Raw genomic sequence first — 143,059 nt, 5'->3', positions numbered from 1 at the left:
CTTCCCCGAGATTCCTGCCATTTCCAAGTAGGAGGTGAGGGAGAAGACACATGTTTTCATGGCTACATCATGTTGACCCAGATGTGAAACTCAGCCCTGTCTTTAATTTATACACACATATGATTCCACACAGACACCCCCACACATGATGGAAACACACACAATAGCATGAAGCACCTGGGGGCAGGGGAGATGAAGGACAGAGAAGGAGGGGTTTCTGTGTCAGCTTGTAAACCACTTAAACTGCACCTGATACTTTTGTTCACTACATACCTCTGAATTCTGCCAATGTAGTCAGCTTATTCAAATTGAGTTTATCCAAATAAATAAACATGTAAAGGTCTTACAGCAGAGGATAGTGATGAGAAATCAGGAAAACAATGGTTTGACACCTGTAAACCCAGGCATGACGAAGTGCCCCGGGTTGTACTGCCATCCTTGGATTAATTACAGTCGACCCTCCCAACGATATGAGTGTTAGGGGCACTGACCCACTTTGCAGTCGAAAATCCACATATTAACTTTTGACTCCCCCAAAAACTTCACTGCCAATAGCATAAATGACTGATGAACATATTTTGTATGCTATATGTATTCTAGAGAAAAGAAAATGATATTGAGAAAATCGTAAGGAAGAGAATGTACATTTCAATACTGTGCTGTAAAAAATCTGGACTTAAGTGGACCCACACAATTCAAATTCACATTGTTCAAAGGTCAACTGCGTAACTAATGCTTTGTACATTTAGACCAACAGTGGGGGGGGGGGGAGTGTGGAAAGTCAGTTTAGCCCAGGATGCCAAGTTCACACCATTCATTTCCAACATAATGTCCTGACATTAAGAATGGAAAATAGGAGTGCCTGGGTGACTCGGTTGGTTAGGTGTACGACTATTGAGCTCATCTTGATCTTGGTCGTGAGTTTGAGCCTCGCATTGAGTTCCATGCTGGATATGGAGCCTACTTTTTTTTAAAAAAAGGAGAAGATTACATTCAAAAATGGAAGTAAAATTCTGGTCCAAACTAACAAAAGAGATCTGCCACCAACATACTGTTTTTTTTTTTTTTTTTAAAGATTTTATTTATTTATTAGAGAGAGAGAATGAGAGATAGAGAGCATGAGAGGGAAGAGGGTCAGAGGGAGAAGCAGACTCCCCGCCGAGCAGGGAGCCCGATGTGGGACTTGATCCCGGGACTCCAGGATCATGACCTGAGCCGAAGGCAGTCGCTTAACCAACTGAGCCACCCAGGCGCCCACCAACATACTGTTATAAAAGAAGAGAACAGGGGTGCTTCTTTATTACATGTAAGAGGAGCTTCAAAGGACCACATGTGCAATAAGAAAACAAAATTTAAAAAAATCAGAGGCTCATAAGGGATTGAAAGCCCCTTGTCTGTCTCTGACAAACGTTTCAGCATTTTCTTATCTAAATGTCAATCTCTCAGGAGAAAGGCAAAGAGTATGGAAGGCACCCCCTTTCTGCACACGGCCTGTGGTAATCTGCTTGGATTGCCATAACCACACACCTCAGTCTGGGTGGCTTCAACCACAGAGATTTATTTCATGTGATCTGGAAGCTGGAAGTTGGAGATCAAGGAGGCAGCAGGGCTGTGTTCTTGGTGAGGAGGGCCCTCTCCCTGATTGACTGATGGCCACCTTCCCACTGTACTGCACTCAGCACAGACCAAGTTCTGGTCTCTCTTCTTCTTGTCAGGACACTAATTCCACCTTGGGCCCCACCCCCACGACCTCATCTAAACCTAGTGTCTCCCAAAGTCCTCTCTCCAAATACCACCACGCTGGGGAATTGCGGCTTCAACACACCAATTTTGAGGGGACACATTTCAGCTCACAGCACGACCCCAAACCCTTCATTTGGAGGACCACGACACCAGTGTTACAGCCGGAGTCTGTGCTCATGGGACCCTTCGTTCAGAGAAAGCAGGTGCACCTTGCCTTGTCTCTCTGACCACATGTAGTCTTTGGATTTGATTTACTAACTCTTACTTTGCCTACTAAACTGTCCTTCACCTTTCATTCCTGTCATCTACAGCTGATCAATACCACCAGTGAGACAAAATTCAAAAGAAGCCCCATCATCTTTAAAATAATTTAGAAATGAATCCCATCCAGAGCAGCCCACATAGTTTTGCTGGGTTAGGGCACCCCCACGTGTTTCTATAGGGAACTACCTACAGAAAAATCTACCTTAGAAAAACTACCTTAGAAAAATCATCATCACCTTGAATCGATAATCCATAATAATTTTTTGGTCTTTGCTTACACTGAACACCTGCTACAGCTGAAGCATCATGGTGGCAGACACAAAGGTGATTAGAACATGGAACTTGCCCTTGAGAAACTCACAGTGTGGTAGAAAATCAGACACGCAGAAAGAAACTCGAGAAAGGAGAGGCAGAATGTGACAAATTTCTTTAACAGCCCCAGAGAAAGTGCTAGGGAAGCCCAGAAGAAGGAAAAATTCATTCCAGCTGGGGGTGTCTGAAAGGTTTCATGGCAGATATGACATTTGATACCGCTGAAGACTGGGTATGATTTAGGGACAGTCATTAATTCACCTGTGAAATACTGTCAGTAGTGGTAAAATAAAGCCCTCAAGGCAGAAACCTGTGGAAAGAACAGTCAGGAGTTTTAAGCTCCTGGAGTGTGGATTTGTGAAGGATAATGACATGAATTAAGATCAAGCAAACTTGGGCTTCTCTGGACGATGGAGTGGGAGCCAGAGAAGGTTTCTGAACGGAGGAGAGATGCTTATCTATTCTTTGATTTGCCCAAGGTCTCGTTCAACAAATATTAGTGTGCCTATCTGTGCCAGGCACGAGGCGTCCGGTACACAGAGGTAATAAAAGCACACATGGGCTCTGCTCTCACAGAGCTTATAGCAGAGAGGGGATAAAGAAGTATTCACGCAAGAAATACCTGATTCGAGATCATGATAAGGCAGAGAAAGAAGAAGAACAGGACCTCATGAGAGAATAATGAGGGGCTGCGGACTTAACCGAGACCAGGTGTCAGAGACGCTCCCTTTGGGACAATGACATTAGAACTGAGATCTGAAGGACATGGGGTTTCAGCCAGGTGAGGATTCAGGAAATGAACCTTCCATACTCACATAAAGGCCGTGAAGAAGTAAGGAGTCTGCTGAGCTCAGGAGACTGGGAAAAGGCTGGTGTGAGTGGAGGGTCACAGGAAAGGAGAAGGTTGGCAGAAGGTAGCAGAGGGAAAAGGGCACTAGCCTGTGCTGACCTTATTAGTCATGGAAATGACCCTGCGTCTTGCTTTGTTTTTAAACATTTTATTTATTTATTTGACAGAGAGGGACACAGCGAGAGAGAGAGAGAGAGAGAGAGAGAGAGAGAGCACAAGCAGGGGGAGTGGGAGAGGGAGAAGCAGGCTTCCCGCCGAGCAGGGAGCCCGATGCGGGGCTCGATCCCAGGACTCTGGGATCACGACCTGAGCCGGAGGTAGATGCTTAACAACTGAGCCACCCAGGCGTCCAAGCCTGGGTTTTAGGTGCCTTGGAAAGCCGAGGAGAACTTGATTACGTGTGCAGGTATGAACATCACTCTGGGGCAGTGTGAAGAATGCACCAGCAGGGGGTATGGGCAGCTCTGGGATGCCAGGGCCAAGACTTCTCCAGTAGCCAGTGTGGAGAGAAGGCTCCCAGAAGGCTGACCTCGCCCCACTATGGATTTCGAGGGGAAAGGCTAGAGGCAGGGAGGCAGGGAGGCCACTGTAATCGTCTTCATGCGGGATGGGAGTGAAACATGAGAGGGGAGGCTGGTTCAGCATGTAGTTTGGAGAAACCCTACCCAAACTCCCAGGGTGGGGAACCCCCAGCCTAGGGGGAAAACAAGGTAAAAAAGGCATTCAAGGAGACATGAAAGCTTGGATACTGTGCAGAAACAAAAAGAAGACGTGGGATGGAATAAAGGCAGAGGATGAGTTTGAATGGGACCTCCCAACATGAAAGCAAGGATGACACCCAACTAGAGCTCTCCAAGAAGGGGTGAGGAATGAGGTGGTTTAATGGACTGTGATTCTCTAACCTCTGACCAAGCTAAGATTCCCTTGGGGAATGGGAGAGAAAACACCCTTTTGGGGGCTGGGGGGGTGCAGTGGAAGGACTGCAAGGGCCTCACAGTGGGGAGGGTCAGGGGGTTAAGAGAAAGACAATGTAAAGGCAGCTGCAACTAAGAGAGAAACAGAACCACCAGTGGAAATTACCTAAAATAACTCCCACCTATTTTGAAACTGTATTACATTGTTATATAAAAACAATAGCAGCCAACCCTTTACTGAGCTTCCCAAGCTCATATTACATCCACATGTGGCTAAATACATTACATATGTATCGTTTAACAAATAAATTAGCAAACATTTAGAAAGGGCTTGCCATATGCCTGGCACAGGTCCACGGTTTTTACGTTTATTCGCTCCCTGCCAGGGTAGGTCGTATTGTCAGCACCATTCTGCAGGCAAAGACACTGGGCCAGAGAGGTTAATAAGATGCCCCAGGTCACATAGCAAGCACTGGTGAAGCCAGGATCTGAACCCAGGCTGTGTGGCTCCCAAGTCCAGGCTCATCAACAATGCTCTACACCACTTCTCATGTTCTAGAATACTCACAACAGTTTGGGCGTAAAATAAGTTGCTCACTGCAAAATACTCAGGAGTCATCCCTTACTCCTCTCTCACACCCACGCTGACCCATCAGCACATCCTGTCCACTCTACCTTCAAAATATATCCAGACTACCGCTCACTTTCCCCACCACTGGTGCCCTGTGCAAGATCATCCTCGCTCGTGCGGATTGGCGCCATTTCCTTCGAGCCCATGGCTCCCCACCTTGCTCAGCGTGAAAAAGCCGAGGGTTCGCTGCCACCTAAATCGAAGGCCAGTATGACCCGGCCCTGCCGCCTCTGCTTCTGCCTCTACTGCCCCACAAGCCCTCCTGCCTCCCAACCTCGATGCGTGCCCCCCCCCCCCCCCCCCCGCCGACACTTGCACGACTCACTCCCTCAGTCCCTTCTGGTCTCTGCTCCCGCATCATCTTGTCAAATGTCCCCTGACTCCCTCCACCCTCTTATAATAAAATAGCACTCCCTCCCTCTGCCCTTGCCCTGCTGTATCCTTGCTTGTGGCATTCATCACGCTACCCACAAATCTGTTTATGTTCTGTCCCCTGCACCAGACTTCAAGCCCTCTGGGAGTAAGGACTTAGGTGTGTTCACTGCTGTCTCCCTGGCGCCTAGATCAATACCTAGCACACAATATGCTCAACGGATATTTTTTGAAGGGATGAAAATATTGTTTCCCCATTTTAGAGGAAGCAGGCTCCGTGGTGAATTGCTCAAAGCTATCGAACTAGTGATGGAGGAACGACCAAAAAACGAACTCTGCCCCCTCCCTCCCTTCCAGCAACCAAGTGGGAAATCATTCCTCTCCTTCCAGACGAGCAAACGCCCCCTCCTCCCCACTCCCCTCCACCACCGTCTTAACTCCCTGCTGGGGCTATCTGGAATATTCAAGCAACAGATCACTCCGCACAGTGCCATGTGCCCTTTGGCTGGAGGTTCACCTGTTCGAAGCCAGGATGTCCACTGCTTTTCCTTTCCTCTCAAAATACTGAAATATAATATCCTCTCTGTGTGGCGGGATTAGAATTATTGTGAGGTGTGGTGAAAGGCAGGAGGCTCAGCAGACAGGCACCACTGGGCTGCCCGCCCTGCAGTGGCTCTGGGACTTGCTCTCCAGAGGCTGGCTTTGCTCTGGGGCCTCTTGGCCCTTCCTTAGCAGGGGAGCCATGCATGCGGATGAGCTGCCCCCGCTCTGCAGCCTCCAGCCTCCGGCGTGGCTATCTTTGTCTAGCATCATTTAATGGATCCGATGTTGACCATTCCTCTCTCCCAAATGCCCTCGTGTCCTCCAGCAAGGGGCTATCAATGTGCCATGAGGATCCTTTCACTTAATGAGCTCATTCAAACCATTACCTCCAGCCCCCACGGACGGACGCAGTGAGACACACGCCTCTCCAGCAGTCCACCCCTCCCTTCCCTATCCCTCATCGGGAGTTGCCGAGCTCCTTTGGTTTAAGGCCTGGGAGCAAACTCAAGAATTTGTGCCAAGTGGGGATAAAAGGAACTTAATTTCATCCATGTACTCCTCCCCACCCCACCCCCCCGCATTTAGTTTCTAAGTTAATTATCACCCAACTGGAGGAGGTTATGGCTTTTTCCACAAAGAAGTTTCAGGTTTGCAAAAGGCATTAGGATAATGACCGGTGGATTTCAAATAAAATATAAAATAATAAAATTGAGGCGTTGAAAAGCACCTGAAGCTGTGAAACAAGGAAAGTCTGAAATATTTCTGGTTTGGGGGGATGGACCCCCCCAATGGCTTTTGGGGGAGGGACAGATATGGGGCGAATTGGGGGTCGGGGCAGGCAGCTAGACCTGGGGAATAAGCCCGGTGCCCGACGGACCTCCACTGAAACTCAGCCCCACTTTCTCATTGTACCTCTGAACTGTGTCATTACATTGCCTGCCTTAGAAGGGCCTGAAATCGATAAAAAGAAGAAGTTCAAAAACCACTCCTTGAGCAGTGGAAAATCTGCCCTTAACTGTTCTTTCTTTACACCCGGAGGAGTTCTAGATCCTCCTTCCTTCCCACATCAAGCCTGAGACACCAGGCTCCCGAGGACTTTTATTCTGCATTATTTCCGCAAAGTTTCTGCCAAGCATCTGTGGGTCTTTAAAGGAAATGTGGAAAGGTAGCGAAGACACATCTGTAAGGCAAAGGCATGTGGCACTGAGAAGGCGCGCATAAATCAAAGCTGGGGAGAAGCCTGCTAGCAACCTGGAAATCAAATTGTGTCAAGAAGGCCCGTGTGGAAAATAGATTAGAAGGGCACTGAACAAGAGAGAAAAAAGGACAGGCAGCCCCTGCCGAAATTAATGAGAGGCAGAGGAGGCCTGGAGAAACAGCCTGAAGGAAAAGACTCTTGCACGGCGTAAGGCCGGACAGGCGGTTCAGCAATGGCACAGTTTGGACAGGGCGATGGCCGTGCATCTCCACCTGTCTTGGGTTGCTTCGCCACCCTCAAACCAGAGCGACAGGCTCTGAAAGAAATGAGGGGAGGAAGGAGGCAGGCAAGGGAGGGGAGAGCCGACGCAGGAATTTTAGATGAGTGCAGAAACCTCCACCGCAGCCCCGTCCTTCAGGTGACCTCCAGCGCCCAGGCCCAACTTTGTAATTACTGTGCTGAGCGCAAGCGTCACTGGCTAGACCTCTCCGAACCCGGATCGTGAGAGCTGCCTCCCCAGTGACCCTCAGATGGCAGACGTGGGCAACAAGGGCAGGCGCTGGCTCCAAGTGGGGGGCTTCTTGAACAGCCACTATTATTATTATTAAACAAAATTCAGAAGGACTGCATTCTGTCTCTGGAAACTTCCATTTTCACCTGTGACTTGCAGGTCAAGACTCACAGGGCTCTCCTAGTTCCTTCTTCTTCTCAAAAACCTTAAACTCCAGATTTCTCCTCTACTCCAACCCCTGTGTTGGGATACAACAGTCCCCTCATCTCCCAACCAAACCTCCCATCCTGCCAGCAAAACTAATCTTGGTAAGAAGGTGGGAGATGTCTTCCAGGGGTGGGCTTTGGCTCATGGTGGCGATCATTCTGACCTTGCTTTTTGATCCTGCGTGACCTGCCGCCTCGGGTAGCAGGCCCTGCCTGCTCTGCAGCACTTGGCGTGACTAAGGAGACAGATACAGATCCCGCCGCACAAACTCGGCGTTCTAGAATTCTAACTCCATTTTATATGTCAGCTTAATTTCTACTTCGAATCTCCATTCTGCCTAAGCTCCAATTTAGAATTCCATCACCAATCCCTGAATAATAAGTGTAGCTTAGTTTATCACACTGAACCAAGGCTCTGTGCTTGGGAGATCGCGGTATTTATTAGGCAGTCGTTGCTGGAAAAGATTCTAGCTCCATGCTTCCCAACTCATGGGAGGATTGTACTTCCCTACACGCTAAGCATGGCCGTGTGATGTGCTTTGGCAAATGGAACATAAGAGCAAGTGTCATTTCCAGAAGGAAGCTTTAAATATCAGTTCACATTTTTCCTCATCCTTTTTCCCCCTCTGCCACAGAGACTAGCATCTTTCTAGATAAATGCTGCTCTAGCAGGTCCTGGGGCCAAGGCCAATGCCGACCCAGCACAGAGCTTTCCCCTATCTCCAATCAACCTGTAGTGTAAGTGAGAAATGAGTCTTGTTGTTTGAGCCACTGAGACTTGTTTTTGTTATTTTTGTTAACCTGGGCATACTCGAGCCTACCTGAAGGGTACAGGTGATGGCATCCATCTGAGATGTCCTCATTCCCACCTTGTCTTCAACTTGGCGATCCACACTTCCTGAACCGTCTTCCGTTCCCCACTCAGGGCCGCCTGGTATCCAGACCTTTGTCAGCTGTTTCTGAGCCCCTCAGAAACAGGAACCCACCTGTTGTCATGGCATCACACTGGGCCATGGGAAATTCTGTGTGAGGTGCTCAGACATTCCATGCCAGCTGGAGTTCTCATGACTCCCCTGGGGCTCCACCAAGGAAAAAGAGCAGGCCTGCCTCTGCCCTAGCTGGGGCTTCTCACCATTCCCACTTCTTCTCAGGAGGCTTTGGCGCAACGCTTTCCCCAAATCCCATAACAGTTGCCTCTTCTGGCTTTTCCCACATGCCCCACTTGCCCTATCCTTGCCCCCAAATGCAGGGGACTTAAATCTGGCCTCAGGCTGGAGGCTTCATTCTTACTCACCCGTGCCACCTTCCCAAATCTATCATGACCGTTTGGTGTTCTTTCCAACCCCCAAGTGCTCAAAATTCGCAAGCCAAAATTTGCCCCGTGTTTGTTTGTCTCTGAGTTCTGCCAGACCCCCCCCCTCTTCCTTTGAGACAATGAATGAGGAATACCCCAGCCGCTTTCATGGAGCAAGGACCAAGGAAATGGAGTGGTGGCGGCGGTAGAGGAGGAGGTCTCAGGTGATATTTCAGAATACTTTTCTGTACATAAGTGTTCTGTCCAATGATGAGGCCGAGAATTAAACCCAAGTGTGTGACTATTTGAAGCCACCGTGCAACCCCAATGGCCTCGTTTGAATGTTCCTTTGTATAATTGTGATCCTTGCAAAGCTTCTCAGTGTGAAGGGCGTGGAGGGTCCTTGGCATGGCGTCTCCCCTAGAGACTGTAAGATCCTTGAGGGCTGAGACCATTCCTTCCATGTGTTCTGCAAATTTCCAGACTTTGATCTGTCGTGCGCCTCGAGCGTGGACAGTAGTAGCACAAGACAGGCTGAAGGAGCGGGGGCCAGATGTTGCAGCGGGAAGCAGAGAAGTGGCATGATGAGACACATTTCGGGGTTTTTTTGTTTGGGTTTTTATGAAGATTTTATTTGTCAGAGAGAAAGAGCACAAGCAGGGGCAGAGGGAGAGAGAGAAGCAGGCTCCCCACTGAGCAGGGAGTCGGATGTGGGACTCCATCCCAGGACCCTGGGATTATGACCCGAGCTGAAGACAGACGCTTTCCCAACCGAGCCCCCCAGGCGTCCCAATCAGACATATTTCGAAAAGATGATGTTGACTAAAATACTTGGAACAGGACAACAGTGGAAGATATAAGTTTGTGTCCTGAGACCAGAGCAACTCCTGCAGACGGTATCTACTACTGAAAATGAGCATGTAGTCAATAAAAATAAAATATTTAAGGAAATTTTTTAAAACCTGCAGACTTTGGGCACCTGGGTGGCTCAGTTGGTTGGGCGACTGCCTTCGGCTCAGGTCATGATCCTGGAGTCCTGGGATCGAGTCCCGCATCGGGCTCCCTGCTCAGCGGGGAGTCTGCTTCTCCCTCTGACCCTCTGACCCTCTTCCCTCTCGTGCTCTCCATCTCTCATTCTCTCTCTCTCAAATAAATAAAATCTTTAAAAATAAAATAAAATAAAATAAAACCTGCAGACTTTGAGAATTGAGCTAACACATGACAATGAGGATATTCTCATTATACTTAGGATTTCAGCGACAGGAAATTCTCTGTCTCCTCCAGTGCCAGCCATTTAGATCCTGAGAAGGATCTCCCTTTCCCTCCCGGGTGCATTTGAAAAACCCAAGAGATAAATGTAGGGTTTTCGAGGAGAGGACACAAAGTCCTTCAAAAGGCAACGCCTGTGTGGAATACATCTCACGTTGTGACCCGTGATCACCTGCAAGGCCTGAGCGGGTTTGCAGTGGCTGGGGTGAAGTAACAAGGTGGCGACCTTGCTCATACCAGTCGCCACCTGTTGACACTCATTTTCCTAATCTAGGTAAACCACCACCGTTCTCGGTGTCGGTGCAGAAAGGAACAAGCCAACCCTTTCCTCGCCTCCCCTGAACTCTTCATCTGGCCTCTACTAAGGCAAACAATCCCGCCTGCCAGTTCAGTGTCTGCGAACTCCACCCCGGACTCCACCCCTCAGCCCCACGGGGGCGGGGCGGGGCGGGGCGGAGGGGGCGGGGCGGGCGCGGAGGGGGCGGGGCGGGCGCGGAGGGGGCGGGGCGGGCGCGGAGGGGGCGGGGCGGGCGCGGCGTGGCGCAGGTGGTGGCGCGGCGCGGGGAGGCGGGGCCGGGGCGCGGAGGCGGAGTGGAGGGGCGGGGCCGGGGTGCGGGGGGAGGGGCGGGCCTGCCGGAGGAGACAGACCTCGACCCTGGCGTGGGAGTTCTGACCTCGGGTTTTCCGGTTTCGCCTGCGACCGAGAGCTGTTGAGGCGCTGCGGCCCAGCTCGCGGTAGCGGCCCTCGGGGCGTCCGGCCCTGTGGGGTGAATTTCTGGCTGCCATGGCCGCCGCCGGCTTGCGCGCCTTCGGGACAAAGGGACCCGGCTGGCTCCGGCGAAGCCCCTGGGCTCCGCTCTCCGCCGGCTTCTGCAGCAGGGGTCCGGCCGGGGCCGGACGGCCGGAGCTCGGGCCGCGACTCACCAGCGCGCGGCAGCGGGACGGCATCAGGTCAGCGGCGGGGCCGTGAGAGCGCCCTGGCCCTCCCGGACCGGCGGCCCGCGGGCCTAGCGGGGCAGCTCCCAGGTCGGGGTGGGCGGCAGGGACCCGGGCAGAGAGATGGACAGTCACCCCACGCGGAGGCCGACGAGGACTCGGCCGGGGGTCAGGTCCATCCGCTGGGAACCCCAGCTTGTGCGAATCCGGCCGGAGGCCGCGAAGGGAACCCGCGGACACGGTGTTTCCTGAAGTCCCTTGCCTGGGCACTGTAACATTTCGGATCCTGCAGGACACACAGGAGAATTTCAAATGGGACAGCCTCAGAAGGGCCCCCCCCCCCCCCCCGCACTGCCCCTAAACCCCCCGGGCCACCGAGCCTTCCTTGGACTTTAGGCTCCGGTGCGGTGCGGAGAGCTCGGCAGGTGGCCCCACCGCTGATGTGGCCTTGGAGAAAGAGGGTTCTGTGCTTCTCACAACCTTGACCTGGTTCCAAGGCCAGGTTAGGCTTAGCTGCTCCTTGGCCTTACCCCAGAAGTACCGAGGGCGGGGAGCATGTCAATATGTGGAATGAAGGGCACACTGTACTGAGCTCTGCCCTTTGGCTCAACAAGCCTAAAACCCTTAGAAAAACAAAACAAAACAAACAAACCCGTGCACAAACTGCAATTGGAGTAGTAAAGGTTGAAGGACCCCTAGCCCCATGCAGGCCTCCACCCTGTTGTTTGCCTGGCCAGGGCAAGGGTGCAAAGAGAGGCCTACCCAGCATGCTAAGTATTTAAAAGTTGCAAATCAAACTAACAGCTAAATATGTTTTCTTCTCCTACCCTGACAAGTGTATCTTCGTAAGACCTGGAAGACCGTGTATGAATGTATAATCCTGAGGCTTCTAGGAGTTCCCCCAAAGCAGTGAAGGGCCTGCTGCTGGCCTGCAACTTTTTTCTTTTCTTCCCACCCTGTGCTCACCCCTTCTCACCTCCCCACCCCTCCCTCCTGCTGCTCTGCCAGGAGCTTGGCACACAGGTCTGCAGACACCCCAGCCAGCATGCCTCCATACTCTCTCTCCCCTCCCCTCCTAGAAATAATTGCCCTTGGCCACCCCGTGGGCTTAAGGATGCCCCCCCGCAAAGCCAGAGAATTTCAGAGTCTCAGGTAACCATGGCAGGTTTTGGAAGAGGGTGGTGATTTCCAGGTGGGCACATCATACTATTCAGGTGGACTCCTGGCTCCCCTGGCAGGGCACAGCTGGAGCAGGGTGCCCAGAGCAGGGTACTCGAAAGTACAGCACCCAGACAGGGGTCCTTCTTGCTCATTTTCAAGGGTGGTTCTGCTGCTGCAAATCTGGTTCCACCTGGTCAGAGCCCTGACATCTGGCATGGCAGCCCGGTGACCAAAGAAGTTCTGGTTGAATTCTCCAGAACTAAACATGAGTCAGAAAGAGAGGCGATAGGAAGCATCAATCTAACCTAAGTGCTCAGAATCAGTAAGCAGGAACCTCCAAAGCCATCACTAAAGCAGTGGTATGTTAGGCACTAAAGTTGGTGAGCTTCAACAACTCAGTCACACGTCAAGCCTCCCTTTTCAAAGCTGTTCCTCTCAGCAATGATACTGTCATGGAGTGAAAGGCGGCCAGAAATCGGGGTACTGTGCTAGGCACTGTACAGTCGCTACTCCAAATCCTTCTCGTGGTCTGCGAGCTAGGTTATGTTGTCCCCATCCTACAGTGAGTAAACAAGTTCAGAAAGGTGGCAGCCTCCCCAAGGCCACACAGCCGGGAGGAAAGAGAGCCAGGAGGCAGGAAAAGGTCCATCTGCCTCCAAAGCTGTTCCCACTCCGCTGTATAGCTCAGTGTCCTCGCCACTGAGGTTTAAAAGAGGTGGCAAAAAACTAAGTGAGATGAAAATTTGCAGGAATTAATGGAGTTGGACGTGAGAAATCAAAATGCTATTTGGGGTCATAAATTCAGTCAGCAGGTGCCTGCCGAGTGTCTCCCCTGTGTGCGAACATGACAGGTGCCTCATCTCACGGACCTTCTGGGGTTTACAATGATGTGATGGGCTCCGGACAGCTCATCGGGGCCTCCCCGGGGCCCATCTCCTGCCCTGCAAACAGAAAATATTACACTTTTTATCACATGCCCTGGCGGTGCCCTCACTCTTGGTGATTCCCTCTTTCCAGTGGTGGTGTTGGTGAAGCTGTGGGTGCGAGGCCTCACACGTTTTGCCCCAAGATAGACATTGGGAGAATTCGGACTGCTAAGATTTTTAGGAGGTGTTACCAGCAGCTCTGATGGCCAGTTGAAGAGGGAAGAAATGAGGATCATTTAGGGGCAAGTGGAAGGCAAGGAGCCCTTTGAAGAGGTAGAGGACAAGCCAGAGAAGCACCAAAAAACAGGAGACAGAAGGAGAGCGTGATCCACATGGCCGTTGGATTTGGTTCTGGCAATGAGGAGATGCTCGGCGAGGGCAGACTGAGTGGAGTGGCAGGAAGAGAAGCCTGGCTGTGCCGGGTTGAGAAGTGAACTCAGCAATTCAGAGCACTCTGACAGGGTGTGGAACGCCCCAGCCAAAGGGTTAATGGGCCACATACGAACAGACGCCAACGTGCGGCAAGGGCATCGGGGCGCCAGCATCTTTCTACACGATTTTGCCCGAGGCCTTAGAATTTAATTTAAGCACATGTCACTGACGGGATGGCAGCTCTTAGGTTTGCTGCAGAAAAGCACACTCATGATCTTACTGGAAGGTTCCGTCGGCACTTCTCTTACCACACCCCAAAACGCGGGTTTCATCACCTATCGGCCTATCAGCTGCAAATCATTTTTGGCACTCAGGAGGAAAGGTGTTGATGAGAAACAAAACGATGACTGTCACAGTCATCTGAAGATGGCAGCAAAGCCGGAAGGGTGTTCCAAAGAAAATGGGTATTCGTGTAGCACTGAAAACCACGGAAGTGGTTTTCCAGAAGCCAGTGGCCCAGAGGGCTATTTAAGGAGGATCCAGGCTGACACATAGCAGAGCCAAAGAAAGAGTGAGAAAGGCAGAAAACACGTAGCCGGGGGCCAAGGGGAAACAGATGCAACATACAGAACAATAGCCTGGAGTCTGGCTCCGTGCCCATTCCTTCTCACCGCACAAATCAGACCCTTCTGTATACAGGCAGCCAGATGACAATACCGGTTCTTTTAATTAGCACGTGGGATACCTTAAAACAGCGAGACCTTGGCATGCCAGCTCCTTGTTGGAGGACGGCGTCCAGAAGAGCCCTCTTGCTGTCTGCCCCCGTCCTTCTGTTCTTCCCACATTGCCCGTCCTCGGCATGAATTATTCAGTAGAATTTCAGGATGCCGCTATAAAAACATGGAAAGATGCTGTCACCCATGCACGCTGGCCACTGCAACCGCGCTGCCTCCTCGGTGGGGTGCATGGGGGAGGCTTGGGGGGCGTCTTTTCATTCTCGGCTCCTTCCCTAACCTTACTCTTTTGAAGAACAGCAGAGAGAACGGAGCTGAAGGTAGCCACAGTGTGGCAGCTTCCTCTGGCTCCCACTGTGGGTTTATAAGCCTCAGCGCCTCTCGGAACGGGCAGTGGTGATTTTTGGAACTGCTGTGACCTGCCCTTTGGGGGGAGGTGGCAGTCCTGTTTCTGACAGCAGTCGTGGAGACAAAGAGAAACAAACCCAGGGACCGAGGGAGGAAACCCAGGCCACTTTTCAGGTAGCCTCCTCGTTTTGCCCTAGCTATAACTCCAGACAGTTGGCAGACCCTCTCAGTTGCCTCTAAGCACCCACGGCTCTCTTTTCTGGTGTTTTAAAAAATAGCCCCCGGGGTAAGAAAGGAATTGCGGGGATCCTCACTTGTTTTGATTTCGTGCACGACCCAGTAATTATAAAACGTTCTTCCCAGGAACATTGTCCTGAGTGATCCGAAGAAGAGGAACGCGCTGTCATTAGCCATGCTGAAATCTCTGCAAAGTGACATTCTTCACGAGGCTGAAAGCAGAGATCTGAAAGTCATCATCATTTCAGGTATTTATCTGATACCCATCCTCTGTGTTCTTGCAGGACCTGGAAGCGGTTTCTCAAAATTCTTTGGTCAACCGGGGCATTCCTTCGCTTAACGGGAGAATTGTTTCGGAAGCTCCTTTACAAGAACATTATGAAAAAACTGTGTAGTTAACTGGAGAAATGATAGGAAAGATTACTGTGTGGTGAGAATATGTCTTTTCCTTTTTGTCGGATGTGTCAGATACAAAACATTGCCACCCTTGGCCATGCTGGTCTTCCCATCAAAATCAGAAAACCGGTTTCTTCGTGGATCTATTAAGATGGGTTTATAATCACTAATGCTTTCGGTAGACTACCTAGTTGGCTAGGACAGGCTGCTGGGCAATTGATTGGTTTGTCTTTTCTGCTCTCAACTAAGCTTTCCACCGAGATCTGTGGTCTTCTTCAAAGGTGCCAGAAAGCATGTGTATTTTGCTCATTTCTTCCCATGCTCTTTTTCCAGTAATACTTTTTACCAAATCATCTGGTGCTGATGACAGGGGTATAAATAATAGCAATGTCATCATTTTAAAGCAACCACAGAAAAATAAAACAGATGCTGCCCTATGATGCACTATTTTTTAAAAATTAAGAATCAGTGTCTCTGGAGGCAGGTACTCAGAATGTTACCTTTTTGTCTGTGGTTGGATATAAATTTTCAACTTTTAAAAACAAATTTTAAATTTATTTTTGAGTGTATGAGAGTGAGAGCATGCGCGAGTACAGGGGGGTGGGGAGGGAGGGGCAGAGAGAGAATCTCAAGCAGACTCCACACCCATCATGGAGCCTGATGCAGGGCTTGATCTCATGACCCTGAGATCATGACCTGAACTGAAATCGAGAGTGAGACGCTTAACCAACTGAGCCAACCAGGCACCCCCAAATTTTCAACTTTTTGCATGGCGAAGGGAAAAGAGATAGAGCAAATACTGTCCAGCCGCCATGGGGGTGTAACCCAGATGCAGTGGGGCAACTAGCTCTGAACGGTACGGTTTTCTCGCCTGTGTGCAGGGCATAGTATTGTCTGTCCCAGCAGCCATAGGAAAAGGGAAATAGGAGAAAGTGTTGCCAGTTGATCGATGGAATTACATTGCATCGTTGTTGCTAATGACAATGGTAACAGTAAAACCGCATCCTCAGATCCCTGGTAAAAATAAAGGGGCTCTCTTCACACTCCGACCTTCCAGATTCCGCCCTGTGTGGGTAGCCGTTATCTGTGGACCAGAGGGCAGGGACACTGCGGGAGGCAGGGTGGGCTTGAGGGGTCCAAATGAGTCCATACACTCAGGCCGGACCAAGTCCAGAAACAAAAGTGTGAAACTGGGGAGGTCCTTCTGGAAAGAGTACATTCACTGTGGTGTCTGAGCCTTTTCCTTGTCGGCATAACATGTTTTCACTGGTACCACCACCGCAGACCTTTGAGAACCGATGCCTCACCTTACCGTGTCACCACAAAATACTGGCTGTCACTTTTCAGGCGAAATGGAATTATTCTTATCAAAATCGAGCCATTAACTTTCTCTAAGTGTCCAAGGCCTCAACGCAATTGCTAGCTATCCTGTGGGTAAGTAAGTGAACGTTTAAGGTTGGCTGTTTACATCTCTTTCTATTCTTTTCTTCTCTCCACTGGAAACATTTGCAGCTGAGGGGCCCGTATTTTCTTCTGGGCATGATTTAAAGGAACTGACAGATGAGCGAAGCCCAGATTATCATGCCGAAGTATTTCAGACCTGTTCTGAGGTAAGTCAGGATGAGGGTCGACATCGAACACCCGAAAATGATAGTTACATGAAATACGGAATTAGGCTTCCACTTTACAGATAAGGCTTTATCTATGAGACCTAGTCACTGCAGACGGGTCACTGGTGCATCTTTCACCCAGGCCACTATTTGGTTTCGATTTTTAAGAAGTGACCATGGTTTGTGATGGATCTTGTTACAAGCCAAAGAAAGTGAAATATAGGCTAGTGCTGATAGTTGCTGCCTCCAGGATCATGGGGGTGTGTCTTGGTAGACGTGTCTTAAGGAAGAGGTAAAGAGTGGGGGTGTACACCTTTAGAGGAGAAGAACCTAAGATTAGTATAAATTTTTTGTTTTAATTTTAAACAAAAACATCTCTGTTAATGGGAGAGAGAGAATATTTGTGAATGGAATAATACTTTTAAAGATTTTAAAGATTCTTTTTTTTTTTTAAAGATTTTATTTATTTATTTGACAGAGAGAGACACAGCGAGAGAGGGAACACAAGCAGGGGGAGCGGGAGAGGGAGCAGCAGGCCTCCCGCGGAGCAGGGAGCCCGATGCGGGGCTCGATCCCAGGACCCTGGGATCACGACCTGAGCCGAAGGCAGACGCTTAACGACTGAGCCACCCAGGCGCCCCTTAAAGATTGTTTTCAAACCCTTCTTCCAACCAACCTTTGTAATCACCACCTCCAAGTGGGAAAAGTAACCTCTTCACGCTTACTTCTGTCTGTCTCTTTAACCATACAAAGGAGAGAAATTGCCCGCAGAGAGGAAGAGGAACAAAAAGTTTGAGGTGATTATAAATATATCAAGTCAACCCCTGGATAATAAAAACCTGAATAGAATACAACTTTAAGTAAGGCATTGCCCATTTCATAACTACTCATTGAGCACTACTGTATGCATAACACTTGCAAGGCACTGAGGGAAAAAGAAGGAAAAACAAGGTTCCTGCCAAACGGAAACTGGATATGTAGGTGAGAAGCAAGACATGAAACAGTTTCAGGAGCGCCTGGGTGGCACAGTTGGTTTAGCAACTGACTCTTGGTCTTGGCTCAGGTCATGATCTCAGGGTCGTGGGATCAAGCCCCGCGTTGGGCTCCACGCCGAGCACGGAGCCTGCTTGAGATATTCTCTCCCCCCCTCCCTCTCCCACTCGTGCTCTATTTATTTTATAAATAAATATTTAAAAACTCTCTCAAATAAATAAATCAACCTTAAAAAAAAAAAAAAGACCTAAAACAGTTTCATAACCTGATCCTAAGATTACTTCACCTAATTTTTCATTCGTTCGTTGACTTGCTCATTTATTTGGTCATTAATGACTCAACAAATATTTCATGATAACTTCTATATTGACGAGACAGAGGTGAGCAACAGGGAGGCTGACAGGAAGGTGAACAAGATGCCGTCTCGACCACCATCTTTTTTCCTCGCCCTTCCAGAATGCAGCAAGGAGAGTCAGTTAGAGTGTTCTCATTTCATGGCAGGACCAGCCAGAAAAGCAACTGACTTGACGCTTCAGGGAGAGGCAGAAGCAACCTGGACCTAAGGCTTCGGTCTTTTGTTCCACATTAATAGTGTTTATGTCACATTCTGCTCTTGTGTTTGCCAAGGCACGGTGCTCTAGAAGTCATTTCTCTGCTAATATCCAGTGTGTTTGGCTAAAACAGAAAAGCATCAAAGAGAACCACTAGAGCCCTCCCATCCTCCCTAAAGGGCCTGCTTTTACCACTCTGCTGTCTCTTCATGAACTGAGGGCTAAACCGGTTAGTTAGCAAGAGGGCCAACGGGGGAGCCAGGGGCTGCTTCAGAGGAGAAAGGCCAGGTTTCGTGGAAGCTGGCAACCCCCAGTGAGCCTTTTTCAGGCCCACTGAAAAAGACAGTGCAGGAACAGGACCTTGTCCTAACACAAGGAGGTAGGAGTGAAAGTGCATTGATTTCTTGAATACTTTTTCTAAGAAAATCACATTGTCCTGGATAAATATGGGCATCATGAACTTGTGCAAGATTTCAATTTCCAAATGTAATCAACAGACAGACTGGGACGGAATGAGCTAGATATTTCACTGTTCCGTTCAGGCATGAGAAAATTTGGATTTAGAGAGGAAGACGGAGATTCCTGACTTGGCTCAGCATCTAAACTGTAGCAGATTCCTTGCAGACCACAAGTGCCTCCTGATCGTTAATTATTTACAAAGCAGGAATAGGGTAAATTGAGAAGGAGAAGAAACACGTGGCCGTGGGAGAGCAAAAGTAACCCTCTGTGGAGCTGATGTGACAGATTTCCCTGGAGACCTACCCCTTGTGTCTCTTCTTTTGTCCTGTTGAAGTTCAAGGGTAGAAACCCTCGTCCAGGAAGAGCTTCTTCTCTTTCTCCTCACCCCCACCAGTGAAATGGCAACAGGGCAAGGCCTCTGACAGAGCCCTCAGTAACGCTACTGAGCGAGGCTAAGCTATACTTAGGTATCTGTCACATTTTGGAGCAGGCAGAGCCCAGGAAAAATATTTAGCTCAGGAAGGTAAACTAGGAGGGATAATCATTTCTGGACTACCAAGGGATTGATTGCCCCAGCTGATTTATTATCTAGCTTGTCTTTGTCTTTCCTGAATTGCTTTCTAACTTTATTTAAAATACACTTGGGGGGGGGGGTACCTGGGTGGCTCAGTCGGCTGGGTGTCTGACTTGATTTCTGCTGGGGTCGTGCTCCCAGTAGGGCTCCTCGCTCAGTGCTGGAGACTCTCTTTCTTCTGCCCCTCTCCCCCCATGCGTGTGCACCTGCGTGCGTGCTCTCGCTCTCTCTCAAATAAATTTAAAAAAATCTTTAAAAAATAAAAAAAATTTTAAATAAAATATGTTTTGGCGTGCCTGGCTGGCTCAGTCAGTAGAGCATGTGACTCTTGATCTCAGGGTCATGGGTGCAAGCCCCATGTTGAGCGTGGAGCATACTTAAAAAATAAAGTTACTTAAAATATGTTTTAATTATACAAATAATAAACATTGTGGAAAATTTTGAAAATCCCGAAAAATAGAAGGAAGGAAAATAAACTGCTGATACTGGACCATGATCCGACCACCCAGAGAGAATGCTAATATTTAGTATATTTCTTTCAAACCTTTTCCCATGTGAACCTATTTGTCTGAATAATCATACATAAGAGCAATTATACTGTATAATTGTATAATGTGATTATAGCATTGAATGCTTACCATGTGCCACATAAGGTTTCGAATACTTTAGACATATATATAATTCTCATGTTCTAGAAGGTTTGTACTATTCTTATGCCCATTATTATACCCGGGTGTGAAGACCGAGTGATAGCCAGTGGGTAAGTGATAGACTGGGCATCAAACCCCAGGAGCCTGGCTCCAGCCCACCACGCAAGACCCAGACCACCACCACGCTCCTGTGTCTGGTGGAAAATCTCGTAATGAGAACACAGCATTCCATTAAATGGACAATTAGTTCACATAGCCATTTTTCTTATTTATTTATTATTTTTTTAAATTATTTATTTGAAAGAGAGAGAGAGCCCTAGCAGGAGGGAGAGGGAGAAGCAGGGTCCCCGCTGAGCAGGGAGCCTGACTCAGGGCTCAATCCCAGGACCTTGGAATCATGACCTGAGCCGAAGGCAGACGCTTAACTGACTGAGCCACCCAGGTGCCCCTTATTTATTTTTGTATATTTATGTTACTTATTAGTTTTTCACTAATATAAAATAATTTTTGAACATCTTTGCCCAGACAGCTTTTTACCTATTTTAGGATTATTCCTTAGAAGTGATCCCTAAAAAAAAAAAAAAAAAAAAAGAAGTGTTCCCTAGATGAAAGGTATGAATATTTTTAATATTGTTGCAATCTAAGTATTTTCCCACCAGGTTGTATAGAATCCTAGTGCTTTGTAGATGACACACAGGAGACACAGATTGTTCAACGCTAATTACGGCCAGGTGACTTTTCATAAGTAACCAGTTCATTAGGTGACAGACAACACTCAGCAAAAAAAAAAAAAATCTTTCTTTGCAGCAAGACATTAGAAGTTCCTAAGCATTCTTCTCCTAGCTCCTGCAGTTCACTGAGAATGAGCTCTATCACTGACCATCGTCATCCTCACCTGGAGTTCTCAAACCCCCTAAATCCATGAACAGTTTGGGGTGCGGATATATATGTGTGCGTTCTTCCGAGGAGAGGGTCATTAGCATTTGTCAGATTCTCAAAAGGTGACCCCCTAAAAAAACTCCAAACCACTACTATAGAATATATCATATCCCTAAACATATAATTGGCTATTTTATAATAAAGCTGACAAATATAATATGTTTGTGAATGCAAAAGGCTGAGTTCCTTGGGCAAAATCTTCAAATCAATGAAAGGTCATTTTTTCGGAGTTGCCGCTGTGGGAAACAAGCCCAGATATAGTGGCTCCTTCCCACCTGCCCTCGTTCCCTGCCAGGGTTCAAGGTGCAACTATTTATACATCCAGGTTACCATAGCAACGCACTCTGTTTAGAGTGGCATGAAAAAAATTGGAGAAATAAACCAAGTTATTTGGTAAGCTGCAAAAATAAGTTAAAACCTCTGGCGATTTATGGGGTGGGGAGAGGGGAAGCGTCACGTGAGCAAGTTTTCTGGCTCCTCTCTGTGCAGGGGCCTTGTTTGGGGAGTTTTGTTTATTTTGATGACAGCAGGGCATCCCCACACCATTGTAATAGAATCGAGAGAATGTTCCCCACGGTAATTTGAGAAGTAATTACTACAGAAATTGCCTTCCAGTTCCTTTTTCGCCTTAATTTTTCAAGGAAGTACCAAATACCCGTTTCAGACTTGCCACCCCCTTCCCCAGAGATCAAAATCAGCTCTGTGCTTCAGGGGGGCTGCTGGGGACCAGTCAGAGGGGACCGTGACCCTCACAGCGGCGTCCTGCCGGGGGTGGGAAGACCAGGGCTGTGCCATCAACCCCTGCATCCTGCCACCTGGGCGAGTGCCTTCCCCTCTGAGCCTTCGCAGCCCGGTTGTCAGGGAGGGTCCGCTCCTCCCCTGGGTCTCAGGAAGACCAGACCGTCGGTATTTAATGCCCGCTTGGTTCTCTTCATGCCTCCTTTCACCCTCCGCCCCCCCCCCCCCCCCCGCCCAGACTCTGAGCTAATGCATATGGAAGATGCTCTGCAAAGGGTGACGTCACATACAATGATACAGGTGAATGTTGCGTTTCGCTCCCGGGCGGAAATGAAGGGGTGTGTTTGCTCCTCCAGGTCATGATGCTGATCCAGAACCACCCGGTCCCCGTCATCGCCATGGTGAACGGCTTGGCCACCGCGGCCGGCTGCCAGCTGGTCGCCAGCTGCGACATCGCCGTAGCGAGCGACACGTCCTCTTTCGCCACTCCGGGGGTGAACCTCGGGCTCTTCTGCTCCACGCCGGCGGTGGCCTTGGGGAGAGCGGTGCCGAGAAAGGTAACTGAACTCGCTGGGCCCTGCAGACGTGATCCTCCAGGGCACGGGGTGGTGGGTTCCAGCACTTGCCCGGGAGTGTGGTTGGCGGGGTATGCCGAGGCGTCCTTTCTCGTGCGCGCCCGCCGGGCGGGGGACGGCCAGCTGCCTGCCGCTCAGGGCAGCTCCTTAGGTTCCTTACTCGATTTGTTGGTTTGCATAAAGGCACACACTCTTGTCTTCTTACTGGCCCCGCCTTTGAAACCCAGTTTTGTTGGGCCACCTGGGGAGGTAGATCAGTATCAGGAGCTAGGACGCTAGTGTCACTGGCTTATTGTTTGCCAATAAGGTTGCCCGCAACCTGTCTTGTTCCAGAAGGGACTGAAAAGAGCTGATTCCCTGAGTGTGTCAGGTTCACAGTGGTGATGTTTCAGGAGCACGAACAGTCGGTGCTTGGTAGATTGGCTCTGCCCCAGAAGGAGCCGCATTACAAAAGGTGTTTTGTCATTGGCTGACCAAAGTGAAGTCCATTTTCTTCACAAAACTCTCTTCCTTCTTATCACAGCATAAAATAATGTTTACTAAGCATCTCTTACGTGTAAACCAGGGGTTTCCTTGTTCTAGAAAAAAAATACATCCTCATTCTCAACCAGAAATGTGTTCTCAAAAAGGGAAGGTTTGGCAAAGTCATGCAACACTAGGGAACCTGAACTGCTTTCAGGAATATATCTTCCATTTACCACCAACTACAAAAATCAGCAGTTGCCCGTATGCCTGAGGCCCCAAAGAGATAAGACCCAAGGGAAATCAAGCTGTAGGACCAAGAAGTTTAGGGATGCATTCCTTTCTTGTATGGTGCCTCCTCAGTAGCTTTTACAGAAACGTGTACTTGTGACAAAGGTCAGAAGACAGATCCTGCAGGCACACACACGCAGGAACGCCGGCTGAGAGTGGGCAAAGGGTGAGCTGTCAAACATAACAGCTTGCTAAAGGGTTTGCTGACTAAAGGGGTTTCATCCTGTCAGGAGACACGTTCACCTTAAATGCATATATGGTAATTCAGTAAATACTTCTTAAGTCCCCACTTTGTGCCAAGTATATTAAATTGAAGTACATCTCAAATATATTGTCAGAGCTCATTAACAAACTCACAATTGTGCAAATCAAGTTGCGAAGCCTCTTGCACAGTCAAAGGCAGTTGGACTGGTTACGCTGTCTGCAGCTGTTCATCTTTAACACCTTACGTTCTGGAAGGGTCCACAGTAAGGCATTTAAACCTTTGTTAACAGCCCTGCTGTCAGGATAAGAATCCATTTCTTTCTTAACACAAACTTTTCCAATCGAGGCTTCTAATGGAGTCCTAGAAATGTAAACATTGTTATCACATTTTGTCAAGTTTTAAATTAGTGTGACACATGCAGGCCTTGAGTTTTCAGGAAGCCCAGCGCTCAGAACCACCTTGCATGACTGCCCACCGTGACGGATGAAGGGGCAGGACGTGGCAAGACCCAAAGCGGCTGCTACCTCCCACGGGCAGTTTTGGCAAGGGCCAGGCCTGCTGGGAAGATGAGGGCAGAGTCTCCAGTATTGTCCCACTCAGCTCCCCGGTCTGCGCTCCTTGTGATCTGATCCCCTGGGTTTCTTCCCAGCTAGCAGTCTCAAAGGGAGAGTTGCCCTCCAAGTTCATGACTACACAGAGGCATGAAGCAGATACACAGTTTGGGGTCAGCACTCATGACCTGAAATCACAATACCAATAAAGGGAATTCAGTGGGAAGAAAAGTCTGTCAGAACGTAGGGCCTTTGCCGGGTTGCTGGATCTGCAGGTCTCACCTGTGCGGGCGGCTGGAGGAGGCAAGTAGGGATTCGTAAAAATCTAAACCTAACCAGAAACACCCCTCCCTGCGGTCATTGCTTGGTTGCGCCCCTATGAGCACATCCATGCACAGGCCCGTGGCCTTCAGTGGGTGGCGGGCCCCTGTCCCCTCGGCGCATAGCCACAGGGAAGCAAGCAGGTGCTTTTGCAGGCTCACCTGGCCTGGGAGCTCTACCCTTTCTGCGGCGGCTAGAGCCACGGGTGTGGGCCACCAGCGCCCTCTGCTGGTCACCATGGGAACCGGCTCAGCAGGGCCGCCCGTCTGTGCGCCGGGAGCAGAAATGACGGAGTGCAGCCCTTGTGTTCAAGCCAGACTGAGCCTGCACATGAATAATTTTCCACATTTGTAAAGCATTTCTCTCCTCTGGCGTGAGTTAAATAATGCATCTTCGCTGCGCCCTATAAAGAGCCTGCCTGGTGGGCTGCTGTCCTCCCCAGCCCGAGCGGGCCTCGCCCAGAAACGTGGTGCCAGTGCCTCAGGCGCTTGGTATCACGGGAGAGCGTGTGAAAGAGCCAAACCCCCGCCTCCCCAGCCCCTCATTTCTCAGTGGCGGGAACGCTGGCTTCCTCCTGTGTGCCTGTGGTAACGTAGTGTATCTGTGGACTCCGATTTCCTCGGAGTCTAGTTAGAACAGAGTACAACTTCCAAGCTGGAAAGAGGGTTAAGGTCTTGCTACTCAGCCTGGTATGGAGACCGCCAGAGAGCCTGAGAAATGCAGGGTCACAGCCCCCCCAGACCGACCACATCAGAATCTGCACTTTAACAGAGATTTGCAGTGGCCTTGGCGCCTGCGAGAACATGTAGTTCAACCCCCCAATTTACAAGAGGGCCTGGGGACGATTCAGGGCCTTACCTAATGTCTTCCAGCAACTAATCTCGCCCCACGGCCCTCCCGTCAGCTTCCTTCCTCCCTGAGCCCTTACTGCATCGCCGGCCGGTTCGTACCATAGATGGGACTCGAGGGGCCCCAAAGACCCCTCTGCTTTAAAGTCTCACTCCCTTTCAGGGCTGTGATACCTAAAAGCCAGTCAGAGATTCATACACATGTACAGTTGGAATAGGCATGTTGATAATCATCAGTGCATTTATTAGATGCCGACTGAGTGCCCAGCACGGTAGTGTTAGCTTTGCACTTACTGTCTCTCATCTCCACAATCCCGCAGGAGGATGGAAGGCTTATTCCCATTTTCAGATGAGGAAACAGACTCAGAGGGCTTAAGTTGCATCCTTAAGGTCTTTTGGTTAGTAAGTGGCCCATCTGAGATTGGAACTCGGGGGACCAACTCTAGACCCAAATCCTGCTGCTTCCAGGGTTTGCCTTGGCCTCAAGTGCCCCAGAAAGAGGAAGCATTAAAACCCCAGCTTGTTAGGGGGACCCAAGAAGTGCCGTCATAAAAGGCAGCTTGAATTGATGAGAAGGTTGAGAGAAGGTGCCTTCTCTCTCATCTGAAGTTCCGGGGGACACTTGACATAGAAGCTTCACTCATAAGCAAAGACTGTGCTGATTAGCTAGAAAATAAGCAGGCTTTCTTTTCCCTAGAGAATACCACGCTGTTGTCCAACCCGCCCGGGGAAAATCCCCAAAATCATTATGTGCTAACGCTATGACCCCAGTAGGCAGATAAGGAAACCGAGGCCCAAAGAAGGGGCTGAACCAGGGGGGGCTCTTAACCTCACTCCCATCAAGACTTCCTTCAGGCGTGGGGTGAATCCCCCGGAGACCTTCCCGGTCTTCTGGAATGAAAGAGAAGCCTGGGCAGTGGAAGCACGCGGGGGAGCGTGCCCCGCCTCGTCCGTCTCCGGGCTGCACCTCCATCAGCAAGAGCCCCGGGGGCCCCTTTCTCCCCGTTCCCGTCTAGTCAGACGCACCCGTCGTTCGTCAGCCAGCCGCCTCCCCCTTGTCCTGGTTCTTCACCTGTTCTCGTGACTTCTTCGCTTTTGAAAACTGGCTTTCCTGGGACGCCTCCTGGGAGGTGACATGTTTGTGGTGCTGCCTGGGTTTGAGAAGAGACTGAGAAGCAGAGCCCATGTGCCTGACTCGAAGCCCCGTGACCAAGCCGAGGCCGCCCAGATCGGGTTCCAAAGCCCGACGAGACCTGGTGCACCGGGCCCCCCTCGTGATCGCTCTCCACAGGAGGGTCTGTCACCTTCCATGAAGTGGGAGAGAGGATGGGGACCTAAGTGAACCTACTACCATTTAACAATTCGGATTTTTTACTGTAAGTGAATCTGTGAATAAAGGAAGTTTGTGCCCAGAAGAAGTGATGATGGATCCAGGAGTCGAAGGGACTGGTCCAGATGATGGGGTCCCTTCACCTACCTGCAGGCAAGGCTGCACTTAGAGTATTCCAGAAGGATGAGTGTCTTGTGTCTTTGAAAATATTTCCCTGTGAGGTGATTTCTGAAATTAGCAGTTCTCATACCCACTAGATAGCAGGTAGTAGGAGAGGCCGGGATGGTGCAGGCTGAGCACAGAGCCCAGAACTTGGTGGGGACCCTTCAGGTAGCTGTCTGACTGATTTCTGACGGTCTGCCACGTCCTAACCATCTGTCTATCTCTGTGTTTCTCCGCTTGGCTGACTGACTCACTGACTGAAGGGGAAAATATCTTCTGTCCAATGACAATCCCTCCTGCTATAGCTCAAGGTCACTTCCTTTTTGTGGATAGAGAGATCCTGAAAATAACATTAGGAATCGTTTGTCCAGAAGGGAGTGTAAGAGGTCACGTATGTTCCTGTGGGCAGAGCCCCCCCGCCCCGGGCCTGACACACAGGGGATGCCCCTATTCATACCTCTCCAGGGGTGAGGACTCCACATTCTCCCAGACTGGTTCAGTTCAGGGACTTGGATGCTTTCTTTTCTTTCTTTTTTTTTTTTAAATGAGTTTTTGGAGTTGCTTCGGAATTAAGACATTCAAAAACCCATAGTCTTCCTGTGTGTGTAGTAGTCACCTTGGGCTGCCATAATACATACCAGGGACTGGGTGGCAGAAACAACAGAAATTTACTTTCTCGCAGTTCCAGAGGCTGCAAGTCTCAGCTCACCATGCCAGCAGATGTGAGTCCTGGTAGGAGCTCTCTTCCCAGCTTGGAGCTGGCCACCTTCCTACTATGTCCTGCTCTGTCCTCATATGGCGACGAGAGAAAGACACAGACGGAGACGGAGCTCTCTAACTCTGCTCAGAAGGCCGCCAATCCTATTGAATCAGGGCTCTACCCAATGACCTCAGTTAACCTTAATTACTACCCTAAAGGCCCCATCTCTAAAAACGGTTGCACTGGGGCTTAGGGCTTCCACACATGCATTTTGGGGAGACACAATTCAGTGTGTAGCCCTGCTCTTGACACCTGTAGCTCTCCTATGTCACTCTTTGTTGGGTGAATGAATGTCCAAGAGAAAGTTACGCTCTGCTTGGAGTTCCTGCTCACGGAACCCGGCCCCCAGCCTCAAACACAGACTCGTGCCAGGTCCTGTGAGCAAGCAGAACCATCACAGTTCTTTCCCCCGGTTCATGTCTTGCTCAGATGGACCGTTTTCCCTAGCATTTCTGTTGCACTCGATGTGACCGGGAGCCTCGCGGTCCTTGGTTAGCTGTTCTTTACCGCATCTCTGAGAGACTCATTTGTACGCATGCGTTCCAGCTGGGGAAGGGGGAGATGAGAAGCAACGTGCCCAGGGGTCCTTGGGAGGAGCCACACTCCGCAGGCGGGACAAGGCCCCCGCCCGCACCCTGGCCTGTGCCCGGGCCTGCAGAAGCTTGGACCCCAAAGGACTCGCCCTGCAAACTTGGAGCACTTGGACCCTGGGCAGCTGCAGTCTCTGAGCCAGACAGGTGCTCTGTAGGTGGGTCATGGAAGCAGGGGAAGGAGAACAGAACCGAGGAGGCTCAGGAAGAGAAAGAGAGACATAGGAACAACAGAGATGCTGAAGAAAGATCTACTGGAGGAAGACACTGACGAGAGGATTGTCCCACGGGCAGACCATGAGCCCAGCCAGCAAGTATGGACTTCTCCACTGAGCCAGCCAAAGGAGCACCTACTACTTTGATTTTAATGATTACCTCCTTCCGTCTCTGCTACCATTCATAGCTACTCTTTTTAAAACGATTTTTTATTTATTTGAGAGAGAGAGCACGTAAGAGAGGAGCAGAGAGAGAGGAAAAGTAAGGGAGAGAATCCCAAGCAGGCTCCACGCCCAGCATGGAGCCTGACGCGGGGCTCGATCTCACAACTCTGAGATCATGACCTGAGCCGAAACCAGGAGCTGGATGCTCAACTGACTGAGCCACCCAGGCGCGCCACCCTCCCCCCCCATAACTAACTACTCTTGGAAGGCTATTTGAGGTCTTGGCCATTGCTGTAAATGGATTGATGACTTGTCTTCGCTGGATTTGATTTTCAGTGTTATTCTCAGGGCTGGCCACTGTGTGCTCTGTGGTCCCCATGAATTTCTTGAGAGCCGCCTGCATGAACGGCGGGAAAGAAAGGCTGGAAGGTGCAGTGGCCCTGCTTTCCCCTGGCCTCTGACCCACGTCCCCACTGACACTTGCTTCTCAGGCAGCGACAGCAGACATTGTCCCGGCCCCTTCATGTGACTCACGGGGCGTCTTCAGCGGGGTCTTAGCATAAGCCCTTAATCAGCAGGACCTGGCTTTTAGCTCCACGTTCAAGCAGGGGCTTCCAACCTGTTTTGGTGTATGATAACTTTCCTGGTCAGCTAACACATGGCCTCTGGAGCGACCCACGGGCATCCCGTACCTGCTGCCTCCAACATGCAGTCAGTACATTCCCCCGAACTGGACAAAGCTGGGACTTCGTCCATCCCCTAACTTGGCGGAGGAGAAGCTGGCCAGCATCACTTGCCCCAGCTGCCAGTCCAGTGTGTGTTCCCCTTGTCCCCACCATGGCAGGAGTCCTCGAGCCCAGCCTTCTGAGCCCTCCTTCTTTACCAAAGCTCCATTCCTAGCTGTGACGATCTAGTGTCATGATTTAAAGAACCATCTAAATCGGCGGTTCTACACTGGAAGCAATATTGGTTCCAGGGGACATCTGACCGTGGCTGGAGGGCTCTGTGATGGTCACAGCCGTTGGGCTGGGACACGTAACTCCTGGCACCTAGCAGAGAGAGACCAGGGATGCTGATAAACACTCTGCAAAGACACGACCGTCCCACACAGCAAGATATCACCTGGCCCCAAATAGACAATGGCACCAAGGTTGAGAAACCTAGTCAAGAGCATGATCTAAATGCTAGTGCCCCCCAAATTTGCATCTCAAGCCAGTCCCTGCAGAGTGAACCACCCGTAACTCAATGGCTCAAAGCAGCAACAGTAATTTGTTGAGCTCATGAATCTGCAATCTGGACAGGGCTCCCTGAGGAAGGTCCTCTCTGCTCTGCAGTGTGTGTGGCGTCAGCTGGGAGGAGCTGAAGATGGGGCGGGGGGGTGTCGTCTGAGCGCTTGCTGACCCCCATGTCCGGCCGCTGGGCAGCCTCTCGGCAGGGACCCCGGCTGGGCCGGTCACTGGAACACTTCGCACGGCCTCTCCTGTGTCTTGGCTTCCCCACACGCCATGGCAGCCAGGTTCCAGGACCAGGTGGCCCAAGCAAATGAGCCAGGTGGGAACTGAGCCGCTTTGACCAAGCCCCCAAAGGACGGAAGCCTCCCCTCTGCTGTTCCACCTGCTTTCACCCGTCCATCCCACAAACCACTCATCGATAAATAACTAGTAAGCTGCCTACTGTGTGCAAGGTGCCCTCCTGGTGCTGGCATTTACCCTGACCTGGTGGCATTTACCTGCTAGCAAAGGAGATAATACGATGCACAAAAGCAGCGTGTCAACATAGAGTGTGTTAAATGGCAGAAGCGCAAAGGATGAAGATACAGCGGGAAGGGGGAGAGCACGGGGTGGGGGGCGGGTGTGATCTGCAGATTGACTAGCATGGTCAGGGAGGACCGTGTAGACAGGGCGACGCCGGAGCCGAGACCTGACAGGGACGAGGGCACCAGTTGTGAGGATGCCTGAGGGCGGAGCATCGCAGGCCGAGGGAACACCAAGTACAAGCACCCCGAGGTGACTAGCATGCCCGGTGCGCTCAGCTCAAGGAACAGCGCAGCTGCAGGGCAGGGGGAGGGCGGCCAGAAAGGCACCTCCCGACCTGTGTGCTCCATGTGCGGCAGGAAGCCCTCTTTGAAATCGTGGATTTGACTCTCAAGAGGCCAGGCTTTGTAGAATTGGGGAAGCGAGGCGCGGACGCGGCAGGCTGTGGAGCGGAGCAAACCGCGGAGAGCAGGGAGCCCGCACCCCTCTTCTGCAGGCCTGAGGAGTGTGCGGGGAGAGGGGTCAACGGATGGAGGTGGCCCCTTGTGTAAGTTACATCATGCCCTGATCCTGCGACTGGTCCCTGGAGGGCATTTCCTTTCAATCCCTCCTCCTCGGGTTTCGGGGTGGGGGGGACTGCTCTTTCAACCAGACTGTGGTGGTGGCATCTCTGAGCACTTTCCAGAAGGCGGCTGCTGCGTTGGTCTGGGGCAGGCCCCGGGCTTCGGCGTCGGTTCCCTCCCAGCAGATGTGGCCACGCCCCACGCCTGGCCCTCCTAAGAGGCAGAGGGGAGCTCCTGGCCTGGCGGGGGGGGGGGGGGGGGTGTGTGTGTGTTGTGGCTGAGAGAGCAACTCCGGGGAAGGAGCAAGGGACCCTTCCCCGGGCACTTGCATGCTCCTTGCTCTTGGAGAACTCCAACCCTGTCCCTGGCAGGAGTCTGGGTGTCACAGATGTCGGGCCTGACGGATGCCATGTTATTTGAAGAAGCAGGTGACGGGGCTGAGGTTGTCGGGAAGTCAACGGAGTGGGAGAGGGTGGGGCTTGGCTAGCAGGGGGTCACGGGGAGCCGGCCTTAGTGACACACGTTTCCTCCCGCAGGTTGCCTTAGAAATGCTTTTCACCGGGGAGCCCATTTCCGCCCAGGAGGCCTTGCGGCACGGGCTGCTCAGCAGAGTCGTGCCAGAGGAGCAACTGGAGGAGGAGACCATGAGGATCGCAGGCAAGATTGCCTCCTTGAGCCGTCCAGTGGTGGCTTTGGGCAAGGCCACCTTCTACAGGCAGCTGCCCCAGGACCTTCGAACGGCCTACCACCTCACCTCCCAGACCATGGTGGACAACGTGGCCCTGAAGGATGGGCAGGAGGGAATCAAGGCCTTCATCCAGAAGAGAAAACCCATCTGGTCGCAGTGAGTGGTCTCACCAGAGACGTGCAGGAAGAGGGGGCCCCACCCCCACTTCTGACGCCCAAACACCACTGCTTCCTCGTGACTGTCGAAGGCAGCCTGCTGTGTAACAGTAGACATGGCTTCAGTGTACGTGGTCTGTAGGAAAGGCCATGATCCCCTGGGGAGAGGAGGAGGTGGGGAGTCCAATCAAGTGGAAGGACGGCCAGCCTGTGCCGGCTAGCTGGGGGCACTGGTGGGGAGCCTGGCCCTTGAGATGTTCCTTCAAGGACCGTAAGTGGGGGACCGCCTGACATGGGAGAAGGTGAGGATACAGGAGGATGCCAACCAAGCTCTGCCTCCAGAAATGTGCCCTGAGGTGGAGGTAGTTCTGGCTGCCCACGAGCAGCCACACATTTCGAATCTCCACAAGATGTTCTCCACACTGAAAATCTCCTCGATTGTGCTTCTCAACAGAAATGGCTTTTGGACTAATCTTCTATGATTTAAAAAGATTAAATATTGAGAGGGACTGGTAATCTTAGCTTTCCCCAGCCAGGCTGCAAGCTGTCCAAGAAAAGAAGAGAAAACCAAGGACCCCTTTTCTTCGTAAGCCCGCACTCGGGGGTGCACACCAGGTGCCTGATGGTTCTGTAATGGATGTCCTGGCCGTCCGAGATCCCGACACCAGGACCCTGCGCTAAACCCGAGGCTGAAAACATCAGGCAGAGGTGGGAGGGACACAGGACACGTGTTCTACCCACTGCACACCACCGGTTCTGCTCAGCCTCGGGGAGGTGCTACAAACCAGCACCAGGCATCTGAGCTCCCCAGCTGAGCGAGCGCGTGCATCAGGACCTAAACCTGTTCCTCTCTGGCTTTGGGTCCAACCTGGCCCAAGACACATCCCAAATCTCTTGTCCTCAAGCTTTCACGTAGGGCTTATTATTTTCTTTTAAGCCAGTTTTTCTTCCCTTGGAGTAGAATGTGGCCATAAATGTGGTCAGTACCAAGGCTGAGATGGAGAAGCATGGGGCTCTACCCTGGGGCTCGCATGCATTGCAATGGATGTCCCCAGTGTTTCCACAGGTTTCTACTGAGATTGACAATTTTTTGCTTTGTCTGAGTTTAGAGAGGTTTAAAAAAAAAAGGGGGGGGTGTTTTCTTGGAAAGGAGGAACTTGTTACTAAGATGCTCGTCATGCCCAGAGGTCATCAGAGCTGGGCACCTGGGACGTGGCAGGTACCCTCTGTATGTTCTCGCTTCATCCTCCCCAGACCCCGTGGAGCAGGTGCTAGGGCAATCTGCATCCTGCAGGTCAGTCGTTGAGACCCACTCTGTGCTAGGTCCAACAGCTGCCCCTGGGTAGAGTGAGGGTTCCAAACTCCGCCTGAAAAAGCAGTGGGTGCGCCTTCCCCTGGCCACGCGGCCTCATGGCGAGATCCTGGGTGGGCGTGAGGCCAGCCCCAAAGACGTGACTCCCCTGCTCCGTGCAGCATTCCAGAACGAAGGAACGGACCCCATACTCCTTGCTGCACAACTCTGCCAGTGCGCAGGGGACATCGGATTTGATCGTCGGCAGAGCACGGACAGAATTTTTACTGCGCAGCCAATAATGAGCTGGCTGCAGACCTAGGCTAGATTGGGGAGGACGGGGGGCTAGATGGGCTGTCATCATCCGCTCAGAAACAGTGCTGCCCGTGGGGCCCCTGCTGTATCTTCCTGCCCAGGTGGCCTTGATAGCTGGGGAGAGGGTGTCACAAAGGCCCCTGGGTTTTGGAGAAAGTGACAAAGCCCTCTCACACACACACATTTGGCAAAGGAAAATCAAATGGCAACTTTCCAGTTTCTGTATGAGCATGCACTAGCCCCTGAAACCATGAAGTCCTCGGGGCCCTGGGCTGGCTTCCCAGCCCGTGAGCTGACTCACACTCAGGGACTAGCTGTAAATCTTGACCCTCGCCTGGGGAGCAAATAATACAGAAGGAAAACTTGCTACCCACCCTCTGATGTCATAGGATTCATCCCCAGGCAAATATACATTTGGGGTTAATTTGTATCCATGCTTCCCTCCGCTGGGTTATGCAATGAAATTTTTCTGACAACCACACATGATGATTGCTTTTGGAAAGCCTGGTATATTCTCGTCTTTCTGTCTGCACCATTTACTTCTCAGGGAGCTCCGCTGAGCTCAGCCCTGCAGGCGCCAGGAAGTCAGGGAACCGGGTCCCCACGCCCGCGCGCTGTGTGAGAGAGCATTCCCCAAGGCTGGCTTGAGCCCTGCGGAATACCAGCAAATGGAGGGATACCAGCTCCCCAACTAACTTCACACCAGTGAATTTGGGGGTAGTTGCCATTCGGGAACCAGGGTTGATTTAAGGAGCCGAATTCCTGAAGTGGCTCTTAGTACCCTCCCTGGTGTATAGGAGACTCAGAGAAGTGACGGCACTTGCCGCGGTCAAGCCACGATGTGGGTTCGGATCTGCAGGGTCCTGAAGTCTGTGCTCCTGACCACCGTGCCATGTTCCTGCCGACATGCCGAAAAGATCGTTGTTCCAACCCTGGAGAGACTATGGATGCACTAAAAGGAAACCAGTCAGAAATGCCACAGCCAAGGCCACACAGTTTTGCTTACCGAAGGAGATTCGGGAAAAGCAGGATTTGAACACGGAGAACGCCGCGTCCCGGTGCCAGGTTTACGGTGTGGCCTCAGGCGGGTCATGAGCGCAGTTGTCCTGTCCATAAGCGTGATGCCATTGGACTCTCGTCCTCCTCGTTGCGACATTCTGGGCTCTACAATACTGGGATTTGGGAACTTGCCACGGAACTTGAAACAGGTAGCTTTTGCTCAAGGAAATGTTCTACAAACGGAGAAGGGCGCTTTGCCCCAGAAGTAGTAAACATGGGCAACACCTGAGCGCATTCGAGAACGACAAATCCATCACAGGTGCTCACAGCCTCGGGCCCACACCTGCACCTTTTGAAGATGTCCTCCACTAGGAAGCCGTGACCTGAGGCACATCTCTCTCCAAACGGGCAGTTACCCTTCGTTTTGTCCAATGCATTCATTATTCAGCCAGCAAACCAGCCCCCTTCCCCACCCCCGCCACCACCTTTCCTTTCCTTCCTCTGAAAACACACCGCACTGAGAGTAGCGTTTCCAAAGTGTGGCCCCTGGGTGACCTGGATCTTCACATGCAGATCCCTGGGCTCCTCACCAGACCTACTGAATCACAAATTCAGACTTCCAAGGCCTAAAAATATGCATTAAAAAAAAAAAAAAGGTCTCCCAGTAATTCTGCTGAGCACAAAAATGTGTGAACTGCTGCATGGGTGGAAGTGACCCATCTCTTTTCAGCTGCGTCCGTATTTTAACAGTTGAGCCCGTGCAGCGTTTACGATGAAGTTGTGGGCAGTCACCACTGACTCGGAGAGGAACGTGATGAAGTTTGAGCTCTTCCAGGAGCCTCTGGAAACCTCCACTCGGGCAGATTTTAGGGGCTTCAAAGGCCCCAGGTGCTCGTGCCTCTGCAAGCCCCACCCCATATCACACTAAACAGCAGAATACACCTCTATTCCACACTGAATGTCATTCTTCTATTTAGGGGAAGGAGCCCCATGATTTGCTTTCTGAATCATTTTTAAACATTTTATTAACGAGTACAATTTCTTGGCAATCAGCGGGTATTCGGGAGTTAAATTCAACATCATCGAACTTGACATGTTACAGTTAATAAAATATTAAATTTCGGTCTTGCAAGTGTTTTTCTTTTATATTGTGGAGCCCAAAGTTTATTTTTTCAGGTCCCAAAGAGAGGCCCATGAAAGCTGGCAGGCAGGGTCTCTTGGATGAGATGGCCTGGCCCCCTCCGGCTCGCGGGTGTAGGGGAGGAGGCAGTTCCACAGGGAGCAGGGGGGCGGGGAGCAGGGAGGGGCAGGGGCAGGTGTGGGTTGCCACATCCAGCCTTATGAGGTTTATTTGCCCAGTGGGGCAGTCCTCTGGCATCCAGAACAATACTTCCCTTGGATCTTCCTGTCCTGACCAGGACTGTTTAAGCACAGACTTTATCTAAAACCAATTTGCATATATATATATATATATATATCTTTTTTTACACATTTAGGAAATTTTTCTTTTTTTTATGTCGTATGTTTTCAATATTTACCTTACCAAAAGAGATGATCATTACCAGTTTTAGAAATTTCTAGGAATTTAGGAAAAGACAAAAGAAGGCATCAGTCAGAGGGGAATGTGATTTAGAGCCCAACACCACTCACATTTATGGAATGATCGCTCTGCACCAGGCACTGTTTTAAGCGTTTTGCAGATATTAATACACTAATCCTCACAAAATCTCTATGAGGTAGGCCAATGCCATTATACAGACAAGAAACCAAAATACAGAGTTATTGAGTGACTTGCTCTTTATCACACAGCTAGGAAGGGGCGGGCCTTGGTTAGTGATTTCACTTTCTAAAACTGATTAAGGAAATGTGGTCTGAGAATTTCAAAGACCTCTCTGTATCATGCGTCCTGTGGAGGGAAAGTGGTTTGGGGTTTGGTTTTTTGTTTTTTTTTTTTTACATTTATTTATTTATTTGAGAGAGTGCGCGCGCCTGCAAGCGGGGCTGGGGGCGGGGCAGAGGGAGAGAGAGAATCCCAAGCCGACTCCCTGCTGAGCAGGAAGCCCGTCTCAGGGCTCGATCTTACGTCCCTGAGACCACGACCTGAGCCGAAATCAAGAGTCGGACACTTAACTGACTGAGCCATCCAGGCGCCCCAGGGGAACCCAGCGAGTCTAGTTCTGGGGGCATGGTTTTGTGATCCCTGCACCCCGCGATTCTCCCCCCTTTTCGCTGTTAGGTGACTGCTACGTTGCATCACATTGTAGATACTTCTATTGTGCAGGGAGCACCTTCAGTTATTTCTTTTTCATGCATAGTCTAGTGTCTTGCCCTCCCTGCCCCCAACAAAGTTGTGCGTTCCTGCAGGACCAGTCAGTCCTTCCTCAGCTTTTCAATCCTTGGAGGCTAGACCCTGCTCAGCACAGAGCAGGCCTTCAGTAAGGTTGGCTAGGTCCAGTTAAACGTTGCCAGGGTACACTCTATATGATATGGACGGGCTTTTTAAAATTCCCAGCTCACGTTTTCTGTTTTGGAAAGTGAAATCGCTGAGCAGAACATGAATTAATTCACTGTTTTCTTTGTAGATCCGGGGAAGTTGGTAAGCATCTCTTGGTAAATGTAGGTCGATATTCAGGAGTCACGTTGCTCCACTAAGATGAAATCAGTCCCAGGGGTTCTGTAAACCCCGTTTTCTTTCTTTAAAGGCATGGCTGAAGCATGTTTTGGTCTCCAAATGCTAACATTTCTGGTGAAAAAAACATTCTTCACCTAGAGAGACGTATCAAATACAGGGTTGGTTGGCAAGGAGTGAAGATCTCTAACAGATTTGCACTTGATAGAATCTACTGAAATGGTTAATGTGCTTATTTGAACCTTAAGCCAAAATTGTCTCATTTGTTACTGTCGTGAAAGTTATTATTCTGATCATTTGATAATTATCCCTTAGGATAGCAGTCAGTCTGTCCAGTTTTTTACCAGTGAAGTTTCCTCAAGGTCCATTAGTTCCTAGATCAGCAAGCCCTCCCCATCCCTAAGGAGGGATGGACAGTTGCCAGGCTGGTTAGTCGTGCCCCTCACCCAGCCCCTACCCTACAAGGACCACCACGCCCCTCCTCCTGTTGGGACCCCAGGATGACCTGTCCCTCGAAAGTTACCATGTTCCCATGAAAACACGTTTAACTTCCTTTTAGTTGCATAGATTTTACCCGCCCCGCCCCCCAGATCCATCTCCAGAAGAAACAGCCAAGAGGTGATTTTTAAAACCTCAATGCCTGTATTTGTGAAGTGTCTACTTAATTGCAAAGTCCTATGCTCGGCACTATGGGATGGTTTGTTTTGTTTTGTTTTTGTTTTTGTTTTAAGTATAAGACAATTCTGACCCTCCAGGAACTGAGATAAATCATGAACACATTAAAATTCAAATACAGAATAGTTATCATGGGCCAAGAGTCAGAGAGCTGAATTACCTCTGGGCTCACCCTTATCACTAGCTGTGTGATGTGGGGCTAGTTGTTTAACTTCTTTGAGTCTGAGTTTCTTTGTGGTTATAAGAGGGGTGATAACAACACGTACTTGCTAAGTGGTTAGGAGGATTACATTAACATATGTGTGGCAATATTGTTGATCACCCACCTCCCATTTCACCTGCAACTGTGGTGGGCAGTTTCCATAGGAATTAGCTTCCCCCTGTTATGGACTGAATTCGGTTCCCACAAAATCCACATGTTAAAGCCCTATTCCCCAGTGTGACTGCATTTGGAGAAAGGGCCTCTGAAGAGACAGTAAGGTTAAAGGCCGTCCTAAGGATGGGACCCTAATCCAATAGGACTAGTGTCCTTATAGGAGGAGAGGGAGACACCAGCGCTGTGCACATGCAGAGGACGTACCATACGGGGACACAGCAGGAAGGCAGCCGTCCATAAGCCATGGAGAGAGACCTCAGGAGAGACCAACCCTGCCAACACCCTGACTTTGGACTTCCAGCCTCCAGAACTGGACAAAAAACAATTTCCATTTTTAGGCGCCCCCAGTCTGGGGTATTTTGTTATAGCAGCTTGAGCTGGCTAAGACACCCCCTCAAGCACTTCCGTCTCTCTGCCTCTCTGGGAGTGATTTTTGGCACTTCCAGGAGCTTGCTCAACCTTCAACAGGCCAACCTGGAAGTGGGGGGAGTTAAGGTCTCCAGGGACACCCTTCAAACAGCAGCAGGATGGGAGACCATGGAAGAATGTCCCGGCCCCTGGTTGTTGGAGGGAACGATGCTGAGATGGGGTGCTATCTTTTCTCAGAAGGGCCCAGCAGGGTTGAGCCCCATCCCTCACAGCACCGACCCGTTCACTAATGCAAACTTTATCAGTTTTCCTCCTTCCCTGCCTTCCCACCCCACACCCTCACTTGGGATCACTTTCCAAATAAACAACCTTCACACAAGTCCTTGATTTGGGGTCTGCCTCTGGGGGAACACCAAACTCAAGTCCAGGGACATATTCACATTAGCCTCTCTCAGTGAGCACCCCCTCCCCTAACAAAAAAGTGAAAACAAGATTTAGCACCAGAAGACAGGTTACAATGAAGCAGTGGGGTCGGCAACTACATGAACACCAGAGGCAATACAGGATTACAGGATTCAAGAGGAAAAATCCATTTTGACTCCCTGCTGAGCAAATAGGATCATCTACATAAAACTTGGACTTTTCAAGCCCGAAGAGATCTCAGCTCTCAGCTTACAAGCCGTGACATCACACAGACGAGGTCTCAAGGGCTGAAAAGATCCAGACCTAGCCAGTGGTCGTACCCCAAACAGGATGCTCTGGCCAAACGCCAGAGTGGCCGCCCTGCGGACATGCCCTCAAAGCTATCGGGGAGCCCCCATAAATGTCCTAAGCTTGGGCGCCTGGGTGGCTCAGTTGGTTAAGCGCCTGCCTTCGGCTCAGGTCATGATCCCGGGGTCCTGGGATCGAGTCCCGCATCGGGCTCCCTGCTCCACGGGGGAGTCTGCTTCTCCCTCTGCCTCTGCCCCTCCCCACTGCTTATGCTCTCTCTATCTCTGGCACCCTCTCTCAAATAAATAAAAATCTTTAAAAATGTTTAAAAAAATAAAAAAGGTTGACCAAAAAAAAAAAAGTCCTAAGCTTTCTGGAGGCTTCTTTAGCAACGTGCAGGAAAAAGGCAGGGCAGCTGTCTAGTCCCAAAGTCCCCACCAGAGGCCCCTTGAGAAAGAATGTACTGGCTGCTGCATTTCCAGTCCCTTCCTTGACATTTATTGGCTTTTTTGATGAATGTGAGAGCGATTTTTCTGTCAACAGCTTCTCACTGGGGGCCTGGTGATGTTCTTTCTGACCATTATTTTACTCAGTCTCATGCCTGGTCACTGGGAGGAGAAGAGCTTCCACTTAGCGTCCATCCGTGTTCGCAGCAGCGGAGAGCCCGCCGGATCCCACCGAAACCCTCACCTGCGCCCACAGCCGCCCGGGGCACACAGAGGGTTTAGGCAAATGGCCAGGCTTTAACGAATGCCTCCTTCTCTGGCACCGTGCTTCTCCATCCATTCCTTTAAGGACACATTTCAGGTTTGATTCTGTTTCTTTTTACAATAAATTATGGGGAACTTGTTGGTGAAATAATCCACTAGGACTTGCTTCCGAGAGGCGACCAATTCTCACCACGAAGGACAAGCCTGCCTCGGAAAAGTCTGGAACTCGCGGGTGTTGAAGGGAGGCGCCCCGTTTCCTTCAGGACAGTTTATGTCGTCCCTGAAATGCACCGTCTTGGCGTGACGATGGTACAGGAAAGCCCGCAGAGGCGTCTGACGTTCCCATCGCTGATCAGCAACCGTGTCAACCTCCACATGCCCCCCTCCACCTTCCCTGCCCCCAGATGCGCAAGTCTAACCTGGAAGGGCACATTTTTAAAAAAGGTTTTTAATTATGAACAATTTCAAACACAAGGAAAAGTTGAGAGAGAGTGTAATACACTACCCCATACTCGGCTTTTTTTTTTTTTTAAAGATTTTATTTATTTATCTTGAGAGAGACAGAGAGCACGAGTGAGGTGGAGGGGCAGAGGCAGAGGGAGAAGCAGATTCCCCGCTGAGCAGGGAGCCCCATGTGGGGCTCGATCCCAGGACCCTGAGATGATGACCTGAGCCGAAGGCAGACGCTTAACAGATTGAGCCCCCCAGGCGCCCCTACCATATACTCAGCTTTAACAATATCCAGCTTTATAACAATTATCAATGGATACCATATTAATTATCATTGCCAATCTTTTATCATCCTCGCATCCCCAGACTATTTTGAAATGAACCCCAGAGTGGCCTCACTAGAACAAAAGACACTGCTATCATCCAGGAAATTCCAGGGGATTCAGGAACCAGGGTCTAAGACCAAATATTAGAACAAAAGACACTCCTAGTGCTCTTATCAGGAAATCACAAGGGTCTCAGGAGCTCTGTGCCAGGAACCAGGGCAGAGACTAACATATATGCTTTCTCAACAACACACTGCATATGCCTTCCCTCCTCTGCTTCACTCCCCTACTCCTGCTCCCTGGGTTCACCTTCCAGAGTAAACTACCTGCTAGTCAACCTTGCGCGTGGGCTCTGCTTCCCACAGGAAACCCAGGCTAAGACATCAACCCAGGAGAGGGGCAAAGGGAGTTCTACGAATGACAGCAAAGGGAAGTCCCAACGTGATGGCCGGGCAAGGGGCCTGGAGAGGAACCAGCCCCAATAGAAGGAGGATAGAAGCGTCCGGAGGGATGTGCCCAAGAGATCCACTGAAGGTCGTATGTCTGACATCGGACCTAACTGATGTGTGGAAAGCTGTCCTGAGAGGCCAGAAGGAGGCGATCAGAAGAGTGTGGACCTGTTCAGGTCATCACTGCTGACCAAAGGTCAGTGCGAAGGTAAGAGAAAGCTAGTGACATGAGTTGACACCCTTTAAAAAATGGCCATACCCTGGACCCTCAGGAAAGAATCAGAAGTTGAGAAAGAGCTTTATTTTTTTTTAAAGATTTTATTTATTTATTTGAGACAGAGAATGAGCGAGAGCATGAGCCAGCGGGGGGCGGGGGGGGGGCGGGGCAAAGGAAGAGGGAGAAGCAGGCTCCCCCTGGAGCAGAGAGCCCAACATGGGGCTCGATCCCAGGACCCTGGGATCATGACCTGAGCCAAAGGCAGACGCTTAACTGACTGAGCCACGCAGGCGCCCAAGAGAAAGCTTTATGAAAAACTGTGAGCCAGGGTAACAGTGAGTTCGGGTAACAGCATATACCACTGTTAATTTCCCCGTTGTGGTGAACACGGTGGTCTGAGATGGTAACATTAGATGCTGGAAGAAGATACAGGAGTTCTGCACTATCCTTTAAACTCTTCGGTAAATCTAGAATTATTTCAAATAAAAAAGTTTTTTTTTTTTTTTAAGTGATATGCAGGGGCACCTGGGTGGCTCAGTCGGTGAAGCGTCTGCCTTCGGCGCCAGTCATGATCTCAGGGTCCTGGGATCAAACCCCGCGTCGGGCTCCCTGCTCAGTGGAGAGTCTGCTTCTCCCTCCCCCTACTCTTGGCGCTCTCACTCATTCTCTCTCTCTCTCAAATAGATAAAATCTTTAAAAAAAAAAATAAAATGATATGCAGCTGTATTAGGGTTCTTTGACCTTTGAGAACCAGAACCGAAAGGACAGTTGGACAGAGAACTCTAGAAAGAGATTAGTTATGAGGAACCGGCTCATGCAGTTATGGAGCCTGAGCAGACCCACCATCTGCAGTGGGCAAACTGAAGACCCACGGAGCTAGAGCTAGTGGTGTATCTCAAAGGCAGAGGACCATGTCTGAAGGCCTGAGACCCAGGAGCTCTAAGGGCGGGAGAAGACTGACACCCCGGTCAGGCAGTCAGGCAGGGAGCGTGGGAATCTTGCCTTCGTCCAGCTTTTTGTTCCATTCAAGCCCTCAACTGATGGGCTGAGTTCCACCCGGTCTACCTTACTCAGTCTACCAGTTCAGATGCTGATGTCTTCCCAAAACACCCCCACAGACACACTCCAGAATTCACGTTTAACCAGCTACATGGGCCTCCTGTGGTCCAGTCGAGTGGACACATAACATTAACCGTCGAGTTAACACACTGTATGTGTGCAGCCCAGCCCCAGAAAGATACACTCAGAATGGATAATGGTGTTTGCCTCCGGGGAGAACACGTGGGGGTGGTGGGTTCAGGGTGAGAGGGAGACTTACTTTTGCACCAGACACCCTTTCGTACTGTTCATGTGTTGTTGTTTTTTTAAACATGTGCACATAGTACATGTGCACATGTCCACACTCAAAAAATTAGAATAGTCACAGGGACACAGGAACTGCTCTGTGGGAGGCAGACTCTGAGAGGGAATTTCGTGTGCAGATGAGCAGCTGTGGGAGACAAGAGGGGCAAGCAGGACCGGGCAGAGGCTGAAGTCCAGCGGCAGCTGACCTCCTGGAGCTGAAACAGCACCCAGAGTTCTTCCCCATTGGGCCAAAATGGCAGGACTATCACACCTGTCTCTGCATGGCCCTGGGTATGGGCTGTCCTGGGAAGGGCACGAACCCGGTCCAGGTGACTCCTTGTAGCCAGGGTAATCCTGGGGTGGTGGCCAGAGGCAGAAGCTGAGCCAGCATGTCCTTTCCCAGAAATGGGATCTAGGTGATGGACTTGCATGTCCCCCACAGGAGGGAAATATGCTCATAATAACATGGAAAAACAGTTATGATGTATTCAGAGGGGAAAAAAAAAACACCACAAATTTTTATCTATAGTATGTAACAGTTGGTCAGAACAAACAGTAAAAGCAAGTTTGTAAAAGGTTATTATGTTCCTAGAAAAAGAACTGGAAGAAAATATTCCAAAATGTAATTTTTTTCCCCTGGAAGTGGGACTGCCAACATTTTTCTTCTTCCTTTTACTTTGCTACATTTTGTATACTTTTACCAAATTTTCTATAATTTTTAAGTAATCAAAAGCTTAAAAGGAGCACCCTAGATCTGCTTCTGGTGTTTGTACCATTAAGCTCTGATACTGTTTTATGAATTAATTCTGTGCTTATATAGGATGATGAATATTTAATCATTATCAAATAACATCTAAATTTTGGGAGTACTACATAAAGAAGGAATTGATCCCATAAACCACCCTTTTAGGCAATCACAAGCTCAATAAAAGCTCAGGGGCCCCAGGCGCTCGCTCAATTAGAATGACTGGCATCAATTATTTCTTGTTCTCCTTGCAAAGCAGCAGTTACAAACTTCTCCAGCAGAGGGCGATGGTGGCCCACCTCTGGACAGAAATCTCGGCGGCCTAACTCGCTAGGTCGTGAATGGAAAAATCATATTTGCTTCTTAGTCCTGAGAATAAATCTAACTTATTTAGCAGGTTATATGGTAAACTTAGATGTTAGATCAGGCCAGGCAGCGGAGAGGAAGAAGTTCATAAACAGTTTACGTGTTGTAGTTGTTGTTGTTTCAATAATAATACAGTTGGCTGACCTCGGTGTGCTGTGAAGATTGCAGACAGCACATTACTCTTCCAGCACACTCCACCCTGAGACGCAAAGTACCCCAACCAAAAAGACTTCCCCCCTTCTTGTGACGCCTTCATCCATCTCAGTATCCAGATGAGGATACCACGCGATGGTCCCCAAGGCTCCCAGCCGGTAAGGGACGGGAGCCGGGCTCCGGCTTCAGTCACGGACACCACGCCCCTGTCAGGACACAGAGGGACAGTGCCGAGGGCTCACGATCCTTTCACAGCCTCGCCAAAATGTGTTCATGTTCATTTCTTTTAAAATCAGAAAAATGCCAGTGTAAAATAGAATTTTTTCTTCCTTTGGACCAAGGCGCCGGTGAAGACAAATGCGCGTAGGCTTCCCTAAAATCCCCCTCCCGCCCTGATGTTGTGCCGGCATTTTTGGTGAGGCTGTGACTGCGCCCAGCCGCGGTCGAGCACAAGGCTGACCTCGATGCTGCGGGTGGGGAGGGCGTAGAAGTACAGGTCTTCTCTACCACGGGGTCACTTGTATCCTTTTCAAATACTCATTTATCCACTCAACAAACATGTCAAATGGCCTGCCATGAATGAAAAAAAAAAAGTCATAAATTTTAAAATATTAATAAATTTTGGTTCAAACTATACATTAATTCCAAGTTATAAAAAATAATTTTTTAAAAACATTCTACACTAAACCCTTGAGTCTCTTTCCGACACTGGGTCGAGGGTGGGGGAGGAGGGGAGGAGGGCCGGTGGTCTCACATTTCCCTGCTCTCTATGTGGACCCGCTGGAGGGAAGGCTACCTGTACCTGAGTCTGCTCGGGCTGACGTAACAAGCTATCATGGGGGGCTTACACCACAGAAATTGTTTTCCGCACAGCTCTGGAGGCTGGAAGTCCAGTTTCAAGGAGCCAGCATGATCTGATGAGACTCTCTTCCCCACGGCCGGACAGCCCCCTTCTCACCAGGTCCTCTCAGCGCCCAGAGAGATCCCTGGTTCTCTTCCCCTTCCTGGGAGGGCACCCGTTCCCCTAGATCAGAGAGCTTCACCCTTATGAACGTATTTAACCTCCAGCCCCTCCCGAAAGGCCCTGGAACCCCCCCCCCATATAGTCACACGAGGGCAGAGAGGCTTCCATTTGGGGGTGACAACTGAGTGCATAGCAGGTGGGCTGGTCAAACAATTCACAGCCGGTGTATTTTTAGTATTTAATTGCAAGGCTGTTCTCAACAATCAAGGAGGAAAGGTGTAGTTCTCTGGGCATTCTTTTCAAAAACCTCACCTCTTCTCTGCCCTTTCGCTCCAATGAACGCAGAATATAATGGCAGGATACCTGACGGCAATCCCTTCTCCCATTGCTGGGGTGGGTGAGTAATGGGAGGTATTTCTGTTCCAGCCGAGGCGAGATGTTGTGGGGTTGGGTTTGGCCTCTCGGTTTGCGTCTGATTGGTTTGGTTTGCTTCTTTCTTTTCCTTCCTACTCTGAGAACAAGAAGAGGTAGAAGGATTCCTGCCCAGGCAAGAAATTCTATCAGAAGTGACTATACTGGGGCGCCTGGGTGGCTCAGTCGTTAAGCGTCTGCCTTCGGCTCAGGTCATGATCCCAGGGTCCTGGGATCGAACCCCGCATCGGGCTCCCTGCTCGGCGGGGAGCCTGCTTCTCCCTCTCCCACTCCCCCAGCTTGTGTTTCCTCTCTCGCTCTCTCTCTCTGTCAAATAAATAAATAAAATCTTTAAAAAAAAAAAAAAAAAGGAGTGACTATACTACTTGGCCGTTAACACGTCTCAGTGGTCTGGGTGTTTGCTGCAAGGCTGTGTTGCTCCACAGGGGACTCTGATTCAGAATAGTACATTTTAAGAGAATTCGGGTTTTTTTGAATATTTAGTGGGTGCACACAATGGCTCTGCTAACCGTATTTGGTTCGGTTCAGTCCGACCTGAAGTTCACATTCCCTGGGCACATAGCACCTCGTGCCTAGGTGCCCCTCCTCCTGCTGTCGGCATTAGCGGTTTCTTGACACTCTGATGTTTAACGTGAGACCGCCCTCCCCCAGCCGTCTACCATCTTACTCTGATTCTCAGCACCTGCAACTCAGAATTTCTTTATTTCCTTCTTTCCTTTCCCCTCCCTCTCTTCCTTGTGCATTTTCTCACACTCTAATATAAGCTGCACGAGGGCAGGGACCTTGTCTGTCTCGTTCATGTCTGTATCCTTCCTCATGAGGACACGCCTGGCACGACGTAGGCGCCCAACGATTATTTGTGGAATGAACAAATGAATGAGCAAAAGAAAGAAGGAACGAATGAGCTCCCTGGAAGGGGAAGAAGGCTTTTTATCAGCATCTTCTGTCTTTACAGGGAGAGCTCTTCACAGTCGGCCGGAGGATTGCAAAAGGAATCGCGGCCAATGAGAAAGAATTCTTAACCACACAAGAAAGAGAATAAAGAAAGGATCCCCTTGACGAACATTCAAAAACTTCCTCCAGGAATAATTGCATCTGTTTGTGGCAAGGATTTGTGTCATGTCTGTATATTCCCATGCCTTGCACGACTGGGTGTGTAATTAAGTGTTAGAGTGTATGGACAGAATTTACAAATCTTTCTCCAGCACCCTCAGCCACTAGGAGTGACAGCGGGCTGCCGCTGAGCTCAGGGCTGGGCTTTGGGGGAGGGGTGCTCCCCAGGACAGGCACAAGGCCGCTGAGGCTCTGCCAAGGCAGTCACTGCAATGATCAGTCAGGGGTTCGGGCTGAGCATGGAAAGCAGAAAGTCCAGGTAGGAGCTAACGTGTTGCAAGAAATCAGAACATTCTGGACACTGGCATTTTCTGTGAGGTCAAAGACCAAACGCATCAGTCCCGAGAGCCAGCATGATGAAACCACAGGACCACAGAGCAGGGTGTGGTTGGTTTGAATTTCTCGGGTGGAGAATGTGCAGGCGATCATAAGATGCCGGCGTGAGTGGGAAGTGGGGTGGGTGTGAAGGTCACTGGAGGTGGGAGGTCCGGATTGTGGGGACAGTGCACTGCCCGGCTGTCTCTGCAGATACTGCCGGACCTTGGCGGGAATAGAAGTGCACAGTGCTCCCCCTGCAGGGAGCCCCACAAGGCTCGGAGATGATCTGAGACTGAAGTGTAGCAGAATACACCGCCCAAAATAAGAACAGGAGTCCAGGACATCCCACCCAAAGTGAGCCACTTTGCTCTATGGATTATTTTAAGCCCTAGGCACTTGAAAAACAGCCTATGCAGGGAGAGGCTTTCTCTGAGCTCCCCTTATCTGCTCCTCCAACAGGAAGTCGGTGTCCTAGAGCCCCTCCCTGGGAGTTCCATCCCTAGGGAAGAGTGGCTCTCATCACGGCAGGGGGCACTAAGAAGTCAAAGCCACACCCAGACTTAGTCACAAACTGTTACACTCCCATCTGTTCCTCTAGACCCCTCATCCTTCCCAATAATCACTTCCTCGCCCCTAAGAGGCCCCCTCCCCTTTCCCTATTCGGATGGTATCTGGGCCTGAGTTCTAAGTCACCTCAGAGAGATACTAATCTTTCCCCCGATGTCTCCCATGTATACCTGAGGTCTACGTGTTAATAAACCCGTTTTTCTCTTGTTCATCTTTCTTTTATTACAGAGTTCTCAGCCACAAACACAGAAGGTAGGGGAAAATTATTTTTCCTCCCCTATTAAGACCAATCATGCAAGGAACCAGAGTGAGGAGGCGGGCGGAGGAAAAAAGAGACACCAGACAGGAGAGTGTGGATGGATGCAGGCAGCGTGGGTGAGCTGGTCTGCATTCCCTGCAGTGACCGCAGCTTCTTTCCAGGATGTGAGAGGCCTGCCTCCGTCCTGCCGGTGTCCAGCGCGGCTGAGGGAGTCTCAGCTGGTTGCTCTGGGAGATGGCAGGCTTGCCCTGATGCACTGAGGTCTGAAGAAGGTAAAGGACTGGGGCCGGGAGGCTGAGCTGACCTACGAAAGGAAATGCCCCATAATAGTAAAAAGAGTAGTGAATAAATTCAGCTGTTCTCCTCAATTTCCCAAACCTCACGTCATCTGGAGTCCGAGGGGATGTGTAAACCCTTGACTCTTCCCGGAATTTTAGATGAGCAGAGAGAACAGGAAGCTTAACAACTTCAGAGAGAATAATCCAATGATTGGATTGGACTGCAATATGTTTAGAGCTACCCTCACAAAACAGAACACTGTGCAGCGCTGACAACAGGTACTTTTGCTTTTATCCGAGAACTACTATGCAGTCACCTAATAAAATATTTTAGAGGAAAGGCAGTGCAGGGAAATAAGAACTATGCGTAATAAGAACTAAACTTGTTAACGAGTTTGCAAGAGTGGACTTAAATCCCTGGACCACCTCCTGTCTGTACACTGGTAGCTCAGCTACAGTCGTTGGTGATTGTCAAAATCCCCTCCTGGATCATCCATTTAGATTCACCAGGAATGTGTCACACCAGATCCTACTGATGCAGAATCTCTGTGTTTGGAGGAGAGCAGGCATTTCCAGTTTTAACAAGTTCTTCCGCTGATTAATAGGCATTATATCAACACTAAGAACATATATTTTATATATATATATATCTCCTTTCGTCTTGCTCTATGTATTCAAAAGTGACCAAGTAGAAAATTTTCCTGTAGAGCACAATCAAGTTCTCACATTCAATTACCCTCCTCCAGTTTTGTGTTTGTTTTCTCAAGTCCTAAAGTTGCTTTTTATTTATTTATTTTTAAAGATTTTATTTATTTATTTAATTGACAGAGACAGCGAGAGAGGGAACACAAGCAGGGGGAGTGGGAGAGGGAGAAGCAGGCCTCCCGCGGAGCAGGGAGCCCGATGCGGGGCTCGATCCCAGGACCCCGGGACCACGACCTGAGCCGAAGGCCGTCGCTTAACCAACCGAGCCACCCAGGCGCCCCCTAAAGTTGCTTTTTAATAAGGGAGTAGTAATCCTAGCCCATCGAGCTCCCATTTGTTTGTTGTTTAAATGATGCTTTGATTTCACAGTCAGGCTGTGTTTATATGGCCCTTGGTGTCCTCCCAGAGAATTTTAGTAATGGTAAGAAAACGTCTCTGCCTTTCTCCTCGCTTATCCCTTCCACTGCTGGAGCATGATGTCCTAGATGTCCCCAGCGTGAGGCATCTAAGAGCCACAGAGAGGTGCACGAGACCCTGGCTAGCCTTCAAGGGCAACAGAAGCAAGTCAAAAGGCAACGCCCGGGAAAAAGGACCTTCCCCAAGGACACTTCCTGCAGAAGTTCATTTCAATAACAATGAAAACCTAGTGTGCTCCTTTCTAGACGTGTTGCGTGCGTTAATGGCTATGTATACAAGAGGGATGGCCACCGTCTCCCTGCTTAAGTTCCCGGAGGGGCAGGGATTTAAAATGAGGTCCTTGGAAGAACTGGAAATGCCATGAAGATGAACTCTATTCCTCAGAGTTGTGTACAACACCCAAAATAAAATACATGTGTAAAGCCTCCCTAATATCAACAGTAAGTTTAAATTCTACTCAATTCCATTGAGTTTTTTTGGTGTGCATGTGTCAGAAGTTGGCAACCAGTCCCGTATACAGAATGCCCGCCCTCCCCACAACGAAAAGTTGATAGCACTAGACAGCCTGACACCCAAACCCAGCGCCACTCCAACCTGCACTACCCAGTGGGTCCCCAACTTCACCAAGAAGCTCCACCTGCATCCGATTTACATTGGCCTTGCACATAGGATTTCAATCGCTGAAAGAATCCCACTCCTTTAAATTTTCTATTAAATGTTTGAAAACCATTGTCCCTAAGGTTACAGTATCTGAAACCAAGGAATGACCTTCCCAAGAAGTGGCTCATTAATGGCGGATGTAAGATATGTTCATTTCCTGTTCTGCGGTAACAAGTTACGACATCCTTAGTGACTTAAAACAACTCAAATGTATTACCTCACAGTTCTAGAGGTCAGAAGTCCAAAATGAGTTCCACTGGACTAGAATCAAGGTGTTGGCAAGACTGCATTCCTTCCAGAAGCTGTAGGGGAGAACCTATTTCCTTGCCTTTTCCAACTTGTAGAGACCACCCACATTTTTTTGGCTTGTGACTCCAGCTACCAACCACAATCCTTCAACCTCTGCTTCCTTCATTGTATCTACTCTGTCTCTGACCCTCCTGCATCCCTCTTATAAAGACACTTGTGATTATACTGGGCCCACCTGGATAATCCAGGCATCTTTTCCCATCTCACAATGCTTTGCTACATATGCAAAGTCCCTTTTGCCACGTGAGGTAACATTCACAGGTTTAGGGAACTGGATATCTTTGGGGGACCACTATTCTGCCTACCACCTGGGACCAGAACTCTGGTCTGTTGACTTCTGGCCCAGGAATCCCTACTGATCTCAGGTCCTCACTGCCCCCTCCAGCCTCTTGGGTTCCTCAGAGTCAAGGTCATCTCTGAGACTCAGAGATAGCAGCTGGGTTGCACAGAGCAGAGGATTTTCTCTTGAAGTGGTGGTTTGCCATTGTGCACACCCCATATATCCCTGGTAGTACATACCCCCCACCCATATTACCTAACTCTTCAGAAGGAAGGGGGGTTGCACCTTGGATCAAGATGTATCTTGGTGGTTCACTGAAAAGGGTTAGGGGGTAGACTCCTCATCTAGGAATGAAGATAGTTCTGCTCACCTTCTGGTGTAGTTCTTAGGAGCCTGAGTACGGTGGGATGAAACACCCCAATATCGACAAGTCCCTGGGAGTGACCAAGGGCTGGTACAAATGTGCATTGCCCACGTTGATCAGAAACCAAGAAACAAGGGAATCAGAAGAGGAGGGAAGGAGATGCAAGCTGAACTGACAGCCTGGGGAGGTCCTCGTGAGGCCAGGACAAGAGAGACAGCGCCTACAGGGACAGGGAAGGGCTGGTACCCGGCACTGCCTGACAGCGGAGTCACCTTGACCTATCAGTCAGAACCCCTTAGCCAAGGCGTCTTGGCTAGAGAAGAAACAGAAGGGCCCTCTGTCCAGAAAACACACACCAGGCATCCTGCAAGCCTCAGGGGTCTTGCCCAGGGCTCCTCCCCCTTCCCACTGCAGGAACGAGAGAATTCCAGTGGTTTTACACTTTGGCTCCTAGACGAGCTGTGGGCCTCAGAGAGGAGGAGCCAGGCAGCAGCAGGAGACAGAGAGGCATTAGCTGGGATCAGGAATCAAACCTCACCCTGCCTCCCCAGCACCAAGCAAACTAACAGGAGTAACCGTCGTGCCCAAGGCCAGACTATCCTGATAGCATGGAGTCTCCTGAGAAACCCAGCTGAGGAAGGTTTAATGATAACTAGAAATGAATGATGCAGATTCTACAAATGAAGACAAGTGATCTTCTAATCTAGGAGGGGGGTATTCAACTGAAAGGGCCTCCTCATTCCAGGGGCCGGCTTCATGGGCGTGTGAGGGGGCGGTTCCTCAGGGCCCTGAGCTCAGAAGGACCTCACATTTGGCTTAACGTCTGCCATCACCCTCTTGCACTTGTTAATCATTTCTGAGCAAGCGGCCCCTCATTTCCATCTTGCACTGGGCCCTGCAAATCACATAGCAGGTCCTACAAGTATATTGTACTTGTGATTACGTAGGACTCAGAGTTAAGACAAAAACAAAATGCTCAGAGTCTCAACTTACAAGGCAGATACCTAATCTATTCATTAAATCAGACAAAACTCAGCAGAGAAGTCTCTCCCACCCTCCCCCCATCCTCCAGCCCCAACCCTGGCACACACATAACCCCAGGCTTCCCCTGGCCCAACGGACTGTGCCAAACTGTAGTTCCATCCCGTGCGGGTGGGACCAGGCCATCATTTGGAGAAGCTGCAGCGTATTTTGCTGCATTGCAGGGAAATAATTTAGGACTCAGCTGACAGGCTTATATACATTTTTTACCATGGTTCAATCAACTCAAGAGAAGAGCCAAACTTCAAAATGAGTTTGAACATTTAGAAGTTAAGTTCTCTAACAGACTCAACCATTACCACCAGAATAAGATTTAAAAATCAAAGAGGAGGGATGCCTGGGCTCAGTCAGTTAAGCGTCTGCCTTCAGCTCGGGTCATGATCCCGAGGTCCTGGGATCGAGCCCCGCATCGGGCTCCCTGCTCAGTGGGGAGCCTGCTTCTCCCTCTCCCTCGGCTGTGCCCCCCACTTGTGCACTCTCTCTCCGTGCCAAATAAATAAATAGAATCCTTAAAAAAAAAAAAAACGAAGAGGAAAGGGAGACCACACTACACAAAAAGGTGAAGGGAACTTTCCTGATAAGGTGGCTATTTGAGTGAGGTTCAAGGAGGTTTAAGTGACCGCATCTAGGACGTGGCCTGCACATAACAGATGCTAACTAAATAACTGTAATCCCCCTTTTCTCTTCAAAAACCCTCTTTGTACACTCTTCTCTTCTTCCAGTCTTGCCAAGTAAGTCACAACCCTAAGTGGCATCCGCCCTTCTGTGTACCTCAACATCCCAAATTCGTATGTTGGGGTCCTAACTCCCAGGACCTCAGAATGTGCCTGTATTTGGAGACAGGGCCTTTAAAGAGGTAATTATAATAAAATAAGGTCCTATGGTGGGCTCTCATCCGACATGACTGGTGTCCTTACAAGAAGCGATGAGGACATAGACAGGAACAGAGGGAAGACCAAGTGAGGACACAGGGAGAAGACAACTGTCTAAAGCCAAGGAGAAAAAAAGGCCTCCGAAGAACCCAAACCTGTCAACACCTTGATCTTGGACTTCCAGCTTTCAGAGTTGCGGGGAAATAAAATTCTGTTGTTTAAGACACCCAGGATGAGGTAGGTACTTTGTTACGGCAGCCTGAGCAGAATCATAGAGCTAACATCATCAGAACTGTGGTTCTTGCACAGAGGCAAGCCTAGTCTGCCCAGAGCAAGAAGATACCTGAAAGAGGGTAAAAGACATGTATCATATGACCTCACTGATAACGAGGAATTCTTAATCTCAGGAAACAAACGGAGGGTTGCTGGAGTGGGGGTGGGGTGGGAGGGATGGGGTGGCTGGTGATAGACATTGGGGAGGGTATGTGCTATGGTGAGCGCTGTGAATTGTGCAAGACTGTTGAATCACAGACCTGTACCTCTGAAACAAATAATGCAACATATGTTAAGAAAAAAAAAGAAGAAGCAGATAGCAGGAGGGGAAGAATGAAGGGGAGTAAGTCGGAGGGGGAGACGGACCATAAGAGACGATGGACTCTGAAAAACAAACTGAGGGTTCTAGAGGGGAGGGGGGTGGGGGGACGGGTTAGCCTGGTGATGGGTATTAAAGAGGGCACGTTCTGCATGGAGCACTGGGTGTTATGCACAAACAATGAATCATGGAACACTACATCAAAAACTAATGATGTAATGTATGGTGATTAACATAACAATAAAAATTATTAAAAAAAAAAAGAAGAAGAAGAAGAAGAAGATACCTGAAAGGGGGTAGCACTACTCTTCAGGAATCTGGTGCTTGGATGCCTCCCACAGATATTCAGCCAGGTGTCTCTTCTGGGGATTCACAGCCTCCTGGTAGACAGAAGCCACTGTACTCTGTGGAAGGAAAGAAGGTGACTATTTGGGTGTCATCAGTCACTCAGGCTAGCCCAGTGTACCAAACTGTTCACATACTTCTGGGCCCTGTTCTAACCTCAAGAGAAGACTTTTCTTAGTTTTCATCGTCTTTGCCCTGAGCAGCAAAACACACATGGAGTCAGTCTTCCGCCCAATGTCTGGGCTGAATTAGCACCATTAGCACCCAAAGTCTTTACACTGCCGGCCTAATCACATGGGACCAGAACTCTGGTCTGTTGACTTCTGGCCCAGGAATCCCTACTGATCTCAGGTCCTCACTGCCCCCTCCAGCCTCTTGGGCTCCTCAGAGTCAAGGTCATCTCTGAGACTCAGAGATAGCAGCTGGGTTACACACATGGGCTTTACTTGTGTTCCCTAAGGAAATTACAGGCCAAGAGTTGGAGATGGAGGATGTGTGTTACCATCTGGGTATTTCTAATTCCTGGCAGAATTATATGGTACCATGAAATAGGGCTCAAGTTATTCCTATTCTGGTAGGAATAACCAGAAGACCTTATTATACCATTCCTAATACCATTTCCACCAAGTTCTCTCATTGCCAGCACCATGTTAGGCACATCACAAACATTTTTTTTCTCCCAAGGCAGATTTCCATAACACAGAGGACCCAGCCTGCATCAAAAAAAAGCACCAAGGATCAGGCCCATGTATTTAGGGTGTCAGGGAAAGAGCTTTTCCAGGTGATTAAATGCTTTGCCCATCACATGTCAACTGCTTCTCACTAGATATACACCTATGTACCTGGATTGTTAGGTACATAGTAACTCCTATCTCCTGAGCCCTCTCCAACATATATTATTCAGTAATAATATAGTTTTTAACTAATTTATTTACATATACCTTGTCTTGTTCTGAAAAGTATTTAAGGCAACTCTTAGATGGATATATTGCATATGGCAAAATAGCATATAGCATTGATTCAATATGCACTGAGCACTTCCTTTGTTTCAGGCACTGTGCCAGGTGCTGGAGAAACAGTAGGAAATGAAAGACGTAAGATCTCTATATTTATCTGCATACACAATTTCTGGAGCTCCTCGTTTCTTCCTGTGGATTCAAGTTACTACCGGGTGTAATTTAATCTTAGCTTAAAGGACTTCTTTTACTTATTTATTATAGGGAACATCTGCTAGCAACAAATTCTCTTGGCGATTTTTGGGTAATATCTAAGGATATGTTTATTTTACCTTCGTTTTCATTAATAGTTTTGCCGGATATAGAGATCTTGATTGACACTTGTTTGAAAGCAGAGCATTCTGAAGCTGGGATTCCAGTGCCTCTGGTCTCCTTTGAATGAGAAATCAGCCATTAATAGTTTTGTCCTGTATTTGATGACTTGTCTTCCTCTTGCTCTTTTCAGGATTACTTCTTTGTCTTTGCCTTTAAGCAGTTTATGATGTGTCCAGATGTGGTTCTCTTTGTGTTTATTATGTGGGAATTCATTGAGCTTTTGGGCCTGTGGGTTAATGCTATTCATCAGATTTGGAATTAAAAAAAAAAAGATTTTATTTATTTATTATTTATTTGACAGAGAAAGAGAGAGCACAAGCAGAGAGTGGTAGAGGGAGAGGGAGAAGCAGGCTCCCTGCTGAGCAGAGACCCTGATATGGGGCTCGATCCCAGGACCTGAGATCATGACCTGAGCCGAAGGCAGAGGCTTAACCGACTGAGCCACCCAGGCGCCCCAGATTTGGAAATTATTTTCAGGTATTTTCCACTCTTTTCTCATCTCCTTCTGAGACTCCCATTACATGTATTTTGGTGTGTTTAATATTATCCCACATCTCAAAAGCTCTGTTTCTTCAATCTTTTTCCTGTGTGTTGTCCAGATTGTGTAATTTCTACTGATTTATCTCACGTTCATTGATTCTTTTTTCTGCCGTCCTGTATCTGCTCCTGAGCCTAATAGTGAATTTTTCATTTGATTATTGTACTTTTCAGTATTCCAGTATTTCCATGTGGTCCGTTTTTATAGATTTTATTTCTCTGTTGAGATTCCATATTTATTGAGTCATTGTGCCATATTTTCCTTAAATTTTTAAAGATTTTATTTATTTTTGTGAGAGAGAGAGAGGGAGAGTGTGCAAGCACAGGGGGCAGGGGCAGAGGGAGAAGCAGACTCTCCGCTGAGCAGGGAGCCCGATGTGGGACTCGATCCCAGGACCCTGGGATCGTGACCTCAGCCGAAGGCAGATGCTCAACCGAGTGAGCCACCCAGGTGCCTGTTCCTTTAATTTTTAAAATATGGTTTCCCTTATTTCCTTGAACCTGTTTAAAATAACTGTTTTGAAGCCTTTATCTGCTAAATTCAACATCTGGGCCCACTCAGAGTCAATTTCTATTCACTGCCTTTTTTTTTTTTCTGAGTATGAGTCACATTTTGCTGTGTTTGCATGTCTTGCAATTTATTTTGTGTGTGTGTGAAAACCACATGTTTCAGGTAATATTTGTTTTAGGTAATATTTTAGTAACTCTGGGTTCTGATTTCTCTTCCTGAGGGTTTTATTTTATACTGGTCTACACTTGAATGGCAGAACCTCTCTTGCCCACGTTTGCGTAGTTACTGATGTCTGTGTATAGGTTTCTTTCTATTTTTATTTCTTAGCCTGATCTCCTAGGGGTCACCCTGTGCCTGTGTGGCTTAATGGTCAGCCGGTGAATTTGGGCAGAGGTTTTTCTCAAATACCACAGGCCTGTACAGCTTCCATCCCTGCACACAGATGTGTGTGAGGGTTGGGGATAGCATCTGATGGTTAGCCAGTCCTAAGTTGCCCTGGTTTTCACTTTCTATTGGGCTCTCTGGGGTGCACATGCACATAGCTTCCCAGGCAGCCAGGAATGTGTGAAAGCCCATCTCAGCTCCCCCATTCCAAGATTTTCTGCTAAATTTATGGCTGGCCTGCTGCTTACCCCAACCAGGAGCACATTCTCACACCTGCAGAGCCGTGAGTTTTCCCCATTAGTTTCCTGCTGAGTTCTCTGTTACTGTCCACACTGCAGGTTTTTGCCCTCTGCCCAAAATTGATGTGCTCCCTTTGGCAGCAAACTTGCTTAATTTTTTCTTTTCCTGGTCAGCCTCTTGCTGATAAAACTGGGGAAAACTGGGAAAGAGAGCAGGGATAGTAGCAGACAAGACAAAAAGGCTACAGACCCCCACTGTTCTTTCCCGAAGCTCTAGCTATTTTTCATGAGGAAATGCTTCTCAATTTGTTATCTGCCTTTGGCCAATTTCCAGGGCCCAGAAACAGCTGGGGGGTTTTTTGTTTTTTATTTTGGTGGGGTTTTTTTTCCTTTCCCCCCCCCTTTTTTTTTCCTCCAGTTTTCTACTTGTTCTGTGGGGAGAGGATTTGCTGGACCTTACCATGCTACCATAGCTGGCAGTTTGGCCTCTGAAGTGCTTTTTTTTTTTCTTTTTTAAAGATTAAATGTGATGGGGCATGAAGTTCCCACCCCTAAAGTCCTACACTTATTTTGCCTCACTAATTTAAATTATCTGCCTGACCCTTGAAGGCATCTGAGCTTATGAATTATGGAGCTCAGGGTTGCACCTAGATAATGTCCTAAAAGTGTAATGGAATATTCAAATACTGTTAATCTTTCCACAAACATCTGCCTTATTAAGGGGCCTATGCGCTAGATCCTCTGAGATAGAAACCATTCAACAGAAGGTCCGTGTCCTCAAGGCCCCTAAACTCCTGGGAGAAATGAGGAGCACAAAACAAAGAGATAACTCACTTTGTAATGCCTGGAGTATACAACACACTCAAGAATGTTCTCTGTAGGCTGGGAAAGACAAGAAATGATTTCTCAAGTTAATGACATACAGACCCTTCACGTGGTTTGGAAGGTTTCTTTTCAATTACTAAATATTACTTAGGTACTTTTACCTAGGCACTTGGAATGAAATTGCTTCAGTCAGAGAGAATAAATTGGTGCATCCTAATGAAGAAAGAAGCATCTGGGGTGCTGAATATTATGGAGGGCTAGAGGTCATCTTGCTGGTGGTGATGGAGAGTGGGTGGTGCATAGAATCACGAGCCAGCCTCAGATTCTAGTCCTACCTCCACAACTCCTCCGCTGTGAGACTTTGGGCACCTCATCTATCATTTTAAGAAATCAGTCCCTGCATCTGTAGAATGAGGAAGAGGTGAGGAAAAGGAAAGTTTTAGTTTAAATATTCTGTGAATCTGAGGGAAAAGAAGATAGCCTTTTTCCTATAGTCTCTAGAAGATCCTCTCTTTGTTCTTGGATATGGTAAGGATTGGTCACCAGATTTGCCCAAAGCAATAATCTCCAGAATGATTAAGTAGGGTTCCTGAAGGCTTCTGAGTTTATTTTAGTAAAATGTTTTGAAAACCTGATGAAAGTTATGACATCTTTATCCGGGGGTGGGGTGAGGAGCGTTACTCATAGATGCACAAATTGTTGCATATAATCTCAGGGAATTCACACAACACTAGAAGCCCAGGTTAAGGACTCCTGAGAGAAAACAATAAACAAGAAACCAAAAAAAGCCTCAAATTCTTGGATTCAACTCTGGCTGTTGTAGGCTTCTCATTCTTTTTAGAACAAAGTAAAACAAAAGTGAAGGTCTGCATTAAAAACTGACCTACAAAAATCTGCTCTGGAAAATGAAAATTGTTCATCGCTGAGAAAGGCAGACTAGAGAATAAGAAATCCTCTCTCCTAGCAGACTCCCCAGGCCAAAGGAGGAATGGAAAATTAAAGGCATTAATATTTATCACAGCAAAAGAAGGAAAAACTGCAGGAAATGATTAGTAAGACTGCAATAGCAATGAAAACCAAAGACAGGAAACTGGAATGGGAGGTTTATCTCATTAGTTAATTTGAATGCAAAACTACAGGGGAGTATTTGGGCTGACTGCCTCAAGGGAGCTTTTAATCCTTCCATAGAAAGAGTACACGAGAGTCACTAAGGCTCTGTCACCTGCCTTCTCTTTTTGCCCTCTTCCTTTGGGAAAATGGAGAAAGAATTTCGCTAGGTTTAGCCAGCATTTTTTTTGTTTAAACTCCTAGAACATTTATGTTTGGTGTTCATTTTGAAATCTAGGTTAGATCATGTTACAGAGAACCGCCCAAGGACGAAGGTGTAAACGTGTCTGATAGAGACCTACCCTGAGACTAGAAGAGGCAGAGCCCACTGGTTTCATGTTTAATGCTGCGCACACTGCACAGAGCTGGAGGGTCGAAGGTCGGGGGTTACCAAGTATCCAGGGGAGGGGCTCTCACAGTCCCAGGTAATACTGTCATTATCTGCTCCCAGTGCTAGAGCGGCATTTACGGGTTCCCTTAGTCACTCGGCAGGGAGAATGGCATCAGATGCAGAAGGACAGAATCCACAGTGCTTACGGACTTTGGGAGCAAAAGATAAAATGCAACAGTCCGTGTATTCTCCTCTTGCAGGGCTGTGCCTTTGCCATTCAGAAGGCTGGCGAAGCAAGCAACATCTGAGCACAGTGAGAACGGTCTGGTGGAGGTGGATGGTGCCACACAGGAGAGCTTCCCGAGGGTTTTCAGGTCATCTCTGTTCCGTCCCCCAATACCATGATTTGTGGATCAGATACAGGGCATCAGTCCATTTTAGGCAGCTCACTTAGAAGTTTCAGAGCCTCTACATGGATATTGTAGTAAAGACCACCAGTGTTCCTCAAGTTTCCATCCGCCTCATTCATTTGTCTTTAGTTTTCCACCAGTCACTGATAGGATAATCAATGGTAAGGCTAGATAAAGTCTCCCTAACACATATGTGCACACCCATCTGCCCACCTGAGCTTCACTTGAATGTCTAATCGGGCATCACAAATTTAACAAGTCCAACACAGAACTCTTGAGTCTCTCCCCAAACTTGCTCCTCCTCCAAGTGTTCCTAAGGGAAAAACTTGGAAGCACCATGATTCCTCTTGTTGTCTCCCATCGCACATCCTACCCACGTCCCCTGACAGATTCTAGGCTCCATTTTGGGGGTCTGACCACCTTTCGCTCTCCCTACTGCTATAGCAAAGTCAAGGCCACTGTTTGTCTCACCTGGAATAATGCAACGGCCTCCTAACTGGCCTCCCTGGGTCCACCTTTACTCTACACACCATTCTCCACATAGCAACAGTGATTCTTTGAATGCTAAGTCAGATCCTAACACTCCCTGTTCAAAATCCTCCAAATGTATCCCATCTCTCTCTGAATTTAGTCAGTCCTTGCTATAGCTTATGAGGCTGTGTTCCTAGCTGCCTTTCTGACACCCTCTCCCTCACCCCCTACACTCTGGGCCACCAGCCTTCATGTTGTTCCCAGAGCACTCCAAGCTCACTCTTACCTCAGGACCTTTGCACATACTGTTCCCCCTGCCTGGAGAGCTCTTCCCAAATCCTTCAATATCTGCAAGGCTCACCTCCTCACCTTCCTTCACATATCTGCTCAAATGTCATCTCATCAGAGATGCCTTCCCCGCCATGCTGCCGAAAATGACAGCACATTTTGGTCTTTCCCTTAAGCTTCTTTACTTTTTTTCCTGGCACACATCATTACCTAATATTACTATATATCCTTTGTTTAAGAAAAAATTTCTTTGTGAGTGGCAATTTTTGTCTTGTTTCCCCACTATATCTCAAGGACCAAGAATGTGTCTGGCATATCATAGACATTCAATAAATATTTTTTGAATGAATGTTATTGGTTATTCTGCCTAAATGGGTGTATAATGGTAATAACTGTTTTCTTTTTTTTATAATGAAATATCATACATACGAAAGTGCGTATAATGCATATGTACAATTTATTTTATTTTATTTATTTATATTTTTAAGTAGGCTTCACGCCCCACACAGAGCCCCTTGCAGGGCTCAAACTCACGACCCTGAGATTAAGACCTGAGCTGAGATCAAGAGTCAGATGCCTAACCAACTGAGCCACCCAGGCACCCCTGCATATGTACAATTTAAAGAATAAGTGGATACCCATGTATTACCAGGAGGTATGTCAACGGTATCTTCCGAAGTATCAAAATAGATTTTATACCAAGTCCAAGTCCAAGTCCAAAATTCTTTCATATTATGAACCATTAGGACTTTCTTTGATGTAAGTATCAGAAAAGCTAACTCAACCTGGCTTAGACAATAAGGAGATTTGTCATTTGAAGTCTTACCAAAGAAAGAAAGAAAGAAAGAAAGAACAAAGTATCCAGAGGTAGGGGGAGCTTTAGGCAATGGTTAATCCAGTGCTTCGAAGATGTCACCACAGTATTGTTTCAATTCTTCCTTCATCCTGCCTTCGCTGGTATCACCCTCATCCTAAAGCTAACTCACTAATGGTGACAAGATGACTGTGGATAGATCCAGGCTATATGGTTTATTCCATGTCCCAGAAAGAGCAGGTGCTTTTATCAAGGTATCCTAAGCTAGAGATGCTGAGAGCACTCTGACTGGACCTTCCTGAGTCCATTGCTCACCTCTGGACCAACCACATGCCTAGGGGAATGCAATGTGCTGATTGGCTTAGCTGGGCTCAAGGGCTCCAAACGTGGAGCCCCTAGTAGAAATCAGGAGCTACTGGAAAGGCAGTAATGCAAGCTGGGATGGTATTCACGAATATCCACTGTACCACTATTCACCAAAGACCTCCTAACACCTGGAGTTCAAAGTCAATTTTATCTAGTTGTAGACATATTCTAACAAGCTTGGTGTCTGCTCTCCCAGGCCACAGCAAGTGGGAGAGACTCGAAGTACACAGATGGACAAAAATAGACAACGGCACCAAGTAGACACAATATTCCAAAAAGTATGATCATTTAGCCACAAGGGGAAAACACACACACACACACACACACACACACACACACACACACACACACACACTGGCTCATTGATGACAGGACTGATTTACACCTTAGCGCAACAGTAATATTACGATGACCCTATATCCAGTGGACAATGACTAGGAAGAAAAAAGGATGTTTGATGGATTTGGAAGAGATTCTATCAAAACAAGAACTATTACAAAGAGAACACTCAGAGAGATACATTTTAGTTCTCCCAAATGAAGCGAACTAAATGAACTGCTCTCAGCTATAATTATCAAAAATTATAGTGAGATGAGAGCCATCCTTTCCACGGGTTTTGGGAATTTCTCCCTATTCCAGACCTGTTATTAAAAGAAAATCATAACAATTTAATGAGCAAAATGAATGGTTGGTTTTTGTTTTGTTTTGTTTTTTCATAAAAAGCAAGAAACAGTCCTTTTCACACTCAAAAGTTTAAAGGGGGGATCTTAAGCTTCAGGTCACTATCTTTCCCACTTCTAGTAAAAAGTATGTTGGAGCTAAGTACTTACCAACAGTTACTGAGAACCTGAATTTATTGCAGCTCAAATGTCCCTGACAGCATTTTGAGCAAAGAGGCAGTAGGTTAGCATGGCTCACGGGTTTGCACATGGAGAAATCAAGACGCAAACCAATGAAATAACTCACTTCTGGGGCTCTCTGGGTCCACTTCATGGCAGAACTTCCAATGCCGGCCCAACTCCTAGTTATGTTGGGTTGCTGATTTTGTTTTAAGGTACTAAAAATAAAAGAGACAGGAATTGGGACATCTGGGCGGCTCAGTCAGTTAAGCGTCCGACTCTTGATTTTGGCTCAGATCATGATCTCAGGGTCATGAGGTTGAGCCCTATTGGGCTCCACAATGGGCGTAAAGCCTGCTTAAGATTCTCTCTCTCTCTCTCCCTCTCTAAAAAAAGAGAGAGAGAGAGATGAATCAAGATGTGAGACTAACAAGGAGACAGGACTCCATGTGGGGACTCCATATGGGGGGATGTTGTTCCATTTGAAATTCAGTGTGGCCTCCTACAAGTCCACAATCTTCTTCTTCTTCTTCTTCTTTTTTTTTTTTTGCATATTGTCCTTCTTCACTGAGGCAACCTTAATTAAGAATAGAAATAGCAGGCTGTTCCCCAAGTGATACAATCTGAGCGCCACTTAGGAAGGGCCTTTACTCTAAATTCTCCACCACCACGGTGAAGCTCTATCAGTAGAGATTACTGGCGTTGGGGTGGGGGTGGGGGGACAGAGTACTGCTCCACCTTCAGGGGTCCCCCCAAATAAACGGTGTATATTCCCGAGAGACATGATAAGACCTTGGGCAGGGAGAAACAAGCCGGGCTGTAAGAAAGAGAAGGGTGTGTGGAACCCAAGGAGGGAAAGCAGAGTTAGACTGGTTTGTTACTTTTACCCTCGTCCAGTCTTACTTAACAATTATCCTTCATTCCCCCCCCCCGTTCTGAGTCTTTCTCCCTAATCTGGAACACTCCACTTAAGCTGTCACTCCAGAGCAATCCTCCAGTCTCCGACCCTTCCCTCCCTTTCCCGGGCCTTGTTCCTGCTTCCGGGACGGCACGCCTCGTCAGCCCTGTGTGGGTCTGCCTGGGGACCACAACAAAGTCCCTCACACTGGGAAGCTGAAATCACGAACATCTATTCTCTCACTGTTCCGGAGGCTGCAAGTCTGAGATCAAGGTGCGGCCGGCATTGCTTCCTTCTGATGCTGCTCTCCTGGGCTCTCCTTGGCCGCCTTCTCCCTGAGTCTCTCCACGTGGTGGGTCTCTGTATCTGGGTCCTGATCTCTTCTAATAAGGACAGCAGTGACAATGGATTAGGGTCCATCCTAATGACCTCATTTTTTAAAAAGATTTTATTAATTTATTTGACAGAGTGAGAGGGAGAAGCAGGCTCCCCCACAGAGCAAGGAGCTGGAGGTGGGACTTGAACCCAGGACCCTGGGATCATGACCTGAGGCGAAGGCAGACGCTTAAGCGACTGAGCCGCCCAAGCGCCCCCCTAATGACCTCATTTTAACTTAATTACCCTGCTAAAGGCCATCTCCAAATTCAGGCACATTCTGAGGTACCGGGGATAAGAGCTTCACACAGGAATTTGGGGGAACACAAATCAGCCCACAACGATACCTGACTTTAAAGAGTCCCCTCAAAGTCCCTCGGCTCCTTGCCTGAAACACTGCCCCGGAATCCGTTTCAAATTTATCGTAACAGGTTTCTTTGAGGCAGGATTTTCTAGACTGACACCCTCCCACCCCCCACTGAAAACATTAGGCAGGACACAGTGTGTTTACATTTAGAGGCCAACCCCAAAGGCAACTTGTGGGTTTGTCTGTTTGTTTTGTCAGAATTACAACTGGGTTCTGTGTGTACGCCAAATTGCCCCCACGGAACAACTCTGTCTGGACCTGGCCTCTTCGGTGATAGGCACACTAGGATTTCCGAGCAGCTGTGGCCCCAGGTGGGGAGCTGCCTCCCACCAGCATCAGCCAGACCAGGGCAGCTAGCGGGAAACGAAGGCATTCCAGAATTAAGGGGGAAAACTGCACCACCACTGAAAGAAAAACAAAGGCTCTTGTTTCCTCCCCAGCTTGCCTCCCGGGGATTACAGGGGTTTCAAACTGGCAGCATCAGCCCAGATCTTTGATCGAGGCCATCCCTCCGGCTCTGGTTCAGGTTTCCTCACCTGGGTTGCATACCTTTCCAAAAGGACGGCCTTTCGTCAGGTTTGCCCTGAGTCAACGAGCACAGACCAGAGGTATCTGCGGAACGGCATCAGTCTGGGGCTCCCTTTCTCAGCTATGTGACTACACCCTGATTCAGATAAACAGCCTCTCGTTGCCCCCCCTCACCCCACCCCAGGCCTCAGCCCTCCACCCTGGCCACTGGGCTTGGGTTCAGAGTCCAGGCCTCCTGTTTGAACTGGAGCAGTCCCACACACCGACCCTGAGTCAGGGCCTCACACAGCAGTTCCCAGGCAGCCTCCAGAGTTCACACAGCCTTAACGTACCCAAGAAAGAAGGCTTCCCTCTGAAAGAAAGGAGTGAAATCTCTTTTTTGGAAACCCTGAAAAGTAGGCAAGAGGCTCCTCTTTTGGAGCTGGAGGATGTGTGACTCCGCAGTGGCCAGCCTCCCCGAGCCCGGTGTCATCCTTGGATCTGGGCCCCTGCTGAGCACCGGTGGATCTCAACGGGGACTCGTCATCCGGACCCCGAAGCCTGTCCCTCAGTCGTGACTGCTCTGGAGACTGTGACCTTTCCCGCACTCGGCGCCCGGGGTTTGGGGATTTAGCTGCTCTAAGAATACTGGCCAGGCACTTGGCTTGCAGCCAGTCACCCACTGGTCATATCGCATTCTCTGAGGATGCTAAGGCTCTGGCCCATTCCCTGAGCTCCTGGGGGCCCTCTTAAGGTGGCAGTACACATCAATGACGCAGAATCCAGCACATCTTGCTGGACTCTCCCCTTGTGTCCTTTCCTCCAGTGCCCATCAGACTCGCCGCCTCTGATACCAGTCACCACCCGGCTCCCTTGCGTTTGCTCACCAGGCTTCTGCCCCCAGTGCTTGGCCCCCGAGCCCCTTCCTTACGCCCTTCCACTTGGTTTCACCTCCTCCAAATCAGCTTCATTTTTGAAACTTGAGTTTCAACCTGAGTTCATTCCTTGTGGCAGGTGCTAAGGGGAATGAACGTTTGGCCCTGGCTACAGAGAGCTGGGAGATCCGTGGGGGGTGCTCAGAAACAGCGCCACGGCCGGGCAGAACATCCCAGGCACTGTGAAAAGAGAAAGAGGGAGAAAAGAGGTGGTCGAGCTGTTTGGGGGCACAGTCAGGAAATCTCCACGGAGGAGGCGGTGCTTAAGCTGAGGTCTTGGACAGGCCAGGATGGGGGCAATCCCTACAAAGTGGGGGAGCAGGGGCAGCACAGAAAGCTAGAGATTTGAGGGAAGAGGGGATTGGGGGGTCCGACAGAGGAATGTCGCGCTGACGAGCCTGGCTGAACCCGGTGAGCCACTGAGTGTGTGAGTAGGACCCACGGTGACGAGTATTTACCAGGCAGCAGTAACACCTCACCTCAGGCTTCCTTCCAACTTGACTGCGTAGGAACAACAAAGGAACTGAGTCATTATTACAACTGCAAGATCCCCACGTTCTTTTATGTCAAGCTTCTGGGTCCTGTTCCATTCACAAAAACCAAAAAAATAGAATTCAGTGGCCTCATATTCATCCCGAGGCTCCCACGAGAAAAGTTAGAAGCTCACTTGTGCCAAGTCAGCAAAGCTCGGGGACAGGGGTGGGGGGCCTCCCTGCCCTTCTCCTGCCCCTCTGAAAGCCAGGGGACCTCGGGCCTTCTCACCTCAACCTCTTTCCTCATCCGTTCTGACTCCGAGGCGAAGTGGGTCATCACTTCACAGTCTTGAAGTGGCTGCCAAGAAGGCTCCTTCCCTGGAGAAGAGTTTCTGCTGCTCCTGCAAGGCGAGCCCTGGAGACATGGAAAGCCCTGGAGGTGGCGCACAGAGCTCTCAGGGGATAGCGATCAGACCCCAGGAGGGTGGTCACCCACAGGCTGGTGCTGAAATGTCACACGGCCTTGGCACACACCGATCCTCCTGTTTCAGTTGCTAGATACTTTTTCACTGCCTTAAACATACCCAGCCAATGCCACCCTACGGGTATCTCTTCGCTGGGCAAAAGGACAAAGGCTATGTATTTTTAAAATACGTTTAAATATCCTTTCTTCCAGCCCCAATCTTTGGGGCTTTTATGGCTTATTATCTGAAATCTATTTTGCAAAAAATCATAGCGTTTCAACCTTACTGCCTTGTTTTAGTAACACATTGCCTTTATAGAAACTGTGTCCGGCAGCGTCCCTGAATTGGCAAAGGGTTTTTTTGTTTGTTTGTTTGTTTGTTTGTTTGTTTGAAGAAGGCTACAGATTGGGGATCAGGAACCATGTTCTCTGGTTCTCTTGGAACTTCAGTTTCTCTGTCATCTAGTTAATGAATTAGTGTCTGAAAAACATTTTAAGACTGAGTCCTGAAAACCACTATAGGTCCAGAGCTATAAAAGTAGCTCATCTTAAGCAATAAAAGTATTCTTCTGTGTAACCCAGATTATTTTTTTTTTAAGAATTTACTTATTTATCAGAGAAAGAGAGAAAGAGAGGGCACATGAGCAGAGGGAGGGGCAGAGGGAGAGAGAGAGTGGAAGCAGACTCCCTGCTGAGCACGGAGCCCGACATGAGGCTCAATCCCAGGACCCTGACATCATGACCTGAGCCAAAACTAAGAGTGGGAGTCTTAACGGACTGAGCCACCCAGGCGCCCCTCAAGAAACCTTTTAGTAAATGCACTTATGAAATGAAAAATTATTTGGCCCTCCTAGAAATGTTTCAAATATTTGGAATTTCTTGACACAATTTTTTTTAACAGAGTAGAAGTTAAAATGGCTTATTCTTTATCACGTCATCCCACTTATTAAATTAGATGACTCCTTCCTTACTAGTATATCCTATTTAGCTCTGGAGTCAGATCTTAATTGCTTAAACTATTCAATTTATGAATCTAACCAGGCCTGTTTCTCTTCGGAGCTCATAAGCGCCTCTTCCCAGGAGAGGAAGGGGAAGAGAAAGTCAATGAAAATTAAATGACTTAATTTTGCTCTTTCTAGTAAATTTGGGAAATGAGCTGATGAAAGACAAAACTCAAACCTATTGCGGAGTTGTGTGTACAGGAGGGTCCCCTTATCCATAGGAACATGTTCCAAGACCCCCCAATGGATGACAAATCAGGGGTAGTACCAAACCCTATATATACTATGTTGTTTTCATTTTCCTCCTTTGTCCTCTTGCCCACAACTGTGATAGAGTTTAATTTATAAATTAGGCAGGTAAGAGATTAACAACAACAACTAATAATTAAATGGAACAATTACAATGACATGCTGTGATAAAAGTTCTGTTAATGTGATCCCTCTCTCTCTCGCAAAATATCTTCTGTGCTGTCCTCAGCCTTCTTCTTGTGATGGAGCGAGATGATAACATGCCTACGCGATGCGATGAAGTAGGTGAATGACGTAGGCATTGTGACACAGCATGAGGCTACTAGCGACCTTCTGACCATAGGTCAGAAGGAGGATCATCTGCTTTTGGACCACCTTGAGTGCACATAACGGAGAGAGGAGAACTGCTATGTATCTATTAGCCCTTCGATCCTCAAAATGTTGCTTGGAAATGGTCATATTTAAATACCCCATTGAGAACAATTATTCTCCCACCATAATACAAGTTTTGCAAGGATGGTCCATGTATTCTTCCTGGGAGAGCCAGAGACAGAAGCGAACTCTGTTCTCCAGCCAGATCTTCTCCTCATCACCTGCACTCTCTTTTTGTCACCCCTGCCAGTCTGGCTAAGGGCTTCCATGTGAAACTGAAGCAACATGTGAAGTTGGGCAAGATGATGAAGTCTATGCAACGTGAATCCTGTAGCATTATCTCTTTGCAGCTTCTGGGGTTTTGCTTGAATGCAGGGCTTCAGGTGGGAAGACATGATGCTTTCCTTATGTTAGCTTTACTCGTGGAATTATTCTGCTTTAGATTTACTTGATATATGGAAGCAAAGAATCTTTTCTTTATATATATATATATATATACACATATATTTAAGATTTTGTTTTTTATCTGACAGAGAGAGAGACGGTGAGAGAGGGAACACAGCAGAGGGAGTGGGAGAGGGAGAAGCAGGCTTCCCGCAGAGCAGGGAGCCCGAAGCGGGGCTCGATCCCAGGACCCTGGGATCATGACCCGAGCCGAAGGCAGACGCTCAACGACTGAACCACCCAGAAGCCCCGCAAAGAATCTTTTCATAATTATGTAATGGTACTTTGTATTTGGCATTGAGCAATTCTTTATGGAATCCTTAAGGAAAATGCTGGAATCTTTCCATCAAAATCTTAGTGGATTTTTGTGCAGTTCTCACCCTTTCTTTAGCTGGGAAATGTAGCTTCTGTTTTTTGTTGTCCCTCTTAGTACCTCCTCAGCTGACTCCCCTCAGATGAATATTGAATAAGGTAAGATTTCCCAATTTCTGATGCTTATTACTATTCCTTAAACTCTCATAAAGGTCACACTTTTCCCCAATACTAATTTGAAACCTTGAAAATAGTCAGCAGCAGGAGCACAAATCCCTCAGCTGGATTTATAGAGAGAACATACATCCACCAGGCCCACTCTTCCTTTTGGGAAGAACTCACAAAGGCAGTTCCTATGAAAAGCAGAGTGCAACAGAATTCTCACTAGGACACTTACTACGTGAGGGAGTTTGAGCAAGCCATGGAACCCTGTTGAGCCTCAGGTTCCTTATCTGTAAAATGGGAAGACTGATACCTTCTAAGACCGTTATGAGAATTAAACGTGTGTGAATGAGTTCTGTAAACTATGAAAGATGATATTAAGATATACAGCAACATTATTACTTATGCCCCTGGAATGTGAGAAAGAGGGTCTCCAGGACTTTTAATAAAGAGCTTCAGAAAGAAGATTAGGTCCAAGAGAGAAGATAAGCAGCCCAAGAAGGAAGCTAAGAGGTGAGGGCAGCTAGAGCAACACACAGAGCTGGTCCCATGCGTGCTCGAGCCTCTGTGAAGAATAGGCACCTGATGCCACAGGGCGACATCCTGTTTGTGAACATTATATAATCCAAGAATCTCCATGGCCTCCCATTTCTTAAGGTCACTGTTTTACTTAATATCAAAATTAATGACTTAGGTTGCCATAATGGCAGAGTCTAGAATACCTTCCTCTATTTCTCTAAACATATTCAATGGCATGGGGCTTTGCTTTCTTACCCACATCTCTGCTGACCTCTGAATCCAAACCATTACACCCAGCTCCATTTTACTTCTCTTTGCTTTCCTGAAAATCATGAGCTATGACCCTTTTCATTCCCCCCAAAGAACCACTGGAGTTAGGAGGTTTGGGGGTAGCAGAGGGAATGCCACACAATTAGCAAACACGTCAAACTTCACTGTCAGACATTGCTCTCCCAAAGTCCCATCATTCCCACATACAGAACGTTCTATGTCTGTGTCTCTCCAGAGGCCCTGCTCTTCCATCATGTCGTTAGCTAGCTCTCCCCGCTTCCCACCCCTCTTGACCCTTCCATTTCCTCCTTTAGGATCCTGATTTCCTTGAGATGCCAGTGGATTACTCCTTTTTTCATATCAGGCAGAATGATTTAGCTGTGTGTGTGCATCTATACTTCTCCCATCTCAAGCAGTCTAAGGCGGGAGGTTGGCCTTTCACAACCAAGATAGGGTGATGGATCGTGAATGAATTTAATGAATGAGATGCCTGGCGCACAATTTAAAACAAGGTTCCCAAATGAAACCAGAGTAGACACTCAGCTTGTTAAGTGGAACAAATAATGCCCAGAGGGGGAGGTTTTTCAGGTCATCGCTATAGAAGTAATATGTGAGGTCAGGCTGATGAATATCTTTGCCCAAGGAAAGCAGTGTGGACTCTGCTGATGACTCAACTTTGGGAAAAATACTTCAATTTAATGGATGATCCCAACTGTCAGATATTGAAAGCCAGGGTGGGAACCAAGAGAACACAGCTTAGGAATAGTTGTGGGATTAGAACCCAGATGGTAAAGATTTAAGAAATGAATGGGACATGAAATGATGAAGGCCACACATATGTGTATCCTGTTACATTCTTATGTGAATCATTTTCAAAGTTAGTACGTATTTAAAAAAAAAAAGCCAAGGGGTGCCTGGGTGGCTCAGTTGTTAAGCATCTGCCTTCGGCTCGGGTCATGATCCTGGGACCCTGGGATCGAGCCCCGCATCGGGCTCCCTGCTCAGCGGGAAGCCTGCTTCTCCCTCTCCCACTCCCCCTGCTTGTGTTCCCTCTCTCGCTGTGTCTCTCTCTGTCAACTAAAAAAATAAATTAATTAATTAAAAAAAATAAAAATAAAAAATTAAAAAAAGCCAAGGTGGGGGAGATATTTTTCACCTATTTCTTTGTTCCTATGACTGGTTTATTCAGGAGTCTCAATGTGTTGGGGCATAAGCGTGAATCAATTTTATTGCTGTCAGTATCTGCCCCCAACTGTTCTCTGTGAAATTCCCATTCCCCACAGATCAGCAGTACATCAGGGATCAGACTGGCTGGTTTAATAACCTCCCTAACAGTTTTAGTTATTAAACCGGTCTCATTTTTGTTTTTAACATTCAGTTCTAATTATTACAAACAACAACAAACATAAAACAACAAGGGCTGGTGAGGATGTGAAGAAACTGGAACTCTCATACACACGGCTGGTGGGAATGTACCATGGCGCAGCCCCTGTGGAAAGCAATATGGTGGTTCCTCAAAACGTCAAACATAGAATCACTTTATGATTCAGCAATTCCACTTCTGGGTGAATACACAAAACCATTCAAAGCAGATGTTTGAACAGATACTTGTGCACCCGTGATCACTGCAGCCTTATTCACAATAGCCCAAAGGTGGAAGCAACACAAGAGTCTATAGACAGATGAACAAATAAACAAAATGTGGTCTATCCATACAATGGAATATTATTCAGCCTTAAGAAGGAAGGAATTTCTAATACATGTTTCAACATGAATGAAATTGAAAACTTACTCTAAGTGAAAGAAGCCAGACAAAAAAGACAAATGTTGTATGATTCCATGTATATGAAGTACCCAGACCAGACAAATTTATAGAGACAGAAAGGATGGTGGTTGCCAGAGGCTGGGAGAGGGCAGAATAGGGAGTTAGTGTTTAATGGGGATAAAGTTTCAGCTTGGGAAGATGAAAAGGTCCTGGAGATGGATAGTGGTGATGGTTGTACAACACTGGGAATGTACTTAATGCCGATAAATTGTACTTTTAACAATGATTTAAGTGATACATTTAAAAAATAAAATGATAAATTTTATGTTATGTATATTTTACCACAATAAAAAAATTTAGTCCTAGGCACTTAAAAACTTCCATCTCAAACTCAGTTGCCTGGCTCATTGGCGCCCTGGCAGGCAGCTTACCCCGTGTCTGCCTCTCAGATTATTTCTGCGTTCCTTCAGGTAGAGCCCCAGAAACTGAAAGGTCCCCTTCCATACAGTTTGAGGGTCTTGGAGATCTGGGGTGGGTGGAGCTGCCCCATCTTACTTCCAGGCTCACTGTGCTTCCCAGTCCTTCAAACCCCGGTACAGTGACCCCTCCTGTGAAATCTCCCACCTGGAAGCGGGCACAAGTCTTCCAAGTCTGTGTCCAAATCTCAGCGGGAAAGAGGTCCTGTGCCATGCTCCTCAAATGCTTGCTACGACCTTTCCCCACTCAGCTCCTTGTGGCCTGAGGGTAATGTGGGGTGTACACCTTAGCAAGAGTCCATATCCCCATCCTGCTGAACTCCAATCTTTTTTTTTTTTTGAGAGACAGAGAGAGAGAGAGAATCTTTTTTTTTTTAATTTTTTTATTGTTATGTTAATCACCATATATTACATCATTAGTTTTTGGTGCAGTGTTCCATGATTCATTGTTTGTTCATAACACCCAGTGCTCCATGCAGAACGTGCCCTCCTCAATACCCATCACCAGGCTAACCCATCCCCCTACCCCCCTCCCCTCTAGAACCCTCAGTTTGTTTTTCAGAGTCCATCATCTCTCATGGTTCGTCTCCCCCTCTGACATACTCCCCTTTTCTTCCTCTCCTGTTATCTTCTTCTTTTTCTTTTTTCTTAAAATATGTTGCGTTATTTGTTTCAGAAGTACAGATCTGTGATTCAACAGTCTTGCACAATTCACAGCGCTCACCGTAGCACATACTCTCCCCAATGTCTATCACCCAGCCACCCCATCCCTCCCACCCCCAACCACTCCAGTAACACTCAGTTTCTTTCCTGAGATTAAGAATTCCTCATATCAGTGAGGTCATATGATACATGTCTTTCTCTGATTGACTTATTTCACTCAGCATAACACCCTCCAGTTCCATCCACGTCGTTGCAAATGGCAAGATCTCATTCCTTTTGATGGCTGCATAATATTCCATTGTGTATATATACCACTTCTTCTTTATCCATTCATCTGTTGATGGGCATCTTGGCTCTTTCCACAGTTTGGCTATGGTGGACATTGCTGCTATAAACATTGGGGTACACGTACCCCTTCGGGTCCCTACATTTGTATCTTTGGGGTAAATACCCAGTAGTGCAATTGCTGGATCGAACGGTAGCTCTAATTTCAACTGTTTGAGGAACCTCCACACTGTTTTCCAGAGTGGTTGCACCAGCTTGCATTCCCACCAACAGTGTAGGAGGGTTCCCCTTGAGAGAGAGAGAATCTTAAGCAGGCTCCATGCTCAGTGTGGAGCCCGACGGGGGGCTCAGTCTCATGACCCTGAGATCATGACCTGAGCTGAACCCAGGGGTTAGAAGCTTTACTGATTGAGCCACCCAGGCGCCCCTTGAACTCCAATCTCTATGAGTGATTGTCTTCGGACTCTCCCCCATGCTTGGCTGTGGGAATTAGAGGAACCCCTTCTCCTTTGTACGAGGCAGAATTCTGAGATGCACCCCCCAAGACTGCAGCTTCCTGGTGTCCCATCCTTGCATAATCCTCTTCCCTCAAGAATCAGTGGAACCCGTGAACATGATGGGAAGTCGCCACTGTGATTACGTTACATTATGTGGCAAAAGGGATTCTACAGATGTGAAGTCCCTAATTAGTTGACTTGGAGATAATTAGAGGAAAGACTGCCTTGGGTGGATACAAAAGGAATATATCTCCCCTCCCCTCCCCGACAGAGGGCAGAGAACAGCCTCCCACCATGAATACTAACTGCGCCCCCACAAAGCTTAGGACCCTCAAGCCTCTTCTTAGTTTGGAAGTGGGGGTGTTGGTGGTGGGGCCAGTTTGGACTTGTTGACTGTCAGTAAATCCTGAGGAGATCGTTCTTGGTTGATTCCTGGGGATGTCTTGAATTTGGAATGCAGGAGGTGGTGAGTACTGTCACCCCTCAGTGGCAATTTGAGGACAACAGGAAACACATCCCACAACATTTCATTACTCACGGTGAATGGTAGCATGTAGTACGATTTCCCTTTTCTTTTCCTGTTGTGATTCTCCATAGGAAGAGTTTTTGTTTTTTTGTTTTTAATCCTATTTGAAAATCTGGAAATTGAAATAAAATATTTTCAGCTTATCAAAGGGTGGCCGGTAAGGTTTCCCCCAGCCTCCCCCACTCTCCCTTCACCAATACTGCAACTTGGAAACACAATGGGGACGCCGTGCCTGAGAGCCTGAAAATGCCCAGGTCTGTAAAGCTGGTGGCCAGACCAGGACTCTGCAGCCCCACTAAGTGGTCACATATCCTGCTGGGTGATTCCTTCATCTTCACCCTGACTGCAACACTAGGAAAGAGCTCTCTCACAATTCAGGGAATTCACATCCTCAAGTTCAGGGTCAGATCAAGGAGGAAGTTCTACTTGAGTCACAGTGGAATTGTATTTTAAGAAGTCCAGCCCTCAAACTTAGAAATCTGGTATAATGAAATATTTGACCAGAAATGGGCTCACGAAAGTTCAGCGTAGCTGACAGGGAACAAAATCCACGTACACAGTACTCCACCCACCATACTCATCTGTCCTTCCAAAGGTGGTACCTGCTCTGTCTGGGACACAAACTGGACTGAGTCTCGCTAAGTCCTGCTCTGACCTGACACTCACCTGAGGCTGGTGTCGGCCCGTATTCAAATCTACTGACACCAAAAGCACTCAGGAGGAAGCGGGGAGTTAGTGAAGGTTTCGTGGGAGGAGGGTGAGGGTTACCAGACAGCCTGCACTGGAGACCTCCTAAGACTCTCCTTGAAAAGCCCTTCCCTCAGCAGCTGCCCTACCCCCAGTCTCCTCAGACTCAAGCCATTTCCAAACCCCGTCGGCTTTGCGTCCTCCACCTGTAAACTGAAAACGAGCCGGGCACAGATCAGCAGCAGCAAAACGAGCTGTCCTCAGTCAAATTTTAACCACCAGTTATGCCTCAGGCTTATCTCTGGGGGGAAATGAGTTCAGCTCACTGTTGTTTTTATTTACAGAATCACCTGTGGATTAACAGACTGTTAGTGATTAACCATTTTATCACCTGAGTCTTGTCTGTGTCTCTCCAAGCCCTCCTAGACTATAAATTCCTTGTAGGCAGGGGGTTTATCTATGCCCTTCCCTGTTACATTTCCTAGGCCTTACCACTGTGCACTTGCCACGGAAGGGACCGCAAGGAATTTTCGGATGAAGGATGAATGGGCGGCATACATCCTCTTTCCCTGCTTAGACCTCATTCATGGGCAGGTCCTAACGCTTGCCTGAGCAGCACTGTTGTTCACCAGGGATCTTCTGGAGACTTGCTTGTCTTTCAGAATGCTTACCATTAAATCGTAGGAGTAACTTGTTTACTGTTTTCTTCCATAATTGTTTCTTCCACACGTTTCTCCTTCAAAATACTGCCTTGGAATACAGACATCATCTACTTGCTTTCGGGAAGTACGAAACCATTTCCACTACATTTTTTCTAGCCTTCCTCTAAATGTGTCACCAAAAAGACCTCCAGGTCATAAATTTTCATCTGCAGAAGTAGAATAATTATTTATTTTTTAAATTATTTTTTTAATTGAGAAACTTCACTAGGAAATCATCCTTGAAGTGCATCAATGTCTTTCTTTTCCTCCTGTTGTCTATCAAATATTTATTGAATGTTTGATAGAAGCCAGGCTCAATGCTATGCACATAGGCATTTACTGTCTCATAAAGAAATATAATATTTACTAGTTTTTGTTGATGTATAAAGTAATATAGAGTCACAACAGAAAATTTGGAACATATACAATACCAAAAAAAAAAATCACATAATCAGAGCCAGAAACATTAATTGCCATCAATTCAACAGATTTCCTTCTAATTTTTCCATACATACATGCATTTTCCATGTATGTGGAAATATATTTCATGAAATAATAATTTATATACAACTTTGTAATGTTCCTTTTCCTCCCTTAACCATATATTTAGATATTCTCTTGTGGCCATTAAAAATTCCTCATTTCAAAAAGCTGCATGATAGTTTATTTCTCCCTAATTTTGGATGTTTTGGTTGTTTCTAATTTTCTGACATTTTAAAAAGGAGATTAGTATATATCTTCATGGCAAATCTTTGTGCTCGTTTCTATTTCTATAGAATCCTCAGATACGGAATTACAGGATCAAAGTTTATAAACATTTTTAAAGCTGGGAAATATTTTTATAAAATTGCTTTCCAGTAAAGTTTTGTCAATTTATGCTCCCACTGGTAGTACATACAATTTCCCATTTCATTGCATTCCTGTCAGTATCGAATATTAGAATTTAAGAAAATATTCTCTAATAGGCATATTAGGCATTATTTTAAATTTTTACTTTTTCAATTACTAGGTAGTTCAGACACTTTAATATATAACACACACAGGGAAAGAGCTAATTACTAACCATCTTTTTGAGGTAATTTTCCCATTGAGTTATCAAAGTTTTCTTATCAACTATGGGTGTTGTGTTGAGGATAAAATTAACTGTCAGCTTTGTTATGCACAGTTCTATAGAGTCTTTTTTCCTTTTCAAATTTTGTTCACAATATTTTTAGTTGTCAGGATTTAAAATTTTTATGTAATCGAGTCTAATGGTCTTTTCATCTATGATTTTTCCATTTCTTTTCTTCCCTCATCTTGATGTCCCATAAATATTTCCCTAAATTTTCTCCTAGTTTTAAAAATCTTTAATGTATCTGAAATTTGTTTTAGCACATAGTGAAAGGTAAGGACTTTACATTGAGTATTTTTTCAAATTACTGTTTTCTCAAGCCTATTTATTGAGAATCCGTCCCTTTTTCACTTATTTTAGAACACTCTCCACACATCTTAAAGTCTACACTATGTGAATACTATCTTTTTCTGGATTATCGATTCCATTCTATTATCTCTATCACTCAATATCTGTTACTATTCTATCATGATATTTTTAAATTATTATAGTCTTGTACTATGTTTCAATTAAAAACAGTGCAATTTGACATATTTTTCTCCAATTTCACAATTTTCTTAACTCTTCTCAACTGCCATTTATCCAGATAAACGTTAAAATAATTTTGTTTTAGCTTCCCAGGGTAGATGTTGGTAGCCTCATTGTACAGATGAGGAACTGAGTCTGAGGGGCGCCTGGGTGGCTCAGTTGGTTAAGCGACTGCCTTCGGCTCAGGTCATGATCCTGGAGTCCCGGGATCGAGTCCCGCGTCGGGCTCCCTGCTCGGCAGGGAGCCTCTGACCTTCCCCCCTCTCATGTACTCTCTCTCTCTCATTCTCTCTCTCTCAAATAGATAAATAAAATCTTTTAAAAAAGAGTCTGAAAAAGGATAAACAGCTCAAAATCACACATCTGAGTGGAAGAGACATAAAATAAAATCATTTCTTTTGACATCTCTTTCAGCCCTACAATGTTATAATTTTTAGTAAAGGAAACGTGAAAATTACTAACCCTTCTTCTTTCCTGTGTGCCTCCTCTAGTGGCCAAAACAGATATTGCTGTTTCTCAAGCCAATGATCTACAGCAATTATTTTTATAAAACATACACCTACGTTTAGCTTAAATTTTTTTAGTTTATTTTTAATTTACACAAAGTTCATGATATTATTTGTCTCATACTTGGGGGTCACGTGTTTCCAGGATTTTCTTAACAAAGAGCAGCCTCGGAAGACATTGATTAAAAACTCAAGTGAATATAAAGTAAAATTTTGTAAATTCCATGGGTTTTAAAGGAATAACAATGGTAGATACAAAGACCCTCCAGATGTTTCTTTGTTCCTTTTTTCTCCCTTGACGTCATGTAAGTACTTTCATGAATAACTGTTTTTCAATTACCCCTCTCAGCCATTTCTTGTTTTCTTCCCGTCCTGTTGTTTTGGTCCCTTTGTGTTATTCGGTGGCACAAAGGTTCCTCGACAGGGGTGCAGTGGGGACCGGAAGCCAGCCTGTGTTCGCGCAGTCACTGTGGGGCCCTGGCTAGGTGCGCCCCAGCCCAGAGGAAGGTCCACCTGTTTGTAATTCCCACAAAGCTCTGGGGTGTGCTAGCCAGGGGCTGCCTCATGGCCCCGCAGCCACCTGGATGAAACCTGTCTCACTTAATTCCCTGTTCGTTCTCTGTTTTTTTGGTGGTGGTGGTGGTGTTTGGGATTTTTTGGATTGTTTTATTGCCTTTTCTTTTCTCCTTCTTCCTTCCCAATCCCACCAGCCTTCAATTTCTTCCTTCTTACCTCTTCTTCACCGGTAAGAAAAGATACCGAGTAAAATTTAATTTTTACACAAAAGATAATGCGTAAATCAGAAATTTTAAGTAAACTTTAAAGATTAAGCCAAACATATGTTTATACATCATGAAAACCCAACCAAGCAAATAGCACAATAATAAAAAGAAAAAAAAATTCTGGGAAGCACTTGACAAAATGTCTTTTTCTTTATCTGAAATCCTTGTCTACTTTACCTCTCACCCGCGGGTGTTTAATAGTCTCTGACTTTTAGTAAGCCCTTTCATGCTAAATGAATTAGTATTTAACACAATATGGGACACAATTTGGAAAAAAAACCCCATAAACAGCAGAAAGCTTAGGCCCATTATTCATCAGGGATTAAGGACTGATAATATTGATTCTCTCCTGGATTTGGTTCAGAAAGAGGGGGGTAATAGTACTTACCTAATTAACTAGCATGTTGGGTAGATTAAAGTGCTTTGTAAACATTAATTAAAGATGCAGGGAGTTAGATGAGGCCAGTGTGTTATTAGTGAAAAAAGGTCTCTCTCCTTTAATCAGGTGTGTCTTCCTGGGGAGGGCAAAGAAATGAGCTAAGGACTAAGGTATTGGGGCTCAGCCCTGAGCGCCGCCCGTGACTCAGCCCTGCCCTGCCGCCAACCACTTCCTTCCTCAGTTTTCTGTACAATGGGGATACACCACACACAGCATTTTGGAATACAGGTTTTGTAATATCTGCCAGCGGAGTCCCCAACAAACCCTACAATTAATAAAGCCCCGTAACTCTTGCTTTCTGCCTCCTTCCGGAGCTGTGCCGCCCGGTGGAAACACTGGTCCCATTAGCTCTCAACGACTTGAGGAGAACCTTCCACAACCAGCTGTTAACCTCAGTCGGCATTTCCGCGGCGATGAAGAAGAGAAGAAAATAGCACCCAGCAATGGGGTCAGAAGCTCCGGGAGGACGTTCGTCGCCTCTCTGAACCACAGTTTTCCCTCGGTGTAAAACGGGGCACAGAATCAGAGGCTTGTTCTAAGGGTTACGTGAAATAATGGGTACATTCAATGCCTTTTCCGAAGGTAATAAAAATTCTATACTTGGGAGTTATTATCACTAAATATAACATAACCTCTCAAAGCTGACGACGATGCAGGGGGGGGGAACAAGTCTCCTTCGGAGCTCCAGACGCAGACCCCTATTGCTCTTCGCGGCGGGTGTAACTCGGAGAGGGCGCGATGGGTCCCCAATTCAGACCTCGCGCGGAGACCGAGGACCCCCACCCGCCCCTCGAGAGGCGGACTCCGGGCAGCAGCGGCGTGCTGGGGGGGGGAGGCGGCGGCTGTCCCTTTAAATGCCCAGCCGGCGCGCTGTGTATTTTGGGGGGCAGAGCCCCGGCGGGGAGCGCGCGGCAGGGCGGTGCAGCGCGCAGAAGCGGGCGCGCGGCGTGTGGGCGGGAGGGTGGGGGTGGAGCGCGCGTCGGCGGTGCAAGCGCAGGGCAGGCTTGGGAGCGCGCGGCGGGGAGCGCGCGGCGGGGAGCGCGCGGCGGGGCGGCCTGGGACTGTCCGTGAGACGCGCGCGCGCTGGCTGACCGGCGGGCAGGCGGCCGGAGGGCTCTGGGTCGCAGTCCGGGTGGGCACTTGCGGTCCCCGGCGCGGGGGCTCCTTCCAGGTGAGTTTGGACTTTGCGATCCCCGACTGGGTCAGGGCGGCGGGCGGGCGCCCTGGCAGCCGGTGGCCTCGCCTGGCACGCCGGCGAGCGGAGCGGCGTTTGGAGTCTGTAGAGGGAGGCTTGGGCTCGGGTGGGTTTCGGATAGACAAGGGTGACCCGGCTCTCTGCACTTCCCACGCTTCCCTGGCGGCGCCCCGGTTGCGTGGATCTCTTCTTGCGCGCTACTCTCCTCCACATCGCTCGCCCAGCCTCCTGGAAGTTAGGAAAGACGCGTAATCCGAGGGACCGTCGTCGACCCGGTGGCCTCACCTACGGGGAAAACAGTGCCTTCTTTGGGATTGCAGGGGTTCGCGTGCGCCCCAGGTCGGAGGAGGTGGGGAGAACGCGGCGCTTTTCCGCTCCGAGGTTGTCCTGTTGGGGGGCGCGAGGCGGTCCAAGGCACGTGTTTAACTTGGGGCGCAGAGCGGTTACGGGTTGTCCCTCACACCCTTCCCCGGTCCCCACGGCCCTTCCCCGGAGTCGTTGGAGACTCGTCGCCGGCCTCGCCGCCGCGGCCCTCGAACTCCCGGGAGCTCTGCCCCTCACGTTGTGGACGGGAGGGTGGGAGCCTCTCATATTGACGGGAGTAGCCAAAGCCACCTGTTAAACTTGGGTGCAAAGTGACCACTAGATTTGGGTCCCCACCCCCGCTCTTCCAACCCCCATCGCCAGCAGGTAGCTGAATCAAGTGGGAATGCGTAGGATCCGGGAGGGATTTAAAAAAAGAGAAGAAAATGTGACGCGATGTGATGCAGTTTAACAAAAGGCAATACAATAAACTCCAGTATTTCTCCAAGGCTTTGAAAGTTTCCCAGTATTGTTTTACGGAGTCTAAATTTAAGCATCTAATCTTTTTTTTTTTTTTTTAAACCGCAGGAACTAACCTCAGAAAATTCTTAACTCTTTGCCAGGCAGGATAGTTGATACAGAGCAGAAAACTTACAGTGAGTAAAGGAAAGGAGTTATTTTTGTGCCTTACCCCCGCGCCCCAGCCACCCTCCCAAACAGAGTAAAACAAACTTTCAGGTCTGTTGCAGGGAGACCATAGGAAGAAAAGTTCCTTCTGGCTCTAATTTTAATGGAGAACTTTTTTTTTAAATCTGTATTTCTGAAAGAAACAGAAATACCAAGCCAGGTGTAAGTGTAAACTTGAGAAAGATGCTCACAGGAGAAGTGTTTATTAAAGATGCTTTTCTACTTTATTTTTTTAAAAGCACTGCATACATAGGGCTCGAGCATGTACTAAAAAGTTAGCCCTCCGAGTTCCATGCCTGAATGTTACAGATTGTTTTTCTAGGTGGAGGAGGTATTTTCGTTGGTGAGGCCAATGTGGAAATACAAACAAATGCCCTGTTTACCTGGGATTGGGTGGGAAGGACGGAAGTTGTCTAAAATCTCTTTTGGCAAACTTGACAGTGTATGTATGGAATCTTGTGTATTTTCTTGCCCAGGCCAATAATAGCCACTTCTAAGTGACTGGATAGGTTCTTTGGTAACAGCATTTCAGATGAGCTTTTCTTTGAAAATTTTGGACGCTGATAATCTAAAAGCAACACATTTTCTCCATTACTAAAAATCAGGAAGGCAAAAATTGGAGTAACATTGGCTAGTAATAATTTAGAGAAGGCTGGAAAGATGAGAGAGGCTTTTAAAACAATTTGAGTGGGTCAGGCATGATGATGCCCTTAAGTGCAGACACCGAGTGCTCTTTAATTCATTCAGCGATATTTGAAGACTGACCACCTACACCATGCTGAGTACTGAGTTCGTCTTTGGGCACACAAGCATATCTAGGTAACAGCCATATGGCCCAAACTGATTAAAATCCAGATCAAGTAAGCCTTCATCAGGAGCTGAAGATACACCTGGCCCCAGTTCCAAAGTTCTCAGACACCTAAGGAGTCTATGGTTGGCACCCTGTGTTGATTCTAAAGATCATCTCAAATAACTAACTACATGAGGTAGAGTGGAGCCTTGAAGCCTGAAGGGAGAGAGAGGTGAAAGGTTTGGGTGGAGCAGAGCTAAGAGCAGGGGAGCCTCTGGAACAAAAGTTCAAGTGCATCTTATCTACATGTTTGTGGGACAGCCGCCAGGGACACGGAGGCCATTCGGGGGTAGGGGCCAGGGAATCCTAGGAGCATCCCAGAACTTGAGCTCTCTGCTTTGCCGAAGGGCAGCTTGCATTTCAGTTTCCATTGGTGGGAGTGCTGCTTCATAGCTGCCTGCATGCTCTAGGGAAGGATGTGTCCTGCCACCCTGCCTCTGACACACGGCAGCAACGTCCATGCCTCTCGAATCTTTGAATGCATCTGTTGGCCATTGCAGAGAAGCCTCTGTCCACACTGACACAGCAGGCTCAGTATCGTGGAATCACTGGTAGTAGCCTCCGTCTGTGGAGAGCCACAGTGCTGACCTTGTCCCCTTCTAGACTCACAGCATTAATACTGAAACCTATTTTAAGAAAGTAGGTGCTGGGTTTATAATCCGTGCAGCAAGCTTGGTAGCAAAGGAATGTGTAGGGCAGAACATTCCACCTTGTTGGAGAGAGATGCAGTCGTGCTTTATGAATGCATATCTTCAGACTGGATATTTCCAAAGATCCTAGCACTGTGAAGACTTGAATCTCCTTATTTTTTTTAAATTGTAGTTAAATATATATAACATCAAATTTATCATTTTAGAGTGTACAAATCAGTAGCATTAAGTACATTCACATTCTACGTGCTTGAGAGTGTTTAATTTTTTTCTGTAGAGGTCTGCAGATATCCATTAAATGAAACGTATTAATTGAATTCTTCCTAACTTTGTGCCTACTTAACCTGTCAATAATTGAGAGAGGTACAGATCATTCCCCACTTAATGATTTTTAGACTTTACAGTGGTGTGAAAGTGGTATGCATTTAGTAGAAACCGTACTTGGGATTTTGAAGTTGGATCTTGTCCCGGGCTAGCGACGTGTGGTCAGTCCTTTCTTGGATGCTGGGCAGTGAGCCGCAGATCCCAGGCAGCCAGCGATCATGAGGGCGGACGACCCATCCTGACAACCATTCTGCACCCATCACCGTTCTGTTCTTCAAGTGCAGCATTCAGTACATTACATGGGATAATCAACACTTTATTATCAAATAGTTTTTGTATTAAAGGATTTTGCCCAACTGTAGGCTAATATGAGTGTTCTGAGTACATTTAAAGTAGGCTAGGCTAAGCTATGATGATCAGTAGGTTATGTGTATGAAATGCACTTTCAACCTAATATGGATTTATCGGGATATAACCCTATCATAAGTCAAGGAAGATCTGTACATTGAAAGATAACACTGAAATGGGGGATTTGTCACTATCTCCTTGTATTTGAGCTAGAAAATATTCTGAGACTTCGTGCATACAACTTTATGTGTGAATATCTAACAATGTGCATCTGTAAGTTTCTATTGGTAGATACACAGTGTCTAATAGGAATTGAGCTTTTGTTATTACAGTTACTTTCATCACTAATGAGGATTTTTGCCTTAAAATCTATTGTGCCTGATGTAATATAGCCAGAAGTGACCCTCTCATTGTTGCTGTTATGAATATTGGCTTGATGTTATCTTTTCCCATCATTATTTTCTTTTAAATGTCTTTCTTGAGGTATAGTCAGTAAACTGCACATATTTAAAGTGTTAAAAAAGGAAAAAAAGTACATTCACAATGTTGTGCAACCATCACCACTATCTAGTTCCAGAACTTTTTCATCACCCTGAAGGGAAACCCCATTCCCATTAAGGAGTCACTCCCCATTTCCTCCCACTCCAGCCTCTGGCAACCACTCGTCGGCTTTCTTTCTCTATGGATTTCCCTGTTCTGGATATTTCCATGTAAATGGAATCATGTAGCATGTGGTCCTTTGTGGCTGGCTTCTTTCACTTAGCAATGCTTTCAAGATTCATCCATGTGACAGCATGCATCAGTACTTCATTCCTTTTTTATTATTTATTTTGAAAGATTTTATTTATTTGAGACAGAAAGAGAGAGCGCGAGAGCACAAAAACAGGGTGGCGGGGCAGAGGCAGAGGGAGAAGCAGACTCCCCACTGAGCAGGGAGCCTGACCCAGGGCTCGATCCATCCTAGGACCCCGGGATCATGACTTGAGCCGGAGGCAGACGCTTAACCGACTGAGCCACCCAGGTGCCCCACTTCATTCCTTTTTTTTTTTTTTTAAGATTTATTTATTCGAGAGAGAGAGAATGAGAGAGCACGAGAGGGAAGAGGGTCAGAGGGAGAAGCAGACTCCCCGCTGAGCAGGGAGCCCGATGTGGGACTCGATCCTGGGACTCCAGGATCAAGACCTGAGCCGAAGGCAGTCGCTTAACCAACTGAGCCACCCAGGCGCCCACGTCATTCCTTTTTTAAAGGCTGAATAATATTTCCTCGGATAGACCACAATTTGCTTATCCATTTTTGAGTTTGTAGGCATATGGGTTGTTTCCACCTTTTGGCTGTTGTGAATAGTGCTGCTATGAACATCCGTGTACAATTTTTTGTTCAAACACTTGTTTTAAACGTTTTGGGGTCTGTACCTAAGAGGGGAAATTCCTGAGTAATATGGTAATGCTGTGTGTAACCTATCAAGGAATCACCAGACCATTTCCCCAGCAGCTGCACCATTTTACATTCTCACCAGCGATGTATGAGGGTTCCAGTTTCTCCACATCCCGCCAACACTTGTTTGTGTGTGCATGTGTTGAAATTACCATCCTAGTGGGCATGAAGTGGTGTCTCACTGTGGTTTTGCTTTGCGTTTCCCTAATGACTAATAGTGTTGAACATCTTTTCATGTGCTTTTTAGCCACTTAGAGGTATTCTTTGGAGAAATAACGATTCAAGGACTTGATTCTGTTTTGTATTTGCTTTTATATTGCCAAAATCTTGCATGTGCGTAAGTGTAGTTATTTTTATAGGGCTTGGTTTGTCTATTATATTCCTTCTCAAACCTTCATTCTGTTGTTTTGGGGATTTTCCCCCTGCTTTCTCTTTCAAGCTTCTGCTGTTCCTCCTAGGAGACTGTCTGAAGAGTGCTTTGAAATATTTCATATTCTGCCTATTTTAGTTATTGTTCCAAAGGCCTGGGTTGGTTCCTTTGTTCATTCAGCAGTGTTTGTAGACTGGCCACTGGCACTGTATTGTGCACTGAGCTAGTCACTGGGTATACAAACATACCAGTCCCCATATGCTTCTCTTTTGGATGTCTGCAGATACGTTTTATTTTTTTTAATTAACAGATTAGTTAATTGGCATAGGGAAAAAGAGCAGCACTCAACTCGAGGTGGTGAGGGAGTCCATCTCACGTTTCGTAGGGTTCACCACCTCCTGTTTCTGGAACTTGGGTTCCTCGTCTGTGAAATTTGGGGTAGGACTAAATGACTTCTCTGGCTCCGAAGACCTTGAAACCGATGATTATGAGTTAAGGATTCATGACAGTTTTCTTTTGCACACCTAATTCTGTAAGGGTACTGAAAATAGTTTATGTTGCCCAATTTACTTAAAGGAACTCTCTTGTGCGGAAAAAAAATAATGTTTGTGTTCCTTTCCACTAGATGACGCAGGTGAGTTTGGTCGATTGCTTCCTTCCAAAATGGTGCACTTGGTATTTTTCTGTAAAGATTCAGAGGGTTTGAAGAGGTTTAGTGAGCATTTAAGTTCCTACCATGGTAGGCACAACTGGGAATGTAGACATGGATAAGGGGTAGACCTTGCCTTTGAGAAATTCATGATATAATAAAGGAGATAGGATAAATGTCCAAAGGAGTCAATAGCAGTGACCCTCTGCTCTCTTTTGGGAGCAGAGGACAGAGATATTCTTTCCTTCAGGGCATCAGAACATCTCTTGGAGAGTGTGACGTTGAAGCTGGGCCAAGAAGGGGAAGACACTGGAAAATCAGAGTGGTGGAATGGTGGCTTTGATTATAATGCTGAGGAGGTTAGCCTTGTATCTGGGGGCATTAACCATGAAAGACAGCAGGTCTTATCTTCCGGCTTCAATGTGGAGTAGACTTTTGTATACCCAGGGAGTAACTTGACATTGAACAGGATGTTCAGGGTTGAGGAAGGGAGGATAGAAATATGAGATAAGATGGTACACACAGGGGGTTGGCACTGAAAATGTCAAATCTTGAATAGATGTTTTGGTGCAAGAAGAGTTTAAAAAAGCATTATGCCTGAGTAGAGAACTAAGGATCTAGACCCAGCTCTTTCTGACTTGCCAAATTGACTTAGGGCTTCGGACCTCAGTTTCCTCACCTGGTAAACTGCCCTCCACACACACTAGATAACCAATGACTTCGGTGACTGAGGTCCTGTTAATGCAGGCAACTTCACTTTATGAATCAGATGTCTTTACAGTGTATCTGAGGTACATATATTGTGTAGTAGACTTTTTTTCCCTGCAGGCTCCTATTGTGATTTTATTGATTTATTTTATTTTATTATTTTTTCAGGGGGACGGAGGGAGGGACCGAAGGGGAGAGAGACTCTCTGGCAGACTCCATGCCTGACGCTCTATCTCAGGACCCTAAGATCATGACCTGACCTGAAATCAAGAGTTGATCGCTTAACAGACTGAGCCTACCAGACGCCCCTCCCATTGTGATTTTAGTGATGTCTTCTGAGGAAAAACATTTTTTTTTTAAAGATTTTATTTATTCACTTGACAGAGAGAGAGAGAAAGCACAAGCAGGTGGAGTAGCAGACAGAAGCAGAGGGAGAAGCAGGCTCCCCGCTGAGCAGGGAGCCCGATGCGGGGCTCAATCCCAGGACCCTGGGATCATGACTTGAGCTGAAGGCAGATGCTTAACCGACCGAGCCACCCAGGCGTCCCAGGAAAAACACTTTTGTATCGACATGTAGTAAATCATACTTAAGCCACAATTTCATTTTAGGGAATATACTTTTTTTTTTTTTTGCCATGACTAGTTATCAATTCTATTCCAAGAACATTAGGTTAACCATATAAAATTACCAATATTCAGCTACTTTCGGCCTACGCATATGGCAACTTCATAGGATTCAATCTAATAATTGTGGCCTGGTTCTTAGACCCTTCCCTTTTCAACCATTGTAAGAATGTAGTCAGTGAACTGGAAAATTCACAGAAAAACATAGTGTATTTAAATATTGTGTTTCTTAGCTAATTCCCATTTCTTCAGGATGAAAGTTCTTACAGACGGTGTTCCCAGAAGGTGTCTAGGAAGAGTCTGGAGAGAAGAACAGAGCCTCTGTAGATACATCCACAGCATCAGGGCTAGCAAAGAGGTCTTGGAAGATGAGATTAAAGGTCCAGTGTGGTGGGTTGACCCAGCGGGATGTCTTGTGTGAGCTTTGCTCCCCCACCCCCCCACCCCCCACCCCCCCCACCCCCGGCTTGGATTTAAATCTATTCAACTTGAGATAAGTTATGTCAATCAGATCTCTACTTCCAGTCTAACCAGGTGTTATAAATACCAATAGTAGATGAACATACTCTACCTTGGCTCTATTTTTGTTGTGAGGATGAAAGAAACATTCAGCTAAGAATTTTGAGCTTCTCAGAAACAGTACTATACAATAATAAGGCATAATTCATACTTCTAAGTGAAAAGTACGACATTTTATTTCACCCTTGTAGCATGTAGTGGGTGCTCTGGTAATAGCTGCTGAATAAATTCAGAGAAAGCACACAAACTTATTTAACAAAAGTAAAAGTTAAATGGGGATTTTCTTCTTTTAAAAAAAAAATTTCCTTGAGAATCCAGAAATATGCAATAGGCATATAGAATGTCAATCTTTTTGATGAGCTAAGAATTAAATTTGAAGTGTCCATCTTTGTATACATTTGTATACAAATGGAATTTGTATTTCATCGGGTAGAACTAGACTTTGCTCTTGTCGATGTTTTTTTTGTTTGCTTCCTCGTGTTGTAAGGGTCATTCCTTTTTGTTACAAGGAACTCATCTGAAATCTAGTCAAGGTTTTCAGGTGAGGTTTCACTTTAGGAAAATCTAATTTCCACATCTTCTGTTCAGTGATAGGAAACGGATAACAGGAGGCATCTTCCCTTAGGGCCTGTTAACCCATCCTAGCTAGGTAAGGCCTCAACCCTGAACTTGTTTGCTTAAGTGTAGGCACATCAGTTACTCTCAGGTGCTGCCAGGCCTTCAGTAAATTACCATCTCCTATAAACAGCTGAAACTATTCACAGTTGAGACAGTCTGAAATAAATCTTGCTTTTCAACATCGTTCAGAAAGAGCTTTTCAAAAGAAAAAAGGTCTAAATGAAAGCATGATAATTGTTCTGGAGAAGTAAAATTACTAGCCTTTAAAATGTGTAATTGTATTTAATATCCTTGAGTGCCAGTTAGAGTTAAAGGTCCTAAATTCTTACAGCAGACGTTTCAGTAGTAAGGGAAAAAACCCACCTCAGAGAAAAAGCAAAAAATCATGTGTAAGGGATGCTAAACTGTTGGCTGCATTAACATTTTAAAATTTCAGGGGCGCCAGGGTGGCTCAGTCACTTAAGTGTCTGCTTTCAGCTCAGGTCCTGATCCCCCCGGGTCCTGGGATCGAGCCTCCATAGAGCTCCCTGCTCAGCAGGGAATCTGCTTCTCCCTCTCCCTCTGCTCCTCCCCCTGCTCATGCTTTCTCTCTCTCTCTCTCTCTCTCTCTCTAAAATAAATATTTTTTAAAAAAATTTTTAATTCCAGAACAAAACTAAATCTAACTCCTAGCACCAACCAACTTCTATCTGAGGAGGACTTTCCTCTGATCTTCAGGGCTGGGATCCAGTCAGAGTTTGCCAGTTGGCTCAGTGAATATTTTTTGGAAGTGTTCTTGTCTTTCCAAGGTTTTTGTTTTCTTGACATTGAAAAAGGGCCCATGCTAATGAATAGTAACTACATATTTATTTTACTTCAGTTGTTTATTTGTTAGAGGCTTATTTTTTAAGTTAATCTTGGGTATGGATTACACATAGTTGTACCCATGCCTGCATTTATATTGATATTTATTACATGTTAATATTGGGAAGCATTACTAGTTTGGTGCGTCTGATGTATTTATTGGCACTGACTTTTTAACAGATCATCATTCATGAAGCTAAGTGAAGCGTCTCCTCTATGACTGTATTTAAAGTTACTTCCCTTGTATTCCCCATTGCCCTTGATTGAAATAGGTTGAATGAGAGTAATTTCATCTAAATCTGACTGCTTTGGTCTATCAGTATGATGGAGGGATAAAGGATGGTCGACCCAATGAAGTTACCATGTTTGAAAGGATTCCTAAGTGTTGAAGCCTTTCGTTTAGACCGAAGGTCTGTTTTAAGGATACTCTAATTTAAAAAATAATAATAAGATGACTTTAAAATATGAATGTTGTGAAGTACTGAATAGTAAGTCTCTATTTTGTGCCAAATGTTTTCCAAAGTCCTGTGGCTCTATTGAAAAAAAAGAGTTCTTTGCCCGTAAGGAGCTTTCAGTCTAATTGAAGAAAAAAGGATTTTGTGCAGAGTGAAACCTGAAGTGATCGTTTGCATCAGAGTGACAGAGATGGTGTAATGTCATCAACAAGGGGTGAAACAGACACAGTAGGTAGGCAAGGAGCCTGAGGAGAGGTCAGCGATGAGCAGCGTCAGGAAGCAAGGTTTGAGAAGGTTTAGTGGAGTTTCTGAGCGAGGCTTTGGAGGCAGGCAACAGGGGAGGCAGTCAAAACCTGGCTCACAATGGATTAGAACATTAAGCAGACGAGGCTGGATAAGAGGGTTTCTATTGTGGAAAACAGGGTGGAAGAGATACACGTAGGCAGGGTTCTAGATACACTTTAAAGCTCTGTGTTCTTACAGATAAGACCCTTGGCAGGACAGGCCGGGGAGACGGGGACTGTGCCCGAGCTGCCAGGCCTGTAATAGCAGCAATCATCCAGGATTTTATTTTTTTTATTTTTTAAAAATTTTTAAATATTTTATTTATTTGAGAGAGACAGAGTGAGGGAGACCACAAGCAGGGAAAGAGGCAGGGCAGAGGCAGAGGGAGAAGCAGACTCCCCGCCGAGCAGGGAGCCCGATGTGGGGCTCGATCCCAGGACCCCGAGATCACGACCTGAGCCGAAGGCAGTCGCCCAACCGACTGAGCCACCCGGATGCTCCAGTCATCCAGGATTTTAGAAAGGTTCTTTCTGTCCTTGCAGTTCACCGGTGGATGCTGTACTGAACATTGGTTTTGTTTGTTTGTTTGTTTTGTTTTTTTAAAGATTTTATTTATTTGACAGAGAGAGACACAGCAAGAGGAGGGACACAAGCAGGGGGAGAGGGAGAGGGAGAAGCAGGCTTCCCGCGGAGCAGGGAGCCCGATGTGGGGCTTGATCCCAGGAGCCTGGGATCATGACCTGAGCCAAAGGCAGACGCTTAACGACTGAGCCACCCAGGCGCCCCGCATTGGTTTTATTTCTAACAAGGTTTTTGAGAGTAGAAAACTCGGAAGACAACGTGCAGGACCAACAGCTACACTTTGCTCTCTCCCAGATCTGTGGTGCGCGTGACATCGCTGGGTGTGAAGTGGGAGCGGGATCCCAGAGCTGTTCTTGCAACTGTCATGGGTGCTGGGACACCTGCCGTGAAATCATTCTTTACGGACTTCAGTTTGGTAAATTATTTTTAGGGGAGAAACGAAGTGGTGCATTTAGTCTAAGAATTTTGTTAAAGCCCTAATTAAGTTGAATAACAGAAAAGAGAATATCAGCGTTCCGTTTCCTTCTCACATATGGATTGGGTTAATACAAAACAATGGAAGGCATGCCTGGCTAGCTCAGTAGGTGGAACATGGGACTCTTGATCTTGGGGTTGTGAGTTTGAGCCCCACGTGGGAGGTAGAGGTGACTTAAAAATAAAATCTTAAAGAAAGAAAATTGTCGGTATCATTCATAGCTCCATCTTCTAGTTAATTTCTTGTTATAAATAACTCATTTTTCACATACACTCTTGACATAAAAATAGGAATTAAGACAGTAGGACTCCTGCTTTTTTTGGTCAAGGAAATCAAGGCAAAGTGCCTATCACATTCGTTGGTGTTCACATGAATGAATGTTGTCAGGAGCTACTAGCATTAAGGCTAACAATGGCTATTTTGTGTTTACTGCTAATTTCATCTAGGAGTGTGTACATTCCAGTAAAAATGGCTGTTCTCTTTATTTTCACCCACTGTTTAACCATATGAAAAAGCCCATTCATGATAATGAGCTGTGGTGACTCAGAAACCATTCCCAATGTGAAACGGCTTCGTTTTTAATGTTCTTGAAGGTCAAAAACAACAACAACAACAAAACACACACACACACACACACACAAAACCAAGAACCCATACCTTTGAAAGCGCCTTGGCTGTTAAATCATCAATATGGGGATTTCTCAGGCTATAGATTTAAAGATCATTCCTTTCCTAGGATTGTTTTTCTACGTTTGGGAACAAGTCTTCACAGAATTCCTGTGCACGGAAGCAGGAGAGACTCAGGAGCTAGAGATCCTGCCCCAGTTACTCATGGGTGTGCACGCCGACCCTCCTGCACCGCCTGACGTGGGAAAGGGGCCGTTTCTGAGATGATTTCTACCACTTTCACAGCTCAGCTCTGCTTCTGCTGACTGGATCTTAGCACTGTTGGTTAACGGTGGTATCTAGACAAAATGTGAGGGTCTATAAACCACAGGTCCAGGGGTTCAGAATCCTAGGACCCAACCTGGATCTTTTCATTCTTAAAGAGTTTACCCTGGCAAGGAGCTGGAGCAGTTCTCTTTTTAAAGTGTCCTATAGGCACGCTAAGCAAAAATTAATTCCACATCACTCGGTTAAGGTGGGTAATTTTTCCATTCATGTTCAGAACGAACAAAGGCAATCACCCTTGTGATTTTGTTTAGCCTGTCTGTAGGGCATCTAAGCCATGTAAGGTATGATTCCCTTCCCCCCAACCTAGTAGGTACAAAGGTACAACAACTATTCGTAGTTGAAGGTGAAGGAACTTAATATATTTGTTCTAGCTTAAATTCTTCAGCAAACTGGGTCAGATCAACCTTTCCCTGGTTAATTTCAGGCTAACCCGCCATCCAAGAAAAGTTTATCTTCGTGGTTTCTCCTTCCCTTGAAAGCGCTTCCCCCCTGCATTGCCCTGGGGTTTCTAGATTACATATGTCTTCTACTCTTCCCTCATTAAGTCCGAACTCATCTGTCTGGCATCATCTCCTTCGATGCTGGACCTTACAGACGCATCCCAGGTGATAAAATGATCTGGTAAATCGTTACTCTTTCAAACCTCCAGGCCATCTTCCTTTTCTGTTTCTCTGGCAGTGGGAGGTAGGTGCATGAAGGAAACCAGAAGGTATCGCCCAGCAGATGGGGCCATGTTGTACCTGCCCATCCCCGCCACAGGCTTGTGTTCTGGGTATGGATATAAAACACAGTGTTGTGTGTGTGTTATATTTATATAAATGGAATTGTGCTAACAATCTGATTATAGCTTTTCACTCAAAACATCTTAGGACCTATCCATGCCATTGTCCAGTTGATTGCTTCGGACTGAGGCACGGTGTTCCATAGTAAAAGCGTTTACCAGGTTTTGACTTATTCTGGGAGTTCCGAGTGGGCGATGAATCTAGATTCCCACCAGCTCTACTCCACTGCAAGCAAAGTTCCCCTGTATTCCTGGAGAATTCCCATAGAGTAGACTGAGCAGTGGGATTTTAGATCGCACTCGCGGGGCATAGTTTCACTAATTAAGCACTGCCCCATTGCTCCATGGAGAGGTTGGATGAATTTCACACTCCCAACAGTGAGTGGTACATGAGGGTTCCTGTTTCCCCACATTCCTGCTGGTGTTGGGTATTTTTCAGTTGTCTAATTTTTGCCAACCCAGTAGGTATAAGCTAATGTCTTACGGTAGTTCTAGGTTTGTATTTCTTTTGTTTCCCAGTAATGTTGAACGTCTCACATACCTCTTAGTCACTTGGGTTTCCTCTCTGTGAACTGCTTAATCATATTCCTTGTCTATGGTTTTTTTCTGATGAGTTTCCTGTCTTGTTCCTGTTGGTTTACAAGAATTTTTTGTATATTCTAGCAATCAGTTCCTTTTAGGAGACCTTGAACGTCTTCCGCTGGCCAGCCTCTTTTCTGTTAATGTGGCCTACAGTGCCTTCCATTTTTATGTAGATTCACTGCAATTTTCACCTTAGGGTTTGTGGTTTTTTGAGTCATAATGAACAGAAATATCAATGGAGCAGAATAGGAAATTCAGAAATAGAACCTGCCACATATTTAGCATAAAATAACATTTAGTACTTCAAAACAGTGGAGAAGATGAGTTTTTCAATACTTGGCATTTGAGTAACTGCATAGCCCTTTTGGCTTGGGGGTGGGGAAATAGATCTCTCCTTCACATTTTGCACTAAGATAAATTCAAGTTAGATCAGATATTTAAATATGAAAAGTGAAACCATAAAAATGCTAAGTAGAAAATATGGGAAGTATTTCATTTATATCCTTAGAATAAGGAAAGGCCTTTTTTTTTTTTTTTTAAGTTCAAATCCCAACATGGGGCTTGAACTCAGGACCCTGAGATCAAGACCTGAGCTGAGACCAAGCACCAAACACTTAACCAACTCAGCCACCCACATGCCCCAGGAAAGGCTTTTCTAAGTTTGCAAAACCCATAAGGTATAAACCAACACACTGATGAAGCCAACTATTTAAAAATAAAACATTCTCCAAGTCAGTGTACAAATTAAGAAAACATTTTTGCAATTTATATCAAGCAATTTATGGGCTTTCTAGTCTGTTCCATGGGTGTGTTTGCTGATCTAGTGGCAGTACCTGTGTCTGAATTACTATTACTTTATAATGACTCTGGAAGCTTGATGAAGCCAGTTCCTCCAGATTCTTTAGGAGTTTCCTGGTTGTTCTTAGCTCTTTGTTCTTCCCAGTACATTTTTTTCTCCTTTTTTTAAACCCCTAATAAGTTTAAAAACCAGCCTACTGGATTTCTCCAAAAACAACCCTATTGTGATTTCAGTTGTTCTGTTGGCTGCACTGTCCAACAGAACTTTCTAGGATGATGGAAAACTTCCACTAATTAATGCTTAAAATGTGGCCAGTGCAGCTGAGGAACTGAATCTTTTAATTTAATTTTAATTAGTTTAAATTTAAATAACCACACATGGCTAGAGTTTATTGGGCAACCCACATCTATAGCTTCAGAGCAATTCAGTTTTAGGAGACTATCTCGTCTTAATGATATTGACTCTAACAGTCCTGAATATGGTATCTCTTTATTAGTTCTTTATTGACTTTCAATAACATTTTATTATTTTTTCCAAAAAGGTTTGCACATTTTTTGTGCAAATCTAAGTTAATATAATACATATAATACATTTATGCATATATGTGTTATGCTTTTCTTTTTTTATTTTATGCTATTTAAAATGGTTTTTTTAGTTATTGCTTGTCGCTGGCATATAGAAAATGATCTTTTTGTATATTGATTTATATCCAGTGACTTTGTAGAAAACACTAGTTGATTCTAGTAATTTATGAGATTCTTGGTGTTTTTCTACAATGACCATAATTATCTATCAATACTGACATTTTTGTTTCTTCCTTTTCAATCCTTACACATTTTTTTCTTGTCTTATATGTGGGGTAGGACTTAAATACAATATAGGGTAGGGAACAGCAGGGGTGGTAATGGGAATGGTTTTAATGTTTTGTCACTAAGTGTGATGTTTGCTGTAATTTTTTATGGATATCTTTTATTGGATTAAAAGAAGTTCTCCCCTCATACTTTGTGAAGTTTATAAAAAATTTTACCTAATATTCAATTCATCCAGTGCTTCAGATATTAAATCTTCTGTTGACTCTATCCACTTGTGTTTTTAAATTGCTATTAACGTTTTTTTAAAGTTCAGTCTGGTTCTTTTTCAAATTACCTTGGTCATTTTTTATGATGAGAAGTTTTCCTTCTGCGAGGAAGAGAGTTGTCAGAGGTATTTTTCATACAGCATTCAGCATCTGAAACCGTCTCAATAGACCAGCCAGGCTGTCTTAACCAAACCAGACTCTGGAAACGAGGGTTTCTCCGCGGGGCTGTTACCGTCTCTTTTCCCCTTAGCTAATCAGGAGACTTCTACTCTTAAAAACAAAACAAAATAGGTAAACAAAACCAGTGACTCAAATACCTTCCTCCAACCCAGTTGTCCCTGTAGCTACTGCCCTTTTTTTTTTTTTGTCTTTCCCATCACATCTCAAGTTTGTTTTTTTTTTTAAGTTTTTATTTTATTTCTTTTTTTTTTAAAGTAGGCTCCATGCCCAGTGTGGAGCCCAACACGGGGCTTGAACTCAGGACCCTGAGATCAAGACCTGAGCTGAGATCAAGAGTCAGCCACTTAACTGACTGAGCCACCCAGGGCCCCTTAAGTTTTTAATTCCAGGTAGTTAACATACAATGTTATATGAGGGCGCCTGGGTGGCTCAGTCGGTTGGGCGACTGCCTTCGGCTCAGGTCATGATCCTGGAGTCCCGGGATTGAGTCCCGCATCGGGCGCCCTGCTCAGCAGGGAGTCTGCTTCTCCCTGTGACCCTCTTCCCTCTCGTGCTCTCTATCTCTCATTCTCTCTCTCTCTCAAATAAATAAATAAAACCTTAAAAAAAAAAAAACAATGTTATATGAGTTTCAGGTGTACAATTCAGTGATTCAGCACTTCCATACATCATCTGGTGCTCGTCACGACAAGTGCCCTCCTTCATCCCCAGCACCTAGTTCACCCCTCCTCCCCCCGGAGAGCACACCCCCAGCGACTCGATGCACACCCCACTTCTCCTGTCCATGCCTTGGCCCACTGTGGGGGGCTTTGGATCGTCTCTCTCCTGCTCACTCTTTATAAGGTCAGTGAGTTCAGTGGGCAGTTTTTAGTCCTTACTCTGTTGCACCTTTTGGCAGCCAGGGTCCCCCTCTCTTCTGTTCTTGAAATACACTCCTGCCCTGCCTTTTACTCATGAAAATTTCATAGTCCTTTCTATCTCTCACGTTTTTCTCTTCCAACCTTAGGCCACAGTAGTTTCCAAGTCTTTATCATTTCTTATGTGAACTGGTAAAATAACTTGATAACTGCTTTGATTGCCCCTGAAATAGATTATTTATTGGACGGTGAGTATGTGCCGCATTTGAAAGACAGAAAAGATCATTTGGGGAAAGCGTCATCTCCACCCTTGCCTCCTGGCCATCCCTTTCTCCCTCCCTGCAGACAGCCAGATAGATACTATCTATCCTTCCAGAGACAGTCTCTGCACGCAAGAGCATAAACATATATATTTTCTCATTGATTTCCCTATTCAAGTGGAAGTATATGCAAGACTGTTCTTTCCTTTGTTCTTTCCACACACAAAATGTGTCCTGGAAACCACTCAGCTGCCCCATTTTTTTTTCCCCAAAGATTATATTTATTTATCTGAGAGAGAGAGAGAGAGAAGCAGATTCCCTGCTGAGCAGGGAGCCCAACAGATGTGGGGCTCGAACCCAGGACTCTGAGATCACGACCTGAGCCGAAGGCAGATGCTTAACCGACTGAGCCACCCGGGCGCCCCTGACCCATTTTTTTTTTAAACAGTGTGTGGTGCTCAGTTATCACCATTACTTTATTCTCTCTGGAATGCCCATCACCGTGTGTTTAAAACCGACAGTCTCCTATATCTTAAACATCTCTTAGGGCTTGGCCCAGTTGTCACCATTCTGTGAAGTCTCTGAACCCCGCAAGGGGTATTGGCACCCCTTGCTCAGTGCCCTCATGTTCCCCGAAATGGCGCTGAGCATAGCCTACACTTCCGTGTTCCGCTGGAGTTGGTGCCGTGTGGCAGAATTATTTGTGTTACTTTTAAAAAATATACACGCTCAGGCTTTACCCCCGTACACGCATTCAGTAGGCCTGATACCTTACTGAATTAAGAACAAGTGCCTACATCGAGTTCCTCTGTGGAATAAGTGATTCTTACTCATGGGTTATTGCCTGGTACCTGGAGTCTGCTCAGTGTGAGGTAGGAAAACAGCAAATATCTGGAGAATATGCTGGGGCTAGAAGGCAAGATCGGCCCCAAATTGAAGCATGTATTGATTGGTAGGAACTGAGACGGAGTAGGGTGATGGTGAAGGAGGGTTTGTGCTTGATGCATCTAGGTCATTCTAGATCTTTCTGGAATGTAGGGGAAGATGAGGGAAAGGAGCTGCCTTCCTCGTCTGGCTGCAGTGCACTCACCTGAGAGGGTTCACTTGCCTAACTCTCACAGCCCCACCAGACCCACCGGGCCCTGCAGCCCGGATAGCTGCTGTCCTTCCTACCGGCCATGCTTGGCAGATGTAGATTTACTAAGACTGTAGGTCAGTTGTGGCCTTGTCTGCGTTCTCTCTGCTCAACTGATAAACTAGACCTTTCCAAACAAGGATGTTACTAGTAAATAATGAGAAATAAACACAGGAAGTACAAGAAAATAAACAGAAAGTGAGCACTGTTGGGGCACCTGGGTGGCTCAGTCAGTTAAGCATCTGACTCTTGATTTCAGCTTAGATCATGATCTCAGGGTCCTGACATTGAGCCCCACATTGGGTTCTGCTCTGATCATGGAACCTGCTTGAGATTCTCTCTCTCTCTCCCTCTGCTCCTCCCCCTGCTTGCTCTCTCTCTCTCTCTCTCTCTCTCTCTCTCTCTCTCTCTCGTGCGCGCGCACATGCGCGCGCGCGCACGCACATGCATGCACGCAAAAAATAAATATATAAATAAAAATTTAAAAATTAAAGAATAAAAACAGAAAGTGAGCACAGTGGCTCAAATTTCTGCACCTGTGGTGTCAGACTTGCTGGGACTTTTCAGCGAGACTGGTTCTGCTCCTCTGGTAGAAGTCAGCTTCTTCACCTACGGGGCTGTCATAGTCTCACTTGTTATAAACTATACTGTAAACCCAAGGAATGAACCTGTGGCTGGACAAGGAGACTAAATATTTTAGGATGGTAATGACCATCCCGGACTCATAGGACTGGGGGAGTCACTCCTGTCAAACCTGTCTGCCCTATTTCCTTTCCAGGGCAAACCAGAGAAGAAGGCTGCTTCCTTGCCCTTCCTCTTCAGAAAACTTTGCTCTCTCCACCATGGACCACCATGGAATTCTATATTTTTAGTTCCCAGGGAACTAGGACTAGGGAGCCCCTCATTCTTGATGTCTTAAGAGATCACAGAAGATTGGCACCTCGAACCTGTGAAGGATATCAGACCAAGGTTTTCACTTTCTTCCCAACAACCTCTGCCTTCTGGAGAATTCTGGTTCGCTTCCTCATGTTCTTTCAAGACAGTAATTTGTAAAAGTCTAAATGTTACAGTTTTATGGTGTCAGAATAGCTTTTAAAATTGTAGTAACACAAGAAAAAGATGTGTTCTCGAATGATGTGGGAGGTTACCGCCCTCCGGCCATACTGCGGGCGCCCCTCAGAGTGCTGTTCTTACTGCACAGACTTGTTGCAAAATTCCAGACACTTTCCCAGAGAAAAGGCACATCCACTGGGTTCCTTCCTCGTGTGGGGCTAATGAGCATCTCACTTCCCCATCTTTCACCTCCCTGTTGTGTGGGGGGAAGACTTACTGCCCCTCATCACCCTCCTTTCCCTGGAGCAGTGACTTACTGAGTTCAGGAATGAATTAGAGTCCGTGGGTCTTCTCTGCATCTCCTGCCCACCTCACCCAGGTCCCAGCTACTCACCGTCCCAGGGATGGGGCATATTATTGGCTACGTAGATGGTTTAGATACAGTCTGCATTGTTTAGGCTTGCTTACTATTAAATTTTAAAACCTTTAACATTTTGGCGGGGGGGCGCCTGAGTGGCTCAGTTGGTTAAACAACCAGCTCTTGATTTTGGCTCAGGTCGTGATCCCACGGTCCTGGGATCGAGGCATGCGTCAGGCTCCCCGCTCAGCAAGGAGTCTGCTTATCTCCCTCTCCCTCTACCTCTCTCCCTGTTTGTGCACACACTCTCTCTTACTCAAATAAATAAATCTTAAAAAAAAAAAAAACCTTTAACATTTTCTTAAGCCTTTTTTTTAACCATTTGGAATAATGGCAACTTCCAAAAAGCATATATATGCTCAGAATCTTCTGTTCCCTAATCTTGCTCTTAAATTGCCAGTTAACGGGGCTGATTCACCTGAAAAACGAAGAGAAACTGGGTGAGAAATAGTTTCCTTTTTAAGCTGTTCTCACACCTTCAGGATTTCCCTAAGAAGATCTCACAGTAATTTTAGAAGTTTTAAATGACAAAGTCCACCCAAAAGTATTCCGTACTGACTGGGTTTTCTCCACAGATGGTCATGTTTGTATTAAAAGTTAATACACACACACACACACACACACACACACACACACACACAGTTGTGCCCCTGGTTATCTGAGCTCACATGCCCCTCAGTATTCTTAAAGGCGCTCAGAAAGCCACCTGGCAGTATTTTCAGTTTAGGAATGAATGACGTGGGCTTGTATCTCTCCACTTGCCCTAAGCCTCCACAAGAGGCTTATTCCCTTATTCCCTATTAATCTTGTTTGGTCTTCTAGAAGGTTTTATTGAATTCCATTGTCCATTGTTCAGAGACTGAGCTGAATTTCCTGCTAAAAGAGTCAGAGTATGAAACCAAGGAGCTCGTAGGGGAAATTTTGCTGTCTTTGTTCCTGAAAGTAAAAATATGAACTTCCTTGTAGTAGTGACTTATGGTACCTTAGTATCTTCTGTAGAAATTGCAAGAGCATCTCAGCCTCCAGAGAACCTAGAATCTCAGAGATGTCAACCAGACTTTCTTTCACTAAATTTACCAGCTCTTGTCCCTTCACTCAACTCTGAACTGCAGTGAAGCTGGAAAAGGAGCCATAATTTTGTGGTGTCTGAGGTAGAAGAGACTAGAATCAATAAAGAGCACAGGGAAATCCTGAATCCACGTGGAAAAGAGCAGGAGGGTACAGGTCCTCGGTGCAAAAGCCATTATCCTATCAGGTTTTCAGCAACAAAGTAATTGTTAGTCTATTCATCTTTTCCTTAAAAATGATTCACATCTTCATGATGGAAAGGGATATAAAGGAGACATGAAAATGAGCAAACACGTTGACTTAGGGGCTCCTAATTCCGTCTCGATGGTCAAGGCTGCCAATCGAGATGACTCTGACCCACGCCGAGCCTTCCGTTTCAGGGGATAAGGCATTAACCCTGTACCCCTGTGCTTGGTTTCTCCAGAGGCAGTTGCTTCTTGAGAATGGGACCCTGTCCCCTTCCCCACCTCCTGTGACCGGGCCAGTGGCCACCGTGTCTCCGGGGATGCCTGTGAACCACCAGCAGTCAGACTCGTCGGAGATGGACTCGGATGTGTCCCCCAGCTGCGGGCTCAGCGACCTGAGCAGAGGGGGCAGCTTGGACAGTCGAAGCAGCAGCTCCCGCTCCAGGAGTTTGACTTTGGTGAGTGACCGCTTTATTTAAAGCTCCGGCTGCCTGGTTTTGTGCCAGCCGCCTCCCCTTTGAAGAATATCTTACCCTCTTGGGTTCATGAGCTCGACGTCTCTGCATACTTGCTTTGTGAAGTGGCATTTCATTTGTAATCATCTTAAGATTTGCATGGATGCAGAGTGTTCCGCTCAGCAGTGAAGCACCTCTCACGCTGTGGCCGGTAACCCGGCTGCTGAGACCCCAAGAGGACTGTGCCCAAAGGCCGAGACCCGCCTGGCAAGGGCCTGCTGCCTTTCAGCTCAAAGGGCTGAAAGGAGGGGCACCTGGGTGGCTCAGTCGGTTTGAGCATCAGACTCTTGGTTTCGACTCAGGTCACGATCTCAGGGTCATGTGAGATTGAACCCGCATCAGGCTCCGTGCTCAGTGCAGAGTCTGCCCCAGATTCTCTTTCTCCTTCCCTCTGCCCCTCCCCCCCGCTCATGCTCTCTCTCTTTCTAAATAAATAAATAATTTTTTTTATAAAAGGGGTTGAGGGGTGCCTGGGTGGCTCAGTCAGTTAAGCGTCTGCCTTCAGCTCAGGTCATGATCTCAGGGTCCTGGGATTGAACTCTGGGGTCGGGCTCCCTGCTCAGCGAGAAGCTTGCTTCTCCCTCTCCTCCCCAATTTCTCTCTTGCTATCTCTGTCTCTCTCTCAAATAAATAAATAAAAATATTTTTAAAAAGCGGGGGCGGGGGGTTTGAAAGGAGAGAAGCACCTCACAGGGCAAAAACAAATTCACTTTTGGGGCGCCTGGGTGGCTCAGTTGGTTAAGCGACTGCCTTCGGCTCAGGTCATGATCCTGGAGTCCCGGGATCGAGTCCCACATCGGGCTCCCTGCTCAGCGGTGAGTCTGCTTCTCCCTCGGATCCTCCCCCCCTCATGCTCTCTCTCTCTATTTCATACTCTCTCTCAAATAAATAAATAAATAAAATCTTAAAAAAAAAAAAACAAATTCACTTTGAAACAGATTTTTACCTCCTTTGCAAATATAAGTGCTTTTGTATCCCTTTCTCTCAGGATCCAGGCCCTTATACAGCATCAAAAAGCTTTGGCAACATTTACAAAAAGGGTCTTTAGTTTTAAAGGTGATCCTTCTGCACCCCTTGCCCCTCAAGATACTCATCTTTCAGGAGAGAGACCCTTTATATTCGCAGAGGGAAGGACAGGGGGGAGATAGCATTGGACCCACTGAGAATAGTCTCCATTGTTCATCTCAGTCCCTTGGAATGGGGGCAGAATTTCCTTCAGACACACTGAGTCCTAAAATTAACCCCAATTGTGCTGAATAAAAGACAAGTATTTATGGCATAGAGGGCAGTTAATAGTAATGATGGAATTTTGTAGACTCCCACTTTGCATCTTTTCTTAAATCATCATGGTAATATGAAATAAATACTATCTGACTTGATTTGCCAAGAGAAACGTATTACAAATTACTCCCTGAATATCTGGGAACCTAAAAATCCTTAATAATGGGGAATTTGGGCCTGCTTTTTAAATTTAAGTATATACACAGGACATATTAATAGAACGTGTAGAAAAGACAGATGAACTTGCCAGCAATTAGCGGAGTATGTGCTCCAAAGTATGAGTTAGGAAGTAGCCCACTCGATGTAGACGGTGTTTCTAAAACTTGGGGTGGTGACTTAGGTCCTGTAGTCGACGAGACCACCTGTGCCAGTGGTGATGGAGTACAACGGAGAGTGTTCTCAGGCGCCCGTACTATCTAAGGAAATGGGTGTAGCGTGTTAGCAGTCAGGGTATTTGAATTATTTTCTTGTTGAACTGGAGGCAAGTCTCTTACCCTGCTTCGCAGCATGGCCCCTATTGATGGAGGATAAAATAACCCCTTCTCGGGGCGCCTGGGTGGCTCAGTTGTTAAGCGTGTGCCTTTGGCTCAGGTCATGATCCCAGGGTCCTGGGATTGAGCCCCACATTGGGCTCCCTGCTACGCAGGAAGCCTGCTTCTCCCTCTCCCACTCCTCCTGCTTGTGTTCCTGCTCTCGCTCTCTATCAAATAAATAAATAAAATCTTTAAAAAATAAATAAATAACCCTTTCTCTCTGTCTTCCACTGGGAGAGACCACAATCCCAAGCATGCCAAGTGGCTTTGATTTGAGGGAAGGAAATTTGCTGTTTTTGAATCTCCGTTCTAGTCACATAGGGTCCATTCTTCATTCCAGCCAGTTAATGCCTACTTCCACCAATCTCAAGTGTGGCTCAAACTCCCATGCTCCAGAGACAAATAGGACTTGACGGATCTCTGTGAACTTGTGCAGTGAGGAGTGGCATCCACTGTGTTCCCCACCACCTTCTGTCTCTTTGGTGTGTGTGATTTATACATTTGCTCGAATCCCTTGTTCTGGGAGTCAGGGACACTGCAGAGGCGCTTACATTCTAGTGACTGTGGCCAAGCATGACACGAGGGGCTATTGCAGATGTGCTCCCCAGGTGGCAGATTCTGAGATGCAGGTTAGGAGGACAGAGTGCAAGGGGCTTCTTAGGGGTGCTCCTGGGATCAGCACCTGGAAGGAAGAGGAAGCAGCAGGGGGCGGGGAGAAGTTCTTCCCCAGGAAGCTGGGAGCTGGGACGGTCCTTCAGTTGTCCCACATCGGGTTGAGCGTGGAGCCTTAGTACCCACTCGGTGATCAGCCACTGGATGCAGGACACCCCTGGAAGGATGTGTGACCTTGACAAGAGGATTTCTTTTAGCTCAAGACAATCCCCAAAGAGGACTAGCAGCTTCGGGCCACCTTCCAGCAGCACTGCCAACAGATGGGGGAACAGGTCCTTCACCAGTTGGTGAAGGACCTGATCTGGGGGGGGGGGGGGTGCATCATACTGACCATCACTTCCGAAGGTTTAGGGGAAATGGAAAAGGAGGCTTGTAGAGGGGATCACAGCCACCAGAATACCCACAAGGTATCTTTCCTGGAAGAAGTAAGTCTGTAAAGCAAACTCGGGGAGTTTACAAGACACTGCCGTAGAAAATAGAACTTTGCATGGAATGTATGTCTAGGCAGATGGGATATTAAGGTCTGTCATCTGGCAGATTTGGAGAATATGCATCATGTCGATGCTTTGTCGGATGTCATACACAAGAATTCGTCTTCAGGGACAAAAGCTCTTGTTTGAAGGGAGGTCTATTAAGTATCAGTTCCAGAGTCACAAAGAGAAGTGACTTATTTTAAAACTTTTTATGAAAGGGGTGCCTGGGTGGCTCAGTCGGTTAAGCGGCTGCCTTCTGCTCAGGTCATGATCTCAGGGTCCTGGGATCCAGCCCCGCGTTGGGCTCCCTGCTCGGCGGGGAGTCTGCTTCTCCCTCTCCCTCTGCCCCTGCCTCCCCTTGTGCTCTCTCCTCAAATAAATAAGTACAATCTTTAAAAATCTTTTTATCGTGGACAATTTTTAGTAATATATTAGAAATATTAGGTTCAAAGGTGGGAGAAACTACAAATCTCTTACATTTATACATATCAGAAGGTCAAGGTGGATAGAGTGAGAACATTAACTGCCTTTGGGGAAGGATTTCTGAGCCATCAGCATTGGTCTGCATAGGTTTTGTGGTAGGGTTGAATAGGTATCAGCAGGACATTCCCTGATATACTTATGATTTCTCTCAAATCCAAAAAAAACCCCCGCCTTATGCATGTTTAAAGTTGCTTTCTTTTTTACTAACCAGTCTGTATCCTAAAAATCAGCTCAGAATAGTAACAAACACAGCGTATTAGTGACAGGCTCAAGTTCACATTCAAATTCGTCTCCTTTGGAACCTGGGAAGGGTTAGTCAGTCACTGTGTTCCTTAGTTACTTTCTTCCTGAGTTACAAACGGAGGTGATGGGAAAATAATTCTTTCCCCAGGGTGACTGGAAGGACGCGCCGGCCAGCACGCAGTCCGGGCTTACTGACGGCAGCCTCTTTGGCGAGCGCCCTCTGAGCTTCCAGGTTGTGTGTGATTCCGTTTCATCCCGCCCCAGCTTCTTGTTGGATCCGTGCTCTCCCGGTCATATCTCTGTCTCATCAGTAGTCTTCTGAGTTTTTCCTTTGACCACTGATGATGAGACGGAAAGGGAGAACCCCCCCCAACCCCCCGCCGCCGCCAGCATCTCACACCCTCTCCCCCCGCCCAGCATCTCACACCCTTCCTAATTCTTGCAGTGTCCCTCCGGGGCATCACTTTGGGGTGAACATCCAGAACACCTATCCTCCTCTGGTTCTTTCCTCTCCGGTACCGTCCCACAGTGGGACTGCAATGTGTCTGACTCTTCTCTGTTCCCCGCAGTGCCCAACATTGTACCCAGTGGAGCATAATTGTGGCAAAGGCATTGCAGATTCTACTTTCAGGAAGTGCACGATGAAAATATATTCTCAGGATGCGTGTGTGGGTGTGTGTGACCCCATAATCCTGCCACATACCCCACTTGGCTCTCTGTTTCTCTCGCTGTCTATAGGAGGACATGTCGCAGTCCTGTTCCAGCACATTCTACACAGACCTCTGCTTGTTTTCAAGCATTTTCCTTTCTGGAAGATCATTGAGCCAACTTGAGCTGCCTCTCGTGTCATCTGGCAGTTATGTGTTCTCCTGAGAGAGGAGCGGCACGCTGAGAAAATTTGGCATTTTGATTAGGACTTAACTTTTATGAAGCACTGTCTTGGCAGCCAGCCCCTTTCACCAGTGAACTAGCTACACCATTAAAAAAAAAAAAAAAAAGTGTGAACTTTCAAGGAGTCTAAATGTGGAGAGGAGCTCTATATGTTTTGATTCCAAGTCATCAGGTCTTTTTATGACTCATCTTTTCGGAACGAGATTCAACCATAGTAGTTTGCCACTTATTGCCTGTCACTCCCGACCTCATGGAAGACTAGTCAGTGACCGTGCTTTTAGGCCTCTGGCATTGTTCGGTGTTCGATCTAAAGGCTCTTTAGATAAGAGATAACCTACTTAGGGAAACGTTTCTTTTAAGCAAGGGTTATTTATAAAAGAAGATAAAACATGAATGCCTGATGTTAAATGAGAGTATCCTACTAAAGTTTTCAAACACCAGTTGAAGGGTTGCCTGGGGTATAACAGGTCTTTATACTATGAAAACTTTTCTCCTGAGCCAGTGCAAGCTAAAAATGAAAATAGCTGCTTCAGTAGGCTTGTTCTGGCTGCCCACATGGCCCCCATGATGACCAGGACTGTTCCACGAGGGCAAAGGATGCGGTCTTTTTCACCAAGAGGCTGGTTGTATTTGTATATGTACTTTGTTTTTCTTGTAAGGAAGTCTGCCTCTGAACACTTTTTAATGCAAGGCAGAGCTAGAATGAGAACAGACTGGCCAAATCACAAAATGCTCGAGTAAGAGGATACATTGCGAACGTGTTTTTTTTTTCCCTTTGGAACTTAAGAAGAATGGCTGCAATGGAAAACAAGGCAGCACATCTTGGCCAAGTTGGGAGGGTGGTTTTGGAACTTACCGCCTTCGTCGGTGATATGGATTCAGGAGAAAAGTTTCTAGAAGAATTTGGAGACATTCATAAATGATAGCTGTCCAAGGGGACAAAAGAAGCTTTGGGTGTAGGGTTCCCTATATTCTTAACCCCTGCAGGCTGGGATCTGGAGCACACATCTCACGAAACGCCAGGGACGCATGGCTGCCTCCTGCCCGCGTGCTTGGGTTCTATTTCTGCAGGTGGCCCTGCAGCCTGCAGACCTCCTGGGGCTTCCTCTAGAAGAGAAGTTGACTGCCTGCTTGAAAAGAGTGGGAAACTCTTAATACCCATGACTCTGAAGGGACTTGGTAATGCACACGCTTCTTTGAGGGCGGATTAGAAGCACCCCAAATCCCGAGGCATACCTCCCGTTTTTATCTCTAACTTGAGCCAAAGCAATGATCCAGATTCATTACCGAGCATTTGGAGATCTACTATTCAGTGAACTGTCCTGCAACCCTCCCTTCTTCCCAAGCTAACAAACGTCATAGCCCTGCAGCCACAGAACAAGCCTGTGATCAGACAGCAGTTGCCGGCTCCCCATCACCTGATCACCCGCTTCCTTCTCCAAAGCCTTTGATTGTCTTTTGGCCTCACCCATTTGTCATGGAATAAGAAGGCAGAGCAAGCAGTGGTGAACACTGTCTGCGTGGCTAGGTTAGGTGAAGTCCGGGTCATACACAGCAATCGGACACAGAAGGGGCTGGGTGATTCCACAGAGAGGAAACAGAACCGAGGATGGAAAAGAGAAGCAGGGGCACCTGGGTGGCTCCGTGGGTTAAGCGTCTGCCTTCCGCTTGGGTCATGATCTCAGGGTCCTGGGATCAAGCCCCACATGGGGAGGGGGGGTTCCCTGCTCAGCAGGGAGCCTGCTTCTCCCTCTGCCCCTCCCCCTGCTCATGTCTCTCTTTCTCTCAAATAAGTAAATAAAATCTTAAAAAAAGGAAAGAAAGGAAGGAAGGAAGGAAGGGAGGAAGGAAGAAAAAGAAAGAAAAGGAAGAAAAGAAAGGAGAAGCAGACTGGTCACCAGTGACCCCCGTCTTCCTTTCCATTTCCTTACCCTCCCTGAGCCCACAACTTGCTGGTCAAAGCAGCCATTTTACGACAGAGTTCAAATTGCTTTTATAAAAGTTGGATTCAGTAAACCCTTACTAAACGCCTGCTGCACACTGGAACAGGTAGATGACGAGTACAACGCGGGGTTCCTCTTTCCAGAGCTCGCAGTTCGGCGGCACACGTGAAGGTCTGGGTCAGCGCGACGGGCTCATGGGGGGTCTGGGAGGGCGCTGGATGGCAGGCGCGCAAGGTGGCTCCGTCTTAGGCCTTCTTCACATTACTGCTGGCGGACGGAAGTTGCAGGCAGGCCAGGAGCCCAGCAGTGATCCTTTGAAGCTTTGATTCCTTTTTTTTTTTTTTTAAGATTTTATTTATTTGACACAGAGACAGACACAGCGAGAGAGGGAACACAAGCAGGGGGAGTGAGAGAGGGAGAAGCAGGCTTGATGCGGGGAGCCTGATACGGGGCTCGATCCCAGGACTCTGGGATCATGACCTGAGCCGAAGGCAGACGCTTAACGACTGAGCCACCCAGGTGTCCCCGAAGCCATGATTCTTTAGATCTGTCATCAAAACTGGGTGTACATCTCGTTCCTCACTGGTTGGTTGGTGTCGCTTTCCAGCCAGAAGTACAGGGTTCAGTTAGCCCTGGTGAAAACTCACCACAGTGACGGGCTAGAGAGAACCATAATGAAGCCCCTACCCCAGTCTGTGGGGAGCGCCGTGGGCGCTTACGGTCTCCCGGCGGGGAGTGCCGAGGTCAGCACAGCCCGGAGAGCCCTCTCGGGGACTGCATGGAGGCCCAAGGTGACGTGCTTCTCTAGGCCCCTGTTCGGCTTCAGCTGCGGGGCTGGGAGCGTCTCTCATCAGCTTAGGTCAGTGAAGCCTTGCTCAAGTGTCTGGAAGGTCATTTTGGTGTGTGGAAAAAGCCAGTGTGAGGGGCACCTGGGTGGCTCAGTGGGTTAAGCGTTTGCCTTTGGCTCAGGTCATGATCCCAGGGTCCTGGGATTCCAGTCCTGTGGGGAAAAATCCTTGCTCAGCGGGGAGCCTGCTCCTCCCTCTATTCCCCTCCCCACCTGGTGCTCTCTCTCTCACACTCTCGCTCTCACAAATAAATAAATAAATAAAATCTTAAAAAAAAAAAAAGCAAATATGAACATCAAATCACACTCTACTCTACCAAAACAAATACTCTAGGCTGCCCACCTAAGAGATTGGCAGTTGAGAGATCTCAAGAATATTTTTAGCCATCATAATCTTGTTTATGATTTTCGTTTTTTGGTCTGGAATAGAGATGAATTCTACAAGTTCTTCTTTCTCTCTCACAAGGAGTTGCCACATTGTCTTAATCTGCAGTTAAGCCAAATTTCTTTTTTTTTTTTAATTTTGTTTATTTAAGAGAGAGAGCACACGTGCGCACAAGCAGGGGAAGGAACAGAGGGAGAGAGACAAGCAGACCTCGTGCTGAGCATAGAGCCTGACGTGGGGCTCAATCCCACAATCCTGAGATCATGACCTGAACCAAAACCAAGAATTAGTCACTTAATGGACTGAGCCACCCAGGCACCCCAAGCCCAGTTTCTTTGTTTAAATGAAAAACAAAACAAAGGGTGCCACATCGGGTTCCATGCTGAACATGGAACCTGCTTGAGATTCTCCCTCTGCCCCTCTCCCCACCCCCTGCTTGCACTCTCTCTCTAAAATAATAAACAAATCTAAAAAACAAAAAAACAAAAAAACAAAAGAAAAAAGCTTCAGAACTTAATTCAGCATTTTTTTAAGGTAGGTGTTTAGTATGAGTATTTTAGGCTTCCTCCATTTTTTGTGTAGCCAAATGTTTTTTTCCTCTCTACATTTTCTCTTGAAATGAAACTCCTGTCCCAAATCTGCACCTCTGTAGGCATATCTAGGACTGTTGACTTTCAGAACTGTTGGTAACATTTGCTATAAAAGTCTGTCATCCAGGGGTGCCTGAATGGCTCAATGGGTGGAGCACCAACTCTTGATTTGGGCTCAGGTCATGGTCTCGGGGTCTTGAGTTCAAGCCCCATGTCGAGCTCCAAGCTCAAGGCAGAGTCTGCCTGAGATTTTCTCTTTTCCTCTCCCTCTGCCCCTCCCCCTGCTCATGCTCTCTCTCTCTCAAATAAATAAAATCTTTTTAAAAATTTAAAAATAAAATCTTAAAAGTCTGTCATCTAGCTTATCTGGTTGTTCCTCTCAGAGCTCCGCTGGGACTAGGTAGACAGTTCTTCTGTCATTTTCATGTAGGAGTGGACAGACATCTGCAAGACCAGGACTTTTGTCCTCCTCATGGGAGACATGTATAGCATCCGTTACAATTACTTTAGTAGACTTAGTGTTTTGAATTTTCTGGTTTGAATATAATAGAAATTATTTCTTCACAATTATAATATACACATTAGGGTAGAAATATATGTACTCTCACATTTTTAAACGAAATGGTGTTTCCCTTGGAGACTTACAGACATTACCTGAAGTTAGCATGGCGGGGTAGAAGCGGGGGGAGGTATGGTTTTCTAGCATGGCGGAGCAGAATGGTTTTCTAGAGAGTTCTTATAGATCTGGAGATTGATAGCCCAAATTGGTACATTAAAAACACCATTCATAGAAAGGGAATTTAAGGGGCGCCTGGGTGGCTCAGTCGTTGGGCGTCTGACTGTACACCTAACCAAAATAGATTGGGTCGTGATCCTGGGGTCCTGGGATTGAGCCCCGCATTAGGCTCCCTGCTCAGCAGGGTGGCCGGCTTCTCCTTCCACCACTCCCCTTGCTTGTGTTCCTTCTCTCGCTTTGTCTCTCTCTGTCAAATAAATAAAATCTTTTCTTTTAAAAAAAAAAAGGGAATTTAAAAAAAAATTTCGCTGTCAGCCTATTTCCTTCCAAATACTAACACAGTTCTTCAATTCCCTTCTTCATTTCTGATCTACTTAGTTCTTTGGGACTAAGTTAGCAAATGCCGCTTCCAAAAGGCCCACCGGCGAAGCAGGGACCACCACTGCCAGGGCTCCCTCCCTCCTCCACGGGGGGCCACGAGGCCCCTGCCTTCCTTGTTGTTGTTTTCACTCTGTGACAGCTCTATTGAGGTATCACGCACATACCAGACAGTTCACCCGTGTAAAGTATGCCCGTCGGTGGTTTCTAGTAGATTCCCAGAATTGGGCAACCATCATCACAATCACATTTAGAATATTTTCTCCACCCCCAGAGAAACCCCTGCACCCAGTAGCAGTCACTTCCTGTTTCCTCCAACTCCCTCAGCCCCGAGCAAACACTCACCTGCTTCCTGGCTCTATCAACTTGCCTATTCTCAGTGCCCTGCTTTTCATGCTCTGCCTCTTCGCCAAGGCCCGTGTCTTCCTCTTGCCTTCCTCTTGTCTGAGGAGTCTGCAGCACCAGCATCTCCGGGGAACTGGAGGAGTAGATAGGAACCCTCTCACACAAGGGCACGCACCCCTTTTCTGGCCCTGAATACCCTGCTCCCTTGCCCTTGGCACTGCGGCTTTTCTTGGTTTCTGCCTTCTCTCCTCCCCCAGGTGTAGGCAGAGGGGGGTTCATGTGGAGGGCAGCTTCTTGTTTGGGGAATTAGGCAGCAGACGGAGCCCACAGCTCTTTTTGGCTCTGCCCCTTAGGTCAGCAGTGCAGGCCAGTCCGAGCACAGACACGGTGCGTGGGGATACACACCAGCCTCACGGCCTGTATGTACTCCAGCCTCTAACTCCAGGGAGAGACCTCAGATGGGTTGGGGATGCAAGAATCTGAGTCTTCCAGGACCCAGGCCTCTGATCTTGAATAAGTATGTAATTAGAAACAGAAATGAATCGAATAAAACAAAAAAGCAAGAACAGACTAGTCGTAGTCTTGGCCACTCTACTGAGTAGTCATAGGACCCTTGGGGTCATTTCATTGCCCCTGAGCCCAGTGTTCACATCTTCCAGTGAGGGAGCGGGGCTGATTGATCTGTGTGTTTTGTCTTTCAGCCTATGGGTCCTACAACCTGTCCAAGAACACAGAATGGTTGTGTAGGAGCTGCCCTTTCTAAGCCCATTTTCCAAATGCCATCTTACATTGGGATTTCTTGCTCAGAGGTTGGATTAGATCTGTGGGGCTTATATACTCTGTTCATAGTTTCTGCCCCTCACTCAGTGTGGGAAGTTGGCATGTGTCTTAAGCTGAAGGTGTGTTGCAGGCCAGTTGCCCATTTAATTCTGCTGTCTGTACACCTAACCAAAATAGATTATCTAAAAATCTTGTGCATAGCCCTATTGAAACACTGAGTTGGGAAAGGCAAAGTAGGAGGAGGAGGGAAGAGAGCGTTAATTTATTTCCTTAGACATTTTGTTTGGTTATGGTTGTTATCATCACGTCATCCTAACAACATCGTGATGGTTGTAATTATTAACTACAGGGACCTTTGTTATGCTAAGAGCCCTAATGATTTTTAGACTTGCAAGTTTTTTTCCGTTGAATCACTGAGCTAAACTACTCTGCATGGATAGGAGAAACATTTGAAATGTCTTCGGGTGAGTCTGGGAAAGCAGGAGAGTTAGGAGCGTGTGTGCTGAATGGACGGGGGGCAGGATGGTCTGGCAAGAATAAGGTGTATAGAGAACAGAAGAGGCAGGAATGCCCTACACCATCCATGGTGACCCTCCAGATGATCCCACCAGTCTTCAAGAAACTCTAGAAAAATCACAATATGAATGGTGTCGCTGGATTTCATATGAAGCTTTCCTGTTCTGGTTGCCAGAGGGACAGAGCAGACAGACGTGTGAAGGGGCAGCCGACATTTTGGTCCCACGACAAGACCACCTGTAAGCTCTGTAGGTGGTCTGGGGGGGGCATCGGCTATATGAGGCTCCTCTTTAAGTGTGAAGTCTGGTAGAGCTGGAAACCTGGATGATGAACAACTGTAGTTGAGAATTTAAATGAGGAGCTGATTCTACATTTTAAATTGCTCTGAAATCCCACCTCCTCCTCTCTCTTCCCATCACCCCTGCTCTGCTTTAGGTGACCTTGACGTCTCGTCCAGATTGCTTCCCACATTCGATATTTCCCACGTGATAGGCAACGTGATCTCTCAAACACAGATCTGCCTACCCCGTGTCCCTTTGTGTTTGACTCTCACCCACTTCTTTCAGATTACTGGCAGATATCATTTCTTCGCCCAAGTGTCCAGGGCAGACCCCTTCCCCAAAAGTGTGGATTAATACACATTTCCTTAATACCCTGTAGTCACCTCATTGGAGCCATTTCCAGACTCTGAAGTAACTACCTCTTTTCTTATCTAACACCCTCATTAGATGATCAAGTAGACAGCAAGAACATTATTTACACTGTTATATTTACATTGCCTGATGCTTAGTAGATGCTCAAATATTTGAATGTCTGATTCAGTAGATGCTATGGAGTCGGCTGGAGGTGTGGTGACCACGAAGGATAGGTCAAATGTGGCCATGCGGAGACAGGCACTGCTGACATGAAAAGGCACAGGAGATGGCAGGTGGTTTGATGTGATTAGAGCATAGAGCAAGAGTTGGGAGACCACAGCCTGTAGGTCAACTCTGGCCCCCCATCTGTTTTTGTAAATAAAGGTTTATTGTAACAAAGCTAGGCTTGTTCATTAACACACTGTCTATAACTTTCACACTACATGGACGGAGTTGAGTAGTTGTCACCATAAAGCTTGCAAAGCCCAAAATATTTACTCCCTGCCCTTACAGAAAAAGTAACCATCCCTGGAATAGAGGAGAAAGGGGAGAGTAGTAGGAGATGAAATTTGAAAAGTAGGTAGGGCCAGATACTGGAATTCTCAGAATAAAGTGTAAATTCCTTAGTCACATGTTCTGTAGATGATGGTACTGGGTTTTTTTATTTTTATTTTTTTAAAAGATTTTATTTATTTGTCAGAGAGAGAGACAGCACAAGCAGGGGGAGTGGCAAAGGGGTAAGCAGGCTCCCTGCTGAGCAAGGAGCCTAATGTGGGACTTGATCCCAGAACCCTGGGATTATGACCTGAGCCAAAGGCAGATGCTTAACTGACTGAGCCACCCAGGCATCCCCGTACTGGGTTTTTAAAAACCCATTTCTCTTTCCCTTGGTCCAGCACTCAATAAAAAGTACTCAGTCAGAAACACTTTATGCCCATTTTCCCTCATGGTACCCTGCCCCTCCTCTAATGCCCCTCACACTGACCTTGTTCTTAGAGAGAATAGTGAAGCTCTCAGGGACTATCCACTGCTAGGTATGCAGACTGATCAAATTACACAGACCTAGTTAATATGAACCTGCTCTAATTTCAGCTGGAGAAAAAGTATTCTTAAATTCAGTCTTTCCTCTCCCCCACCCCCCCCAAAAAAAATCTCAGGAAAGGTGGAGCAAAAAGATAAGCTAGGAGCTAAAATTAAAATCTTAGGGCATATTGTTTCAAAAGTTGACATTTTAAAAAGAAGGGTATACAAAACCTGATCACAAAGAAAGGAAAACGACAAGCCAATCTGTCTTGTAATACAGATGCAGAAATTCTAAACGAAATATTAGCAAATCAAATTCAGCGATGTATAAAAAAGATAACATCACGACCAGACTGGACTTGTTCCAAGAATGCAAGGTTGGTTTAATGTTTGAAAATCAATCATTGTAATTCAGTTCATTAACAGAAGAAAAGAGGAAAAGTATATAATCATGCCTCCTCAGCCTCCTCAGCCAGATCATTCTTTCTGTGGGGAGTTGTCCAGTGCGCTGTAGGCCACAGAGCACTCCACCCACTAGATGCTGGTGACACCCACCCAGTTGTGACAACCAAAAGTGTCTCCAGACATTGCCAAATGCCTTGTGAAAGGTAATGTCACCCCTAGCTGAGGATCACTCTAATACATAAAGAAAATGATATGACAAAATTCAAAACCCATTCATTATATTAAAACCAACATACTCAGCTACTCAGCAAACTAGGAATAGAAGAAAATTTTCTTAATCTGATAAAAATCATTTTTTTTTTTAAATCTACAACAGGGGCGCCTGACTTGGTTCAGATGATGGAGTGTGGGACTCTTGATCTCAGGGCTGTGAGTTCACGCCCCAGTTTGGGGGTAGACTTTACTTAAAAATAAATAAATAAATAAACAATAAAACTTAAAAAAAAAAACCCTATGGCAGACATTATACTTAATGGAGAAATATTGAAAGCTTTCTCTCTGATATTGGGACCAAGACAAAGATGCCATTTCTATTCAGCTGACTTGAGAACCCAGCCAGTACGATAAGGCACATGAAAAAAATGAATGGGTCACAAAAGGAATGGAAAGGAGGAAATAAAAATCTCTCATTTATAGACACCATTGTGTATGTAGAAAATTGAAAAGAATCTACAAATAAACTGTCTAGCTTACACAGCAAATTGGCTGAATTTACTTATTACAAGATCAGTGTACTTTATATTTCTATATATGAGCAGCAATTAGAAAAATTTTAGAGTGGCACCATTTAGGGATGCCTGCTGATTCAGTCGATGGAGCATGCAACTCTTGATCTCTGGGTCGTGAGTTTGAGCCCCACGTTAGGTATAGAGTTTACTTAAAAAAAAAAAAAAAACTAAAAATTTTAAAAAAATTTTTAAAAAGTGACAACATTTATATTAGCTTCAAAAAACATTAAATACCTAAGAAGACATATAATGACAACTGCATAAAATCTCAGACTTGACACTCTAAGACATTCTTGAGGAAAGTTGAAGAACCAAATCAATGCCTATCTAACGTTAGTGCATCAGTATTTCCCAGAGTATGTGTTAATGCACAGACCGGAGGCCCTTAATGCTTTTGATCCAGCAGATCTGAGGTAGGGCCCAAGAATTTGTAGTTCTAGGTGCTGTGCCGAGGTTCTGCAGTTGCTGGTGAAAGGCCCACAGCTCGAGAGCCACTAATCTAAGTAAGTAAGGGTGTATACCATATTCGAGGATTCAAAAAACACTGGAAAATTCAGTTCTCCTCAGTTTGAGGAACTTCTGTTGGTCCCGAAGTCCCAGCAGAGGGTGTGTGTGTATCTGGGTGTATGGAAAGTGACAAGCTGAATCTAAAATTTACATGGAAATAAAAAGGGCCAAAAGAGCTAGCACAGACTTAGAGAAAAACAGCAAAACTGGAAGGCTTTAAACTGCCAGATTGCGAGATTTATAATAATTAAAACAGTGTTTCAGGGGTACCTGGGTGGCTCAGTTGGTGGCACGTCTGCCTTCGGCTCAGGTCATGATCTCGGGGTCCTGGGATCGAGTCCCGCATCCGGCTCCCTGCTCAGCAGGGAGTCTGCTTCTCCCTTTCTCTCTGGCCCTGAACCCGACCCCAGCCCTGCTCATGCTCTCTCTCACTCGCTGTCTCTCCCTCTCAAATAAATAAATGAAATCTTTAAAAAAACAAAACTGTTTAATTGGTATACGAATAGACAAGTAGACAGACAGATAAGAGAATTCATAAACAGACCCAACATGTCCAAGGGGACCTGTAAGGGAGAAAGGACGGTCTTTCCAAGGCATGGTGCTAGAACAATTGGGTATCACTTTAGAAAACAAAGACTCTTGACCTCATACCATACACAGAAGTTCCTTCCAGATGAATTGTAGCACTGAATAGCAGAAGTCTATCCGACCAGAATGCCTATCCAATGTTAGTGCAGTGAATAGCAGCGAATAGCCAGTGAATAGCAGAAGATATTTGCAACAAATACATCCAACAAATGATGTCTATCTAGTACGTGTAGTACTATATTTTTTAAAAGACAACTTGATAGAAACAGGAACAGGCAGCACTTCATAAGAGGATCTCCAAATAGCCAGCTAAGTATTATAAAAAAAAAAAAAAAAGTGCAACACTGCTTTCTTGGGAGCGGATGGAAAATCACAACGGGACACTGGTGCGTGCCTGCCATGGAAGGAGAGCCAGTAGGCCTGTGGGCAGGGGCGCGCCTGGGACAAGCACTTGGGAGAGCTGTTTGTTGTGTCTACCAAAGCAACCTGGGACCCTGCAGTGGCATGTGGCTTTATACCTGGCGGGTGTGTGTAGCTGCTTCTCCTTAGCTGTCCTCAGCTCTGTCTGCTGACCCAGCCCATGCCATTCCATCTGTCTGCCCACTGAACCTGGCTGTGGGCAGTCACCTTGCCCAGAGTCCTCCTGCCTTCAGGATTAAACTAATATAGCCAAGCTGGCTTGAGAAATTTGCACGTATGCTTGGGTTAATCATACCAAAAACAAAGGAATGCCTTAAACCATCTCTAAATTTGTAAAGCCTGCTGGCTCTCTGATGGGCCTGGGAGTCAGGTGCTTTGGGTGGGTGGGCATTTGTGTAACCTCTCAGATCCCAATGTGAAAAGCATTCTCCTGCACCACCTAGGTCAACAATTTTTTTTCTTTTTCTTTTTTTTCATTTTATTTTAAGTAGGCTCCGCGCTGAGCGTGGAACCCAACGTGGGGCTTGAACTCATGATCCTGAGATCAAGACCTGAGCTGAGATCAAGAGTCAGATGCTTAACCGATGAAGCCACACCCAGGTGCCACCCACCCACCCCACGCCCCTGCTGGGGTCAGCTGTTAATCACGTTTGCTTCTACCACTTTTTTTGTTGTTTTATCAAAGTTTGCACTCATAGAGGGTCAAGTAGTTTCACAGGGTTATGAAAAGCACCCTCCTCCCATTTCCTACTCACTAGAAGACATGACTTTTTTCTTTTAAGATTTTATTTGAGAGAGAGGGAGCAAGCAAGAGAGAGAGAGAGAGAGCACGAGCAAGGGGGGTGCAGAGGGAGAGGGAGAAGCAGACTCCCCGCTGAGCAGGGAGCCCGATGCGGGACTCGATCCCAGGACCCTGGGATCATGACCTGAGCCAAAAGCAGACGCTTAACCGACTGAGCCACCCAGGTGCCCATAGAGGACACAGTTTTTAACTCACCCTGTTTCTTTGTTATTTGACTTCACACCCTCCCACTGCCACTATCAACATTTTACTATATATCTTTATCCTTTCGGTATTTCTTGTGTGGGGGTAAATATTAAGTATGCATATATTTAAGTCAAATTAAGAAAGCTCCATTTTTCCATCTGCATTTTTTCCACTTAGCTTTATATTCTTTTGAAAACACCGTTTATAATATTCCATCTGTGAAGGTGCCTTGATTTGTTTAACCACATCCTTATTGTTGGACATTTTCGGTGGTTTCTTGTTTTGCTTGTTTTCTTGCTACTATGAATGTGAATATAATTCATATGTCTGTGTGTGTATGTGTGCTTATTACTATAGGCAAATAGATTCATAGATATATGCCTTTTCTCATAACTTTAGTCTTCTGTGGTTAATAACTGTGCAGGTTTTATTTGCTTGCTTCGCATTTGTTCACTGCACCGTTGACATCCTGGGGATGTCGCCAGCGTCCTGGGATTCCCTTTGGCTTTCTCTCATTCTCTCCTGGTCCCCAGCTCCCATGTCTTGGTTTACTCCTTTGTCTAGGGGAGCAACCCCACTCCCCTACCACCCTGCAGAAGCTTCGTGAGAAAGGCATACATGGGAGATCCATTGTGTAGACCTCACCTGTCTAAAAAGCATCTTTATTTTACCACTGCCTTAATTTGGTTAGGCATAAAATTCTAGTTCTCAATTCACTCAGAATTTTGAAGGAATCATGATGTTGTTTTCTGGCTTCTGATATCACTGCCGAGAAGTCTGTTGCTGTTTCGATTCTTGGTCTTTTGTTTTGTGACCTGATGTTCACTCTGGAAAGATTTTGGGATCTTGGTCTTCAGCATCCTGAGATTTCAGTGATGTGCCTTGACATAGGTCTGTTTCATTCTTGTTCATTATGTTGTTCTAATGGTAACTTTTCCATATGGAAGCTCAGAGCCTTCAGTTGAGAGGCCTCTCCTTGAATTCCTTTACTTATTTTGATACTCTCTTCCCCTCTACTTTTCTGATTTATTTTTCTGGATCTCTCATTATCAGATGTTGGCCTCCCATACTTATTCTCTAATTTTCTTGTCTTCCCTGTTTTTTTTTAATTGTCTATTTGTTTTACTTTACTCATTTCTCTATCTTTTAGGCTTTGATTTCATTTTTCAGTTCTGCTGTCCTAGTGTTAATTTCTAAGAGCTGTTTTTGGTCCTCTGGGTTTTTGTTTTAAGAGCATTCTATTCTTGATGGATTCAGTATCTCTTCATCTCTCTGAGGACATTAATAGTCATCTTTTAGAAATTGTCATCCATTCTGCATAGTTTGTTTTTGTAAGTTGCTTTCTTTTCCTTTTTGTTTGTTCAGGTATGTCTTTCATGGTAAAGGGTTTTCTCAGCTGCTCAGTTTATGCATGTGCACATATTTAAGAGAGGACATTGAGAAGCTGATTAGAAATTCTGTGTGGGGGTTTGGTGACTGTGGTCTTCATCTGAAGGGGGAATCTTGCTGAGCTGCTTTGTTGGGGAACCCATGGGGTCGGCCCCTTTGGGCCCTTGGACATTCAGATGCCCCAGGGAAGACTTCTGGGTTTCTGTCGACAGGGCATCTGTTTGGCTTCATTTACTCCCCGTTTCCATCACAATCCTTCACAATCAGCTCTCTTCAAATCCCTCTTTTACCTTCTTTAAGAAAAAACATCTAGTTTTCTGCTGGGGTGACCTCATTCCTGCTGAACCAATTCTGCTCTGTCCACCGCCCTCTTGGCCTCCCCTCCCAGAACTGCTCTGCACCCCCAGTGCCTGAACAGGGGGCGGGGGGACTCCCCTGTCCTCAGCAGGGTGGTCACTGGCGTCCCGCGGCTGCCGGCTGAAACCCAGCTTCCCTGGGTCTTTGGAGTCGGTTACACCTGTCCTGCTACTGCCTAACCTCCCACGTTTCGTGGCTGATGTCTCCATTCCTATTATTTTTGTCTTTGTGGTTTGTGCCTTTAAAACAAATCCCAGGGGCACCTGGGTGGCTCAGTCGTTAAGCGTCTGCCTTCGGCTCAGGTCATGATCCCAGGGTCCTGGGATCGAACCCTGCATTGGGCTCCCTGCTCGGCAGGAAGCCTGCATCTCCCTCTCCCACTCCCCCTGCTTGTGTTCCCTCTCTCGCTGTGTCTCTCTTTGTCAAAAAATAAAAAAATAAAATCTTTAAAAAAAAAAAAGCTATGTACTAATCAAGTATCCTTCCAATTTTTAAAAAAATTAAAAAATAAAAAATAAATAAATCCCGTTGTTTTAGTGAGGTTTCCGGATGAAGAGGACATAAATATGTGCATTCACGTCACTGTCTTCAACCAGAGATGTCCCCCACTGCTATTATGGGAAGACGTCTGAGAGCAGTCAGTTGAGAACAGTGTTCCAAGGAGGTTTGAAGAAGAATTATTTTTTTGTTTTTTTTTTTAAAGATTTTATTTATTTGAGAGAGAGAGAATGAGAGAGAGAGCACAAGAGGGAAGAGGGTCAGAGGGAGAAGCAGACTTCCCGCCGAGCAGGGAGCCCGATGCGGGACTCGATCCCGGGACTCCAGGATCATGACCTGAGCCGAAGGCAGTCGCTTAACCGACTGAGCCAGCCAGGCGCCCCAAGAATTATTTTTTTGGTCATTGACTCACCAGGAACCATTAGGCTGGAGCTGTTAATAGGTTCTAAGACCCTGTATTTGCTGTAGCTTCTTGGCAACGTTCTTTTTCTTGCAGGTACAATGGGGAGGGACACGTTTGTCCATGGGGCCCCCTGAATGGCAGACTTTCCCCAAGGGGAACTCTGAGAGGCATGTGGATTCTACCCGGGGCTCTGCACAGATCCCAACTTTGTCTTATTTTTTCTCTTCAGCAAAATGACTGTTTGTTTTATCCCTCCTGTTCCCAATCCCCACACCTGTTGTATAGGATGATGAGAGCCTGAAGTACCTGACCCATGAGGAAAAGGATGTCATCCTGTTTTTTGAAGAGACCATTGATTCCCTGGAAGATGACTTTGAAGAGCAAGTCCTATGTGACGGCCACTCTCTGGGGTCTCTCGGAGAGTATGCTTCCGGTCATGAGCCAGGAGAGGTCATTGATTTAGTGCAGCCAGCTCCGGAGGCAGGGGAACCGGAGTGCCTCCCGGCTGGGACAGACATGGCAGGTGAGGAGCAAAGCCCAATCCCCAGGCCTCTGGCTTGGTTCGTTAGTGTCTTAGAGGACATTGTGGTCTTCCCCTGTGTGCGGCCAGTATGGATGCTGTGCGGCCTCATCAGGTTTTTGCAGGGTAGAAGCATGCTCTTGGTCGTTTGAGTGTCCAACCAAGTGGATGCTTTCGTAGCGTATGAGGAGACAGCCCATGAAGGGAAATTCCAAAAGGGCCAAAATAAAGAATGAGACTAGCTGGCCACACGAATCGATTCATATATGTATTAAAAGAGAAAGAAAATTGGAAAGGACTTCCAGGTGTTAACAATTCATTTTACGAAGAAAACAGACAAGGTACTTATATTTTAGCCCTTGGGTTTGATCTCAGATCTTGAACAATCTTATACCCCTGTTTCTCTAGCATGACTTTCCAAAGTGGGAGTATTTGGACTGAAAAGTCCGCTGGTTCAGGGAAACAGAAAAAGAGCGGACAAGAGTTTGGCTCAGCATCTAGTAGGTTGTAGGTTTGTAGGTTTGCTTGATTCAGGGCAGCCTCAAAGGAGAGGCATGCTTTTTGTCTTTTGAATCCTGTGAGAGCAGACAGGATGGACGAGGTGGGATTGTCTGGCACTTTTTCCTGATTGGAAGAGATACTGGAAATAAATTTGGGCAAGGGGATGAGAATTGGAAGGATGAGGGAGAAACAGAAGGGAAAGGATTTGGGCTCTTACTACAAAACATTGCCGTTTGTCACAAGCCTCTAGAAATATATTTTCTTTCGTGTGTGTGTGTGTGTGTGTGTGTGTTGTGTGCGTGTGTGTGCAAGGCCGTGTGTTACATCAAATTTCACAGACCGGGGTTCTCAACTCCAGGTGAGCTGTTTCATGTGCAGCCACGTCAGCAAAGAAGAGACTGAATAAGAATTTCCCATTTTTAATCACGCTTCTTTGAAGTGTAGTTCCTACAGCTAACTTGAACCTGCTGATCCTTTAAAAATGCCAGATTGTATACTTATGCCAAGGGAAACACTTAGCGAGGGAAAGCCGCCCTGCCCATCCATCTCTAACGTGACATTTTCACAACAGTTGCAAGTGCCTGCTCTGGCGGGTGCTGTGTGAGATTCCAAGGATAGAGACAAATAAGATATGGCTTGCAGTTCTGCAGCAAGAGACAGGTGCGTGCATGTAGGCGCAGACGGCGTTGGGTGACCTGCGATCCATATCTGGTAAGGATATTGCAAAGGCTCAGAGGCTGGTGTATTGAGTTCTGCCCGGGGCTGTCTGACACATCCAGGTAAGCTTCATCTAGAAACACCTGATGTGGGGGTGCTCCCCAACCTTCCCGCCTCCATTTCCCTTGGCAGCACCCCGTCCTAAGGCAGGTTGTTATTCCCTCCTGATAACGTGCGTCCTTAGAAGCCTGCAGGCTCAGTGTGCATCCCAGGGGCTGAGCCTTCAGACTGGAGTCTTCCATGGTCACCGGCTGATGCCTTCTCATCACATGGTGGTGAGACTCACCTAGAATGTTCTCCTTCACTGGGCCAGGGAGTTTAGCTGGTGGGATGCTGACATCGCTTCTGACGTTGGCTTTATGTCCCTTGGAGGCCATCGTAAATTCAGTAAGAAGGAAATAGGATGCATTTATTTTTACCTAAGGTGGGAGCTGATGAGGATTCTGCCTCCTTTTCAGGGGCTGGCCCTGTCGGGAAGGAAGACATTCCTGTCCTTGAAGGCAGGAGCCCAGAAGCCGGGGGTCCATCCTCGCCAGACTCCGCAGGTCCACAGACCCCTCCTGTGCTACCCTCCCAGCCTGTGGCCGCAGCGGCAGCGCCCCCCAGGAAAGAGCTGCCTGCCCCTGTGCCCCCCACAGAGCACCCCAAACTGCCCCGCTCTGTTCCCACCCCACTGGTAATCGCTCAGAAAATGTCCGAGAAGTTGGCTGGAAATGAAGCGCTTTCACCCGCGTCCCCCTCCAAGGAGGGCAAGCCTGGGGACTGGAGGACACTGCCTTCGGGGGCCCCTCGGAACGGGGACCCCTTCCTGGGGCACAGACACATGGCCCAGCCTGCGCCCAAGATCCACCGCTTCCCGAGCAACATCAGCGTGACCAACAGCGCGGGGAAGGAGTTCAACAAGACCATCTCCAAAGCAGCTGTCAATGTGCAGGAGCGGAAGGCCCGGGTCTTGGCCAACATCAATGGCATCTCTTTCCTGGCCGCCGGGGAAGCGGAAGACCGGGCCCCCAGGGCTGATGTCACCGAGCAGACGACACGTGGCCAGAGCAAGCCATGCCCCGTCCACGAAACCACGTCCACACGGGCTGGCGGCCACGCCAGCACTCAGCAGCAGTCCAGAGGCGTGCAGACAGAACAGTGCCTGCCATTGCCCAACGGCTTCCAGAGCATCCACGATGTCCTGAAGAGTGAGCCCAGTGCCTTCGTCGTCTCCACGGGAAAAACTGTCACCTTCCGTCCAGACCCGGCGCTTGCCGGCAAACTTGCCCGCCAGAATGCCAGCAGGAGCTTTTACGAGCACCGGCAGCCGGACTGCGGCCAGGATGCCAGGAAGCGGTCGGGTTCACTGCCCAGGGCTGTTGGGTTCAGGCCCCAGGGCATCACCGTCCAGTTCTCTGGCCGCGGGTCTACGGAGGAGGCCCGCCGGGAGGCCCTGCGCAAGCTCGGCCTTCTGAAGGAGAACTTGTGATGGAGGATGGGGGGGGCGGTGCTGGAGAGGCACGATGGCCAGGCCCGTGAGGCCTAACACGGATGTGCCCGCCTGAGGAGCAGTGGCCATGGTCCCAGGACTGTGCCCTGAGGAGGATGACAGATGACAGGTGCCAGGACTCTGCGGGCCGGGCGGAGGGAGTGGGGACAGGAAGTGCCACCTGACTCCGCTGCTACATCCGAGCAGGGCGATCCTTCTGGGAGAGTATGGCCCTGTATCTTGTCTTCCTTTTTCCAGGAGCTCAGAGAAGAACCCTGAAAACCCTAAATGCCATATCTCTTTTTTTTTTTGGATTTAGAAGGAGGGGGATTGGGTCTGATTTGTTATTCTTCCATCTCTCATCTAGACTTTTACCCCAAGGACATGTGACACCCAAGCCAGGTTAGATCTCTTACACTCAATTATCCATGAAAGGGATTTTCTCTTCCTTTTCTCTGTTTCCTAAAACAGAAATGCCTGTTCAATTTTCATAACATCTCAAAGCATCTCCTTTGGTTTTTCGGTTTGTTTTTCAGGGGTAAAGGTTGGTGTGTTAACCCTAGATGTGTCTTTGTTTCTGGATATGATTTGGTTTGCCCATTTGTGTGTGTGTGTGTTTTTTTTTTAATTGAAAATTGAACCCTTCAGGGTATGATTTACTGTAATTTTGCGTTACAGGAGTGGAATGGAAAGGTTGGATTTGGAAAAGGTGGTAGTTTTCAGAAAGCAAGTCCCATCAGACTGCGGGGGCTTTGTCACGGGAGATACGTGGTGAGCCCATCAGACTGCAGGGGCTTTGTCACTGGGAGATACGTGGTGAGCCCATCAGACTGCGGGGGCTTTGTCACTGGGAGATACGTGGTGAGCCCATCAGACTGCGGGGGCTTTGTCACTGGGAGATACGTGGTGAGCCCATCAGACTGCGGGGGCTTTGTCACTGGGAGATACGTGGTGAATGTGTATGGTGTGTATATTTTTACATAAGGTGTGTTTATAGAAACGTGTTCACACGCACATGCATTCGTGAGTCCATATCTGCAAACTTCTGAAGACCCTATAAGTGACTACAGGATGCAAGCCCTTCCCACTCTCTTGACGGATGCGACCATACCAGCTGCGACGGGACAGAGATTGGAACCTCTAAGGGCACATCTCCATTGTCTTCACAATCACCCATGTGTCGCTCTGTACCCAAGGAAGGTAATATTCCAAGTAGGCTTCCAGAGAAGCAAAATAGTTCCTTCTGATTTCAATTTATCACCCAATTCTAGTTGTGCATGTTGCAAGGTAGCTAGGGTAAACAGAAGGAAATAAAAACATTCTTGAGATCTCTCATGTTCTGTGAGTAAGATCTCAGGATTAGCTTTAAAGGGGAAAAAAAAAACCCAGCAAACTAGGTTCCACAGTCGGAGAAGAACTGCTTTTCTCCCAGACTGTGTGTTACATGCTGAGTTGTAGCCACAAGCATTATTATTAAAACTATTTAAGGCTGGAGTCTTAAGCCTCTAAAAATAGACTGGGAAGGGCCCCAGTTGCAAGTCACGCCCTTCTGTTATTATATCTCAGCCAGTGTCACAGTCTCGGTTTCCTCCTGTTGAGTATTATTTAAATTAAAACTTTTAAATGTGCCGTAAAGCACGTCTTTCATAGTATTCAATTTGCCTTGTAAGTTCCATAAAATGATGGTCATTTTCTTCCTTAGAACTATGGTATTTAGTGTCTCATCCAGCCCGTGTCTTCCTGAAATAATCTTATAGATTCTTGATGGTCTTAATTTAAATAGGTGCTTTGATTTTACAGGTTTTTAAAATAGTTTTTATTGTGCTCCTATTTGTATTCGATTTTGTTTGAAGAATTCTTGAGGGCTGTATTACCTTTCACAAAATGAGATGCCATACACAGTGTTTAAAAATAGAGGGTCTTGATATGGCTAACATTTTAAATATCCTTTAAATATGAGAATTATCTGTATCCTGTGACTTCACTGTGATTAAGGTCAACGTGACTATATATTAGTATATTTGTTCTCACAATGACGTTTTTGAAAAATAAATTTGGAGATTTATCTTAAGTATAAACAGCTTTGTTTTTGCATTTTATACTTGGTGCTCAGTTATTTTCTTTTAAATGGTTACATCCTTCTCTTGTATTTATTCATAATTATACTGGCTATTACTCCGGCCATTTCTTGTGCCCAAAACCCTAGTAATTAAAGCCATGTGTTTTGTATGAGGTTCAAATGATAGCTGTTAATGCAGTAACCTGTGTATGTATCATGTTAACAAAAACATCTAGTTTGGGGGTGCCTGGGTGGCTCAGTCGGTACAGCGTCTGCCTTCAGCTCAGGTCATGATCCCGGGGTCCTGGGATCGAGTCCCGCATGGGGCTCCCTGCTCAGTGGGGAGTCTGTTTCTCCCTCTGCCCCTTACCCTGCTTGTGCTCTCTCTCAAATAAATAAAATAAAATATAAAATAAAATAAACATCTAGTTTGCGAGGTATTCGTTCCCCTGCCATAAGTACGTGATAGGACATTCACAAAGGCTCATCCTCAAGCGAATGTTAAGGACCCCATTTCAAAGCAAAACTGTAATGAAAAGAAAAGATGAATCTCAAGTGCCCAGGTTTTTTTTTTCCTTCTTTTCAAATTGATACCTGTAAATCACTCTCCATTTTTATGAAGCTCTTTATCTTAATGCTCAAAATCAGGGGAAAAGAATTCTTTGCTTTCAGGAAGGTATGTACACATGACCAGTCTCGTCCACACACAGCAATACGTCGCAGATACTAGAGTAACAGTCCGCACACGGGGCGTCTTAAGTCTGTTGAGGTGCTTAAGGCGGTGGGTCGGGCCTGAGCTCACTCCTGCTCTTCCCTCCCTGTGCGGCACACACGGACATGGAGGGCACAGGATTCTTCCCACGAAATTCCTCGTGGGGGGGACTCCTAAGGTTGGCTCCCCGTTTTCACGGAGGGCTTAGAGGAGTTGATAAAGTGAGGCCTCAGGAGACCCTCAGAATTGGCCTATTTATTTGTGAAAAATCAGAAAGGTATTCTCTTTGTTAAGTTCCCACAGCTCCGGCTCTGAGGCCTTTGACCCTACAGAGGATTTGGTGGTGATGTTTTTGATGTAGGTGATCTGAGAAATCGGTTCTTGATGTTTATTCAAGAGGAACGAAGAGAGAGAAATAAGATAAATATGAAAACAATACACTCGTTCCCGCTGTGCCGGGTCTCTAGTGGAGGCGGCAGAATGCGGACATTGTTTCCCTAGGAGGGTTTTCGATTGCCCGGACAAGGTGTAATACGCTTTTCTCCCTCAGCTCTCCCTTGAGATATTATGTTTGTCATCAAACCCTCATGTTCCCTGAAGGCTCTGGAGCTGGTTTGCTGTGTTTTTCCCCTGCTCCGGCCTGTGACCCCAGCTGCCTGCCTGGGGGGCAGTCGGGAGGGGAGGCGCGTGAGGAATGCTCACCTGTGACAGGTCCGTGTTGTCACTGAAATGACAAGCCACCAGACAGGTTCTGCTTGTTCTCTTCACAGCAGGGCTTTCTCCGGCTTTCAAGTATGGGGACAAGTGGGCATATCCTTTTCTAATCTATTCACTGGACAAGCCCTGCTTTCAGATACCTGAGAAAAGAGAAGGCAGGGCTGTAAGCCGCCGAGGAGGCCTCGGAAGATGGGGACTCAACTGCATTTGCGAGAGGGGGGCGCCGTGTGGCCAGGCCAGGAATGCAGCCCCCTGCCGCCTCGGCTGACCAGTCCAGTCCAACCCCTGCTCCCCGGCCCCTTGCCAGGTTCTCCCTCTTCCCCAAGGGCAGCAGAACTGCTGGGGGAGAAACCATTTGTCCGCACCAAGAAAAGGCCCGGACACAGGATAATGACCTAAGCACACTTCCCAGCTCACGCTTTTCAGCATAAAAAGGGTCAACCTTTGGGTGTGACGTTTGCAGTCCTTCTAAAATGTCTCCTTTTTTAAAAAACAGATAACAAAGCTCTTCCCTCCATATTCCAAATTCCTAAGACTTAAGAAATGCCAACCACCGCCGTCACCAGCGGGCTCACTCACTGTCCTGGCTACTGTCCTTCTAGGGAGGCCACGGATGACCCCAGGAGCCAGGCAAAGCCCGCTCCATTGCAATACCATCACCGCACCAACCTGCCAGCCCCGCTCTGTAAAGATCTCCTTCAGGCCCGCTTCTTATCATCTGAACCGTAGGAACCTTCTATTCAGCAAAAAGGCGGGGAAACATGGAGGTTTCCAGAAATGACCCAGAAAGCCAAAATGGCAAACACGTGTTCTTAGGCTGGGTGGGGGAAAAACCACAAATGGCCCTAAGTTAGGGGCAGGGTCCACACCCCCTCCACCCCCACACCCCGCCTCCACCGCCGCCCAGAGAACTGTGCGATCCTGGGACGCCTCCTAGTGTTGCTTTCTGCCTTCTGATTCCCCCACGGGCCCTTCTGCTTTGGGGGCACACCAGGATCCAGAGCAAAGCCAAGGCAGAGGGAATCTCCCCGCCTCCATGGCTGGGTTGGATGCAGGCTTTTCTGATTCTCACTGCTTCTTTGAGATCCTTAAAGCCAGCCATTTCCCCAGCTGACCATGTTTCTGAGGTTCAGAGAACATTTCCAAAGGGGAGACCTACCCTCGTTTTGTGGAGGGCCTCGGGGGTCTACTTTCTGGACACGAGAACTCCTAGTGTGGTGGCTTAGGTTCAGCATTCAGAGGTCACCCCCGCCCGACACCCCCTGCTTGTAGTCGAGGCGGGGGCTGTGCCGGTCCGGCCCCGGGCCAGAGGGAAGAATTCAGATTCAGAAGCAGAGGTTAATGGAACTGAGTCATTGATAAACACGTTACACTTCATAAACCAGCCTCCCAGTATTTGTGGGTGAAACACAGCTGCCAAGGGTAACAACCGAAGTTCTGGAAATAACCTTTAAGGGGTGGGCTGAGTGAACAAGGAATCCGTGTGTCAGACAGAGAGGCTCCAGGGCATGAGCGTGCACACGCGCTTCTAGGAGGCTGGTGGGTTTCCATCCGTGGCATTCGCTGAGTGTCGCTGAGTGGTATGTGCCCCTGGAGCGGGAGACATGCAGTGGGAGGCTGGCCCTTGTTACCAGTCTCCGTGGTCTTTGTACAATCAATCACATCACTCCTCACGGAACCTACACCCTGACGTAAGTGGGATGGTAATGATAGAAGGTTCTCTCCTGCTTCCAGCTGGTCCTCCTGTGGTTACGTAGCTTCCCGTAGCTTCCCTCCTGTGGTTACGTAGCTTCCCGACAGAATTTATCCTGTCATTTAGACATCCTTTGGTGTCTAAGTATTTTGAAGTTGGAGGGAAATAACCTTTGCCTTGTGAAGACAATTTCAAAGAGGAGGAAAGTTCAGGAAGGGCCTCCCCGGCCGGGCTTGCTGTGGAGGCTGGGGAGCCTCACCTCCCTGGGGCTTGCTTTCTAAACCCAGCCCGGGGCACCTCCACCAGGCTCTTCCCAACTCACCATGCATGGGTTTGTGATACTTCTTGTAAGGAATCTTAAAGACCAAAGGAGCTCAACTGAAATGTTAATTGTGGAAAGCAGTTGTCCAAAACTAATAATTCATGCAGCTTAGGAGGCGAACCAAGTGGTCCTGAATAGGACCATGTTCGCCGATTCGTTCAGCAAGTCTCTGTGTCCTTCTGTGGGCCCCATGCTCTGAGTGTGCTAAATGTCACCACCTGTTCCTCATGATGACCTGCCAGGTAGAGGGGTGTGACGACCTCTTACAGATGAGAAAACGCAGACTTCTCTTCACAAGGGGCTCCTGGGGGCCAGTGGGTCCATACCCTGGTGGCCTAATGTGCAAACTCCCCGCTTCCCACACCTTCTGTGAAGCTGCCCGTGCCTCGCCAGGCTGCTACCTTCCAGCTGTCCCTTCTCCAGAGTGTGGAGAGGGCTGACCCTCCTCAGTGTCACCGAGAGAGACCACGATCCCGTTTCTCCTCTCCAGAGCCCTTCTTGTCCCCCGTGGAGCCACTTCCTGTAGTGTTCTGTCTGCCCCCACTTGCTAGGGCCTGTCCCCGATTTACGGCTGTGCCTCAGCTTACAGGGACCGAAGGGCGTGGCATGGTTGGGGAACAAAGGGGAGTCAGGTGAAGACTGTCAGTTCCGCAGTCTGGCTTGGTGGAAAGAGCATTCTGGTGGGCTGCACAGAGCTGGAAAGAGGAGAGGGAAGTGGGGTGTGTTCCCCGGGCCTGCAAAGGGCCCTTCGGCCGGGGCTGGGGTTGCTTGGACCTGCTGCTGCATGTGACCTCTGCCTCGGGGGATCCAGTTCAGAGCAGGTCCTTTGGCTCCATGCCTCCACTCTGTCCTTCAGGACTTGCTTCTGGAATCCGGAATTGCCAGTCATGGTTTCCAACACCCCCGTGTGCAAGACTCCCACACACACACCGCACACCCAGCCAGCCGAGTTCCCCGGGGACATTGCCCGGCCTGCCCCTTGGCAGTCCTCTGAAGTTGTGGTTGTTACTGGAAAGGCCACCAGGCTTCAGTGGAAAGTCCGGGACCCAGCTGCCCCAAGCATCAGGGCTCAAGGCAGGGCAAGGCAAAGCGGAAGCCCACGCCCGGCCTCAGCCTCGCCCTTCACCAGAGGCCACCCAGCTCCAGTGGGAGCTGCCTCCGGAGGCTTCTGGGGCTGGACTTGTTCTCCCCATTTTAAGTCTCCAGCCACAGTCCACTCAGGACACAACTGCAGCACAAACTGGTGGTCCTTCCCCGATCTTGTCGGGGATTATTGCAAGTCTGCCAACATTTGTAGGTGGCATTGTTGAAGTTTTGTCTACATTTTATTGGGATGCACCAGCTCTGAGAGACCTGGGCATCTCCTTGCCTTGAAAGGCTCTATGCTTTGTCTAATAGTGAATGTTGCTGGTGTTTATTTTTCTAAATTATTTATAAGATTTTGTTTATTTGAGAGAGAGAGAGAGAGAGAGAGAGCGCGCACAAGCAGGGGGAGTGGCAGAAGGAGGGGGAGAATCAGGCTCCCCGCTGAGCAGGGAGCCCCACATGGGACTCAGTCTCAGGACCCTGGGATCATGACCTGAGCCAAAAGCAGACGCTTAACTGACTGAGCCACCCAGGCACCCTGTTGCTGGTGTTTAAATTCTATTTTGGTACATTTCTTCCAGGAATAACTTCTTTCGGTGCTAGTTTGGGCCAGATTTAAAAATCACCCAATTTTATCTTTTAAGCCAGCTTTTTTTTCTCAGCTGAATCATCCACGTGCACAGCAATTCCAAATGACCACTTGCTATTTCTAGAGATCAGATCCACCTTCAAAAGTAGATTTGGCCCCACGTGCACTCTGTCCGATTCCAGACTCCATACTGAAACCCAACGGGCTTCATGAGGAGCAGAGACCGCAGAGAGAAAAGACTTGAGAGGCGATGAGAACTGCCTCCAGAGGCTTACAAGGCGGCTAGAACAGAGAATCCTGTGCAGCCACAGAGATGACACAGGGCAGATTCCAGCTCCATACAGGAAACTTTCGGGGCTTTGAGCTGAGCGAAATGGAGAGAACTGTTCATGGGAGTGTGAGTCCCATTTCCACGGAGGTGTGCGAGCAGGGACTCTGCAAGCACCGTGGGACAGGAAGGTGACAGGAATTGTACTCAGTGTCACTCCTTCCAAATCTGATATCTTGTCATGGGTTCATAGAGAGCAGGCTTTGTTGTTACCCTGACCTGAGTTTGAATCCCAGTCCACTCAGGACACAACTGCAGCACAAACTGGTGGTCCTTCCCCAATCGTGAATCCCAGCCCTATGATTGTTGGCTGTGTGACTTAACTTCTCTGAGTCTCACTTTCTTCACCTGAAAAAATAGGGGGTGACCCATACTCACCCCATAAGGTTGTTGTGGGACTGAATGAGATCACATATGCTAAGTTTGGCTTGGCACACACCATCACCATCACTATTATCACCATCCCCACATCATCATCATCACCACCATCACCACCACCATCAGCATCACCATCACCACCATTACCACCACCATTGCCACCATCACCACCATCATCATCACCATCACCACCATCACCGTCACAACCATCAGATCATCACTACCATCACCATCACCACCATCATCATCACCACCATCAGCATCATCATCACCACCATTAGCACCACCACCGTCACCATCACCATTACCACCATCACCATCACCATCACCACCATTGTCACCATCACCACCATCACCATCACCACCATTGTCACCATCACCACCATTGTCACCATCACCATCATCACCACCATCATCACCACCACCATTGTCACCATCACCACCATCAGCATCACCAACACCACCATCATCATCACCATCATCACCATCACCATTATCTTGATCACCATCATCTGCACCATCTCCACCTCCATCATCATTATCACCACAAAGTCTGTGCCGGAATTCCTATAGAGCCTTCTAGAATGGCCCTGTGCTAGTCCAGCAGCAGGAAGGGTGAGCAGGCACCAGCCTAAGAGCCTCATTCAGATACCACCACTCACCACAGTCCCATTCCTACCTGTAGTCCAGTGGTTACTTCAGCAATGAAGCAAATTTTACATTTAAAATCCACTGCCTACTGAGAAACAGTATTTTGCCACTTTCTAAAAATAGGTCTCCAGAGTTTATTTTCCTTCCCCAGAGCTGGGTAGGTCTGGCTTCCTGCTTAGATACACAACATCAGAGGACTCCCTCTTCCAAGTTCACACTTTTCCATGTCTCCTTTCCTTTCCGCCTGGGACTCACAGAGCTCCTCTCAGAGCTGGGCTCTCCTGCCACCTCCCGGGGCCTCCTCCCAGATGAGGAAGTGCCCAGCCCAGCCTCGCGCCCAAAAGGCTCCAGGGAACACTGGGGGATTGTCCAGTCAGAGCCCCTTGGCCGCCTTGCTGCCCAGGAGGAAATGCTTATTTTGAGTTGCTGGGCTGGCCAGACTGTGGCCCTCAGACTTTCCACCCTACACAGCATACTCCCAGCCAGTCCTGGCAGAGGGAGGTGCTAGGGCAGAATGCAAGGAGGGGGACTCTTCAACCAGAGCCTCCAGAGCGGCTGCCGGGAAGCAGGTGGAGTGATCCAGGCCCCAGTCACACCTGCCTCAGGTCAGAAGGCCCCTGGGTCAGTTCCTTTTCTTTGCAGCACTACCTCTGCCTTGCTCTGCATTCCAGGTGGAGGGGTCCAACAGCTAGTTCTTGCACCAAGTCACTGTTGCTCAGCCCGTCGTGACACAAGCAGGTCTCCTTCCAGAGCCCAGTGCTAGACCCTGCATCCCTCCCTCTAAGAAATGTCCTCCTGGAGCCCTCCTCTGCAAGTTGATGCCCCCTCGCTCCGACCGGACCCATCATAGCTTTCTCAGCACTCCTGTGGCACTGGGGATGGCAGGTGTCACCTGGTGCCATGAAGAGAGGCCAGCATCTCAGGAAGACCTGGCCTTAAGAGCACTCACCAGTTGTGTGCACTTAATGTAGTCGGGTGAGAGATTCTGAAAGCCTGAACAAGATAACAGATGTGCCTAACTTCTGAAAACTGCAAGAGTGCTGTAGTCTTGGGCAGTGGTTCTCAGAGGATGGTTCTCCTGGCCGGCAGAATGAACACCATCAGGCAATTTGTTAGATCCTGGAAGGTTGGGACCATGTCCTACCATGTGCATTCCCACTGCTGGATGTGGCATCTGGCACATAGTAGGTGTTCATTTAATAGTTCTTACATAGAATAGGTGAACACTGAAACACAGGAGTAGCTCAGAAGTCTTAAAATGAGTGTATGTTATTTTTATCACTGAGAATGGAGATAACCCCATTTGAGGAAAAGAGGGGAGTGCAAGGAGACAGAAAAAATAGTAGACATGGGCCATTCTCTTGGGCCTGCCCATGATGGCTATAGGAGAAAGGATCAGTGGGAAACTTCATCCAGAAAAGGAGCCTACATCCCCCACTGCATCTCTGGGTCTCCCTGGAATGGACTAAGAGGTGACACGTTGGCTGTGATCAGCATCCACTGATTCATGTTCTGAGTATTTGAACACCTATGATGCGCTGTCCTAGGGGCTAAGGATAGTGCAGTGAGCAGGGCACACATAGTCCCATGTTCCCAAGCTGGCAGTCCAGGAAGAAGACAGGCAAATACACACACTTGCTGCAAGAAGGCAGAACAGTATTGTGACAGAGGTAGTATTGGGAGTAGGGGACAGAGGATGGGGCAGTAGCCAGGGAAGGGATCTGGTCGGGGAAAGTGGCCAGACTGACTTGAAGGGTAGGCAGGAGTTAATGGTACTACAAGGTGAGTAGAGTGTCCCAGGCAGAGGGCACAGCCTGTACAAAGGTCAGAGGGGAGGGCACACATGAGGGGCTGTCAGTCACCCGGTCCTGGCATAAGATACGGTGTGAGGCAGGGGTGCAGGCCCTGCCGTTCAATGAACACTGTCTAGATGCTGGGGAGACAGCGGAACAGAGACAGAACCCAAAATAAGACCCTGGGGGGCTTATGTCCTAGTGGCCGACACTGAAACAAACCACAAAACCAAGAGCAGTGCTTCAGGGCAAGAGGTAAGCCGATGTCCTAGAGGGAAGGCGGGGGGGGGGGTCCTCTTTTTTCCGCTTGCCTTTGGGACCCGAGTTCTATGCCCTGAGAGTATCACTTCCAAAACTGGTTCTCTCTCCCTTCAAGTCTTAGACCTGTTCGGATACGCTCAGAGGGAAGTGGTAAATGACAGGGCCAGGGAGGGGTGCTTGTGGGTGAAACATCAGCCAGGCTAATGACAGTTAATGGGAGACAGAATCCCACACACCAGCCATACCTGTTGATCCTCTAATGAAGGAGGATGCTTGGCGGGTGTGCCTACTGGGCTGCTGGCCTCAGGAGGCCTCACCATATGAGTGGGTCCTAACCAGGTATCCTCTGAAATGGGGCTTTGAACAAAAGCACCCTGGATTCACACTTTATTCTAAACTTCCCGAAAAGTGTTGGGAGGCAGTCTGCATAGGGAAAATGAAGACGGGTTCTTGGCCTGGCCCCCACCACTAACATGCCATGCAAGCTGGTCTCAGTCCACCTGGCCCCAGGCCATCTGCCTGTATTAGTCAGGATAGGTTAGGCTCTGCTGTGGTAACAAGTGAACCCCAGGATCTTAGTGGCTGAAGCAGGGAGCCTGCTTCTCCCTCTCCCTCTGCTGCTCTCCCTCTACCACCTTGTGGGTAAGGCATCCCCCCTCTGTCATGTGGCTACCCGATCAGGAAGACTTGGCCTCCAGGATGCCCATAGCAGGGAAGGAAGAGGCTTCTGGAAGGTCTTGTCTGAAAGGGGTTGGCATCCCCCCTACCACACACACAGCAGTCAGCTGAACTCATCACATGGCCACACCCTGGTGTAAGAGGGCCTGGTATGCGGTCCCTCCCCAGGAAGAGAAAAATGCATGGAGAGTGTGCACAGCGTTGCCTTCACTCGCTCAACTATTAAATCCAGAAAGTACTTAATTACGTTTTGGGAGAGGTACATAATATGTGCCATGGAATTAAGTGTTAGAGCTACAGAGATATCCTTGTCCTCAAGAAGTTCAGTGGGTGAGATGGACTACACAGTTTATCATGGGAGCAGGAAAAAGAGGCACCCAACCCCGCCTGGGCCAAGGGGTGGGCCGTGGTGCATGCATAAGAAGAGTCTCATGTGCCTATGTATACGTAAACATGTTTATCATGAACTTTCCTGACGTAAAGGATATGTAGTATGCAATTTATAAACAATGCTGAAATATACAATAGTCTATACTATGCATAGCCAACCGATTCTCATAGAATGCCTTCACTGAATTTTGCAAACCCTTGCATTTAACCATGAGTTGCATCCCAATCAGCTCTCTCCCCAGTAAATTTATTGTCCTTAAATCTGATATCCTTAAATCATAAACTATCTCTCCCTTTCATACTAATTATATCTATTAAACTGAAACATTAAAAAAAAAAAGATGTATTATCTACTGAGAGAGAGAGAGAGAGAACAAGTGCGAGGGGCAGAGGGAGAGGGAGAGAGAACCCCAAGCAGACTCTGCACTGAGCATGGAGCCTGACGCGGGGCTCAATCTCATGACCCTGAGATCATAATCTGAGCTGAATGGAGTCGGATGCTTCACCAACTGCGCCTCCCAGGCACCCCTAAACTGGAACCTTTTTAGACATGAGCAACTTCTTTGCTAAATCAGTTAAGTTTTCAAATGCCAAGAAATATTCCCTCCATTTCGTGTATTATTCACCACGTAATGGCTAGGGACCCAAAATATGCTTTTTTAAGTTTAATCTGAATGACATTTTCTTTCTCGCATCACTTTCTGAAGTATAGACAATCAACAAATGCAGCCCTGGTTTGTAGCATTCGCCCTTTCAGTGGTATTACTGCTCCCGCTGTGGCCAATTCCCAGCTACGGAGCTGACATCGCTGAAGACAGAGCCGGAAAGCAAAGCGCGGCAGTGAGCCTGGCCAGGGTATTTCCACCGGACAGACAGAGTGGACATAAATAACATTAAGAGCATAGAAAATAACAGTGTAATTAGCAAGTGATGAATTTAGGGTATTTACTGCCATATTTAATGGTGAGTTCATATCATTTAATTTTAGGATGGTGGCTGTGTTTAACAGTTGGCCTGTAAAATTCCTGAAAACTTCACAGTCCAGCCAGCCAGGGCAAGCCAGCTCTTGCCGGCACCCAGGGGCAGGTCCGAGGAGGCAGGAGCTCTGCCCGAGCTGCGTGGACACAAGCGTTGTTGCGCTTATTCCAGAAGAAGAAGGAAGAAGGACCGTGCAGGCTGGTGGGAGCTGAGCCAGGGAAGGATGGAATGACTAGATTTGGAACAGGGTGACCACCTAGCCGAGCTTGACCGGGACAGTCTCTGCCTGTGCTCATCGTCCCACAGCCCCCTTTTATTTTCAGAAGGACTTGGCTAGGAACAAAAATGATACAGCCTCCCTTTACTAAGTGAAGAGCTGCAGCCCTTCTAGGACCCCGGAATTTCCATGTGCATGGGATGGGGGAGGGGGGGTGGGTAGGAAAGGCTGGTTGGTGGGCAGGGAAGGCAGGTAGCAGGGTGGGGAGGAGGAGTGGGGTAGGAAATGGTGGGGGGGGCCAGGGAGGTCGCGTTCTGGGAAGTCAGGATAGGAAGGGAAGGCTCTGGGACGGCAGGCTCGCGCCTAGAGAGGGTTTCTTCATGGGAGGAGCCGAGCTCTGAGGCCCAGCCAGGGCCCAGGCAGGCCGGCCTCATCTAGAACTAGTGGCCATGCTGTTATTCACTGTAGCCTCACACAGCTGGCCAGGGCAGAAGCAAGAAATGCACGTGAAATTCAAGTGTCTAGCACCCAGCTTCCTGACAATGAGGGAAGAGGCAGGCAGGGCGGTGCTAAGTGGGGTCACAATTCCCCACCTGGTCCATCTCCTGTGGGAGGCTTGAAATTCCCAGGACAGGGGCGCCTGGGTGGCTCAGTCGGTTAAGCGTCTGCCTTCAGCTCAGGTCATGATCTCAGGGTCCTGGGATCGAGCCCCGCATCGGGCTCCCTGCTGAGCAGGGAGCCTGCTTCTCCCTCTCCGTCTGCTGCTCCCCCTGCTTGTGCTCGCTCTCTGACAAATAAATCTTAAAAAAAAAGAAAAAAGAAAAAATTCCCAGGACAAAGCAGGAGCACCTCCCAGGTAAGAGTACCCTCTGAGGCTAGTGTTGGAGGTTTTTCCCACAAAAGTGGTCCATATCCTCCTCACTTTCTCAGCCAGCAACCCTCCTGAAGGCCCCAAAGCCTAATCCCTCCTGAGCACCCAGTCCTGTCATTTTCTCCCCCATCGAGACAGGGTACAGCAGGCCCTTCCCCTGGGGACAGAGCCGGGAGGCAGCACAGTCAAGTGGTTAGCCCTCTGCCTCCTGGGCTGCACACACGATCCCATGTGTCAGGGCGAGGCCTCTCTGCTCTCTGGCAAAGCAGCCCAGGACCATACTCCCAAACTCTAAATGTTCTGAAACCTTTATGAGCCTTCCAAACCTTCCATAAATAAGGCAAAGAACTCAGGGAACATTCTTTGGCCTTGAAGAACAGGAGGAAGATTGAGGGCTCTCCAAGCTGCGTGCCACGTCGCCATGCACCTTTCATGGCGGTGTTTCATAGGGAGCTGAATGGAGGGATGATACATCAAAGTGCTCTTCTGGGGACTCCTGTGTCTGTGTGTTTCAGATGACAGGTGGGTGGGCAGATAGGTTAGACGATAAAGTTCACATATACAGATGAATGTATTGATCCTCACATCAGTCCTCGGAGGGGACTTCCAGAATCCCACAACGGGTAAATGTCAGAGCTGAGATCTGAACCCCAGCAGGGTTGCTCTTGACTGTGACACTAAGCCACTTGCCCACGCCCGGGGTGGGGGTTGGGGAGGGGGTCCTGTCATTGGGCCTTTCCCATCCCTCTGGGACACACGGGAGCTGGAGTCACATCTCACGTGGCATCAGACCTGGGGTAGGCCCAGGTTGGGGGGCCCATGGCTTAGAGAATTTGGGAGATCCTTCTTTAAGACCAAGCCTACAGAACCGTAACTGCAGATCACACAGGCTGTGGAAGAGGCCGAGCAAGTGAGGGACCCTGCATTTTCAGCCTTGTTGGCCTTGTGGTGGGTAGGCTCCTGCCCTGTAGCCTCTGGGGCTGTTAGTCCCCAGTTATCTATGCTCAGGCTTCCTGAAGTCTCTTCTGTCCACTGGCACCTTGTCTGTCTCTTCCCACCCCAGAAAGGGAATCTGCAAGGGGGTCTGAGGGAAACCCCAAAAGAGCCTGCACCCCTCTCAGCCTGCTGTTGAGAGGAGCGCTGGAGGCTGGGAGCCCTGGCGATGCTCAGAGAGATTCAGACCAGATTGCTGGCACCAGGCCTGCTTCCCAAAAGCATGAACAGCCAGGAGGAAGACGTGGAAAATTTCTGACCAGCCCCAAAGCTGGAGGGATCATTAAAATGTAACCCATCCAAGGACACTCCTGTGGCCTGAAGCTCATGTGGAAGCACTGAAGGAAAAAAGGATCTGTTCTCTCTTGAATGCCACCAACGGCTCTTCTTTTTAAGAGGTACAGACAGGGTCACAGAGAATCCAAGCAAGAAAGCCTCAGCCTCTAGGGAACAGTCCGCGTGAGCATCACCACGGGTTGTCTTTGGTTCCCAAGCAGAGACCATCACCGCTGACTGGAAGATTCCACTGTCAAAGGCTCTCATAGGCTCCTCCTCCCTCTGCCTTCCCTACAACAAGGACAGGCAAAAGCCATGAAGGGGTTGGGGTGGGGGGGGATGGGAAGGTGAGGCTCCATGGGGGAGGGGCCACGCTGCAGGGGAGGTGGGGAGAGGGCTGTTGAGGATAGGTGGCCCAGAGCCAAGGAGGGTGGGGGGATGGCATCCTCGTAAAAGAAAAATGGTTCGTGACACGCGTTAAGGATGGGATGGCGGATGACTCAGGGGGGTCTGTGGTAGGGGAGAGGGATCAGACTGGATCCAACCCCAACACAGGGGAGTCAGGGGTAAAGGGCATTCCTGCTCAACAACTCCACAGAACTGCTGAACACAGACCAGGGTGCTTAGGTGTCCAGGTTGGGGACAAGGAATTTGATTAGATAGCCAGGGTGGTTGGTGTGGGCCAGAGGGGTGGTAATAAACTGACTTAGCACGGTTCTTGCTCAAAGTGGATTTCACAAGGACAGACAGGAAGCTCACGCTGGGCCCAGCAGAGCAGAGAGCTCAGGGGAGCCCAAGTAAGGTTAGATCAAGGAGAGTCTCTGTCACCATCCACGGTCTGCCAGAAAGACTTGGGGCTTTTGAGAGGAATGGCCAGCTCCAGAGCTTGGGACAGGAAACTGCAAGATCAGCCTAAAATGTATTTTTGTGCCAGAGAAGCCAGAAGTGCTCAGAGAATGATGGGGACACATCAGAAGGACACAGAAGCCATCTGGAGTGGGTTCCCACTGACCACACTGGGGACAACCTGAACATCAAGATACATGGTAATAATAATGAATCATAACCCACAGGATGGACTAGGAAACCACGAGTCCACACATATGCCAATTAATTAATTATATCAATTAGTTATCATCATAATTGTATTTTGAATTAATTAACTCTATTTGAGGAGTAAATGTATATTTCCATGGTCTCAAAGTGCCGCCCCACAAAAATACTGAATAATCACCAGTGCAAACTGGCTTCCTGCGAGGACCTGGCCGACGGACCCTAATCAGGGAATCAATGATCCATCTGGGATGGAGCAAGTGGAGACCACTTGCTGGTGGATGTGACACGATGACCCGAACCACCAAGGGCCACCCCATATGGAGTCTGCAGTGTTCAAAGGTCTAGACGCCGTGCAAGCGCACAAGACTCTTACAGACAGTAGGAGACTGAAGAGAGCTCACAGCCAAATGTGATGCGTGATTCTCTGCTGGGCACATCTGGTCAAAGGCCTGACTGGGGACAGTGGGGGGATCTGAAGGGGCCAGGATGACCGGGTGGTAGGAATGGAACGGACACACTCCTGACTGACGGGTGTGTCGTGGTTATGTAGCAGAATGTCCTTGTGTGTAAGGTGATAATGCTGAAATGTCCAGGGGTGAATGCGGTACCATGTCAGCCATTTATTCCCACATGGATCTGGACAAATATTTATACCGTGCTTGCAACTTTTCTGTAAAAGTTTGAGGTAATTTCTAAATGCACCAGTCAGTCTTCTGTAAAATTCCATAAAAATGGTTCCCAGGGATGGCAGGGGGTTCGAGAGGTCATTTGGTCAGGTCCCCTGTCTTAGGGCCTGGGTTTTATTTTCCCCATTTCACAGAAGAGACAGAGTTGAGACCAAGCGGGAAGCGCAATGGGCCTTCAGTCCGTCGTTTCATAAATGGGGCTGAAGGAGGGGGATGGCAGCACTCAGACATAAAACACCGCAGGCTGCCCCTGCACCTTTTCGGGGGGCGCCCCTTCCACCACGACCCTGCATTACACCGTGGGGGGCTTTCCGGCTCAGGAAAGGCCCTGGATCCAACCCCAACACCGGGAAGTCAGGGGTAAGGGGCATTCCTGCTGGACAACAATCAGAAGAGGAAAACATAATAGAATTAAGTGTGGAGCTGACAATCAGGGCTAAACCTGGATGGCCGGGAACCTCCCATCAATCTCTAGGTTCCTCTCAAGAAGAGAAGCTGCCTCTGTGGCCCATTCAAGCACCGGGGTCCCCTTGGGGGCATGGGGGGTCAGGTGGAGAAGGAATTCAGGAGAAGCCTTCTCCAGAAGAGAGGTGGATATTGCTTGTGAAAAGACATTGATATTAGGGGAGACAAGGACGTGTACTTTAGGGGAGGGAACAGATAGAAGGGGAGACCGTGAGTTCGGTGGAAAGTGGCAGGAGACACGTGGTTCTCCCAGGGAGGCTGCCTGCGCCGCTCTGGCCCTTGACCGTGAGATGGTCCCGTCTATGCCAAGCAAGCCCCAGGAGACCACAGATGCTGGAATAATCACATTCATGATTTAAAATGGAACACAGAGGTTGCTGAGGTCCTGTGGCGGGATGACTCCGAGGATGCAGGGGTGGCACCGGGCTGCAAATCCTTACACCAACACGCAGAGGGGCTTTTCCCCCTTAAGTCAGACTCCTTGAGACATCAAAGCAAAGCTGGCAGTCATCTTTTAAAAAAAATGCAACCTGCCAGAGACTTGAATAGAAAGAGTGCTCCCAGCCTCCTGAGGGACACACCAGGGTGAAGAGTGGTCATTGTCATTTCTGTTTTTACATATAAAGAAACTGGTCCAGGGTCACTCTGCCACCTGGTCAGGACCAGAACACAATCCTCCCCACTGCCCTCGGGGTTTTTCTTCCCCTACCAGCTGTTTTTATCAAAACAACCTCAGTTTGAGGGGCGCCTGGGTGGCTGAGTCAGTTAAACGTCCGACTCTTGATTTTGGCTCAGGTCATGGTCTCCGGATTGCGAGATCGAGCCCCGCCTCAGGCTCTGCACCATGGAGGCTGCTTGAGATTCTCTCTGTCCCTCTGCCCCTCGCCCCTACCTCGTGCTCTCTCTCTTTCTCTAAAACAATAATAACAATAATAAAAATAACCTCAGTTTGAATGAAACAGAACCAGGTCTGGTCCCATTTTTCTACAGGCACTGACAGCCTGCCTGAAAGCCGTCACAGGCTAGCAGGGTAGGAGGCTGCCTGGGCCGGTCTTCCCTTCTGTCTTCCTAAAAACTCACTGCCACATTTGCTCCCTTTGAGACCAGACAGATGAGGTCCTGTGTGTGCAGAGCCCTTACAGCATGGTCTTTCATAAACAGGAGAAACGACAAAACCCAAAGGGCACCTGGGGAGCCTATCTGAGCTTCAAGCTGCAGGAGCAGGACATCAGCTTGCTTTTGCTGTAACAAAGAGACCCAGGTAATATTGGCTTAGGATAGAAATCTGTACCTCTGTCCTGTGAAAGTTCAAATGGGCAGGCAGAGCTAGGACAGCAGCTGTACAACCTCAGGATCCAGGATCCTTTAACTATCTGCTCTGCCAGCCTCAACATGTGCTTCCATCTTGTGGCCCAAAATCGCTGCTCTGGTTCCTGCCATCATGTTTGCATTCCAGCCATGAGGAAGGTTGGCCTGGCAAAAGGCAAGGGCACACCACTTCCTTTCAAGGACATGACCCAGAACTTGCACACAACTCACTCCCATGCACACTGCCTTTGCCAGAACTTTGTCACGTGGTCACAGCCGGCTAAAGACGCACGAAGCTAAAAACCTAGCAACTCTAGTACTATATACTATGTAATAATAAAGTACTATGCAATATAGTACTATGTGATAAATGCATACTGGGGCACTGACTAGCAATTCTGCCACATGGGTAATGCATCTTAGCAGCTCAGAACAGAGAAGTCTTTTTCTCCAGTGCTCGCACTTTCAGGCCTAAGCTGGACCCAATTTTCTCTGCTCCGAAGTGCACGCTTGGATCTGAGCCAGACTAGACCTGTGTGCGTGCCTCGCCTCTCTCAGGAATCTGTCCTAACATTCCACACTCTCTTGTCTCGTTAGCATGCTATCTGCTTTGGACTCAGCCTGAGGCCTCCTGCTCTGTCATCAGGGGTAAGCTGCCAGGCACCTCCTTCTGTACATCAAGACTTCGCCTGCCTCCATCTGGCCAGGGAGAGGTGACCCCCAGGCCCCCCACTGCCCGCTGCCCCAGGAGAAACAAGCCTCCCTTGGCCAAGGGGGACTTCTCCAGCTCATCAAGCAGCCCCCAATGCAGCCTGTGCTGTGTGCCAGAGTCAGAGCCAAACTGCCGGCACGTAGGGAAAGGGTAAAAATCATCATCCCCCGTGTGTGTGTCCTGTGTCAGTGGCGGATGCCCAGGAACAGCAGGGATACTTGTCCTCAGTGGCCAGGCTGAGGGCCCAGCTGCATACGTGGCTGACAGATGCATCCCTGCATTTCTTTTGCAACTGAGCCATTTTGGAGCATCCTTCTGTACTGAGGGAGGTGCCATTTGGCCTCAGACACTGGGCATTCAGGACGGCTTAAGCGGAAGGCAGAGATATGGGAACTCAGGGTCCTGTGTTTAATGACTCTGTGACCTGAAGGGCAGAACGGCGTGGTGGTGAAATATACAGGCTTTGGAGCCAGAATTTCTAGACTCTGGTCCTGGCTCCAGTGTTTATTACCTTGGGACTATGGGTAAGTTACCTGGTGAATCTAGTTCTTGGTTTCCCGTGGGTAAAATGGAGATCTTTGTGTCTACGTGGTGGGATTGGTGAGTAATAAATGGGTAACACAGATCGGTGTCCGGCCTGTGGTAAGCCTTTCATGAGCACCAGCCACTCCTACGCCTTAATCTCTTTGAGCCTCAGTTTCCCCTTGCACATAAATGAGGAAATTATTTCTACAACTCAGCGTGGGACATTAAGGATGAAAATGTCTTGTATCTCTAGAAGGTTTTTGATGTACATTTCCTTCTCTGCTTTCCTGGGTCTGGCTTCTCTATAAATAGCAGGAAGAAAATGATTATCCCCCCTGCCCCCCAACAGCGTTCACACTGAGACTCAATCCGCAGAGGGGTCCTGCGTTCATCTGTGTGGCTTTCCTGCCCTTTGTGCTGTGCTCTGGCCAACCCATGACCCAAGTGACTGCCAGAGTGCTACCATCACCAGAGGACAGAAGGAGGCAGGCAGGGCACCGCAGTGCATGCCGGGACCAGTGGTCTGGGAAGCACTTCTGGCCTCTCGAGAAACATCTTCACCGTCAGTCCTGGAGCCCATGGGGGTTGAGGGCCTGTTGGATGGAGGCAAGCCGGGACGCCAGGGGATCTCAGGAGGAAAGAGGAAGGTTCCCAAAAGGAAGATGCCAGTTCTAGGAACAGACCCCCATGAGAAGTGAGATAGGATGGAGTCCTTAACAAAAGAATGCATTTTACTTATTTTTTCACTTGCCTCACCATAAAGGCAACTAATCTCATTCTTCCCAACATACGTTTTACTAATTACAATATTGGAAGCGTTGAGACCACCACCATCAGAGCAAACGTCATCAGAGAGCAAATAGAAGCTTGGGGAAAATAGAAGCAGATACTGCCCCAAGTCAGTCCCCGTGGCTCTGACTGTGAAGCCAGCTAGATGCTAGGGAAGCTTCTCCCTCGAAAGATACAAGGCGTGCTGCGTGTGGGGGTAGAATGAGGACAGGGTCCCGGGTTGCTCCTCACGGCCTTGATTACAGCTTCCCGGCTCTGCCCATCCAGCTCCTATATGACGGGCCGCTGCTGCCCCTCCCCCCTGCTCTCCAAGCATCAGCTGTCCCTGGAGCCTGTGCTCTCTACCAAACTTTCATTAAAAGTTTTCCCCTGTGATTTTGCAGTTTTATAGCTCGTTCAGTCCCGTTCGCCCTTCTGAAAACGTGTAAGCCTTTAAGTAAACACATGCTCAGAAAAGCAGAACATTCTTGTGAATTCCCTTTAAGCTCTGTGTTAGGTTCAGAATGGGTAATATGGGTTTATGCTGATAGAAAAGTCTAACCTTAATTTCAAAAACATTTTGTAAATGTTCGGAAAAGAATGTAAGTCTTGTATACCAGGGGTAACCAGGTATCCCCAGAGATTCACGGTTCAGAAGCCAAGACTAAGGCCATGTCAAGCCT

General features: G+C 47.7%; 2 protein-coding genes and 1 long non-coding RNA gene across 4 annotated transcripts; 2 read left to right on the top strand and 1 right to left on the bottom strand.

Moving 5' to 3' along the window:
* Positions 1–10,730: 10,730 nt before the first annotated feature.
* On the top strand, positions 10,731–35,149 carry ECHDC3 (enoyl-CoA hydratase domain containing 3). Its single transcript, XM_035729085.1, has 5 exons — positions 10,731–11,058; positions 14,948–15,069; positions 16,730–16,827; positions 22,088–22,288; positions 31,060–35,149. Exons 1-5 carry the CDS (start codon positions 10,892–10,894, stop codon positions 31,369–31,371), a joined length of 900 nt encoding a protein of 299 aa, XP_035584978.1. The 5' UTR covers positions 10,731–10,891; the 3' UTR covers positions 31,372–35,149.
* Positions 35,150–47,094: 11,945 nt separating this feature from the next.
* Positions 47,095–63,773, bottom strand: LOC113921419. Of its 2 annotated transcripts, none has more exons than XR_003519675.1 (6): positions 63,650–63,773; positions 62,588–62,741; positions 61,588–61,678; positions 54,296–54,395; positions 52,949–53,066; positions 47,095–47,448 (listed from the first exon to the last, which is right to left on the bottom strand). It is a non-coding gene; the product is annotated as an uncharacterized LOC113921419 (long non-coding RNA). The 2 variants fall into 2 exon arrangements; XR_003519676.1 differs by having other exon boundaries at positions 63,637–63,741.
* A 15,013-nt stretch (positions 63,774–78,786) lies between these two features.
* PROSER2 (proline and serine rich 2) lies at positions 78,787–123,938 on the top strand. The gene is made up of 4 exons (XM_027594888.2): positions 78,787–78,944; positions 99,283–99,501; positions 118,941–119,178; positions 120,852–123,938. Exons 2-4 carry the CDS (start codon positions 99,364–99,366, stop codon positions 121,862–121,864), a joined length of 1,389 nt encoding a protein of 462 aa, XP_027450689.2. The 5' UTR covers positions 78,787–78,944; positions 99,283–99,363; the 3' UTR covers positions 121,865–123,938.
* The last annotated feature ends 19,121 nt before the right edge of the window (positions 123,939–143,059 follow it).

Source organism: Zalophus californianus, chromosome 9 (assembly GCF_009762305.2).
Source record: "Zalophus californianus isolate mZalCal1 chromosome 9, mZalCal1.pri.v2, whole genome shotgun sequence".
NCBI lineage: Eukaryota > Metazoa > Chordata > Mammalia > Carnivora > Otariidae > Zalophus > Zalophus californianus.
This window is presented reverse-complemented; position numbering and strand designations above follow the sequence as displayed.

Bases quoted from the DNA above. Each gene is read 5' to 3' on its own strand.
- ECHDC3 (XM_035729085.1), top strand. From the start codon at position 10,892: ATGGCCGCCGCCGGCTTGCGCGCCTTCGGGACAAAGGGACCCGGCTGG. The intron at 11,059-14,947 runs GTCAGCGGCGGG...CGTTCTTCCCAG, and splicing joins CGGCAGCGGGACGGCATCAG to GAACATTGTCCTGAGTGATC. The intron at 16,828-22,087 runs GTAAGTCAGGAT...TTGCTCCTCCAG, and splicing joins TATTTCAGACCTGTTCTGAG to GTCATGATGCTGATCCAGAA.
- PROSER2 (XM_027594888.2), top strand. From the start codon at position 99,364: ATGCCTGTGAACCACCAGCAGTCAGACTCGTCGGAGATGGACTCGGAT. The intron at 99,502-118,940 runs GTGAGTGACCGC...CCTGTTGTATAG, and splicing joins GCTCCAGGAGTTTGACTTTG to GATGATGAGAGCCTGAAGTA. The intron at 119,179-120,851 runs GTGAGGAGCAAA...CCTCCTTTTCAG, and splicing joins GGCTGGGACAGACATGGCAG to GGGCTGGCCCTGTCGGGAAG.